Source organism: Pavona decussata, unplaced genomic scaffold, assembly GCF_977016875.1.
Source record: "Pavona decussata unplaced genomic scaffold, jaPavDecu1.1 SCAFFOLD_381, whole genome shotgun sequence".
Lineage (NCBI taxonomy): Eukaryota > Metazoa > Cnidaria > Anthozoa > Scleractinia > Agariciidae > Pavona > Pavona decussata.
The window spans coordinates 1,848,344-1,989,153 of record NW_028145755.1 but is presented as its reverse complement, the minus strand read 5'-3'; the positions used below and the strand labels follow the sequence as shown (position 1 = coordinate 1,989,153).

The 140,810-nt window shown below is 38.8% G+C and overlaps 11 protein-coding genes and 2 pseudogenes across 12 annotated transcripts; 3 read left to right on the top strand and 10 right to left on the bottom strand.

Moving 5' to 3' along the window:
• Nucleotides 1–20,884: 20,884 nt before the first annotated feature.
• Nucleotides 20,885–26,541, top strand: LOC146452053 (uncharacterized). Its single transcript, XM_085098408.1, has 3 exons — nt 20,885–21,867; nt 24,060–24,399; nt 25,197–26,541. The coding sequence occupies exons 1-3, from the start codon at nt 21,734–21,736 to the stop codon at nt 25,401–25,403; spliced, it is 681 nt and encodes a 226-aa protein (XP_084954534.1). The 5' UTR covers nt 20,885–21,733; the 3' UTR covers nt 25,404–26,541.
• A 1,043-nt stretch (nt 26,542–27,584) lies between these two features.
• On the bottom strand, nt 27,585–38,040 carry LOC146452052 (EF-hand domain-containing family member C2-like). Its single transcript, XM_085098214.1, has 20 exons — nt 37,881–38,040; nt 37,702–37,789; nt 37,458–37,558; nt 36,979–37,049; nt 36,340–36,419; nt 36,135–36,256; nt 35,925–36,026; nt 35,695–35,810; nt 35,209–35,344; nt 34,977–35,081; nt 34,675–34,813; nt 33,529–33,694; nt 33,250–33,324; nt 32,862–33,003; nt 31,286–31,521; nt 30,270–30,351; nt 29,111–29,226; nt 28,602–28,768; nt 28,027–28,076; nt 27,585–27,922 (listed from the first exon to the last, which is right to left on the bottom strand). Exons 1-20 carry the CDS (start codon nt 37,920–37,922, stop codon nt 27,845–27,847), a joined length of 2,214 nt encoding a protein of 737 aa, XP_084954340.1. The 5' UTR covers nt 37,923–38,040; the 3' UTR covers nt 27,585–27,844.
• Nucleotides 38,041–38,131: 91 nt separating this feature from the next.
• Nucleotides 38,132–40,161, top strand: LOC146452051 (CAP-Gly domain-containing linker protein 3-like). Its single transcript, XM_085098216.1, has 5 exons — nt 38,132–38,380; nt 39,061–39,169; nt 39,329–39,399; nt 39,561–39,638; nt 39,815–40,161. Exons 1-5 carry the CDS (start codon nt 38,239–38,241, stop codon nt 40,060–40,062), a joined length of 648 nt encoding a protein of 215 aa, XP_084954342.1. The 5' UTR covers nt 38,132–38,238; the 3' UTR covers nt 40,063–40,161.
• Nucleotides 40,162–42,232: 2,071 nt separating this feature from the next.
• Nucleotides 42,233–50,929, bottom strand: LOC146452050 (transcription initiation factor TFIID subunit 6-like). Its single transcript, XM_085098215.1, has 13 exons — nt 50,698–50,929; nt 49,509–49,595; nt 48,519–48,672; nt 48,364–48,420; nt 47,383–47,597; nt 46,664–46,729; nt 45,875–45,952; nt 44,828–44,929; nt 44,340–44,464; nt 44,165–44,222; nt 43,576–43,650; nt 43,365–43,484; nt 42,233–42,846 (listed from the first exon to the last, which is right to left on the bottom strand). The coding sequence occupies exons 1-13, from the start codon at nt 50,851–50,853 to the stop codon at nt 42,379–42,381; spliced, it is 1,761 nt and encodes a 586-aa protein (XP_084954341.1). The 5' UTR covers nt 50,854–50,929; the 3' UTR covers nt 42,233–42,378.
• Nucleotides 50,930–53,156: 2,227 nt separating this feature from the next.
• On the bottom strand, nt 53,157–56,393 carry LOC146452049 (alpha-1,3-mannosyl-glycoprotein 4-beta-N-acetylglucosaminyltransferase C-like). Its single transcript, XM_085098410.1, has 3 exons — nt 56,113–56,393; nt 55,311–55,454; nt 53,157–54,268 (listed from the first exon to the last, which is right to left on the bottom strand). Exons 1-3 carry the CDS (start codon nt 56,183–56,185, stop codon nt 53,178–53,180), a joined length of 1,308 nt encoding a protein of 435 aa, XP_084954536.1. The 5' UTR covers nt 56,186–56,393; the 3' UTR covers nt 53,157–53,177.
• A 7,106-nt stretch (nt 56,394–63,499) lies between these two features.
• LOC146452048 (alpha-1,3-mannosyl-glycoprotein 4-beta-N-acetylglucosaminyltransferase C-like) lies at nt 63,500–68,406 on the bottom strand. Its single transcript, XM_085098358.1, has 3 exons — nt 68,242–68,406; nt 65,643–65,786; nt 63,500–64,614 (listed from the first exon to the last, which is right to left on the bottom strand). Exons 1-3 carry the CDS (start codon nt 68,312–68,314, stop codon nt 63,524–63,526), a joined length of 1,308 nt encoding a protein of 435 aa, XP_084954484.1. The 5' UTR covers nt 68,315–68,406; the 3' UTR covers nt 63,500–63,523.
• Nucleotides 68,407–70,644: 2,238 nt separating this feature from the next.
• Nucleotides 70,645–71,998, bottom strand: LOC146452047 (uncharacterized; annotated as a pseudogene).
• A 6,018-nt stretch (nt 71,999–78,016) lies between these two features.
• On the bottom strand, nt 78,017–81,722 carry LOC146452046 (alpha-1,3-mannosyl-glycoprotein 4-beta-N-acetylglucosaminyltransferase C-like). The gene is made up of 3 exons (XM_085098505.1): nt 81,460–81,722; nt 80,132–80,275; nt 78,017–79,113 (listed from the first exon to the last, which is right to left on the bottom strand). The coding sequence occupies exons 1-3, from the start codon at nt 81,530–81,532 to the stop codon at nt 78,023–78,025; spliced, it is 1,308 nt and encodes a 435-aa protein (XP_084954631.1). The 5' UTR covers nt 81,533–81,722; the 3' UTR covers nt 78,017–78,022.
• A 3,239-nt stretch (nt 81,723–84,961) lies between these two features.
• On the top strand, nt 84,962–97,854 carry LOC146452045 (angiomotin-like protein 1). Its single transcript, XM_085098224.1, has 14 exons — nt 84,962–85,359; nt 85,636–85,686; nt 87,928–88,305; nt 88,713–88,873; nt 89,189–89,333; nt 91,197–91,237; nt 91,815–91,884; nt 92,782–92,927; nt 93,493–93,726; nt 94,130–94,197; nt 94,714–94,848; nt 95,946–96,118; nt 96,217–96,290; nt 96,824–97,854. The coding sequence occupies exons 1-14, from the start codon at nt 85,284–85,286 to the stop codon at nt 96,869–96,871; spliced, it is 1,800 nt and encodes a 599-aa protein (XP_084954350.1). The 5' UTR covers nt 84,962–85,283; the 3' UTR covers nt 96,872–97,854.
• A 1,201-nt stretch (nt 97,855–99,055) lies between these two features.
• Nucleotides 99,056–105,734, bottom strand: LOC146452044 (tyramine/octopamine receptor-like). 2 transcript variants are annotated; one of them, XM_085098222.1, is made up of 5 exons: nt 104,802–105,734; nt 103,779–104,761; nt 101,886–103,010; nt 99,417–101,072; nt 99,056–99,170 (listed from the first exon to the last, which is right to left on the bottom strand). In XM_085098222.1, exons 2-4 carry the CDS (start codon nt 104,216–104,218, stop codon nt 100,793–100,795), a joined length of 1,845 nt encoding a protein of 614 aa, XP_084954348.1. In that variant the 5' UTR covers nt 104,219–104,761; nt 104,802–105,734; the 3' UTR covers nt 99,056–99,170; nt 99,417–100,792. The 2 variants fall into 2 exon arrangements, with proteins under 2 accessions (XP_084954348.1, XP_084954349.1); XM_085098223.1 differs by lacking the exon at nt 104,802–105,734 and having other exon boundaries at nt 103,779–104,765.
• A 145-nt stretch (nt 105,735–105,879) lies between these two features.
• LOC146452043 (uncharacterized) lies at nt 105,880–110,903 on the bottom strand. The gene is made up of 2 exons (XM_085098225.1): nt 108,402–110,903; nt 105,880–107,273 (listed from the first exon to the last, which is right to left on the bottom strand). Exons 1-2 carry the CDS (start codon nt 108,839–108,841, stop codon nt 106,406–106,408), a joined length of 1,308 nt encoding a protein of 435 aa, XP_084954351.1. The 5' UTR covers nt 108,842–110,903; the 3' UTR covers nt 105,880–106,405.
• Nucleotides 110,904–111,195: 292 nt separating this feature from the next.
• On the bottom strand, nt 111,196–123,985 carry LOC146452041 (presenilin-associated rhomboid-like protein, mitochondrial). Its single transcript, XM_085098374.1, has 10 exons — nt 123,889–123,985; nt 123,608–123,743; nt 121,311–121,439; nt 117,541–117,685; nt 117,023–117,124; nt 115,220–115,264; nt 114,688–114,761; nt 113,760–113,861; nt 112,547–112,644; nt 111,196–111,835 (listed from the first exon to the last, which is right to left on the bottom strand). The coding sequence occupies exons 1-10, from the start codon at nt 123,969–123,971 to the stop codon at nt 111,739–111,741; spliced, it is 1,011 nt and encodes a 336-aa protein (XP_084954500.1). The 5' UTR covers nt 123,972–123,985; the 3' UTR covers nt 111,196–111,738.
• LOC146452042 (uncharacterized) lies at nt 119,204–120,281 on the bottom strand (annotated as a pseudogene).
• Nucleotides 123,986–140,810: the final 16,825 nt, after the last annotated feature.

The following is a 140,810-nucleotide window of genomic DNA, read 5'->3' as shown; positions in this document are numbered from 1 at the left end:
TGGTCACATAGTCAGAATTGTCACCAGCCGTTTTCAAAAGGCGTTTCCTAGTGCACTGCTTTACACACTCGGGGCATACTCGCGGCCCATAGGAAGACTGCAATGCAGTCTTGTTCTTAGTGCTCCTGAGCGCGCAGCGATTGCGTTTGACGTAGAAAGAACACACTCCTAATTGGATTTGGAGTAGAGATCGTATGGGACAATGAATGGATCTTGGGATGCGCATCAACAATTTAACCAACTGGCAATAAACAGTATATTTTTGCCACTTTCCCTTTACTTGTGGTCAGCTCTTTCGTAGGACTATGTTGTCAGCTGAGAAACAAAAGACCGCGTGAGAATATAAAAGAGCAATTAAAATCTCTTGCTATAAAAGTGGGATGCAAAAAGACGATTTTACCAGTGGACAAGTTGAAGTGACTATGGCAATGCACCTACTCGTCAGCTCAACATTAAGGTATGTTTCTAAACTATTGTTATTAGACAGCGCTGAGACTTGAAGTTGAAACGTTGATAAAAGTGGCATCCATTTCACGTTCCTTTACGTTCCATAGGATCATGTTTGCTCGGCGGTGCGCATCGCCAATAGCGCAAAAAACGAGATTTTAAAATGTAAATGATTAAGCTCAAGTATGAGGGTAAAAACTAACATCAAAATAAACCTGGCCACTAAACCCTCCACAATGTGTAGAATTAGGATAAAAATTAGGCTAAAGTGACATCAGAACCACCAAACCTTACACAATTGTCGAAATTTGGAGTGCATAGTATTAGGGTGAAACTCAGCCAAAACCAACCTGGCCACAAAATAGTCCAGTGCCCGGTTGTTCGAAAGCCGATATACGCTAATCCACGATTAAAAGTTAGTCGAAGTTTTTATCTCGCTCCTTGAAAATGGTTTAAAAGGCTAATTTCAAGCCAAAGGTTAAGAAAAGTCTAAAGCAGAAATGAGGGACAAAAATCTTGTGGGAGAATCTTTAGTAATTATTAATTAAACTCGCATCAAAGTTCACGTTAATCCGGGATTAGATTAATCGGGCTTTGAACAACTAGGCCTAGAATTGTCGAACATTAAGTGTATAGTATTAGTGTGAAAATTAGACTAAAATAAGTAAAAAATAAAAATGACCACAAAACCCTCCAAAATTGTCGAAAATTAGACTGCCTAGTATTAGGGGGAATATAAGGCCAAACCAACCTAGCCACCAAACCATCAAGAATTGTCGAAAATTAGAGTGAAAATTGGACTAAAATAAGGCAAAAACCAACCTGGCAACCAAAACCCTCCAAATTTGTTTAAAGCTATAGTGTATAGTATTAGCATGGGAGCAAAACTAACCTGGCCACGAGACACACCGAAATTGTCCAAAATTAGTGTGTAAAGTATTAGAGTTAAAATTAGACAAATAAGGCAAAAACTAACCTGGCTACTGAAACCCTCCAAATTTGTTTACAATTATAGTGTATAGTAGTATTACCATGAAAATTCTGGAAAAATTAAGGCCAAAACCAACCTAGCCAGCAAACCTTATACTAATAGTATAGTCTCTGGTTCTTGCCCTAATTTTCATGCTAATATTATACACTCTTGTTTTCGGCCTAATTTTTATCCTTACTCTATACACAATGGATTTTGCCCAAATTTTCACCCTAACACTATAGACTATGGATTTTGGTCTAATTTTCACCCTAATACTATAGACTATGGATTTCGTCATAATTTGAACCATAATACCATAGACTATGGATTTTGGCCTAATTTTGCATTTGCTGAAAAGCTGGCGTGTTAGTTTTTATGTGGCAAATAAAAATTGCCACATAAAAATATTGTCCGTGTAGACGAGAAGCCACATAAAATGTGACAATTTTTTCAACGTCATCCTGTAGAACCCAGTCCCTACAGTCCCTAACATTTGCACATCCAGCATGGCGCCATCTTGCTTTTTGCCTTTCCATGGTGATCTCCGCTGTGCGAAATTATTACTGACGCAAATTAACAAATAATATTTGTCGAGCCATCTACACGGGCAAATAAAAATTGCCACATACAGTTGTCACATAAAAATTGCTCGTGTAGACGGGGCTTAATACTATAGACTATCGATTTTGGCCTAATTTGATGCTAATACTATAGACTATGGATTTTGGCCCAATTCTCATCCTAATACTATACACTATGAAGTTTCGGCTAATTTTAATCCTTATACTATAGACTATGGATTTGGCCTATGCATAATAAAGCACAGAATTTTGTTTCCCTGGTGGTGCGTATCTCCATTGGCAAGACGTAGACGAAACTTATTGGTGTGTACTGATGGTATTAGAGTGGAAATTAAACTAAACTAACCCCAACAGCAACCTGACCTCCTGAATTTGTTATTAGGCATAACATAAACATTCCTTGGAGGTACCGATCCCTACTGGCGAATAGAAAATGTAAATTAGACTGTATAGTACTTAGGATCAAAATTAGTCTCAACTAAACCAAACACCAAGCTACGGCGACTATTACGTTAAGCTAATTCAAACACCAAGCTGACCCCAAACCCTCCAGAATTTGTTATTAGCATAGCGTTAGGTTTCCTGAGTGGTCCACATCCCTAATAGTGAAAAGTAAGCCAAAGAATTAAAGCGTATGGTATTAAGGTCAAAATTACGCTAAACTGACCGCAACACAAACCTGTCTTTCAGAAATTAATATTAGGAATAGAATTAGGATTCTTGGCGGTCCGTATGGCCAATAGGGGAGAAAACCCTTGAGAATTAGAGTGTATAGTATGATAGTACAGTGTGATGAAAATTATTCTTAATTAACCCCAATCAACCTGACCTCCAAACCGTACAGGACTTGTTATTAGGCATAGAATTAGCCTTAGAATTAGCTGTCGGGATGTTGGGCGAACAAGCACAGAGGCCGTGAGAGGGGGGATTAAGATCCGGCCGGCAGGAAAACCATGGGTTTTTGAAGAGTCCGTGTAGCAGTACACGGGAAAATTCGGATTGGCTGAGAGCTGGAAACACGTCAATCAAATTTTACGAGATCTCTCCGCTCTCTTGCATTTCTCTGTTTGTGTGATAAACAAAATGATAAAAAATTATTGCCGCCTCACTGAGAGCGATAGTGTAACTACATACGAGTGACCATTTCGCTGCCAACAGCCAAAAACGGGAAAAAATTATGAGAGGAGGAAAAATTCAAAGCACAGCGACAAGGAAATTGTTCAAAATTTCGATGGATATTCGGAGGTGTTCCCTCTAAATTTACCTTTCAATAACCTGTTTACTATACTGTCCCTTAATGACGTCATAACAACGTCATCGTGATTTCATAATAGCGTGAGTGAAATATTTTAGTGCATAGTCACCCGTGATTACTCGTAGTCATTCGTGGTCACTCGTGCTCACTCGTGCTCACTCGTGGCACTCGTGGTCATTCGTGGTCACTCGTGGTCATTCGTGGTCACTCCTTGTCGCCATTTGCGCACAAAAAATCAAGTTACCAATTACAATGTTCTCTCAGCTTGGCTGGTTCAATTAGATCAGTGAGTGTGACGCTCAAAAAACACTAGTTTTCTGGCAGGCGGTATTTTCTGGCGCCTTACGCCGCTTATTACAACTCTACTTAAACATATGCAGTATATGTACATAGACATAGGGTTAGGGTTAAACGAAAAATTCTTTGTCGGGGCGTTATTTGCACTTAAAAATAATTCCCATGGGGGTTTCACGACACGCCGACATACCTAGGGACATAAAAAAGTCAAAAATGGCGACTTGAAAATTTGGACATTTTTGACCCAAAACCCTGAACACACCCCTTGGACCCCCGACAAATATTCTTTGAAAAGCTTAAAATAGAATCCGTGTATCCAAACACGTCCCCAGAGACAATTTTTAGGTTTCTCTAACGACATAAACTAGTGAAAAATGCCGACTTCAAAAATAGATAATTTTCGCCCAAAAACCCTAGACATACCCCTTGAAAAAAGTCGATTTTTGAACGTAAGACGAATATTAGCTTCCAATAGCAACAGTGTGTCCAAAAACGTCCCCTGAGACACATTTTAGACATCCCAAGGGACCAGGAACAAAGAAATAGGCCACAAATGATGAAGTCAGGGTAAGGCTTAAACAGAAAGTTCTTTGTCAGGGTCTTCTTATTTGCACTTAAAATGATTCCCAAGGGAGTTTTACGACACGCCGAGATCCCTAGGAACATAAACAAGTGAGAAGTGATTTGGTCATTTTTGGCCAAAAACCATGCTAATATTTGTCTTGCGTTCAAAAATCGACTTTTTTCAAGGGGTATGTCAAGGGTTTTTGGTCGAAAATGACCTATTTTTGAAGTCGGCATTCTCACTAGTTTATGTCGTTAGGGAAACATAGAAACTGCCTTGGAAAAAAGCCGATTTTTGAATTTTTGGTCATTTTTGGCCAAAAACCATGGACTTACCCCTTGGAAAAATGTCGATTTTTGGACGAAATACAAATATTCTATTAAAAGCTTCCAAACGAATCAGTGTATCCGAAAACGTCCCTTGAGACATTTTTTAGGCCTACCAGGCGACCAGGGACAAAGAAATAGCCCACAAAAGATGAGGTTAGGGTGAGAGTAAAACAGAAAATTCTTTGTCATGGTGTTATTACACAGAATGCCCGCAGGGCATGACGTGTCTAGGTTTCGGTCGGGTATCTTTTTTTTCTTCATCGGTGTCATAAATGTGCACATTAATTTATGCATTAAACTCTGTCCTCCCCTAGTAAGGATATATTGTTCTGATTGTCTTCAACAGAAGCGGCCCAATCAAAATCTATTTTTCAGGCACATATCACGAGAGAGGGGACCCACTCATCACTTCTGTGTGACGTCAAATCATCATTTGATTTATTCATTAAAACTAGATTAAATTCTTCCCTCTCCCAGAAGGGATCTATTGTTTTGATTGTCTTGAACAAAAGCGGCCCAATCAAACTCCATTATCTGCGCGTATATCACGAGGGAGGGGACCCACTCATCTCTACTTGTGTGACGTCAAAGCAAATCATCATTTGGAAAAGTTGTTTTCGTTCAATGGCGGCCACATGTCTGAATTTAAGACTCCGGATCTGCCGTTTTCAGAGAGAAACCAACCTTTTTCAAGCAGTAAATCGAAATAATAACTTCTAGGTAGTACTCGACAGTTGAAACGGCGGAAATTGGGAGAGTTCACAGCAAAGAAAATCCGCTTTAAAAAACAGATCGAATGATCAACGCGAAGGATTAGAGCTAGAGGAGGCCAGACCAGTTCAGCGGGGTCATGACGTTATTGCATAGTTATTTCTGGTATGATTCCTAGTAACACAACGATAAGTATCACGCAATATATCTGAATAAAACCATTCAGACAATTATTTCAATGGCCAAGGGAGGATATTTTTTAAATATCTGCGAAACATACAATGGGGAATAATTGGGGCTACATTAAGCATTCCGAGTAATGCCATTAGAGGGGCATCTTGTTTGCACTTAAAAATGATTCCCAAGGAAGTTTTACGAAACGCCGAAATCCCTACGGTCATAATCAAGTAAAAAATCCTGACTTCAAAAGTTGGTCATATTTGGCCAAAAACCTTGGACTTACCCATTTTAAAAAAGTCAATTTTTGGACGAAATACAAATATTCTATTAAAAGCTTCCAATCGAATCAGTGTGTCCGAAAACGTCCCCTGGGAGCCTTTTAAGCGACCAGGGACAAAGAAATAGCCAACAGAAGATGAAGTCACGGTGAGAGTTAAAAAGAAAATTCTTTGTCATGGTGTTAGTTGCACTTAAAAAATGATTCCTAAGGGAGTTTTACGACACAAACGAGATCCCTAGGGACATAATCAAATAAAAAATGCCGACTTCTAAATTGATCATTTTTGGCCAAAAACCATGGACTTACCGCTCGCAAAAAAGTCGATTTTGGGATGAAATACTAATATTCTTTTAAAAGCTTCCCATCGAATCAGTGTGTCCGAAAACGTCCCCGGAGACACTTTTAACGCCTCCAAAGGGACCAGGGACAAAGAAATAGCCCACAAAATATCAAGTCAGGGTGAAAGTTCAAAACCCAATCCTTTATCTAGACTGCAAGCAGTCCCTTTCTGGTCAGCTCACAGCGCAGCGAGACTGGAGCGAGAAGAAATAAACGAGAAGAGACTGGGGGAGAGAAGGAAAAGAAAGGGACTGCGCTGCTAACTGTAACAAACGCGTTCGAATTTCCCGTCGCTCCAGCAACGGAAAATTCCGATTGGTCCATAAACAATAGCTGCTGTCAAACAATTTTGATGTGTAATTAACTTCTTCACACGTTTGATGTCAACACTTCAGATCACTAGGAAAATGGTTTCAGGCGTGAAAGAGAGTAGCAGCGATGTGTTCGTAAATTTAAGCGATCAAGTCGGCGGCTTAGTTCTCAAAGAGGGACAGAGGCTAGCTGTAGAAGCGCTCTTGTCGGGAAAAGATGTAATGGCCGTTCTTCCCACTGGTTTTGGGAAATCCATTATATATCAAAGCTTTGTATTAAATAGCGAAAAACTTTGCCATCACGGCTTCGATCGTGGTTGTTGTTCCGCTTCGCAGTATTATCGAAGACCAGTTGCAGTCAAATGACTTTGGTTTAAAAGCAGTTGCCTTCGACAAGATCCCAAAATTATTAAAAGACATTGGTGTCAACTAGTACAATGTAATTTTCGCATCCGCGGAACAAGCTTTGTCGGCAGAATTCACCGCAGGATGCTTAAACATGATATTAACAACAGCTTTCCAGTTGTCCTGTACCACGTTCTTAATTACACTTCGGGCGTTTGTGTCGTCGATTTCTTTTACTCTGGGCCTCAAAAAAAAATTTAAATGCACCACAACTTCGAGAGATTTTGGCTTCTCAGAGAAGCTTGGATCAATGCCCAAGCTCGGTGATTCTTCCTCTTCGCTCCTATATTCTGGTGATTGAATAACAATGTTGAGTTGTTATTTATTAGCTGTCATTCAGTAAATTGGATTTTTAATGGGTTTAACGAATTGTGGGCGGAGTTAATACCCTGAACGCATCTGTTACAGCTAACAGCGCAGTTCCTTTCCCCTCTTTCACGCCTCTCCCCAAGCTCCCCTCCGCTCGTTTGCTCCAGTTTTTTCGTGCTGGGCTATTTCGCGCGACCTCTCGACTATCCAGAAAGGGACTGCTTGCAGTCTATCCTTTATCAGGGTGTTATTTGCACTTAAAAATGATTCCAAAGGGAGTTTAACGACATCCCGAGATCCATAGGGACATAAAAAAGTAAGAAGTGCCGACTTCAAAATTTGGTCATTTTTGGCCAAAAACAATGGTCTTACCCTCGGCAAAAAATCGATTATTGGACGAATCACTCCTTTATATCCGTAAGGACCTCGGCGTGTCGTAAAACTTCCTTAGGATTCATTCTGAAGTGCAAACAACACCCTGGCAAAGAATTCAAATAATTTTTACTTTTCCCCTTATCCTGACTCCATCTTTTCTGGGCTATTTCTTTGTACCTGGTCCCTTGGGAGACCTAAAACGTGTCTCATAGGACGTTCCCGGATTTACTTATTCGATTGGAAGCTTTTAAAAGAATATTTGTTTTTCGTCCAAAAATCGACCTATTGCCAAGGGGTAAGCCCACGGTTTTGGGTCAGAAAATGACCAAATTTTGAAGTCGGCATTTTTCACTCCTTTATGTCCCTAGAGATTTCGGCATCTCCTAAAACTCCCTTACGAATCATTTGCAACTGCAAATAACTCCCTGTCAAAAAATTCAAAGAATTTCCTTTTTTGCCCTTATCCTGATTCCATCTTTTCTGGGCTTTTTTTCCCCTGGTCTCTTGGATGACTTCAAACATTTCAAGTCGGCAAGTCGGCATTTTTAGCTCCTTTACCTTCCTAGGAATCTCGGCGTGTCGTAAAACTCCATTAGGAATCATTTGCAAGTGCAAATAACACCCTGGCAAAGAATTGAAAGAATTCTCTTTTTTGCCCTTATCCTGGCTCCATCTTTTCTGGGCTATTTATTTCTCCCTGGTCCCTTGGGAGACCTAAAACGTGTCTCAGGGGACGTTTTCGGATCTACTGATTCGATTGGAAGCTTTTAAAAGAATATTTGTTTTTCGTCCAAAAATCGACTTTATGCCAAGGTGTAAGTCCACGGTTTTGGGTCAAAAATGACCAAATTTTGAAGTCGGCATTTTTCACTCCTTTATGTCCCTAGAGATTTCGGCATCTCCTAAAACTCCCTTACGAATCATTTGCAACTGCAAATAACTCCCTGTCAAAAAATTCAAAGAATTCCCTTTTTTGCCCTTATCCTGAAAGAATATTTGTTTTTCGTCCAAAAATCGACTTCATGCCAAGGTGTAAGTCCACGGTTTGGGGTCAAAAATGACCAAAATGACCTGGTCCCTTGGGAGACCTAACACGTGTCTCAGGGGACGTTCCCGGATCTACTTATTCGATTGGAAGCTTTTAAAAGAATATTTGTTTTTCATCTAAGAATAGACTTAATAATAATAATAATAATAATAATAATAATATATAATTAAGCATTACACTAAGTCTCAATGCTTTACAACTCTATAAAAATGCCAATTACAAATGTGAGAAAAATACATATATATATACAAGAAACTTCATAGTCAAATTAAAAAACCTACTCTAATTGATAAAATTTACGAAATAATAATAATAATAATATGTCTTAACTGAAGATTTAAAAGAGTTCAATGTCTCAGACTTCTTTATTTGAAGCGGCAAGGAGTTCCAAGCATTGGCAGCATAGACTTTTTGCCAAGGGGTAAGCCCGCGGTTTAGGGTCAAAAATGACCAAATTTTCAAGTCGGCATTTTTCACTCCTTTATGTCTCTAGGGATCTCGGTGCGTCGTAAAACTTTCTTAGGATTCATTTTGAAGTGCAAATAACGCCCTGGCAAAGAGTTCAATAAATTTTCGTTTTTACCCTTCTCCTGACTCCATCTTTGTTAGGCTATTTCTTTGTCCCTGGTCCCTTGGGTGAACTAAAACATATCTATCGTTTTCATTTTTCACTCCATTATGTCGCTAGGGATCTCGGTGTGTCGTAAAACTCCCTTAGGAATCATTTTAAAGTGCAAATAACGCCCTGGCAAAGAATTCAAAGAATTTTCTTTTTTCCCTTACCATTACTCCATCTTTTCTGGGCTATTTCTTTGTCCCTGGTCCCTTGGGAGACCTAAAACGTTTCTCAGGGGGCGTTTTTGGATTTACTCATTCGATTGGATAAATCGACTTTTTGCCAAGGGGTAAGCCCATGCTTTTGGATCAAAAACGACCAAATTTTCAAGACGGCATTTTTCACTCCTTGACGTCCCTAGGGATCTCGGCGTGTCGTTAAACTCCCTTAAATCATTTTGAACTAGAAATAACGCCCTCGTAACGAATTGAAAGAATTTTCTTTTTTGCCCTTTTCCTGAATCCATCTTTTCTGGGCTATTTCTTTGTCCGTGGTCCCTTGGGAGACCTAAAACGTATCTCAGGGACGTTCTCGGATCTACTGATTCAATTAAAAGCTTTTAAAAGAATATTTGTTTTTTGTCCAAAAATCGACTTTTTCCCAAGGGGTAAGCCCACAATTTGGGTCAAAAATGACCAAATTTTCAAGTCGGCATTTTTTACTTCTTTATGTGCCTGGGGATCTCGGCGTGTGCTGAAACTCCATTAGCAATCATTTTGAAATACAAATAACAACCTGGCTTCATCTTTACTGGGCTATTTCTTTCTCCCTGGTCCCTTGGAAGACCTAAAACGTGGGGACGCTCTCGGATCTGCTGATTCAATTGGAAGCTTTAAAAAGAATATTTGTTTTTCGTCCAAAAATCGACTTTATGCCAAGGTGTAAGTCCACGGTTTTGGGTCAAAAATGACCAAATTTTGAAGTCGGCATTTTTCACTCCTTTATGTCCCTAGAGATTTCGGCATCTCCTAAAACTCCCTTACGAATCATTTGCAACTGCAAATAACTCCCTGTCAAAAAATTCAAAGAATTCCCTTTTTTGCCCTTATCCTGATTCCATCTTTTCTGGGCTTTTTTTCCCCTGGTCTCTTGGATGACTTCAAACATATCTCAGAAGACGTTTTCGGAGATACTGAATATTTGTTTTTCGTCCAAAAATGGACTATTTCCAAAGGCCCACGGTTTGGGTCAAAAATGACCAAATTTTCAAGTCGGCATTTTTCACCCTTTTGTGTCGCTAGGGATCTCGTCGTGTCGTAAAACTCCCTTAAGAATCATTTTGAAGTGCAAATGACGCCCTCGCAAAGATTTCAAAGAATTTTCTATTTTGCCCTTATCCTAACTCTATCTTTTCTGGGATATTTCTTTTTCCCTGGTCCCTTGGCAGACCTAAAATGTGTCTCAGGGTACGTTTTCGGATCTACGGGTTGGATTAGAAGCTTTTAAAAGAATATTTGTTTTTTGTCCAAAAATCGACTTTTTGCTAAGGGGTAAGCCCACGGTTTTGGGTCAAAAATGACGAAATTTTCAAGTCGGCATTGTTCACTCCTTTTATGTCCCTAATGATCTCGGCGTGTCGTAAAACTCCCTTAGGCATCATTTTGAAGTGCAAATAACGCCCTGGCAAAGAATTCAAAGAATTTTCTTTTTTGACCTTATCCTGACTCTATCTTTTCTGGGCTATTTCCTTGTCCTTGGTCCCTTGGGAGACCTGAAACGTGTCTCAGGGGACGTTTTCGGATCTACTGATTCGAATGGAAGCTTTTAAAAGAATATTTGTTTTTCGCCAAAAATCGACTTTTTGCCAAGGGGTAAGCCCACGGTTTTGGGTCAAAAATGACCAAATTTTCAAATCATGATTTTCCACTCCTTTCTGTCCCTAGGGATCTCGGCGAGTCGTAAAACTCTATAAGGAATTACTTTGAAGTGCAAATAACGCCCTGGAAAAGTATTGAAAGAATTTTCTTTTTTCCCCTTATTGTGACTCCATCTTTTCTGGGCTATTTCTTTGTCCCTGGTCCCTTGGAAGATCTAAAACGTGTCTCAGGGGACGTTTTCGGATCTACTGATTCGATTGGAAGCTTTAAAAGAATATTTGTTTTTCTTTAAATTCTTTGCCAGGGCATAAAGGAGTGAAAAATTACGACTTGAAAATTTTGTCATTTTTCACCCAAAACCAGTCGATTTTTGGACGAAAAACAAATATTCTTTTAAAAGCGTCCAATCGAATCAGTAGATCCGAAAACGTCCCCTGAGACACGTTTTAGGTCTCCGAAGGGACGAGGGACAAAGAAATATCCCAGAAAAGATGGAGTCAGGATAAGAGAAAAAAGAAAATTGTTTCAATTCTATGTCTCGGATTTATTTGCACTTTAAAATGATTCCTTAGGGTGTTTTACGACACGCCGAGATCCCTAGGGACAAAAAAGAGTGAACAATGCCGATTTGAAAATTTGGTCATTTTTGACCCAAAACCGTGGGCTTACTTACCCCCTGGCAAAAAGTCGATTTTTGGATGAAAAATAAATATTCTTTTAAAGGCTTCCAATCGAATCAGTAGATCCGAAAACGTCCCCTGAGAAAAGTTTTAGGTCTTTCAAGAGACCAGGGACAAAGAAATAGCCCAGAAAAGATGGAGTCAGGATAAGGGCAAAAAAGAAAATTCTTTCAATTATTTGCAAGAGTGTTATTTGCACTTCAAAATGATTCCTAAGGGAGTCTTACGACATGCCGAGATCCCTAGGGACATAAGGGAGTGAAAATGGCCGACTTGAAAATTTGGTCATTTTTGACCCAAAACCGTGGGCTTACCCTTTGGCAAAAAGTCGATTTTTGGACGAAAAACAAATATTCTTTTAAAAGCTTCCAGTCGAATCAGTAAATCTGAAAACGTCCCCTGTATCCCCCTACCGTGTTGTTAAAAATGTCTTCTTTTACGTTTTTTGATCCGTTAGATAAAAAGCAAAGGGTCAGTCACCCTTTCTATTTAGATAACATTTACCTTAGGGTGGATGTTTCCGCTTTGTTGACGAATCGGAAACTTTTTGGTACCGTGTTCGTCTTACCGTTTATGGTTTGGTGGCGTCTCTGGAGATTTTGAATCTGAAATCAATCCGAAATCTAGAGTGAATAGTTTTTGTCCGATTATTGTTAAATCTGGATTGTTTTGTAGTGTAAACAATTCTTCCCATAAATCCAGGGTCTTAGGCTGACATCGTGTGGCAGTGTCTTTTCTCCATGTCCTTGTCCATCCAAGCTTATAAAACTCTTTTCTGATAACCTCGCACTGGTTTTTAACGCTCTCCCATTCTAACCCTTCCTAATCCTTTTGGAAAGAATACGAACGGACCACTCCTAGAAGTAGTTCTACTTCATCATCTGTCCAATCAACGCTTTCTGTAGCATCTGAATCCATTCTGGACCTCTTTTGGGCGGCGTTTTGTGATGTCCGCAGAGGATGAGCCAACCGGCAAAGTGAATGGTAACCGTTCCTTCGTGAATATCCCCGGATTCATCGATGCGTGTAAACGGTTTGGAATCCGAATACCCTTTAGTATAAACGCCTGCGTATGAGAACGCCCTAAATGTAATAAATCCGGGAAAATTTCATCGTAGATTACTTGACGAGTAAAACAGAAAAACGTAAACGAATTAGAGCTATGACATGTAATGATTTTAGGTAACGGAGGTTATTTAGTCTTTAACTCATCTTTTCGATGATAAAATAAGAGATATCTGGAATAAAACTGTGTACAATGACAGTGGGTAATATCTTTAATATACTTACATTCACATATCTTGAAATGTGTCTTTTAAAAAGTGTTATTTAGCTCTCTGTTCAGTGACATTTGGATCCGTTCCTTGCAGAAGGCTCCGCAAACGCGTCAGGAAATTCAAAGGGCGTATAGAGAGAGAAGAGAGAGAGAAAGTTGCTGAGCGAAGGTGTCACCAAAACAAAACCTGAAAAACAAGGGCTGACTTACAATTGGAGTAGTAAGCATTCTTGAAGCGGGAAAGAGAATGCAAGCGTGCCGCTTCAAGGTTAACTTTCTGCAGTATTACCAAATAACTTCGGCCATTCCCGCCTATCTCAAAAGCTACGCATCAGTTCATACGGATCTTGGGTACCTGAACTCAGTTTGTGAAAACCTCGATTTCCAACAATCAAATGATGTTACTCTAACTTAAAAAAACGTTCTGCAAGCAGTTTTATAATCTTTTTGTAGAGAAAATTAATACAGAAGCAAGTGCGATTAAATCATGGCGGAAACACTCTCCTGAAGTTGCTGAAAATTGGGTACACTGCATCCAAAACAACTATATAATCACTCGAGATAATAAGCCAAGACAATTTTATTTCAAATTGCTGGACAGGATACTAGTTACTGATAAGGAACTCAAATACTTTGGGATAACTGATTGTGTGAAGTGTGTTATGTGAGGCGAGAACGACTCTATTGAACATGCATTCCTAGAATGTCAATCCTTCCAAAAATTATGTGATGAATCCCTCCAATGGTTTAATAAGTAAATAAATCTCTTCATTTTTTGGTTCCTCACCTGTCATTAATTTCTGAACATCACTACGCAATATGGAGGCCAACTAGAAAATTGGATGGTTAACTTGGCCTCCATGCTCAATCGCTACTTCAACTTTTCAAAATAAATTAAACAATTTTTTACCACATAAGAATGTGGCGACGCATGCGGTTTTGATAAGAGCATTTAAAACTTCATTAGATGACATTGTATTTTTCCGATCTCTTCAACCCTTACTGCCCATTTTAACTGGGAATGAGTGGTTTGAGTATGAAAGTTGTTTTGTACTTGCCGCAATTTTCTTCAGTCGGCTCCGCGGCATAACAAAGAATCAGAGATCGGTTTCTCAAAAGACCGAAAAAGTTTCCTTCCCGAAAGTAATTTTCAATTCCATTTTCTATTGGCTGGTTGTTGTTGTTGTTGTTGTTGTTCGTGCAAACGAACCAAATTTATTTCTTAATCTTGACGTTTTGAACCTTAAATTTTAGAAAATTTAACGTAGCGCTGAACCCTTGGGGTAGAATGTTTTAAACTTTGCAAAACACTATATCTAAACATGCTGATAACAGTTCCACAATAAAAAAAATGGGAATCACCGAGCTCGTTTTTGAGATAAAACCACTTAAAGGTAAAGTTGGTGTCTATCATGTCGCTGTCGTGTCATGTCTTCTACGCAGTCCGATCAGCCTTGCAGAAAAATGAGTACAGGACTAAACTGTTGCTATGGTAACCCATTAAGTGGAAAAAAAAATGACCTTAACTTGTTCAGCAATATTAATCCTTTTTTTGGTATGATTATTGTTGTATCAACTAATAAAGAGTGGTAGTATCGATCCGTTAAAATGTAAGTGCTGGGAAGTAATGGACACCGGCGCTAGCCACCTTAAACTATGATGCTGGAAAGTTTTCAGTTTTATTAACAACTGGCGTCACCTGTTTTTTTTTTTTTTTTTATTCGGAAGAAGCAGACGTTATCTTGCTGTTTCCGTGAATATTTCTGGGATCTTTACTACGTACGTTGCCTCATGAACCTAAAATGTATAAAATGAAGAAACAACTGTCATTTTAAATTCTCTTTGTGAGGGGGGGGGGGGGAGGTTGAGGAGTAAATAAACATGGCGGGGAGGTGGTTAGTAAACTTTTAAAATATATGTTTTTTCAGACGCACACATACGCTCTCAGTCGGGACCTTCACGTCCCATTGAGTGTTCCGTTGAAATTTCCAAATTTAAATATCTTCTTCGTTACTCTTCATTTTTATAACTTATCACCATTTTTAAAAGCAAAAGAGATGGGACGAAAAGAATTTCAATACTTCTCTTAGTTAAAGACTGACTCCTTTCTGTGGATAACGTGAGATATAAATAGCAACATTACCATGAGTCTCTGTGTTTGTTTTCATGTTTACTTATTATCACTATAGAAACAACGACCATATAATTGCCTTTCTTTTTTTTACATTTCCAGAAGGATTTTGTTTGCTAAATGTTTACTGCTATTTAGCGCTAGCATTTGCTCTTCAAAAATTGAGAAAAACCTGGCGTTTCACGACTGTAACATTTAACAACAAAAGACCATAATCTTGTTTTTCTGCCCAGGTTTGGGAGTGGTTTAAATCACCATAGCAACAGTGTTTTTCAAGAAGTAGCTGGGAACCACCCAAGACAATCCTTAGACACCTGTTTTGTTTGACTCACTCACCGCATGCTTTTCATTGGCTAAGATGGTCGCTGTTTTCCTCGTGTTATTTCGTATTCATGGTAACAGGGACATCGCCCTAACACTCGCTTTAAACTACATTTTTCCAACCGACTGTTCAGTGAATGGACAACATTGATAGAGTCCGTAAGAGGTTTAGCTGAGCGAAATATGAATCACGAGACAAACCAGACCACTGGTTTTCGGCCGTTTGGAGAACGTGGGCAAGGTATGTATATTCTGGTCCACATGACCCAAAACTTTTGCTTGAAAATATACAGTTACTAGCATTAGTTAAATTTGATATCTTAAAGCTTTGGGCGGGATAAAAACAAACCTCAGTAAGGGTTGAGCTTGATCCCAAGTAATGGTATGCAAATTTTAATTCTAACCACAGTGAGAAGGACTCAGTGTGGTCTTTTGATATGATAAAAAGGAAACCACCTGATGATGAAAGATCCAGAAACTTTGAAGAGTTTGCGTTATTTGTTTCATTTTTTTTAATAACATGTTCTCGCGGTCAAGAAGCGAAAAACATTTGGTGGCTGACTGCCTTGGTCGCAAGTAATAACAGTAACATTAAAAAAAAAACATTGCTCGAAATAAGGTTTGAAAAATAATAGTTGCTCGACAAAAACGAAGAGCAAAACATCTCCACACCGTCTCTTGCAATTTTTTTAGTTCTTTTACTGTCAATCCCTCATTTAGGGGGAACAAAAGTAAATTCGGTTGGGAAGTTTAGCGTAAAGATTACATTCCAATATATTGCATCCCAGAAAACAAAAATGAACGAACCATACTATTCTTTGATATCTTAAAGCTTTGGGCGGGATAAAGACCAACCTCGACTCAGTGAGAGTTGATGTTGACCCCAAGTAATGGTATGCATACTTCAATTCTAACCACAGTGAGAAGGACTCAGTGTGGTATTTTGATATGATAAAAAGGAAACCACCTGATGATGAAAGATCCAGAAACTTTGAAGAGTTTGCGTTATTCGTTTAAATTTTTTTTTTTTTTTTTTTTTTTTGATAACATGTTCTCGAGGTCAAGAAGCGAAAAACGTTTGGCGACTGACTGCCTTGGTTGCAAGTAATAACAATAACATTTAAAAAATAAGGTTTGAAAAATAATAGTCGCTCGAGAAAACGAAGCGCAAAACATCTACAGACCAACTTTGTTGCATTCTATTTTAGTTCTTTTGCTGTCAATCCGTCATTTAGGGGGAACAAAACTAAATTCCGTTGTGAAGTTTAACGTACAGATTACATTCCAATATATTGCATCCCAGAAAACAAACATGAACGAGCCATACTATTCTGCCATAAGACGTAAGGTATCATAATGTGTCTCGGCAAAGTATATTGAGTCCTTTTCCACTTACAGCATTTCAGAATCTCGGTCTCCTCCTGTATTGGTAAGAAATCTTCGCTTAGTTACGTCTGCTACATAACTGGCACTTTCCCACATGAACATTTGCGCTGTTAGACTGGCCAAATACTCGGGCAATTTATTTATGGGATTTAGCAGCGATGTGTTCGCCGATTTAAAAGCGATTACTGGTTATTGTGTTGTAACTTTTTTTCGACTAGGGTCCAGCACATGTGATAAAGGTGAACATGCAACAGTCAAAGATCCTATAGTCCTTTATCCTCGGTCCCGAAAATCAGGTTTTATGCTGTTATCGCAACAAAACTGCAATGAAATCGCGGTGAAATCTTGGCGAAATCATACGAGTGGTTTGACATCCCCCTTAAAACGACATCAGAAAATCATTTGTGACTGGCCCGTAGATGGGCTCTCAGGGCCTCGTTTTCAAACCGCAGTCTGTGGCTCGCCATTTTCAAGCTTGTGATTCGGATGTCGCGAATTTTCAAGCAAGAGCTTCGAGCTTTCGACAAATTAAAATTAACTTGTGGTAAAAGAAACCCTTTTTTTATTTTCTTTGGATCAAGGGTTAACGAAGGCGAACGCAAACCTAATCTTGTATTTGTTTTCCTGTGGCTTTCGAGTTAGCCTGCGTACGGATTTCCACATGGGCCATAGGGCGAAGAGAAAAATCCGGCGAGCGGAGAGAACCGAGATCGGTCAGAGGTTCAGAGAGAAAGGGAAGGAGCTTGTGGAGATTGTTTTGATGCCAGATATTAAAAGAAATGGGGAACTTTATAGAAAGTTCCACGGTTGTAATATTCACGCCGTTGCTGTCAATAATGAAGGACCAGGTTGAGAAGCTATCGAACTTAGGCCTTAGAGCGTTCGCCATCAGCGCTGGAGACGAGCCCTCGCTGAAGGTACATCAGTTGGCGATTGTACTGCTGTAGGCTCGATTTCCGCCGCTCTCTCGAGTCCGGTCTTTGTTCCTCCCCGGGCTCGTTTCCCGAACAGCGGCTGGAAATCGAGCCTAGTACTGCTGCGGATCTTTTGAAGTTTGTATGCGTTGAAAATTGAGGAGGATCTTTGGAAAGATTTTCGCACAGCCCCATACATTAATTATATACTTGCATCACTACCATATTCACTGTCTTTACATAAAGAACGAGCATGAATAGTGTTAGAGTCGCAAAGTGTATACATAATTAATGTATGGGGCTGTGCGTAAAACTTGCCGAATCTTCCAACTTTTCCAAAGGTTCGTTACAAGGCTAAGAAGCAATGACTCACTAAGCACTAAATACGAGTGTCCCAAGGGTACATATTGTCGAGTTCGAGAAAGGCAAGACTGTTACGAATAATAATAATAATTTCCATTGTGTAAAGAATGTCCTACTCTTAAACTTTCGTAAGCTAAAACAACACTGTTGTCCAGGAGTAACTAGTAATTCCTTGTTTCTTAAAGAATGAGTTGAAAACGGAACTACGTTCAGGCGAACTCACTAATTTTTCGCGGAAACGACAAATTCGCTCTCGTTCTCGCTGCATATCCCGAATAAATAATGTTATTAACGAATGTTTATTGACATTCGACTCAATCGAGCGGGATATGACCGGTGTTACAAGGGAGCGCTGGGAACGGTCACATCAAAAGAATGTCTAGAGCCTCGCTCAACTTTCCAAGACCAAGCTCTTCGCTCTGTACCCCACTGTTCACATTCTACTTTCGCGTATCTTATGCACTGCAATTCCAGAATTCATGTGAGGACATCAAAAAAGCCTCTCGCTTGATTTTTGCCAGGGCATGAACGGCAACGATTTGGTATCTATATTTGCCTCACTTTTATGTAGAATCATAATTATGATAAATTGTGCAAAGTGTCACGTGCTTCGCCAGTCGTGTCACACACGCCCGAAGTCTCTTTGCTGTGCCGCGTTCTGTTCGATCAAGTTCAGTGCTTGTTTCGCCTGATTTATCGTGACAAAATGGCTCTCCTTCATCGAAGGTGCATAAGCTGAAAACATAACCTCCGAATGCGAGTCGAGTGTAGAAATTGTAAAAGCCAGTTTCCTCTCCACAACGTGTTCAAAAAAGGAGTGCGCTAAAAATCTACGTTGTATCTGTTTCCTCGTAACGAAAACATATCCAAATGGCCAAAGTAAAAGAAGTGACTTCTTATTCATGTTTGGAAGAAGAATATATTTAATTTTTCAAGGTATTTTGATTAGAAGACCAAAATAGTATACCGGCTTCTATGTTCCGTTTTCCTCAAATTTAAAACGTTTTACCGAAAATGTTTTGTATTATTTTTAAGCTCAACAGTGCCACGCCACAGTCCATACCTGACCGCATTTAATCCTCAACGGGAGAAAGGACACTAATCCCTGTTATCTTGTCGCTCAAACTTGAGATAATTTCTTTCCTCAGTTTGGTCTAATAATTTCTCTCCTCATTTTGGTCTTAACTTGAAACTTGAAACTACAGTTCCGAAGAAAATGAAATGTACGAAAAAAAATTGCATCGCGATATACTTGGACTAGAAATGCAGTCATTAAACAGGGGCACCCAACGACAGTTTTCTCTCAGATCCTTTGAAATGCTATTTTAGGCTATCTGGAGTGCCTTTAAAACTCTGAAGGTTCATTTTAGGCCGCGCTATAATATTTTTATCTGTTCGGTCATTCTAGGGCAACCTTAGTCTTTTCGAAATTACTAGGGCATCTTTGTCCATTTCCCGAAATCCTTAGGCCTTATTTCCTTTCCGAAAATCTTAGCTGACCTTTTTTCGGGACCCGACACGACATTTTTATCAATCCGAAAACACTAGGCCTTAAATTTCCCATATCACGAAATTTCGAGGTTAAAATTCCCTTCAGACAATTGCAAGGGATTAAGGGCCTTCCGAACAGATAATTTACCGAAACGATCCTTTGGGTGCCCCTGATTAAATTGGGAAGGAATTTTCAAACATTCCCTTAAGATAGTTAAGATAGCATTTAGATCAAGTAATAAAGAAAATCCCCATAAAAATAAAAATAATCAAAGGCTGTATACAGAGGATATATTACATAACTGTGATCGTTGCATTTGGGCGAAATATGTTTAGTTGTACTTATTTCTTGTTACAACTGCATTGTTATACAGAAAAAGATCATTGTGAGAAGTCATAGATTTTGTTTTGTGGTTGGTTATCAAAATCAAAAAACGGTTGCAACTAGTTGATATCTTTCGAAAGTGACAAGCCGATCTAAATAGTATTTCGCCGCATTTCAAGACTATTTGCTCGATTGCGTAGCAGCCGCGAAGGGTCGTGTGCGGGGAAAATTTATTGCTCGCTTACCTTGATTCTTTGCTCTCAGTTTGAAGCTGATGATCCAAATCACTCTGTCCACTGTACATTCCATCCGGATCATTATCGCCTTCTAAAATCATGTTAAGAAGCTTTTCTGGATCATTATTAACGACTCACGTTCTCTTCGATGCGGACGCCATATCAGTGATAATGTATATATATCAGTTAAAATTATCGCCATTAAGGCTACCACACACACCAGTAAAACAAACTCACTAACCAACGAATAGAGTGTGAGCTCATAATTTATAAAAAAGGACGCTATCGAGCTCTTGAAGCTTCCACACCTACCAGTAAAACATACACTAAAACAAGTTATAATTTCGTGAGTGAGTCGGACACCTTCGTGTTCATTGGAGCCTGCTGTCAGTTATCAATAAGTTAGCGGTTCAAGTTCTCTGGGAGTTTACAACAATCTCGTACCCAGAGTCCCCAGGCTTTTTGACCGGCTCAGCGGTTAAAGTCGCCAGGAGAGACTCTGGAGAATTACAAAATATAATTTTTTTTTTTTTGATTGGCTGCCCGTAAATTATTTTACCGCAGAAATCCTGCGGTAATAACACCCGTTTCTTTTCATCTACTCGAAAAAAGACAAAGAAAAACAAATAAACTTAAAAGCATCATATAGCTGAATTTGTACACTTTTAATAAGGTGTCGAACGTACTCGTGTAATCTCTGAATATTGCCATTAAGGTATGAATAAACTGCAAAGCAAATTTATCGCGGTAACTTGCGAGGCCACTGTGTTTTTTAGGTTAAATATATAGTCTTGATAAATATTTTTCTCTGATTTCTTTCGTGTAAACACTGGGCACAAGAAAATGATAATTTTGTTTATATTATTGTCTCTTTTTTGTCTGCCTCGACGTTTGGAATTTTATCGTATTTTTAGACCAAAACATAGACTGTTTTTCTTCTTTCTAACTTCGCTAAACATTTGAACCAACGAAAAAAATATTCAAAATTTTCTGCAGACAGGTGTACAGTATTAAAAGGGTTGACCAATCGGCTCCCTAGCTTCCTGAAAATAATGAAATCGACATTTTTCGACGATTGTCAGTTGCAGAACTCGGGCAATCTGTAGCATGTGTAGACAATTGTCTCCCCTGCTTATATAGCTTGTGTAGCTGGCGGCATTGTAGGCGTGCGCGAAATAAAGTTTTGGCGGCGGAGCCGCGAGGAGAATGGGGACGGGGACAAACTTCGCGCGCGCCTACAATACCGCCAGCTACGCAAGCTACTGCTTATACAGCTCTTAATTTTATGAGACGTTAATTCTGTTGAATCCGTGAATATCTGTTTATGTAAATTAAATGGCTATTTGGAAACGAAGATGTCTCTTGACAATAAATTTCGAAGAAATTAAAGAGTATGGCACTCTCTCTCAAGGAGCTGTTACACTTAGCATTTGTCTTGCAAATTGTTCAAAGTGTTTGGTTATATCAACAGAGTTGGTAAGGTAATTTGGCCAGTGTAAAGAGATTTGAGTGCTAACGTTTTGAAGGTTAGCCCCTCGTCTGCCTTGTTCCAATTGTTTGAGGGTATTCAAAAGGTGTTTATTTAGCCGAACGCGCTCGGCTAAATTAAAAAACGACTGTTGTGCACATTATAATATTTTAAAGTATTATGTCTTTTATTTTTAGTCAGAAATGCCGTTGACGAGAGTGAACGCTCGTACTGTCCGAATGGAGGCCATTACTATCCTTATTACCCAATCAATCATGAACTATATCCGGACTATCCACTTTTGATGATGCCTCATCCCAGTTCCTCATCCGCGTTTGGAGTGCCACAACCCTACCCCCTGTGCGGCTGGAATACCCCTAGGATGTACTTCCCATGCTACCGATGCACTTCGGATTACTATATCCCCCATTCCCAACGGTATGTATTCCATAACAGGTTTCCTTTTAATCTTCCCTGGGAATTCATAAAATTTAAAGATGGCAGAAACGCATCTTAAGCTAGAACTCTTGAACCTCATAGCTTAAGCAAACGTGATTACATGCAATCCGCATATTCTTCCTTTTGTTTGTTTGTTTGTTTGTTTCTTTCTTTCTTTCTTTCTTATTTTGTTTTGTTTTTTGTTTTGTATTTCTGTATCATTTCTACCATGTGCCTCGTTTTTTCAACCTACTTCTCAGTGTTTGGATATCTGATGAAACACACCTTCTCGCGTTTGATATATTACTTCTCAAATGATCAATTATTCTTGGAGAAATTCAAGGCTAAAGTTGGCAAAATTTTACGGTAATTAGGAACACATATCCAAACCACGCTCACAGTAATGATTTTCTTTGTTTTCTCTTGATGAATTATTAATGAGTTTGAGATGATAGATATCCAAACGAGGTGCGTACCGCCGAGTTGGCTATAATCACCTCATTTCCAAGAAGCACGAGTATAACAATTGTTTTATTAAAAATAACCAGAAATATTGCTAGATCCTGCCTGTTTCGCTTTGCAAGAACAACTACAGGACAATTTTATGGTCGCTATTTCTCGGGCATGGTATACTATCATGGCTCATATACCATGGCCGGTAAACCAATCAAATCCCTGGAACCGCATTAAACAATGATTCAGTTTTTAATAATAACCATTATCGTATTTGGTCTGGCCAGCCGAAAATATCGCAAATGGAAAATTCAACAGCCGTTACTTCAGCTGTGCATTAGTCGTCGGGACAGCTGAAATCGTTGGGATACATGGAGAAAGAGTGCGCATGCGTGAACCAGTGTCATTTTGACAGGAAACTGTACGAGTTAACCTTCGTCATTTTGCTACGAGTTGTTGTGAGGACGGCGTTGTGGCGAAAACAAGTCCTCGAAACGTGGGTAACCTCGTCTTTTTGAATCCCAAAAGGACTTATCTATCATCATTGACTGCGTGGCCGTTTTTCTCGGAAAATGAAATCAATAATTTATAGACGATGAGAAGTCCAAAGGCTACTGCAAAGCTGACACAACGTAATATATTTTAAAACAATATTTCGGCTGGCCAAACCAGCCTTCTTCAGGTTTAGATGTTACTAAATTATATAAATGAAATTACAATATATATCATGGAGGATGTTGCAATACATGGGAGCAGCGGAAATGACGTTTACAAGGTGGTACCAAAGGATGAGGAAACAAGTAAAATAAAATAAAAAAAATTACAATTCATCACGTCTATTCAAACCGTGGGGTTCCAAGGTCCCCGCTAAATCTATAAGAAAAGATTCTCTGGCTTTTTTGATTGAATCACGTGAGGAGTGGATAACTTCAAGTGGTATTAGTTGCATGTCAGTGTGGCAGTGGTTAGGTTGAGAAAGAAAATGTTCAGAAACAGTGGTTGGTTTGGATGAAATGTTTGTTTTGTCAACTGGGCGTCTATGTTCGTTGAATCTGTCTTTGAGACGTCGCTTAGTTTCACCTATGTATTGTAAATGGCAGCGGTTACATTGTTACTAATACCACTTGAAGTTATCCACTCCTCACGTGATTCAATCAGAAAAGCCAGAGAATCTTTTCTTATAGATTTAGCGGGGACCTTGGAACCCCACGGTTTGAATAGACGTGATGAATTGTAATTTTTTTATTTTATTTTACTTATTTCCTCATCCTTTGGTTCCACCTTGTAAACGTCATTTCCGCTGCTCCCATGTATTGCAACATCCTCCATGATATATATTGTAATTTCATTTATATAATTTAGTAACATCTAAACCTGAAGAAGGCTGGTTTGGCCAGCCGAAATATTGTTTTAAAATATATTACGTTGTGTCAGCTTTGCAGTAGTCTTTGGACTTCTCATCGTCTATTTTTCAAGTTTGGCTGATTAGATCTCCTGTGAGATCCAACGTACAAGCAAGCAGGATCTTCGTTCACGGCTTTTGCAGTTTTTAAAATAATTTATAGATTGTTTTTAATAAAACTACACCCGCTCTCACCTGTGGGAAATGGGATGAAAATAGCCTATTCGGCACTATGACATCTCATATCCAACATGAGCTAGTGGAAAATTGTTTAACAAACATTTGGGAACACTTAAATAAATTGCTGTTGTTGTTGCTATTATTCCACTATTGTCAGGCCCCAGTTTTCTCTCGCCGGACATTCCCTCAGCCATCCTGCAAGAGCAAGTACAGCAGTTACCAACGCAGTATCGTCACGCGTCTCCATAGCAACACCAAGTACCCTCTCGTCACCAGTGCAAGTGAAAAAAGAAAAAGCAGAAACTCCACCACCGACTCCACCCCTACAGACGGAGGATCTCCCCAGTCCCCCACCTGAGGAGAGCATGACACGGCTTGGTTACCTTCCCCAGAATAATGATGATGACACCAAACCAAACAGCACAAGAAGACAACTTATTTATCGGCCCCAGTGTTCCGTTTGTTTGAAAACGTTTTCGCGGTCAGGAACCTTAAGGGTATTGTTCAGATTTTTTGTTTTGTTTGTTTGTTTTGTTTTAAGATTACTCGACTTTTGGTTTGAGGCTGTTTTAAAAGAATAATTCTCGCAATTCGCAAATTTGTGTTTGAGAATTTATTTCAATTAGAGCGGTTTTCATTTGAGTATCGTAAACCAAATAAAACTAGAGTAATCACGTTAACCAATCAAAAAGACATAAACAACGCTAGTAAACCAATCAGAACTCAAAGCAAACATAAGTAAACGGGACGCCAAGCGCGGGAAAACACATGCGAGCGTGAAGTCACTATTGGTTTTCTAATCAATCACAGAGCGTAGTGAAGCAAAACCAGAGGAAACGTGTAGATGCACTAGCCTCGCATACAGCCCAAAATCTCCCTGAGAAATAACAAAATCAAAATCTTGTATCCTTATATGTCGGGTATCCCTTGTCTTAAAGTCATAATTACATCATACTTAAGGTCACTTAGACTGAATTTGACAGAAACATTTCAAATAATTCTGTATTTCGTATAAGGAAAGTATTCTTACAGTAAGTCACTCAAACTTCTCAAGTTGATAAAAAAATATGCTGTGAATAATTTCGGGCTTCCTACATGTCAGAAAATTTTACCCAAAGTCAACTTACCTTAAGAATTTGTCATCAAATAATGGGTATATTTAAATACAAATGTGTCAAGCAACGTTACCTTTCGCTGAAAAGTCAGAATTTTGAATATTTTCTCATGTATTTTGTGCCCTATCGTATACATTTTGAATGTAAACGTTCAAATATCCTGTTGCATTCTATTTTAGGTTCACATGCGAATTCACAACGGAGAGAAGCCATTTCAGTGCCAATTTTGCCCCAAGACGTTTGCTCAATCCGGGAACCTTGCTGCGCATGAGCGGATACACACCGGTGAAAAGCCATATCAGTGCAAGTACTGTGGCAAACGCTTTACCCAGTCCTCCGCTCAAAAGAGTCATGTGATGACTCATATTAGTAAAGAACTGTTGTAAATCTTAAATATTTCGAATGGCATTCTTATCTATCACCCAGGGCTATTTTGTTCCTTTTGAGAGACGGTTGAAAATAACTTCGTATAGTAGACAGGAGACAAGAATTCTGCCAATATCGTTCACAGAGCCCACATTCAGTTTGACCAGCGAGTAGACCCTGCTGGTCAAGGAAACGCCAAGGCAAGGGCCCTCAGGCTCGTTGGCCAGCGGCTGGTCACCAGGCTTGACTCTGCAGATTTTTTAATTGGCTGCCCCGAGACCGAGAAAACGCAATCTCGTGGCCAGCGGTCGCTCGCCAGGAGAGAGTCTGGAGAATTTGAAAAAATTTAAATTTTTTGATTGGCTGCCCATAAACGGCTTGCATTGTTTTACCGCAGAAATTCTGCGGTTATAGAATTCCAGTACCCCAGAGTCTCTCCTGACGATCAAGCGCTGGTCAAAGAGCCTGAGGACACTGAATACGAGATTGGAAAAAAACGCGGACTGAAGTCAGGTTCTAATTACTTTTAAAAAGAATTATCAGAGGAATGCGACTAACGATTGGCTAGACTTTGTAACTGCAGCCTATCACAGTTATCGTAACTTTTAAAATGTATTTTTCTCTTTTACCGTGAAGTTTCGAACGTAAATAATACCCAACCTTCCCACCCCGAATATAAGCCCCTTAGGTTTAGCTGTTTTTATTAACAAACGCAACCAAATTTGAAACAAAATACCCCATCCAATGATAGGCCCCCACCCCTACCCTCCTCCGACATTAACTGTATGAAAAGTCCTTGGAACTTTATATTAGGAATTTTACGTATTCCAACAAAGTTTATCCTGTGTGGTATTGCATGACAGCAGCATTTTAATCGTTAATTGCTGGACATTTTGACCTGTAATAAAGATAGAAGTAAATTGATTTATTCCACTAAAAAAGTTTTTATTATTAAAAACAGGATCATTGTATAATGCAATTCCAAGGATTTGATTGGCTCAGCGGCAATGTCATATTTGTTAATTATACAGTTCGCCGCCTCCATGAAAAGAATTCCGTGGATCTTCAACATTATTAAGATTTTCAAATGTTTTTGTACTAGTTGTATATAACTAAAAAGAAAAACTGTGTGGTTTAGAATAAATGGAGATAAACTGAAACTCATAATGCCGTTTTATGGTGTAACAACCTCAGGGCCTGAGAGTATCGAGCGTGAAAGGAATAATGGGAAAGATAAATGAAAATTCTAGTCACTATTAAAAATAGATACCCATTGCGTGCATGTGGCTAGTGCTGTGCACAAGCTGCGGATATGTTTGTTTACCTCTCACATGCCTGACGACATAGTGGGTAGAGCACTCTACAGTGCACTATCCACAACAATCAGTCTTCCCTTGAAGTAATGGGGACGTTGTTTATTGAATTGTCCGTAATGTTTATTAGGCTATTATCAATCTCGACATTGTGAAATCAAAGACCATATTTGAATAATTTGCTAATTGCAGAAAAGTAAGTGTATCGTTGCCCTGTTGTAACTTCTGGCAGCATGTTCTTGATCTCACGCGAGCAGCAAGGAAAATGACAGGCCCATAAATGTCTTGCTGTCTTTGCTCATCCTTAATTTTAATGTCGGCCAAGATCAACTTAAAATTTGCCATCTTCATTTCCTTCTTTTGACGCCAGGCTGGACGCAATTCAGCGCTCGGGCTGCGAAGCAATTTTTTTCTATATCAATAAACTCAATTAGATGGGACGCTTTCAACGTTTACTGATCTCAGCAGTATTAGGATGCGTGTCACAGAAAATACGTAAACGTAGATGTGATTTGTTTAACAATGGAGCACCAGTGAACTCCGGAGCTTGTTCAAAGGTGTCCGTGCGTTCCAGCGGGTCGAATTGTAATTTGGAAGTGTTGGTTTTTGTGGAGGGAGGGAATCCGAGAACCCGGAGAGAGAAATTATCGCAGCTGGGACGAGAACCAACAAACTCAACCCACACGTGACGTCAACTCCGGAAATCGAACCCAGGCCACATTGGTGGGAGGCGAGCGCTCTCACCACTGCACCATCGCTTCTCCCCAAATCAGTAAATAATATGACGAAGGACGCATGAGAGACACCCAGTACGTTAGTGCTAAGAACATCTTGTTGTTGTTCCTTTTGTTTACAAGTAACAGTTGAACGATCACCCACGAACACCACTATGGTAAATGTTTGTTTATTTGTTTTAATTACATACAAAGGGCAATGTCTTAACAATATGCACCCAGATATTTACAATAAATCTCTACCAGTCTTGCAAATGCCTTTGCTTCTCTACATTTTTGTCAAATAAAAAAGTGGTTTACAATTGCAGAACTCGAAAAAGGGGTCTCCTTTTTGCAGATTTTTCAAAGACGTGGGACCATTCCTATGTAAACTTTCCGCCGTATAAACTCAAGTGAATTGTCTGTAGTCCATGTTTATTCCACTTCAAGAAGACTTTGTAAAAGATCCTTGTAGCATACCAAGAAAGGCAAATCCTGGGGACCAATCCGTTGCTATAACAAAAAGAACGAGCGATTAAAAAAATCAGTTGACAGCAATGAGCCACTAAATTGAAGCAGAAGTTTAAGGAGTTCTCAGTTTTCAACTTTCAACCTACCGTAGCTTTCGGGTCAGGAGCGGCGGCAGGAACGAATTTCTGAGAAGATACTGAAGAAAAAAAGAGAAAATAGTCGTCATTAACTCATTACTAATGAACTCAGGATATTCGAACGATCTATAAATATTAACAATTTCTTTAGGTTGACTGGAGTTCGCAACTGTACGTTTATCTAATACAGTGATGGAGTCAATCATTGCGGCCGCAACTTGCGAAATAAGCCAATCAGAATTGCCGAGCAGAAACACGTGACCGGTGCCAAGCGCGGGAAAACATACAACCAATGCCTAACGCGAGGAAGGATGTTACAGGAGTCGAGCGCGGGAAACATGCAACCACCGCTAAGCGCGGGAAAAGTCGCGTAAGCCAAGCCACACCGAATTTAGTTCAACTTCATTCGGACTGCAATTGGTTACAGCGTATGAAGACCAATTGTAACTCTTCTCTAGCATAAAACGCAACCCAACCACTCTACTAGAAACAGTTCACAGCCCTTTGATTCCGTATTCCCTCAAAATGTGACAACTCCTTCCTTCCCCACCCTGCTAAAACACTACCCAAGTTAAGCTTCTTACCAGGAGAGTCTCTCCAATTCAGTAGCTTCAGGAACTGTTCATAATTCGCGTCATTTCTGTCGTTTCGTTCAACTTTTTCCAAGAGAGCCTGCAGCATGTCGTGTTTGGCAGGCACATTGAAGCGTTTGCAAGTGTTGTGGAGTTCTTGCAGCGGAAGGAACCCAGTACTGTCAAAAAGAACAGAGACAACAATTAAGGTTGTTACCAAAGAATGCTGCTCACGGTAACCTTGTGATTGGCAGAGGGGAGGGGAGAGCAGGTGGGGTTGGTGGGGGGGGGGGGAGAGTAGTATCACTAATTTCTTTGTGCCATAGAATGGCTCGATATATCACTAACAGGTCCGTTAAAAAATTCCACCTTTGAGACAGAAATTTCGTCCACGATCAAAGACGCTTACAAGAAACATGAAGAATTTGCGCCTTGCTAAAGTGCTACTATGCGGAGAACTCGTGAAGCAATATATTACGCGCAGTTACATCGATATTTTACAAAAGAAAGTGTTTTCTCACCCAAGCACGTCCTCGTGTCTACAGGAATCCATCATGTTCGAGAAATCCTCAAAGTTAGCTTTCCTTAGCTGTTCCTGAATTGCCGCAACTAAAATCTGAAGATCATCCTCCTCTACCTAAAAAATAAATTACTATTAGTTCAACATCGTCATTCAACATTCGTTGAGTAACAAAGTTTAACTTTGTTACTCAACAAATGTTAAATGTGGCGTCTTGAATGATTCAAGACGAGAGAGATTTAGAATAACATTAATGGCAAATGACAGAAATGACCACGTGACCATGTTTATCCTTCATTTGCCGCTCGCTGTTTTTAGTTTCTCAGTAAAATTGAGCAGTTTTCCTAATCATCAAAGGCCAGAATTGGTTTGCACTATTCTCATCTATACACTCATGTGTTGCAAGAAAACATAAACGCGAATCTCACATTTGCCGTTTGCCGTAAATGCAATTTTAAATCTCTCAAATGAGGCCATGATAAAATGATGAATGTTTTCTTCGCTCGTTCAACATTGTATTGTTTAACGTATGGGGGGATAGGGGTAATTCCACTTTAATGTTGCAACTTCAATCTTTACACAATAAAGCTGCAAAAATAATTTTAGATTTGCCTATTGGATCATCTGCTAGTGAGGCCTTGAATAAAATAATATCCGTAAGAGTGCATCTAGTAGGAACTGGGGGCATTGGACATCGACAAATTTTGCCTCAAACGATTGGAATAAATTATAGACCTTTCAATCAGACAAAGCCCACCATTAGCTAGTTTTAAAAGAGTGTTAAGAAATGTAAATAGTCTTTAGTCTAATTTTTATATATTCATATATTAGTCTTTATTTTTCTTTATTTTTTTTTTTTTGTTCTTTTTAATTTTCGAGGACTCTTTTGTAAATCACTTATTAGTGACATTGATTTCCTCAATAAAGATTATTGTTATTAACATTGCTGAACGAAATTGAGCCCGTATGCTGTTCAGCACATCAATGAAGACGTATGACTCAACATTCAACATGGTATGATACACCGCAATAAACAGCAAATGAAACATTGCCATATCAAGAAAACGTTTTGACAAATATGGGGAGTTTGCAAATCATCTTCCGACAGTTTTGTAATCTGAAAACAAAAAGCGAGTCGAGAAAGCACTTGTTTGTCTCACCTTGGCATCTCCATAGTGTCTGGACACAGTTAGTTGTTCATGAACAGTCAACAAACCTTGACCAAACCTCTCCATAATTTCTCTGCAAAGAAAACAACATAAACGGCTTAGAGAAGCAGCTCATAGCGACGACAGGATACGGGGACGAAATAAAACACACCCAGGCTACACTGTAATTACTAACAAAACTTCAGACAACTTTCGTTAGAGCGTTTAGGCGAGTTGGATCACGACAGCTTGTCTCTTTATTTTCATTAATATACCAAAAAATGATAATAGCTTAAAACAACAACTACTTTTCAATATTTACAACCGAGAAGATGGATTTTACTTCTCAAAGAAACAGCGCGTGATTTTTTATTTTTTAACAAATAGACTAGAAGCACAGCTTTGCGTCCTTGACGTGCAATCAAATGTGACCTCACTCTTTGAACAGAAAACCCCGCGTGCGAGAGAAATCAGTCGCACGCGAAGCAAAGGGAAGACATACAAGGGAAATAAGTCACACGCGAGACGAAGGGAAAGCGTGCGAGGGAAATCAGTCGCACGCGAAGCAAGGGGAAGACATACAAGGGAAATAAGTCACACGCGAGACGAAGGGAAAGCGTGCGAGGGAAATCAGTCGCATGCGAAGCAAGGGGAAGACATACAAGGGAAATAAGTCACACGCGAGACGAAGGGAAAGCGTGCGAGGGAAATCAGTCGCACGCGAAGCAAGGGGAAGACATGCAAGGGAAATCAGCCACACGCGAGGCGAAGGGAAAGCCTCATGGGACATCTGGGCACGCGAAGCGAGGGGAGAACGTGCGATGGAAAACAGTCGCACGCGAAGCGAGGGGACCGCGTGCGAGGGAAATCAATCACACGTGACGCGAGGGGAGCGCGCGAGGAGAGCGCGTGCGACTGATTCTCCTCTTTCATAGTCGCGGGAAATACCTAGTAACAAATGCATTTCTTATGTTACAGGAGTAAGAGTTTTTAAAACAAAAGTTAAACCGCAAAAGATTTGTATTCACCTGAAACTTTTGGGCGGTATCCTTCCACTGTTATCTTGATCATATTTCTGGAACTCTGATTTGATTTCTTCGTATTTTTGTTCCAGGATTTTCTTGAGTTTGGGAAGAATAAAGCGAATATTGGCCTGAGGGAATTCCATTGCATGTTTCTCCATGTAAATCACAGCGTATTCATCGACATCTATCAAAATAAACTTGCTCTTGTGGAACTCGACATTTGCACCAATGTACAGATCCTGTGGGGGAAAGGAGACAGAAATAAGATCTATGTAAATTCTAATATTAAATAATAATAATAATAACTACTTATATAGCGCTTATCCAGATCTGTTCTAAGCGCTTTACAAAGTTTTAAAAAATCATATCTGTTTAAAATAATTCGAAAAAAGATGAGTCTTAAGTTTACGTTTAAAAAGATTTAAATTGTCACAAGAACGGATGTCGACAGGTAGTTTGTTCCAGAGTTCTGGGGCCGAACTCTGGAGTCATACGACTTTAGATTATAGTTGCCATGACACAGGCAAAATGCGTACGACGACCGGAGCGTTCTTGGCCAGAGTAAGGCTCCGTCCAGATTAATGCCTTGAGTGCCTTCTAATTTGAAAAAAATGCAAACTTTTCTTAGAGCGGTTTTCAACTGAGTGTCGAAAGTAATTTCGCGTTTTGCATTACTACGCTCTGTCATTGGTTAACAAAACTCGCGCTTCTTTGAAAACCAATGGGAATCCAAACCAAAAGTAATCGTGTTTTGGCCGCACGCGTTTTCCCGCGTTTGGCGCCAGTTACATGTATTGCTTCGAATTCTGATTGGCTCGTTCTGCTGTTTACATCTGTTGCAATTGGCCAGATCGAGTAATTACTTTGGTTTTGGTTTTACGACACTCAATTGAAAACCGCTCTAACACATTTTCATATTCCTTACACACGAATTGTCGAGTGCCGTATGAACAGGGAAACGTTCTAAAAATGGCCGCTTGGACGTAGAACTTACGTTCCGTTTTCGATGAAAATGCAGACTTTTTATACTTCAACCTGCTGAAAACGCATCCGTGCGGACGGGATTTGAAATGTTTTTCTTCAGGGTATATCTCCGGAAATCTTTGGGCCAACCTCGGAGGCATGCCATTCAAGTGAAAAGTGAAAAGTTCTTCGTTTACCTTCGCAAGTCATCGTGTTATTACTTCGATTCTTGGCCGGTACAGCCACAAAATTTGCACCGCTCAGTGAACCGATCAGAAAGCAAAACTTGTCTGTGGATAAGTTGGTTACATAATAAAGGGTACCTATATTATAAAGGAAAGCTTTTATTTTTTGTGTTCGACATAGAAGAACACACTCCTAACTGGGTTTGAAGTCGAGATTGTACGGGGCGATCACCGAATGAATGGATCTTGGGGTCGCGTATCTGGCATCCCCCGCAGATTTTGCAGGGGCGGATGACATCATCACCAACGTGGCAAAGGAGAGAGAGAGCCTGGGATCAAGAACATCCAATGCACTCCCTAATCTCTGATTATTACTAGTTTTCGTTACATCATTAACACACTGGAAATAAAACTAAATAAACTGTACTTACTGGAGCGACAAAGTAATTGACTCCATCAGGTTTCTTGATACGTCCTCGCTCCAAAAACTTCCCGCCCAGTATCCCAGAATTCCTCTGGGGTGGTTCAAACACCAGAATGGTGTCATCGGATAGGAAGTATGAGACGATAAACCTGTAAACAAAATTCAATGTTACCTTCAGTACACAATGAAATCCCAAAACCAGTAAACACATCCTGTTTATAGAGACCACCTGACAGTTCCAACATTCTTAAGGCCCGCATAAACGGTTTCAATTAACATTTGTTCAACAATAGTTGAATGGATGTTGGGCAAATGTTGGACAAATGTTGAATGGAGTGTTCAAGCGCTTCAACACCATTCAACATTTTTGAGAATAAAGGAAATGTATTTCTTACCTTCTGTCAACGTCAATTGGACGTGTGGTGTCCAGGCGGGCCACAAACCGAAGAACATTGCTCTCCAGCCCTTTCCTGTGTCAAAAAAAAAACAAGTCGAGATCAGGCAGATGTAGTATCTATCACCAGTAATTGAAAACAAGCAAAAATATTGGGGCAACGCTTCCTGAAGGGAGTGAAGACTACGTGCAAAAACTCCGACAAGTATAAGCAACAACAACAAAGAACGAGCTAAAATTCAATATAGTTTGGTTCTGCCCCAGGCCCTTCCAAACACACCTGTCTTTCTCCATAAACTTCTTGAAATCTCGCCGAGTAGGCTTAGGTCTGAGGCTGAGACACGTGGCAAGAGAGTCTTCTTCAGAGCCAAATCCATTGTAAGGGGGGATCTCTCGGGGTGGCAGGGCCTCTGGATCAGCTTTGTAGTTGAGATTTTCAAAATCCTCTGTGGGCATTAAAATCATGCGAACGTTGTTTTTATTTGTGTTCATAGTAACAAAATTTGCAATGATCAAGCAGAGTCACAAGATGCAAACGTGTCTACACAGAGCTGAGATGGATCAAGTTTACTGCTACGGCATACGCAGCATCCATACACACTATAACTATACTGGGACCAACTTGTAACAGCTTCATTGGGCGGCATGTGGAAACCTTCCTGCACCTACTTGCTTACAAGTTTGACCTCAATTAAATTGCATATCAAGCAAGCCATCATAACAATATAAGCAAGCCCTGGACAGTGGAGTAAATGTTATAGTTACCTAATCTGTTTCAGGCTCTCAGATTAGCAAATTCAATGAACGCCAGATGCACTAGGGTCACATAAGGTCATGTTCTTGCTGAGTTGTGAAGGACTTGTTCGGTTGCGACGCTTATTAGCTTTTTTGCTCTTGTGTGTGCATGTGTGCTGTGCTTAGTAGCATTTTTGCTCTTGTGCAAGTGTTGCACTTATTAGCATTTGCTTTTGTGTATGTGCGGCACATATCACCTTTTGTCTCTTGCGTGCATGCGGCACTTATGCATTTTGCTTTTGTGTTTGTGCGGCGATTATTAGCATTTTTGTTCTTGTGCATGTGCAGCGTTTATTAGTATTTTTGCTCTTTTGTTTGTGTGGCACTTATTAGTATTTTGGCTCTTGAGCATGTGCGGCAATTATTAGCATTTTTCCTCTTGTATGTGTGCTTGCTTCCTTGTGTAATGAGTCACACCCATTTTTGCTCATTGTTAATTACCGGTAAAGGTGTTAGTGACCATAAAACCCTTAAAACTTGTTTGTAGTTTTTCAGCTTTTGCCAGTAATTTGTCACATTCATAAATTTAAGTTGTACTTGTTGAAATCCGGTCAACCAATTTCTATGATTTTCATCAATTCTAAACTCTGCATGCATTAGTACAATCAAGTAAAAAAATTAGATCACTTACGAACTCCATATTTCGACTTGTAGAACTCTTTTGTAAAGTCATCACAGTCACAGATGAGGAATTTTCGACCCCACACATTGATAACTGAGCCTAGAGTTAGGTCACTGTCGTTGTAATAATCAGTATGGACAGCACCAGTCTGGGAGACAAGAAAATTATTATTATTATTATCATCATTATCATTATCATTATCACAATAATTTGTTAATAAAATCGATTAAAAAAATTTATATCTTTTAGACTTTTTTCCTAAATAATTCTGACAACCATTACTAAATATGTAAAATGATTTTAAAACATACCTTCAAGCTGTCAAGAATCCACCTTCCCCCATGGCCCATGGGTCCAAACACGTTCAGAACTGTTCTGCCAGTGATCTCTCCTGGTTGTCTCAATGACGTAGGTTCCTGGACAAAAAAAAAAAAGAGAGGCAACAAATTATTAATTTTAAGTTGACACGACAAAGAAACACGCAGAAAACTAACAGAAAAACAGCTCAAAATACAATGGAAGCAGATCAAAAGCTTTTGTAACCTTTGGTAATCTCTGTCGACTCAGGAACATGGGAACAGCGTCTCGGCCACTGTTGTTGGGGATCCTCTCACAAATCTCCACTGTATCATCGGCAAGGAAATAATGCAACTCCATTTCACGGGCATCACCAAACATGCTAAAAAATGAACAGCAGTTAACTCAATGAACTTAAATCTTACAGCTTAGATATTTGCTGCCCATAGAGGCATTATTTTCGCCCCAAAACTTGATACACTCCAGATCAGAAAGTACCCCTTAACCCCTATGTTTTGGAACAATCCCACGAACATTACATTTGCATTTCAGATTTTTACACTTAGTGTAGCAGCAAAGCATGAAGCTAAACTGGAATTTCCTGGGAGGATGGGGGTGCAAAACAAAAAACATTCCATGGGGGGAGTATGAATATTTTCTGGAACTGCACAATTACAGTGGAGACCAGCGATAACCAAAGGGGCTTGTCAGTGAAATGAAATTAACACTGACCTGTCTGAGTCATCCCACAGACAGTAGAACCTCAACACATTCCGATCAAACTGCAGGAACTGTTTAAGGGTGTCCTCTTTTTCATATGGTCGCAATGGCTGCATACTCTCAACTTGCTAAAAAATAAGAAAATAAAAAAATTATACAGAGTTCTTAGAAAACCAGTTAGAAAAACATGTTATTATTGATCATACTGGGATTTAAAAGGTTCCACATGTCAAAGAACAAACCTTTCTACGATGACCTGTGTATGGATCAGAGGGAATGTTTTCACCATTATTTATTCGAACTCCAAGTTTGCGGAGAAAATTGTGAGTGAAATCATCACATCCCTGAAAACATATCAAACAAAAACAAATTAATTTCAATTTTGGGATCTTCAAATATTTGCCATAATTTAAGCAAGCACAACGACATCTCTAAAGAGCATGTTTACTTACAGTGATCTTAAATGTGCGGGAGTACAGTGCGATTTCTTGACCAATGTTAAAGTTCTCCACTGTGTAAAACTGTTCATCATTTGGTGGAGGAAGTGGAATACGATGACGGCGAATCAGGGTTCCTGTTGGTAACAAAGAATTCAACATCATTAAGTAACATATTTGACATTCTTTCCATGCAAAGCAGACTGGCATATGTACAAACCTTGAGGAATTCCACTGTTTTCAACTTTGGGTTCAATCACCTGGATGCTATCATCTTCCAGATAAAAGTAGATTTTACATCTGATGGGAAACACAAAATAACAAAATTATCAGTCAGTAAGTACACTCTACTCTTTAGAGATTTGAAAGCCAGTTAATAATCCCAGGGAAGGCTCCTGCCCAAGGTCCTTCTTTATACCTTTAACAGAAAACAGTAGCCCTTTCAGTTGAGTCATGAAGATGAGTAGAGGAGGGGAGAGAAAGAGGCAGAATGTGTGGGGTGGGGTGGGCTGGGAAGGGAACAAGAAAACTTAAAAGAAGAGGTGTGAGGTGTGAGGCAAGGGAAAGCAGCCGAAAGATTTGCTGAATTAACATTGCATGATAAAAGAAGGGCAAAGATGCAGGAGCTGCCACTCAGTACAGGAACGCAACTCAAAGGAGCTTCAAAAAAAAAACAGTGTTGCTCCAGCCCCTCCACCCCCCCCCCCCCCACCTCAATACCCATTAATTAAATGTGAATGTGACTGGAGAAAATGTCTGTCACAATTTTTGCACCAATGTTTATGTTTTTCAGGATCTCAAGGAAGAGAGATAATCTGTCTTGTCTTGGCCTACGACAAAAAAACGAGCTGTCAGATACCTTCTAATCCTGTACTGCTCCTCTCGTTTTTCATGCACCGCTTCTTGGAAGTAAGCATCAAAACACAAAACCTGCATTTCACAAATGAACAAATATTTTAGCTATAAATAAAAAAATTATACATGTTGTTAAAATGCTGCTTCACAGTACACTGTCAGGCAGAACTGTTAGGCATCATACTTGACCCATTTCTTTCTCTAATTCTTTGACAATCAGTTTCCAATAGGGCCACTCCATTCCCCTGTTGATGAGGTTTTCTGAAGGGGATTCTGTCAACAAACGTCATTTCCGTGGGGGCCAGCCTCATAATGGCTTATTTTCGTAAGGGTTAGAGAAACATTAGGTTGTTTTTAGTGAAGGAGTAATGCCAACACTTAATTTTTTTTTTTTCAGGAGGTAAATTTTGCCTTACCTCCCCCTTTCAGTGGGGAGGGGTGGGGGAGGAATGGAATCGTCTACATCGCTGTATTTCACCTTACCTGTCTATCAAATGCAACCCAAGCGGGTGCCTCTCCACCAATTCCCTTTGGATAAGCACTGTGTCTTGGTTTTAACTTTTGTCCTGGTAAAGGTTCACCACCTAAACAGTAATTATAACCTCACATCAGTAAATAAAGCTTACATCAGATGTGATTTGTTTCACCAAGGGTCATTTTGATTTTCATCAAAGCTGTTAATGATTAAAACACCACAGGAATATAATAAAAACTATATACAGCTTACCAATGCCACATTTGTCCTCTCCAACATAAACTGAAACATCATTCCGATAATCAAATTGATGTGTCTTGTGAAATTTAGTTTTTCCAATCTATGCGGAGAAAATAGATTCAAGCGCAATTTTAGCATACTGCTCTAAAATCGAGTTAAGTCAGATGTCTTTCTTAGCATTAAAATCATACCTTTCGATCGAAAACTTGTCCTGGAAGAAAAGGAAGGGCCATGGTTGCTGAACGAACTGAATTACTGTTCCTGCTCTCTGAAAGTTCTTTTCTGAATCCAAGATGTCCGCCTTGTTGCTATATACGGCCCGTCGCTATGATTTGTGGGTTTACCATAGCAACAGCATTCAAATCTTACGTCACTTGTGATTGGTTCGATTCAATCAATTTGAAAATTAAACCAATCAGAGTTCTGAATAGAATATGATAATTCTCCCGCCAACTGTGTTTGTTTGCAAGAACTTGCCAATTCTTGCATTTTTGCTACACGTAGTGTGTCAAGATTTTACGTGTAAAAGAAAATGTAGAGGAAAGTTCAATGGTTTTCTTTCATAACATCAACCCTGGGGCACGTGTCCAAGTAAAATGGCGAGGGGAGATTGAAAACGGAACCATTCGGTACGCGGGAAGCTTGGTGGCTAAAGATGGCGATTGGGTTGGCATCGAGCTAGACAATAGAGGTAGTGTAAATGATGGTGCTTCACGCTTTAAAAAGAGAGTTTGAACGTGTTAGAATAAGTTAATAATAATATCCATACCTCAAGAACAAATTTAGACAAAGTAATGTTAACATTAAGCTAATATATAGTGTTTTACACTTAAGATAAACTTTAACACGCACGTTTAGCTACGTTTGTAAGCTCGAGTGTATTGTTGTCTTTATAAAGTGCCTCGTGTTTGATTGTTATCTTAACATAGATCTTTGGCTTCTCCTAAAGCAACAAGAAGACGTTTCTTTCTATAACCTTTACAATTCAAAACAGCTTTCTCTGGTTTCTGAAGCAATTGTTTACTTAATTTGGGGGGAGCAACAAAAAAATTCATCTACTCTTCCCGTTCTTTCTTCGTTTTCGGTAACCATATATCGACAAGCTCTCAAAAAAAATTGTTCAAATTGATGATTGTCAACTTATTTCATGAAATAACCTTCAACGGCAGCCTGTCATCTTAGCTCTTCCTCCCCCCCCCCCCCCCCCTCCCTGCCTGATTATGCTGACTACTTCAATGGTGAAGTTGTAGTGAGACTAAACCTAAAATACCTGTAACGGGACTCTGTTTTTACCCCATATGAGCCAATGGGCTTCATACCAAACTTTTGTCAGTATGAAAACTAACATTGAATTTTCTCTTTAATTTGAAGTTGGCAACACAAGTGGTCTTTACAAGGGTATCCAGTACTTCCACTGCCAAGAAGGACACGGTATCTTCACACATGCAAGAAACGTTAGATTTCTTCCCAGCAAAAGAACGTAAGATGTTGTTAACCTAGCCTCCTTTGCAGACACTCTTTTGGCTCATCACGTAATTTTTCCTCCCATGTTAACCCAGATGCCAGCATGATTATTGGATTACAACTTTGTCATTATATAAATTTATAAACTTTTGATGTTAACACTTGTTCACTTCAGGTTACATGATCCGTACAAGCCAGTGTCCAAGACATCGTTCATAGACGAGACCCTTTTTGCAAAAACTGAAGGTACAAGTCCAAGTGTGGAAGCCATTAAATTTTTTATTTGTGTTTAAATAAATGTTAATGTTCCAAACATGTCTTGTGGTGTATGTTCTTAGATTTTATATATTTTATTTTTAAACAGTTATTATATCATTAACTGTGATGAATTTTTTCTTTCTCAACAGCCACTCCAGTGAAAAGCTACCCTGATCCTGAGGTCATATCTTCTAAGTACCTCAACAGAGTGAAAACATTAATTCAAGGTCATTATTTACTCTTTGTTTGTTTGTTTGTTTGTTTTTTACATGATAATATTAATATAAACAAGTGGAACAAAACTTTTACCAAAATCATAATCAAAAGTAATGTCAGATCAACCATCAAACTGTTAGTGTATAATTATTTTCAACACAAAGTAATGTGACCTAATTTTTAACAGGTGAAGATGATTGGACCAAGGGAAAAACAAGATTCAACAAAAGCCATTCAGTTGGAGCACATATCCTGCCTGCGACCAGGAGCCAGTCAGCAATGGCACTGCATCAGGAGGCTGACTACAGCTGGAACAAACCATTTATTTCTCCTTCCTCTATTCCTAACATTCATGTGCCACAGCCAATTCTTAAGCGCATGTTAAGAATGGAATACTTTGGTACGACCATACCAAGGTATTCCAGTCTGTCCTAAGCAACAACTGAAGGCCGAGTGCGTAACCATCTTATCTCAAATTTTGCCAACTTGATACCTTGTTTTGCTCAAAATTAAGCATAAATCAATAGAAAAAAAAACAGCAATGTTCTCTGAAAAATTGAAAGCAATATGCAGAAATTCACACTTTTGAGCAAAACAAAAAAATCAGCCTTAAATTTGACATGATACAGTTATGCACTCAGCACTTCAACTGATGAAATTTGTCAAAATGCCACTTTGTTGTTCCTTACAATTAAAGGACTTGGCATGAGGATCACAAAATCCCCTCCAATATTAAGCTCCCCAGAAACAAGTTCTCCCCCAAAAAATTATCCCTAAAGAGTCTCTTGGATGAATTTGAGCCCAATTTTGTGGCACACCAGTAACCAAGGCCAGATTAGACCACACAAAACTGTTTTACTGCAAAATTCAATCTGAGCCCCCAAAAAGATTTTAAAACTTGACATCAAGTAGTTACGCACTCAGCTCTTCAGTTCGTAACTAATTAAATTTTAATGTAGAAATTTCACTGAATGAACAAACAGCTAACGGTTCCACAGTTGTTTGTTTTAGTTCCACCAACATTCAATTTGTTTTAGGCATAGATTTGTTTCCTGTGTTTTAATTAATGCGGTTTTGACCAACGTGGAAGCTGTGTTTACATAAAAACTGTTAAATGAAGGTTGCATACAAAAATAAGAACAGTCTACTTAGTTTCCATTAAAAACTGGCTAAGCAATAGTTTTTTTAGATTATTATTATTTAATGTTCAGTTTTGAACAGAAAACCTGTACTTTCAAGTTATCACTCGTAAGATGAAATCCAGACATCATTGTTTTCACGTTTTTGTGTTATTCTGACCACGCGTAACCCAAGCTCAAGCTGTGGGCAGTGATCATCCTGTGTAATAGTGGTCACGGCGAAAATATTTATGGTCAGGTTTAGGAGGTAGAAATACTGGAAAGTTCTTATTATGATAAAAATGACATACCTTGTTTCTATGGCATAGAAACAAGGTACGTCCTCTTATTGAGAACTTTCCAGTATTTCTACTTCCTAAACCCAATTGTAAATATTCCCGTACACACTCTTATATTTTCACTGTGACCCCTATTACACAGATAATCATTGCTCACAGCTTGAGCTTGGGCTGCCTGTGTTCTGACAGGAGATTACAGTCGAACCAGGTCAAGTGTACCCCCCTAGATTCTATTAATGAATCTATTATTTGAAAATTGAACCCGTTAGTCGTTTCAAGTATTCAAATCAAAATTAGATTTCTGATTGGATTATACGAACAATACATGAAACCAGAAAGCCAGAAAGCCCGCGGGAAAAACCTCTCTTAATATATTCAGAGCGGCAATTTCTTGACTTATATAACAATGGATTTTCCAAAAAGCAGATTTTTCTTGATTTACAGCAGTCAACGCGTACTATCAGAAAAAAAATTCGCCATTTTAAACCGGGCACGGTGGTCCTGTCGCGTAAGTTTAAACTCGCTAATGATCACTAAATGGACATTTTACGTTTGTACACTTGCGTTTTTCCGTTAGTTATTCAAAAACAAAAATGAAAAAGGACTGGAAGCGTTTTATTATAATAAACGGTTCTCTTTTTGAGGTATATGCAAATTAATTTGGCGAAAAGTATGCGAACTCACAATGAAAGATGTTCATTTCAGTTGACCTTCGACAATGGCAGCACATGTGTTGCGCTATTCATCGCGGTATAATGGACAGTCTGGTGAAATAATAATACATACCAAACTTTTTCATGCTACAAGGTGTGTGATGCTAGCTATACATGAAAGATAAATTGGAATTTTTCAACCCGACTCATTTGCAAGCGCTTGACTTTGTGCTCTTGCCATGACCAAATTTGCATAATGAATTATATGAATGTGTCAACAACACGCAGGAACAGTTTTAACGAACGAGCTGTTTCAATTATGTACTGTAGTTTGAATTTTACAGGCTATTGCTTTTACTGTTAGCGCGGATCTATGTTATACGAATTTTAATTTGAACATCGATCCGCGCAAACAATGACTAAATGAATGCATTCTTTGAAACGACTAATCGGTTCAATTTTCAAATAATCGATCCATTAATAGAGTCTAGGGGGGTACGCTTGACCTGGTTCGACTGTAATGTAAATTTATGCAGAAGTGTTTTAGTAGAAAAGCATAGATATCGAACTTGGTTTCTGTGAAACAATCGAATAACTTGCACAGTGTACTTCATTCGTTTCCTTTTGTTTTTGTTTTTCACAGTTATTAAAAATATATTTTACATGAATAAATATACAATGTCATGTACCGGAACCACCAGGTGTTGTGTTACTTGGTGATGTCACGCCAGGTGCAGCAATCTTTGGTGTTCCTGGACTGGCTATTCTCTGTTGTCCTGTGCTTGAACTTGTCAGTCCAGTTGGCAATAAACCCACCACTGACACCATCCCCCCTGGTGTTGGAGTAGTTGGGGTTGTACCCCTAGAGGGGAAGCTTATAGTAAATGTACCAGGGGTGGTGGGAGTAGCCACTTTTATTGGACTTGCCCCTGGGGTGGTGGGTGTGGTCAGAGTTGTCAACCCTGATGTTAGCACCCCAGTTACTGCATGTACTGTCAGTGTAGATGGCTTTTTCATGGCATTGATGGTCTGTCGCATCTGCGAGACTTTAGTACATAGAAGTCGCCCTATTCCTCCAAATTCTTTTTCATACTGTTCAGGAGAATCTGGCGGCAGGCGAATTCTGAGTAATACGCCAGGGCAGTGTTTCTGCAGTGAAAGGAAAATCAGAATTTACAATCCTTTTATAGCTTTCAGTCTTTCAAATGGTCAAGTCAGTTGCTGTCAGTGTAATAAATTAAAGGGAACCTCCACTCTAATGACAAATTGATGTTAAACATTGGAAATAATGTCTAAAATTTAAAATTTGATTTTGAAAAGTGGAATAACATTCAAGTGTGCTAAGAATTACGTATCATGACTGCCTATTTTCGCTTTTAAATTTCTAGCGTACCACCATTTTGGATTTTATGACATCAGACATTTGCCGCCATTGTAAGTAAGCAGAGGCTCTTTTGTGTGAAACAATTTGGCAACTGCATGATGTCATGAAATCTAAAATGGAGCCGTCTGGGAAATTAATTTTAAAAGCCAATTAAAATAGGCAATAATATTATTTCCATATTTTCCAACGAAATTTGAAATTAGACTATTTTCAACAATTTTTCAACGTCTGTTTATGCCGAGAGTGGAGGTTTCCTTTAATGATGATGCAAAAGACTGCTTACCAGTAGCAGATTTTTAAGATTCTCAGCAGCATTTTTCTCCACTGGATCCACTCTTTCTTGTGCTTGTTTAATCAGAGCACTTTCAAGTTTGAGTCTTGAAAGGATAAGAACTTTGACGACCTGTCAATAAATTATTGTGAGATTGTAAAATCTAAAACAAAAATTCCACCATCATGATCAAAGCTCAAGAGGTTGAAACTGAAATTTTTACCTCCTGCCCTAGCTCTGCAAGCCCAGTAATAGCTCCATAATGAGTGGAAAGTGATGCCTTCTCCTGGTGTAAAGCCTGTACAAATGATTTCCAATGGTAAAGAGGTTTTAGTACGTAAAATGTAAGTTGCACTCTGATCATAAAAAAGGTTCATAATTATTAACTTGATGGCAATCCATTGCAGGGTCACTCCCAGAGACTGTTTACTTGGGTTCTTTATGGGAAGGTTCCATCCAAAAGGGGTCCCTTTTTCACCCTTAAAGAGTGCAAAAGGGTAGATTTTAGTATTTCAATCAGTTGCAAAAAGACCTATTGAACCAAAAGGGCAACAGAAACTGAACAGAAATTTCAATGCAAAGATTATGCATGTTTTTTGAAAAATAACAAGGTGATTCAATTCATTAATTATTTTCCTGTTTCAAAATGCTTAATATATAATCCATCAGCTAACTATCGGTGAACTGTTGGCCAACAGGTTTTTGGGGGAGCTATTGTTCAATTTACCTCGACTTCATACAAACTTCCCCTTCTGTTTATATGATCATATTATCAGATTGAGTAGGCTTAAATTACTCCAAGACTTACATACCTTGCAGTAGGTTTTTGTGACTCGTGTTTGGACATTATTGGTGGTTGAATTAAAAGACCTGATAGACAAAAATAGATAGGAATTCACTAAACTTCCTATTTAAGAAATTGCTCAAACTTATCCTTTGAACCACAAGATTGATATGACAAGAGTGTGGAGTTTTTAAGTAACAGACCTGCAGATCTGTGCGATAAGTCTGGATCCAAAGTCTCGTAGTGCCCAGTGGTTATCAGTGTCTGGCTTGGGACTCAGTTGTTTACTCACAATACAGGTGATCACTGCAGGAATTAACTCATGCAACTGTTGACAGAAAAAGTAAACAAAATTATGAAGATAGATTAACATCACTATAACTGTTATATATTGACACCTTTGTGTTACACGATTTCCAGACCTGATCAGGACAAGCATCAACTTTATAAATTTCAAATTTGTACTATATTATATTCTTGCAAATCATCTCAGTCCCTAGTTGAAACAGTACTTTTTATGATAGGTATGCAAAGAACGCTCTTTTGAATGAGAAACCTACAACAGCTTAGCTTCCAATATTGGATCAGCATGAATTGGCCTTTGAACAACCCACCCCTGTGCTTTAGATGAATTAAAACTACATGTACCACAAGCATTACTTCCGAATCCACAAATGGAATGCCAACTTACATATTTTTCTAAGTAGAGAGTTGGATTATCCAAGAGTGCTTTGACCATACGCATCAAGTAGATAAGTAGAACCAGGTTATTCTGGGCTACATTCACTCTTACCTACAAAAGTTGAAACACAAACTTATTATGAAATTGCTCACAACATGTCATATATTTTGTGGTGCTTTCCATAAACTTGCGAGAATGAGATCAGATGTTGGTTACATCTCTAAAAGCAATATCAGTCAACTATTTTTTTCTCACCAAATAAACCACAAACATGATCATGACACTGGCATGACATTGTCATCATCACTCCCATGATTTTAGAGTTAATTCTCCTTACTGACTGCCATACACTCCTTTCAATGTTAGTTCTGAGAATTTGGTGTTACATCAGACAACATACAGTACTCAATGACATTCTTTTATTCTCATCAACTGGTACAAAGGGGGAAGCAGACCCCCACCCTCTACATAATGTAGTGAATAGTTATATACATCTCATAAGACGTTTCGGTGTGTAGTATCACTGTGTATTTTTACAAATGTGCTGTCTTTTGACTGAATAAAAATAGACAGTAATACTACATGCCAATTTAACATCTAATCGGAGATTTATTATCCAAAGCAACCTTTTAGGTACGAGGTGGCCTCAACTATAAGCCTGGTGGTTTCTAGAGGTCACCTCGCCATACATTAACCACTCAATTAATTGTAAATATATTAGAAAGAAAGGCAAAGAAACTTCAAACTTCAAAAACCTTTTACAACAAGGAACAAAGAGAACTATGAGAAAAAGGTAAATGGGATGAGAATACCCACATTAAGAAACCAGTTCTCTACAGCATTTACTGTTAGTACAAATAACGACCAAACTAGGTTTTTACTGTACAGTAGCTCAGTCATGCAATATTTGAACAGTTCTAAGTGGAGTTGAATAATAAGTGAATGACTAATGTTGCAGTTAACTGTACTGCGACTGTAGTAGCTCAGTGCAAAGAAAGAGCAGCTGAAGATGAGCAATGGTCTGACCAAACCATTTGACTCTTGATAATAACTTACCCCTTCTGCAATGAAAGTACTAAACCGTGGTAACATCTGGTAGAGACCAGGGTCAGTTGACAGACTCTGAAGTGCTTCCTAAAAAAGGGTTGTATGTTATTAAAGACATTAGGCACATTCAACATACTATTACTAGCAGTGACCTGCATTTTCTGCAGTACAAACTGATGCTCCGCCACAGGTAAGAGTTTGGCATGGAGTAGGATGGGCTCTCTTTAAAAGTTTCAGTTCAGTTCACTTTATTGATTTGCCTCACACACACAAATACGACATTAACAAATTAAACATTAACAAGCCAAGGTAGCCGAGGAAGCCAATAAGCCTTATATAACGGACTACCTTGGATAAATGTTAAAAATAACTTCAGTTGATAAGTCTGTCCTTGGCAGGACTATCTATCTTAACATATAAATATTTCTAATATACGCAAATAATCATTAGATTAGGATAAAAAAGTGAAAAACAAAAAGAAAGGAAAAAAGAAAAAAGCACACTCAAGTACACTAAAAGCAGTAAAATTTTCCTACATCAAAAGAGAAAACCTAAGCTTTGGAGTGAACAGAGCAAAAAAGGCAGAATGTGAGAAAGTTTTGAAATCAGGTTTCAACCTGCCGCTGACTCAATTTAGATGTTGTTGTCTGAAAAATGGCTTCAACAACAAGAATGGACTGAATGACTTGTAGTTGTACTTGTAGATGGTTCTGCAACCACTCTTTCAATTTTGATTGCTGGCCGAGGAAAATAGAACTGTGTACATAGAAAGATGACAAGTATGAGGAATTAACTTACAGCCCTTCTAGATTCACAGGATCCCACACAGGCCTCTGTGATTTCTTTGTAATACAGCTGTTGTTCCTGGCAAGAATTTAAACATTTGTTTTAGCAAAGAAAGAGCAGGCATTTAGCGATGTCATGGTGGCTGTTTGTTAGACATATATATCTAGCTGAATTTTTGAAAACTGTAAATACTAAAGATTACATCCCATGCCACTTAAAGCTTTTCACACTACACGTCAACCCCCTGACTATTGAAAGCAACCACCCAACCACTGTTTCAATACCAATTTCCCTTTCATCCACTGCATTTGCACTCAGAGCCACAGATAAAGTTTGTATGAAGTCAATTTAAAATGGAAGAATAGCTCCCCTGTAAACCTGTCAGCCAACAGTTCATGGACAGTTAGCCAACAGATCACCAACAGATTATATATTAAGCACTGAGAAACAGGAAAATAAAAAGAACTGTATCACCTTATTATTTTTCCAACAGCAAGCATAATCTTTACATTGAAATTTAGCCCCATCCTGCTAAAAGAACCAGCTCATTGCAATTGGGTAAAATATCACTCATCTTGACACAAAGGCATACACCATCAGGCATTTAGAGGGGAAAGTAATTTTCTGGGTATCGAAAAGACCGGTGTCCAATTAAACTTGTCCAACATTAGGTGAATTTTTACTGAATTTTCCCCATAAGTAGAAAGGCCTTCTGGTTAAGACCAACATACCATAGATAATTCATGGGTGACTTGTGGTTTTGTTTTATCATTCTTGTCTCCACTGTCTCCTGTAGTACTGCTCCCAATGTTCTTTTTTACACCATCTTGTTTCTTTGTACTCTTACCGCTTGTTTTCACTGTTTGTGGTTTAGAAGCTTTTGGACCAGTTGGTATTCCTGTGGGTAATACAGGTTTACTATCCTTTGCCTGTACTTGGATTGGCACTAAAATACAGTAAATTAGAACAGCAACTCATTAAATAAAATCATTCTAGACAATGTAACTTAAAATCCCTTCTTAAGAGCGATTTAGACGGTATGATTTTCTCTTACGACTGTCGCATGCGATTTCTAGAGCGCGCGTTGCTTGCCTCATGTAAAAATCGTACACAACTCTTGCCACTCAACATTGCCTTTACCTACGATTGTCGTAGGATTTTAAAACATGTTTTAAAATCCTACGACATTTTTCGTGTTGTGTGCGCCTGTCGTAAGGATGTTGTAGGTTGATTTACACGACGCGATTCGTGTTGTAGGCATGGCGTAAGCGTGTCGCATGCGACAAATCGTAGGCAAAATCGTACCATCCAAATCGCCCTTTAGAGTGTTTTGTGTCACCAACAAGCCAATCACAACAATCATTTAAGAATATTTGAGAAAATAAATTGTGTCCTGATTCTGTCATTATTTTAGAGATTGGAAAATAAAAATAATTATCTTTCAGGATCCAAAAAAATTAAAGTGTTATAAGCTTTCAATTCCTTCACAGAATCTTAAGTGAGAGGTTAATTTATGTCACGTAAGTTGAGATGGTGTGAGTCATGGGTCCAAAAAGACTGCTGGTAGTTTGTAACCATTGTCTTGATTAAGAGTGGTCCCCTGACACTGTATCTCGATGGCGTCTCTCAAAACAAACTATAGAAGAAATTTTTCTGCCAAAACAGCAATCAGAGTCACTTTCCAGTCTCTTAGATCCTATATGGTTAAATACCTGGAGGAGGATTCTCTGGAATGGCTGGCTGTAAACCTTCTATACTCAACCAGTGAGCTACAAAACAAGATTGACATTTTCATTACTACAAATTCATATGGATTACTTAACAAAAACCTATTCGGATTTGTAAATACTTCAAAAACTGTACAAACCTTTAATGGTAACATCAACTGGAATACGAGGTAGTTGAGAGCTCACAATTTCATTCAGATCAATCTCAGGATCATTGTAATAATGCAACTCCCTTCCACCACCGCTAGCAAACCGGAATGGAATGAATTCCTTGGAGCTAAACCCATAAAGAGGCTGTGTGTGGAATTTAACAATGTAAACTGAGAACTTTATATCATTAATTAAATTCAAATATACCGGTAGATTGATTTTAAGTACTTTTAGCCAGTTTGTCTTGAATGCAAGCAGTCGTAAAAGCAACTAAGTCAGCAATTCAAGTTATCGCTGTCAGGGATGAAGCATTGGTGAGAGCACTCGCCTTCCACCAGTGTGGTGTGCGTTCGATTCCCAGTGTTGATGCCATATGTGCTTTGAGTTTGTTGCTGGTTCTCGTCCCTGCTCCGAGGGTTTTTCTCTGGGTACTTCGGTATTTCAAATTCCAATTTGTGTGGAAACAATAGAGCCACTCTGAACAACTCTATGGATGTGCCACTGAAATGCCCATTTATTTTTTTACTGTATTTATTTACTATTTTGGTCACCATGGTGAGTAGAAAAAGGAAAGAAGACTTTGAAGACTAAAATAATAATTATTAATAATATAATTAATATAATATTAATAATAATATTATAATTGTTAAGTGAAGGTTGACAATTAGGTGGGTGTTTCAGGAGTGACATGGTGTAGTTCTCATTTCTTTTCCAAACAAAAAGAAAACATTTGACAATATATGCGCAAGAACAATTACACAAGTATTGATTTCCTTCAAAGTTCTTGCAGTTCACTTCTTTTTCCAGTTGTATGAAGACCAGAGATGTTATTTTTCATTGTGATCATAAAAAAAGAAATTCCAACAGGAATTTTCCAAAGAGTATACACTTTGAAAACACACTTTGACTGGCTGGGAAGAAAATCAAATGACTTTCTAGTTTCACGCTCAATTTTACCATTGTAATGACCACAGTCTCACCTCAATGTTTTGCACATGCAAGGCATTGTCAATGTCTCCTGTGATAAGCTTCCTCCGTTTTGAGTGCTGCATAAATTTTGCAGACTCCTAGTGGTAAAAAATGAAAAGTGGACAACTGCAATCAGCTCCCAGTGTAGTTTGTTTATGAATACAATATACTCATAAATAATAATATTATTGATGAGTACAATATTTTACAGTTATCGTAAACTCTGGAACTGATGCAATGTTAAATGTGACACCTTTTTTGGTTTATTTATCATTTTTCTCTTGTTTGTTTGTTTGTTTTTTGATGTGTTTAAATTCGCCGTTACCACCATTGAGTGTGAACTGCTCCTTCATGGACGTATTTGGTTAGTTAACTGTTGTTAATTCATTTAAAAGATAAAGATGATCTTAAACCGTACTTAAGGACGGTGCCTACTAATACCAAAGTATTTTTGTGCGGCTTATAACTATGTGGGGTAAGTAGACCATAGCAAGGGCTATTGGAATCCAAAAAGGATATTGGGGGTAACCACACATTTTTAGAGATACTTAAGGAATAATATCTCTCAAAGGCGCCAAAATATAAAGCAATGTATGAGATTTTTCCCAAACTTAAGCTTAATTATCTCTGAAAAATGCATGGTTACCCCCAATTTTCTTTTGAGGTACCAAAAGCATTTGCTAAGTTCTGATTTCTCTGCATAGTTTTAAACCACGCAAAAATATTCAGAATGTATTAGTAGGCACCACCCATAGGAAACCCAAGTATCTTGCGATGCACAGAACGTATGCGCAGTACCAATAGTAGGCACCGTCCTTAACTAAACAATAATACTGGTGTTTAGTCTACGGAAACCTCATTGCAATGTGTCACTTTCACTGCGTGTTGAACACAGTGTTCAAATAACTTTAAGCAAAATTTTTCAAGATGAAGAGTAGAAGATCGTTAAATGAAAATTTCGTTGAGTCTAACATTGGTCAAATTCAACAAAAGTTTATGAGACCTTCAAAGATCGTTACATGACAGCTGGTGAACAAACTTCCATTGTTGATGTTCATCTTAACATCTTCACTTCAACTACATGTATAAAACATCCTGGACAATACGCATTTCAATTCTAACAAACGTTCAAATAGTTATTATTTTAACCTTGTCGCACAACACACGTTCAGCACAAAGAAGCCGTTTAAATCTTTATACCTGTGCAAGTTGCTTCAATCTATAAGTTCCATCATCAATCAACAGATTTATCGCCTCATCATTGAGGTTGGAGATTCCCATGGATTCTGAAATAAGCTTGATACTTTCTGCTGTTAACTGTCCTTCAACTTCGACTTTCTCTTCATCATCTTCCATTGCAAATCAAGATATATCCGCCTCTGAACTGAAAGCTTTTAGCCCGCCATGTTTTCCGCCATTTGCAAATTGATTAGACAATAATTATGATCAGCGGGTGTATTTATTTACAAAATTTTACTTCATGTATGGTCAATAATTTGTGGTACGCCGTATATGTATCCCAGAATACCCCTCAACTCTGGCAGCACTGAGTCGGGTAGCTGGGATCAGGAAGGAGTACGCGCCTGTGTGAATTTGATCATAGTATACGTATGGATGGGTAAATAAATTAATGAATGTTAATGCCTTCGGATCAAACATTTTCTAAAGAGTGAAGACTCGTAGGGACGTTAGCAACATAAACAAATCTATAAAGAAAGCCAAAAATACAAAAAGGCTTAAACGGAATTAACGGGGACAAGAACATGGCTTTCTTAACATTTAAATCGAATTTACAGTGGCAGATACATCCATCTGAAGTAGATACAAGTTAAAACGCGCCTTTTAACATGTTAATATAACAATAAAAAAAATTAAAAATAATTTGAGCAAAATGCTCCCCCGTCTCTGCTCCCCCCTACCCCCTCATTGGGGTAGAGTTACTGGGCGCAGAGTCTCTGCAGAGTCCCACCCTCACCGGTCCATCCGCCGAGGGAGCTCCGAAAACCTGATGTTGCTGAAAACATTATATATAGGACGCGACAGCGTCTTTCCCTCCCATGTGGGACACATTTTCTTAGACGTGCACGAGGCACGGCCTCGTTTTGGTGCGAAGCTTGTTTTCGTCCTATAACGTCATAAAATCACTTTTTTCGTTTACAACTCTGACAGAAGTCTTGAACGCGTGGATTTCTTGACATCTTTTAGGCTGATGTCGATTACATCAAGGATTTTCTTGAAAATGTTCGTCTTAAGGTGGGGGTTCACCTGAAAGCCGTTTTCACGCCCCTTAAAATCGGTCAAATGGAATAATACAAAAACCCTCCATTCATAACACAAATCAATGATTTGGGGTGTTTTTTGAATTTTTGGGTGATTTTTAGGTATATTTGGAAGGAAATAATTTTTCTTGAAGGATTGGTAAAATTGAAAGAAATAAGAAATGTTGGAGATTTAGTGAAGTTTTAAAATTAGAATTTGTAGTTAATAATTAATAGACGGATACCAAGTTAGTCCACTAGCAACCTGGGGTGCTCTTGCGTGGTTATCGACTGTCTGTTAGTGTTCCAAAAATCATTTTCCTTCTTCTATCCATTCTTAAAACCTCTTCAAATTTCACTCAAATTCAGGTAGAGCCCCACATTAATGCCATGATTTTTCGATACCGGCGCGGCTTTGAACTGAGCTTATCAACCTGTTCTGTCCTGTTCGTTGCCCGGATTAGTAAAATAAAGTTCCTCGCGAGATGAAATTTTCGCGCGCGCGCGAGTTTTGCTCACTTTACTCCCTAACAAAAATGAAGGGACTACTCGCAGACTAGTTCCAAACGTTCTGCGGTTTATGGAAAACGAAGTGGAGAGGTCAGTGAGAGGTGGTGAGCGAGGAAAAAGGTGGAGTGTATATGGCATTTCATGAACCGCGATCTGATATTATTTTGGCGTCAACGCGAATGATTGTTTCGGCTACCCCGTGAAACGTGATTTGCTACTGGTGCAGGCATGCTCTATGATTTGTTTACCTGGCGTGCACCGAGAACTGAATTTCTATTTTTGCCGCGAAATGTGAAGGGTCAGAAGGCTTGTTTGCCACGTGATCCTTTCGGATCACGTGATAAAAGATTGTTGAAGACCGCTGGAAGGTAGCATCTTGTTGAACATGTTTACCGCGCCTCTATACTCCTCGACAAAAAGTTGAAGATTACATGGGAAAATAGGAAAATTTTTCTTCGAGCTCTATTTTTTCTTTGTTTCCCACAGTCTTCAGTGGTGTACGCCTGGAACAGTAGCTGATTTAGCGAGCAACTGATGCAGAAACGGGTGATCATGAAAAATAAATTTAACATCGCTTTGCGACTCCACCCAAAAATATTGAGTAAAAAAAATTCAATATATTTAAGTGTCAATGTATTTAGCGCAAAGCACCAATTGGGGACCCTCTCCTGATCGAATTGCAATTTGAAATAGTTTGTTTTCAAGGAGAGAGGAAAACTGGAGTACCCGGAAAAAAACTAAACCTCTCGAAGCAAGGACGACAACCAACAACAAACTCAACCTACACATGACGTCGAGTCCGGGAATCGGAGCACTCGGATTTCCATTCTCCGAGTATTCCTGTGTCAGTCACTGAATACCGACACCATTCTCAGCATAAAAGGAATTAAATCTTTATTTACGTGAGATTTTTTATTCTTTCAACCAGACTGAAATCTCTCGAAAGATTACCCAGTGTTTTGCATCTGCTTTTAAAACAATTTTGAGGCATTTGACAGGAAAGCTTATAACATTTTCCAACATGATTGCGTTTGAAACCGGGTCGCTAAAATCACCGATTTGTACGCATTGTGATTCATCGCAACTGTTGGTTTCTGTGTTACTTGGACACGCCATGAGTACACTGTCATGTAGCGTGTCCCTGTACAGCGGACTTCCAGTGCGTATGCGCACGCGCGATATTTGTATTGGTTCCTTGAACACCATAACAAAGTTGTCATCTGCCTTTGGTGCCCTAAGCCAGGCAAACCCTTTCTTCTCATAAAAAGCCTTCTCCAATCCATGATCCTCGTGAAAATCACCCTCTATCTTAAACTCTACTTGAGGTTTTATACCGTGGAGTTCCTTCTCCATGTCGAACAGCACCTCCTCGCTACTTTGTTGTGGCATTTTTACACTGTATCTGATAAACCCATACATATCTACCATTTGAATAGGAAGCTGTCCATCTGAAAACATGGCACCAAATTCAGCCATATCTCCGGCAAGTTTTCTCGAATAAAGCCGTCCTAGCCCAGGAAAAGCGTGCGCTCCAAAGTTGGATGAATAAGAAGACAAGTGTTCCTTTTCGAAATTATTAATCCTCTCTTTGATAATAGGAAAGTAAGGCCTATTGGTGCGCGCCTGATCAGTTAAAAGTAAGAAGTTTTTGGAAATTCGAAAGCAATATTCGAAAAGAAAAGTTAACCTCTTATTAAAATATGCCGTCTTGCTTTTGAAACCGTCAGTAAAAGACACATTGCCCCATCCTAAACGTTCCGCACTAACTTCCTTCAAAAATGCAGTGGTTGGTGATACGACATGAATAAGTCCAAACTGAAGCTCCCTTTGAAAGTCCTTTTCTATGCGCTGTAAGGTGGCTGTGTTTGAGTCTCTGTCCAATGCTACGACTATGACAATTTCAGGAGAATCCGTGGACTTCGTGTGCTCTGCCATGGAATGAAGAGCTTGTATGAGGTTTTCTTCGTCATCTTCCGTGCTTAAAATACCAATACTCAGAAAAACTGTAAAGAGTGGAGTAAAACATGAGTTAGTTAGTGAACAGAAAGAAGGGTAAGCGAACGGTATGGGCCAAATTATACAGCGGTTGGCACAAGTTTCCTCGACTTCCCAGCACTTAAACTTTGACGGATCAATATTACCACTCTTGATCAGGGAGTCCCACCCTGATCACTTGGGTTTGTTTCATGGTATCCCTGTTTTCAAATCAAAGGTTGTGTTTTGTAATTTGCCAACTGGTTTGCCTCCCACCAGTTGGGATTTTTAATATATGTTATTTTCAGTTCGTATATTTATTTCACCGATTTTTAGTTCCCCAATTAGCGCTACAGTGCTAAATACTTCGACACTTAAATAAGGTCATTTGTTTATTTATTTATTTATTTATTCTTAATTAACATTGGTAACAAGTTATGCTCATTTTATTGGGAATACCGTATTCAAGACAAGTCTCAGTACTGAGGTTCAATAAAGTATGTATGTACATTTGTAATCGAGCCGCCCCACTACTCTCATTCTTTAACACCACGTTAGATGCTGTCAACATTACTCATCCTAGCAGAATGCACAACGTCTGATCACATGCCCAGTAAACCAACCTCGTTCCTAAGGCGACATTCAAAATGGCGGACGGCAACGAATATCCTGGACACGCTGAAAACACTCCACAATATCGTGGCGTACTTTGTGCACGTGACACACACTTGATTTTCTTCTTCGCCACGTTTTTTCCGGGATCAAATATTGTATCCTGCCGGCAGCCATATTTGATGCGCGAAAAAGTGTAAGGAAGACAAAAAGCGAATGTTTGTCACGTGAAAAATATTCCATGATGTGTGTAGTATTTTGCAGCGTGTCCCAAAGTCTTCGCCCCAATCCACAATTTTCGACAATAACAACAACAAAACCCAAGGGGCTACGTTGCCCAGTAAATAATCTCAGCTAGCCACTTGTACTCCTTTAGGTCAATGGTAAATTCAAAGGGTTCCAGTGACTTCTGTCAGGGAATTTCGCTATTGGGAGTGAAAAGTCGAGTGACTATAATACCTTCATCTATTTTGCTACCAAGCACAAGTCCCTGGCTCGTATCCACATCGCTCAGCAATCTTCTGCAGTGTTTACACGGGCATTCTGACGCAGGAATCCCCATACCACAAGTAAGTGATGTTGAAATGTGCCTCAAATATAAATCTGTCGAAGACACAAAAAGATATAATGTAATGAAAGACTGGAAATAGCCTCTTTCGTCTCCGAAATTTTTGCATAGTGCGAAAAAATTCGACGGATCGAGCGAGGCCTCCTCACTTTTACCACAGATTTTTCATAATTATTTTGTTTATACATTTCCGCGCCACGCCGTGGTAGCTGACGAGAAAGGAGCGACTACTCGGCAGGCGGTCTAATGTAATAGACCTTGTGCAAACACGAATACGAAGGCGATGAGAAAGATCAAAGACAAAGGATTGATGAGCAAAACAATTGCTGTACACTGCGTTACGGATAAATTTTACTTGTTTGACGTCCTCCGCAAAACAACACCTTCCCGCTTAGCACAGGAATAATTTTTACATTTTTACGCCTACGCGAGTACTATGTTTAAAGATAACTGCTCGATTTTTAGCCCAGTTTTCAGTAAAAGAGTTGCAAGTCTATTTTCAGGAAGACTGGCTAATAAGGCTAAAATTGGGTCATCAGTCGAAATCTACAGTAAACTGGTCTTGAATGTTACAAGCTGTTCTCTTTTCGGCTAAAGTCATTCCTGTTGAATCACATAAAAATATCGAAAGAGATACAATCGGTGGTACTTTTAGATATAGAAATTTTCAAGAATTGAAAACATGGTACTCACGTTTTAGAACCGATCCGGCGTTAAAAAATATTATCCCGTAAAGAACAAGGATAAAGAAACGTTGCTTTCCCATCTTAAATGAATTTTACCAGAATTCTGTACAGGGGGTTAGTTTCTAAAAAAACTGCGGTGCTGCGTCAACGAATGTTTGCTTTACCAGAAATAGTTCCATTCAAATCTTTGAAATAAACGACGTGAATTTGATCCCTCGTCCGCCATGGCAACCGTACACAGCCTGGAAGAACGCGGTCTACTGTGTGCCGACTCTTTCTACGCTCTAGCTAATTTTATACACTTTGAATAAAAGATATTATTCTCACATATGAACAACATTTGTTGTCTTGGATACTTAAACCCTTAAGCCCTAACAGTGATCAGCATTAAATTTCTCCTTTTAATATCAATGCTTATTCAACCCCCGAGGTCACGAGAATTAAGGATGTGATCACCCAAGGTGAATTTTCTTGATATTTTAATAACTTCTCCCCAGTATGCTTATAAGAAAAGTATGGAGATAAGATAGGAGAATTTGTTCACTTATCGGGTTCATTTGGATGGATGGTTCGTATGGACTAAATCACCTTAGAAATTCACATTTTAGTTTCAAAGAAATCTAAAGAGTTCTTCGGCAAAATTTCCGCTCAAAATTTAGGGACAATAGAAAACTAATTCCTTTCGTGTTCGGAGGGGGAAATATCTCTATAAAATGTGAAGTAAGATCAGATAGCATTTTCGTAAAGCCATGAACACTGCCTTGTTGGGCAAAAAGATATTTAACAAACCCTCCCCTCCCCCACCACCACTAAGCCTTCCCCTCTGGTATCCCCTGAGCTCGACGAAAACACAGACACGGACTACGGTGTTGGTATGTCGTTGGTAATGAGAGGCTTGGGACAGAGAAAGAACCAATTCTGAATTGATCATGGAGTTTCCCTCCCCGCAGAAGCCACTTTCCGGCGCGAAGGGAGACAAATAAGGAGAGTGAAACAAAGTGGAGTGTGGAGGTGGAGGGGAGACAATGAAGGGACTGGAGAAGGTGAAATAATGAGGAGCGAGTGGGTCGAGCGAACTGTAGTTTAAAGCTCTTATCCACTGACTCTGTGCCGGGATCGAAGGAACGATTCCTTTTTCGCCAATTGAAGGAATCGATCCGGCTCGATAAGCTTCATTAAACAGAAATTTATTGAAAATGAAGGCAAAAAAATTTTAACTGTAAAATTATCGGATTTTATGCCTTATTTCAAAGGAAGATCCTCCGATAACATGCCTTTTAAAACAACTGTAGTTTAAAGCTCTGGTCCACTCTATGTATCGACGCGTGAACGATTCCTTCTTCGCCAATTGAAAGAATCGATCCGGCTGAATAAGCCTCATTAAACAGAAGTTCTTTGAAAATGAAGGCAAAAAAATTAAACTGTAAAATTATGGGATTACTGATGCCTTATTTCAATGGAAAATCCACCGGCAACATGCCTTAACATAACAACTGTAGTTTAAAGATCTGATCCACTATAAATCGACGGATTAATTCGTTCTTCTCTTATTGCAGGAATCGATCCGGCTGAATACGCTCCATTAAACAGAAGTTCTTTGGAAATGAAGGCAAAAAATTAAACTTAAAAATGTGGGATTTCATGCCTTATTTCAACAGAAGGTCCTCGGACAACATGCCTTAACGGCAACCGTAGTTTAAATCTCTGATCCACTCTATAAATCGACGGATAGATTCCTTCTTGTCTTATTGCAGGAATCGATCCGGCCGAATAAGCTTCATACAGCAACAGAAGTTCTTTGGAAATGAAGTCAATGAAGACAAATAGAAAAATTAAACTGTAAAATTATGGGATTTCATGCCTTATTTCACTGCACCTCAGATCCTCCGACGGCAAGCCTTAACAACTGTAGTTTCAAGTTCTTAACCACTTTATGGATCGACGGATCGATTCAACGTCGTCATCATCTCAATAAGGTCGGAAAAGCAGGGTAGGCAACACACCAATTACTCACGATAAAAAACTTATGAAGTTCATGAAAATTTGACCGGATCGATTGAGGTATGAAGTTATTTTTTGTAATTCTTTTTCTTCCTTAAAACACCTAGATAGAGAAGAACAAACTAATATTATAAGATATTCGACGTGGTACTGATGTCTCGGCGCATCCAAAAAAGTCTTTTCTAGCCAAGTGTAATTCAAAACTTCTCTGGCTGGCTAAAAACTAGTGTACGCTACCGCTTGCTGGCAAGCTGGAAACATTTCCCTTGCACTGGCTGGCATTGTCTTCCTTTCGCTATTTTCAATTTTGCTGGCTAGTTGACAGACATCATACCTATCGCTGGCTGAGATTTTTTCTTCCAATAGTCTTGCTCGCTGACAGTGAAGAGCGGGTATTTTTTCCCAGGGGCGTTAAATAGTAACCAAGATTGATGTGGGGACACTCAGCTAGTGCTTAGTGCACCGATACGATGAATTTTCTCTAAAAGGGTCGTTGGTTCTCCTGTCAACAGCTCGTAAATTGAGTCGAAAAAAAAAAGACTCTGTCCCTCTAAAACTTTCTGCGACTTAAATTTTTAGCTAAAGCATCCAAACAAATTATACAGTTTGCTATTTGCTGTCGGCTGTCATTGTATTTTCTTTTTTACTAATGAAGTTGAAACTGCAAAGAAGTAAAATAAAACCAATATTGTTAATGTACTGTAGTAAACAGTCAAACAGTCAAACCTCTTGTAAGTGATCACAAATTAAATTAAAATAAATTCTGAACATATTAAGGGTCACATTTTTAAAAATGATCTATCATTTCAACAGTCATAAACAGTCACTTCTAGCAAAATTTAATGTGGAAATTACAGGTTGATGGGGTCAACCAAGAAAAAACGACAACAACAACAAGAAAACAATTGCCTTTAATCATCATAACAGCTATTATACTATTTTAATGCACCTGCAATTTTTCTATTTAAACCCATAACACCTCTCACAGCAAATCTTTATGGCTGTAAAAGTGTTTCATTAGATGAATATAAATGGCCCAGCGTAGGTCAGTGTGTTGCCAAAAAATAATATTGATAATAATATATTATATTCCATGTTATGAGTGTAAATAAAAAAAATGAGAAAACTCTCATTTATCTCATTCTAGTGAGATTAAAAGGCTTTTCAAATAATAATAATAATAATAATAATAATAATAATAATAATAATAATAATTATAATAATAATAATAATATTAATAATAATAATTCTTTATGAATAAATTTATTCCAAAACGGCATGTACACGAAATGCAAAAGCCCCTTAAGATTCGTAAGCTTTCTTCAAGTTAATCGTTCCTTATTATAATACCTACTTGCATGGTGCTATAAAAATTATAACCTCCCTTAGGTAGATGTTTACCTCCTGTAGGTGGATGTTATGAGTTGGTAAAAATGAAAATTATGAAATTCAAGGGAATGATAGAAAAGCTCCTTATTATCCCAAGTTTTCCTGCTAGAGTGTAAGCTTATATGCGTATGAATTGACTATTATAAAACATAAACTATAAAATGTACACTGTAGGCTACTCTACCTCCCTTAGGTAGATGTTAACCTCCTGTAGGTGGATGTTATGAGTTAGTAATAAATGAAATGACACTCAGGTCAACGATTAAAAAAGCCCGTGCAAGATTGTAAGTCTTAATGCTTGTAAATAAGCTTTCCATGTGTACGATTGTGCCAGTATAACACATACGATACAAACGTGGTGCTATAAAACGTACCTCCCTTAGGTCGATGTTAACCTCCCGTAGGTCGATGTTACCTGAGCAAATCTTGACTGTTTTCATAGTTCCACGTTTCTTCCACAAATCGAGCGTAATATCTTTGAGATCAGTGTTCAGACGCCGAGAAACGAACGTAGAAAGAACTCTGTATTCTACCATAACGAATCCTAACAAACGTTCGAAGTCTTTATTTCACCGACGTCGTCCGCCGTTTAATACTACTAAAAGAGAGTGAATGCAGGTCAATTTCCGGTATAATCGGATCTCGGATCGTGGCTGCTCCGAAGAATAACCCGATGACGTCACCTCCCTTAGGCCGATGTTATCTTTTCTCAACCAGCTGGGAAGGAGTACGCACCTGTGTGAATTTGATCATAGTATAAATACGGCTAAATAAATTAATGAATGTTAATGCCTTCGGATCAAACATTTCCTAAAGAGTGAAGACTCGTAGGGACGTTAGCGACATAAACAAATCTATAAAGAAAGCCAAAAATACCAAAAGGCTTGAACGGAATTAATGCTATGATTTTTCGATACCGGTGCGGCTTTGAACTGAGCTTATCAACCTGTTCTGTCCTGTTCGTTACCAGAATTAGTAAAACAAAGTTCCTCGCGAGATGAAATTTTCGCGCGCGCGCGAGTTTTGCTCACTTTACTCCCAAACAAAAATGAAGGGACTACTCGCAGACTAGTTCCAAACGTTCTGCGGTTTTATGGGAAACGGAGTGGAGATGTCAGAAGTAACCAACGACCCTTTTAGAGAACATTAATCGTATGTTGCACTGAAAACTAGCTGAGTGTTCCTGCGACAATCTTGGTTATTATTTATAGTTGCTGGGAAAAAATACTGGCTCTTCATTCCCAGCGAGCAAGACTTTTAAGAAATGAAAATCCCAGCCAGCTGTAAGTGTGATGTCTGTCACTGAACTATCCAGCAAGCAAGTCAGCTTGTAGATACGTAGTATCTTTCTCAGACTTAATTTGTTTATATATCTTTGTGTCATCGGCAAACATGGCAACATGGCTCATCAGGACCAAATCAGGCAAGTTATTTACATAGATGAGAAATAACATCGGGCCTAAAATGGAGCCCTTCGGTACTCCGGAGCTGAAAGGCAATGGATCAGAGCACTGTTACATGTTGGTAGCGACCCATCAGGTAAGAGCTAAACCACTGCAAGACGCTGCTCTTCTTTTTCTTTTTTCTTCCCTTTTTTTTTTTTTTGTCGCTTACATTGACACGGTTCGGCACGTTCGTGATTACAAGGCCAAGTATGTTCTTGCCGCGAGTGGGTTTTTTATTGAGTTGTGCATGTCAAGGGGTGGTCATGAAGGGTTTCAATAAAGACTAGTTCGTTAACACCCGATGAGCTGTCAATGGAGTCTCAGAGGCGGGGATGTCTGCCAAATTAAAGTCACCCGAAATTTCCATATTGTCGAACTGGTCACAAACTTCATGCAGAAAATTATTGAATACATCCATCCAACTTGGGTCTTCATTGGGTGGCCTATAGCAAAAACAGGATAAAATTCTTTGAGCAGTAAGCGTAGTAATTTCGGCAAAAATGGTCTCAGGCTGTTGCAGCTCGGCTTCCAATTCGCATTCAGGTTTAAATTCTTGACAGCTTTGAAGCCGGAGGCTGTTTTGATTGTGATAAGAACTCCACCACCACCTCGATCAGACCGATCTCTCCTAAATATTGTAAAGCCAGGGTGCAATATTTCAGAGTTGCTAATATTTTGGTTCAACCTTGTCTCATTGACGCATATAACGTCAGAGTTTTCGGCGTGCACCAGGTCCTGTAAGCGATGGAGGTTACACATGTACACGGATTGCCAGTTTGTTGTGCTGTCTTTGTGATAACTTTTTAAGCTTCTGGCATTCATCACGAGGCAATTGATCGTACCAGCTGTCGAAGCAGAAACCGGTCCATGGTTAGGATTGATATCACCAGACATCACGAGGCGAAAGGTAGCATCTGAGTTGTTGTAGTAACAAATGTGCCACATTTTCATTACATGGCACAGTAATAAGTGTTGACTTAATGGCCAAAAACAGAAAAATAGCAACGGCTTTCACAGAGCTCTTTGAGTGACGACCTGATTCCCTTAACAATGTCAACATCCATCGAAGGAGCAATCGTTTTCGGGAAAACGGCAATAAAAATTGTAAGAATGAAATAAGGTAAAAGGAGTCCAAGACTAGCGGTGCCTCCAAGACTACAGGTCGTTTGACCACGAGTCATCCCAGTTCTGTCATTATATCGTTTTAGCTCGTCTGCATGCTCAAACCTCAAAACGTACCATATGGAATACAAAATGACTACATTGTCATATATATAGGTGGCTGAATCTGTCTCATATGGTCTAGGGGCCGACTTTTCCCTCCCTCACTGTCTTGTCGGGGACAAGGTATCGGAAAGCACCTCGGAACTATCTCCAGCCGGCATGAGCGAACCGCGGGCCGAAATCTCGTGGTGCATCGTCATGGTACAACGCTCCGGCAAAGTGTCCAGAGGTAGCGCTGTCGGTTGTATTTTTCTCTCTTTTTCAGCATTTTGATATTTAGGCTGGCAAGTTGCCCGAAGACATCGTGAGGAGAGAAGCGCTTCATTCGTGTCTCTTGTCATGCCCTTGTCAAATTGTCGACGGGTATTATGTACTATTCATAGCCTTTTTAGTCAATTCTGCACATTAAACACGATCCTTTGAAAATATAACATTTCCTGGCGCGCTACTTGCCTTCCAATTTCATTGGTAAAGATGGTTTAGAGCGAAAAGTCAAATACGATTTTTTACGAGCCTGACAGGGATCCTGACAGGCAGCAAAAACAAACGAGACATTTTTTTACCCAGCTAGAACCAGTGTTTTATTAAAAAATCTCAGCAAACTAGATATTTAGAAACGTTCTAGCCAGTGACACGAATGATTGTTACCTGCCCCGTGAAACGTGATTTCATTTTACTGATGTAGGCATGCTCTATGATTTGATTACCCGGCGTGCACCGAGAAATGAATTTCTATTTTTGCCGCGAAATGTGAAGGGTCAGAAGGCTTGTTTGCCACGTGATCCTTTCGGGTCACGTGATAAAAGATTGTTGAAGACCGCTGGAAGGTAGCATCTTGTTGAACATGTTTACCGCACCTCTTCGCCACGACAAAAAGTTGAGGATTACATGGGAAAATGGGCAAATTTTTCTTCGTTTCTCACAGGCTTCAGTAGTGAACGCCTGGAACAGTAGCTGATTTAGCGAGCAACTGATGCAGAAACTGGTGATCATGAAAAACAATTGAACATCACTTTGCGACTCCGCCCAAAACGGAAAACTTGAATATAAAAATATTCAATATATTTAAGTGTCAATGTATTTAGTGCAGAGCACTACATTGGGGACACTCTCCTGATCGAATTGCAATTTGGAATAGTTTGTTTTCAAGGAGAGAGGAAAACTGGAGTACCCGGAAAAAAAATTAAACCTCTCGAAGCAAGGACGACAACCAACAACAAACTCAACCTACACATGACGTCGAGTCCGGGAATCGGAGCACTCGGATTTCCATTCTCCGAGTATTCCTGTGTCACTCACTGAATACCGACACCATTCTCAGCATAAAAAGGAATTAAATCTTTATTTACGTGAGATTTTTTATTCTTTTATCCAGACTGAAATCTCTCGAAAGACTACCCAGTATTTTGCATCTGCTTTTAAAACAATTTTGAGGCATTTGACAGGGAAGCTTATAACATTTTCCAACATGATTGCGTTCGAAACCGGGTCGCTAAAATCACCGATTTGTACGCATTGTGATTCATCGCAACTGTTGGTTTCTGTGTTACTTGGACACGCCATAAGTACACTGTCATGCAGCGTGTCCCTGTACAGCGGACTTCCAGTGCGTATGCGCACGCGCGATATTCGTATTGGTTCCTTGAACACCATAACAAAGTTGTCATCCGCCTTTGGTGCCCTAAGCCAGGCAAACCCTTTCTTCTCATAAAAAGCCTTTTCCAATCCATGATCCTCGTGAAAATCACCCTCTATCTTAAACTCTACTTGAGGTTTTATACCGTGGAGTTCCTTCTCCATGTCGAACAGTATCTCCTCACTACTTTGCTGTGGCATTTTTACACTGTCTCTCATAAACCCGTACATATCTACCATTTGAATAGGAAGCTTTCCATCTGAAAACATGGCACCAAATTCAGCCATATCTCCGGCAAGTTTTCTCGAATAAAGCCTTCCTAGCCCGGGAAAAGCATACGCTCCGAAGTTGGATGAATAAGAAGACAAGTTTTCGTTTTCGAAATTATTAATCCTCTCTTTGATGATAGGAAAGTAATGCCTATTGGTGCGCGCTTGATCAGTTAAAAGTAAGAAGTTTTTGGAAATTCGAAAGCAATATTCGAAAAGAAAAGTTAACCTCTTATTAAAATATGCCGTCTTGCTTTTGAAACCGTCAGTAAAAGACACATTGCCCCATCCTAAACGTTCCGCACTAACTTCCTTCAAAAATGCAGTGGTTGGTGATACGACATGAATAAGTCCAAACTGAAGCTCCCTTTGAAAGTCCTTTTCTATGCGCTGTAAGGTGGCTGTGTTTGAGTCTCTGTCCAATGCTACGACTATGACAATTTCAGGAGAATCTGTGGACTTCGTGTGCTCCGCCAGGGAATGAAGAGCTTGTATGAGGTTTTCTTCGTCATCTTCCGTGCTTAAAATACCAATACTCAGAAAAACTGTAAAGAGTGGAGTAAAACATGAGTTAGCTAGTGATCAGAAAGAACGGTATAGGCCAAATTATGCGGTGGTTGGCCCAAGTTTCCTCTACTTCCCAGCACTTAAACTTTGACAGATCAATACTACCACTCTTGATCAGGGAGGCCCCGGGTTCAAGTCCCCCCCCCCCCCCTCTCCTTCCCCAACCGCTTGGAGTTGTTTCACGGCATCCAAGGCCACGATTTGTAAATAGCCAACTGGTTTGCCTTTACACCAACATATGTTATTTTCAGATTGTTTATTTATTTCACTGATTTATATTTTAGTGTCCCCAATTAGCGCTACAGTGCTAAATACTTCGACACTTAAACAAAATCATTGATTTATTTATTTTATTTTAATTTTTTTTTTTTTATTTTACTTTATTTTATTTTATTTTATTTTATTTTATTTTATTTCATTTTATTTTATTTTATTTTATTTTATTTTATTTTATTTTATTTTATTTTATTTTACTTTATACAACAATAATGGTATCAAACAAATGCCTTAACATTAGTGAACAAGTTATGCTCATTTTATTAGGAATACTGTATAACGACATAAGGTGTTATAAGATGGGGTCAACATTACTCATCTTAGCAGAATGCACGACGTCTGATCACGTGCCTCGTCCTTAGGATCTTCGCGACATTCAAAATGGCGGACGGACTTTTTTTCTTCGCTACGCTTTTTCCGGGATCAAATATGGTATCCTGCCAGCAGCCATATGTGAACCCGGAAGAGAAAAGTGAAGACGAAAATCGAATGTTTGTCACGTGAAAAATATTCCACGGTGTGTGGAGTTTTGCAGCGTGTCCCAAAGTCTTCGCGGCAAACCACAATTTTCGACAATAACAACAACAAAACCCAAGGGGCTATGTTGCCCAGTAAATAATCTAAGCTAGCCACTTGTACTCCTTTAGGTCAATTGCAAATTCAAAGGGTTTCAGTGACTTCTGCCCGGAAATTTCCCTTTTGGGGGTGAAAAGTCGAGTGACTATAATACCTTCATCCCTTTTGCTACCAAGCACAAGTCCCTGGCTCGTATCCACATCGCTCAGCAATCTTCTGCAGTGTTTACACGGGCATTCTGACGCAGGAATCCCCATGCCACAAACAAGCGATGTTGAAAAGTACCTCAAATATAAATCTGTCGAAGACACAGAAAGATATAATGTGGTGAAAGACTGGAAGCAGCCTCTTTCGTCTCCGAAATTTTTGCATAATGCGAGAAAAATTCGATAGATCGAGCGAGGCCTCCTCGTTTTTACATACATACATACATACATACATACATACTTTATTTATTCCAGAAGCAGACTATATATACAAATAAAAAAAAAAAGGAAGAAAAGTACTTCTAGAAAAGGAAGTTTAGAGGTTAGCCCTATGCGAAAACTCCCTCAATAAAAGAAAAACAAAAATAAGTATACATAAATCAAGATCTTTAGAGTCAAATATTTAAATACATTTTGAGCTTAGATTTAAAATGCTGAAAGCTATCAGCTTCCACTATATCACCAGGTAATTCCGCATTCCATAGTTTGACAGTTCTAACGAAAAAAGAATGTTTATAACAATTGAGTCGTGCTGGTTTGACATAGAGCTTGTAGTGATGATTTGCCCTTGTAGACCGAGTTGTGGCGAAATCAAAAACTGAAGTCTTCAAATTTTAAATGATAAGATCCAAAAACTATCTTATAACATTCAATTAAAGATAGATAAGTTCTACGGTCGGAAAGAGTAGGCCATTTTAGTAATTTGCATCGGTCTTCATAGGACATATATCCTTTGCGTTGGTTTAAAGCAAGTCTTGATGCTCTTCGCTGTACATTCTCGAGGGCATGGATGTCCTTAACAAGGTAAGGACACCAGACAGGTACCGCGTATTCCAGTATTGGCCGAACAAGAGATTTGTACAACATAGAGAAGACATTAGTATCGGCGGTGCCTACCGAGCGTTTAATGGAACCTAAGACTTTGTTCGCTTTGTTCACAGTAATACCAATGTGATTACCCCATGAAAGATCTTTAGTTTTTGTAACACCGAGATCTTTAAAATTATGTACGTCTTTCAGGGGCTTTTCTAAGAAATAATTGGTTTCTGACCTATCTCGGGAATGCGTAATTCGCATAGATTCACATTTATCCGCGTTAAAACGAAGCTGCCATTTGCGAGCCCACTCGCTAAGGTTGTTGAGATCATCCTGAAGAATCTGACAGTCAATAATCGGATCAATTATCTCTCTGTAGATCTTCGTGTCGTCTGCATAAAGTTTAACGGTAGATGATATGCATTCAGTTATGTCATTGATATATAGGAGGAACAATAAAGGCCCAAGGATGGTCCCTTGTGGAGTTCCGGAGGTAACACACGACCAGTCAGAACAAGATCCCCTAACGACTACACGTTGTTTGCGCCCCACCAAAAAATGTCTGAGCCAGTTGAGTAGAGAACCGTCAATGCCGTTACTTTTCAATTTTAAAAGCAACCGCTCGTGAGGAACGCTGTCAAAAGCTTTGGCAAGATCAAGAAAGATGACATCGGTAGGAGTGGATAAATTTCGAGATTTCGATCAATCATTAAAAGTTGATAATGATTGAGTCGCAGTGGATCTTCCTCTTAAAAAACCGAATTGGTTGTTGTTGATAAGGTCAATTTCGCGCCAAAACTTAATCATCCTTTCAAAAACAATTTTTTTCACCGATCTTACAAGCAATAGGCCATTTTCATGATGGCGTCATTTTACTACAACTACCAGAATTCATTTCGTTTTCCTTTTCAAATGCAAATTTTGTAATCCCAGTGGAGAGCAAAGAACAACAGTTCTAATTAGCATGAGAAAAGAAAAAACAGAAGGATTCTGGTAGTTGTAGTAAAATGACGCCATAGTGAAAATGTCCCATTGAAGTAAGGGAAATTGGACGGTAGTTTTCCCTCGAAGATTTAGAACCTTTCTTATGTAGAGGTGTGATATCTGCATGTTTCCATTCATCAGGTTTCCATTCATTAGGTTTTTAACACAGATTTTGCATAATTATTTTATTTATACATTTCCGCACGCCGTGGTAGCTGACGAGAAAAGAGCGACTACTCGGCAGGCGGTCTACTGTAATAGACCTTGTGCACTAAACACTGCAAGACGACGAAGGCGATGAGAAAGTCCAAAGACAAAGGGTTGGTGAGCAAAACAGTGGCTCTACACTGCGTTACTGATTAATTTTACTTGCTTGACGTACTCTGCAACAAAACAACACCCTTCCCGCTTAGCGCAAGAATAATTTTAACATTTTTACGTCTACGCGAGTACTATGTTTAAAGATAACTGCACGAATTTTAGCTCAGTTTTCAGTAAAAAAGTTACAAGTCTATTTTCAGGAAGACTGGCTGTAATAAGGCTAAAATTGGGTCATCAGTGGAAATTTTAAAAAAATTAACGTCAAAATCTACAGTAAACTGGTCTTGAATGCTACCTCAACAAAGCTGTTCTCTTTTCGGCTAAATTTATTCCTGTTGGATCACATAAAAAAATCGAAAGTGAGTTTTTAAATCGGTAGTACTTTTAGATATTGATATTTTCAAGAATTGAAAACATGGTACTCACGTTTTAGAACCGATCCGGCGTTAAACAATATAATCCCGTAAAGAGCAAGGATAAAGAAACGTTGCTTTCCCATCTTAAATGAATTTTACCAGAATTCTGTATAGGGGGTTAGTTTATAAAGAAACTGTGGTGCTTCGTCAACGAATGTTTGGTTTACCAGACGTAGTTCCATTCAAATCTTTGCAGAAACAAACGACGTGAATTTGATCCCTCGTCCGCCATGGCAACCGTACACAGCCTGGAAGAACGCAGTTTACTGTGTGCCGACTCTTTCTACGCTCTAGCTAATTATATATACTTTGAATAAAAGATATTATTTTCACATATGAATATTTGTTGTCTTGGATACTTTAACCTTTTAAGCCCTAACAGTGATCAGCATCAAATTTCGCTTTGCAATATCAATGCTTATTCAACCCCTGAGGTCATGAGAATTAAGGATATGATCACACAAGGTGAATGTTCTTGATATTTTAAAAACCTCTCCCCAGTACGTTTATAAGAAAAGTATGGGGATCAGATAGGAGAATTTGTTCACTTATCGGGTTCATTTTGATGGATGGTTCGGATGGACTAAATCGCCTTAGAAATTCACATTTTAGTTTCAAAGAAATCTAAAGTGTTCTTCGGCAAAATTTCAGCTCAAAATTTAGGGACAATAGAAAACTAATTTCTTTCGTGTTCGGAGGGGGAAATATCTCTATAAAAAGGCGAAGTAAGGTCAGGTTTCATTTTCGTAAAGCCATGAACACTGCCTTGTTGGGCAAAAAGAATTTTAACAAACCCTCCCCTCCCCCACCACCACTAAGCCTTCCCCTCTCGTATCCCCTGAGCTCGACGAAAACACAGACACGGACCACGGTGTTGGTATGCCGTTGGTAATGAGAGGCTTGGGACAGAGAAAGAACCAATTCTGAATTGATCATGGAGTTTCCCTCCCCGCAGAGGCCACTTTCCGGCGCGAAGGGAGACAAATAAGGAGAGTGAAACAAAGTGGAGTGTGGAGGTGGAGGGGAGACAATTAAGGGACTGGAGAGGGCTAGGTGTACTCCGCCTGACCGTGGGAGATCTGGGTACGAGATTAGGCTAGGTGAATAATGAGGAGGGAGTGGGTCGAGCGAACTGTAGTTTAAAGCTCTTATCCACTCTATGCCGGGATCGACAGAACGATTCCTTCTTCGCTAATTGAAGGAATCGATCCGGCTCGATAAGCTTCATTAAACAGAAGTTTATTGGAAATGAAGGCAAAAAAATTTTAACTGTAAAATTATCGGATTTTATGCCTTATTTCAAAGGAAGATCCTCCGATAACATGCCTTTTAAAACATCTGTAGTTTAAAGCTCTGGTCCACTCTATGGATCGACGGAACGATTCCTTCTTCGCCAATTGAAGGAATCGATCCGGCTAAATAAGGTTCATTAAACAGAAGTTCTTTGGAAATGAAGGCAAAAAAATTAAACTGTAAAATTATGGGATTGCTGATGCCTTATTTCAAGGGAAGATCTTCCGACAACATGCCTAGCTTAACAACTGTAGTTTAAAGCTCCTATCCACTCTATGCCGGGATCGACAGAACAATTCCTTCTTCGCCAATTGCAGGAATCGATCCGACTGAATAAGCCTCATTAAACAGAAGTTCTTTGGAAATGAAAGCCAAAAAATTAATCTGTAAAATTATGGGATTACTGATGCCTTATTTCAATAGAAAATCCACCGGCAACATACCTTAACAACTGTAGTTTAAAGATCTGATCCACTATAAATCGACGGATCAATTCGTTCTTCTCTTATTGCAGGAATCGATCCGGCTGAATACGCTCCATTAAACAGAAGTTCTTTGGAAATGAAGGCAAAAAATTAAACTTAAAATTGTGGGATTTCATGCCTTATTTCAACAGAAGGTCCTCGGACAACATGCCTTAACGGCAACCGTAGTTTAAATCTCTGATCCACTCTATAAATCGACGGATAGATTCCTTCTTGTCTTATTGCAGGAATCGATCCGGCCGAATAAGCTTCATACAGCAACAGAAGTTCTTTGAAAATGAAGAGGGTCTGGATGGGGCTTAGTGTTAAGTGTTATTTGGCGTTTTATTTTAACGTTTAGTGTTAAAATTTGTAAAATTTTGATGTTAAGCGTTTTAAAAAAGTTAACTGTTAAGTGTTAAAAGGTGTTAGAACAGTGATTTCACGCATTAAAGATCAATAAATGTTTCATAGAGAAGGCAATAATGTTAGAAAAAAAGGACTAAGGTTCTTCAAACTTGGCTCTTATGATAAAGGCGTGCAAAACTAGAAACAAAAAGAGAAGAGCCTGCGCGGAATTGACCAAACTGGTCAGCATGCATACTTTGTACTTATGCACATAAGTTCAGACATTTTATGTAAAAGGGAATGATGATAGGCCTGCGCGACCCCCACTCGCGTGTTTTTAGCCATGTTCAGTTATAGTTTTTCTCTAACGAGTATGTCTTTTAGGGAACGCCCTCTCTTGTATGAGATTAGTGGCGGTTCCTTAAAAATCTCTCTGAGCTTTGGTTGTTGCTCTATTAAATGCCATTTGCTCATAAGGATTTCCTTTAAGTTTGGCACTGATGGATGATATTGTGTTACAAACGGCAAGATTCTTTTATTTTCTTTATTCTTTTGTTGGAGGGCTTGTGATCTGTCTTGAAAGTTTACTTGTGCGAGGGTTTTTTTTTTTTTGATAAACCCTTTAGGGTAACCTCTCTCCGCAAGGTGCGTTTTTAAGGTTTTAATTTTCTCTTCAAATAATGTTTTAGAAGAGTTTGTCCTCAGAAGTCGTAAAGCCTCTCCTTTCGCAAATCCCCTTTTGACACCGGGTGGGTGACAGGACGAGAAATGTGTATATTAAAATGTCTTCGTCGGCTTGAAGTGGGTTCGCACATCAAGTACTGATTTTGTTTCGAAAAATACGCCTTTGTAGATGATGGTGTCCAAGAAAGTTATTTCAGTATCTGAAGCTTCAGCCGTGAATTTGATTGTAGGGTGGTGTTTGTTTGCTTGTTCAACGAACTGTGTAATTTTTCCTCTGTTTGTGTTCCAGAGGGAGAATATGTTGTCTATGTAGCGTTTCCAAACAAGCGGTTTGATTGTGCTTTGGCTCATGATTTCTGTTTCCACTCTGCCCATGAAAATATTGGCAAAGGCGACTGCCATCTTTGTCCCCATGTCGGTTCCATGTGTCTGGAGATAATTCTTTCCATTAAACTGAAATGAATTTTCTTGTAAAATAAGCCTGAGCGCTTCTTTAAGTAGTGGAGTAGGGATAGGAGGTTTATTTTCATAGAATGCATCGTATGCTCTGCATACTGTTTGTATTCCCTCCTCCTGTGGTATGTTTGTATATAAGCTCGTTACGTCCATTGAAACAAAAAAAATTTGAAATGAAAGATTGCAAAAGTGTAATAACGACAGAGGAAAATTTTCATTGTCGAGCATAATGTACCCTTCTGCTGAGAAAAAGTCCCCCATGATTTTCCATGATAGAAACACAAACAATGAACAAACACAAAATTGTAATGAAAATGACACAGTCTGTAAATTAATTGTAGATATTATTCCATATCGAATGTCCACGTTTGTCTTGATTAGTATCTTTCGCTTTTTTAAGCCATTTCCGCTTACATTTGTATCAAATTTAGTGTTACAGTGAATTTTTTAGTGTTAGATGTTAAACAGCCGAAAATTTAACTGTTTGATGCTATAGAAGGAAAAATTTTAGTGTTTAGTGTTTTCGAGGCAACCCCACCTCAATGAAGACAAATAGAAAAATTAAACTGTAAAATTATGGGATTTCATGCCTTATTTCACTGCACCTCAGATCCTCCGACGACAAGCCTTAACAACTGTAGTTTCAAGTTCTTATCCACTTTATGGATCGACGCATCGATTCATCATCGTCATCATCTCAATAAGGGCAGAAAAGCAGGTTAGGCAACACACCAATTACTCACGATAAAAAACTTATGAAGTTCTTGAAAATTTGACCGGATCGATTGAGGTATGAAGTTATTTTTTGTAATTCTTTTTCTTCCTTAAAACACCTAAGTAGAGAAGAACAAACTAATATGATAAGATATTCGACGTGGTACTGATGTCTCGGCGCATCCAAAAAAGTGTTTTTTAGCCAAGTGTAATTCAAAACTTCTCTGGCTGGCTAAAAACTGGTGTACGCTACCGCTTGCTGGCAAGCTGGAAACATTTCCCTTGCACTGGCTGGCATTGTCTTCCTTTCGCTATTTTCAATTTTGCTGGCTAGTTGACAGACATCATACTTGTAGCTGGCTGAGAGTTTTTTTTTCCACGAGTCTTGCTCGCTGACAGTGAAGAGCGGGTATTTTTTCCCAGGGACGTTAAATAGTAACCAAGATTGATGTGGGGACACTCAGCTAGTGCTTAGTGCACCGATACGATGAATTTTCTCTAAAAGGGTCGTTGGTTCTCCTGTCAACAGCTCGTAAATTGAGTCGAAAAAAAAGACTCCCTCCCCCTAAAACTTTCTGCGACTTAAATTTTTAGCTAAAGCATCCAAACAAATTATACAGTTGCTATTTGCTGTTCCTGTCATTGTATTTTCTTTTTTACTAATGAAGTTGAAACTGCAAAGAAATAAAATAAAACCAATATTGTTAATGTACTGTAGTAAGCAGTCAAACAGTCAAACCTCTTGTAAGTGATCACAAATTAAATTAAAATAAATTCTGACATATTAAGGGTTATATTTTTAAAAATGATCTATCATTTCAACAGTCATAAACAGTCACTTCTAGCAAAATTTAATGTGGAAATTACAGGTTGATGGGGTCAACCAAGAAAAAACGACAACAACAACAAGAAAACAATTGCCTTTAATCATCATAACAGCTATTATGCTATTTTAATGCACCTGCAATTTTTCAATTTAAACCCATAACACCTCTATCAGCAAATCTTTATGGCTGTAAAAGTGTTTCATTAGATGAATATAAATGGAAATTTTTAAAAACTGCAAAAGCCGTGAACGAAGATCCTGCTTGCTTGTACGTTGGATCTCACAGGAGATCTAATCAGCCAAACTTGAAAAATAGACGATGAGAAGTCCAAAGACTACTGCAAAGCTGACACAACGTAATATATTTTAAAACAATATTTCGGCTGGCCAAACCAGCCTTCTTCAGGTTTAGATGTTACTAAATTATATAAATGAAATTACAATATATATCATGGAGGATGTTGCAATACATGGGAGCAGCGGAAATGACGTTTACAAGGTGGTACCAAAGGATGAGGAAATAAGTAAAATAAAATAAAATAAAAAATTTTTTTTACTCACGTGATTCAATCAGAAAAGCCAGAGAATCTTTTCTTATAGATTTAGCGGGGACCTTGGAACCCCACGGTTTGAATAGACGTGATGAATATAAATGGCCCAGCGTAGGTCAGTGTGTTGCCAAAAAATAATATTAAAATAATAATAAAAATAATAATAATAATAATAATATTAAAATAATAATCAAAAAATAATATTATATTCCATGTTATGAGTGTAAATCAAAAAAATGAGAAAAAACTCTCATTTATCTCATTCTAGTGAGATTAAAAGGCTTTTAAAATAATAATAATAATAATAATAATAATTCTTTATAAATAAATTTATTCTAAAACGGCAAGTACACGAAATGCAAAAGCCCCTTAAGATTCGTAAGCTTTCTTCAAGTCAATCGTTCCTTATTATAATACCTACTTGCATGGTGCTTTAAAAATTATAACCTCCCTTAGGTAGATGTTTACCACCTGTAGGTGGATGTTATGATCGAGTTGGTAAAAATGAAAATTATGAAATTCAAGGGAATGATAGAAAAGCTCCTTATGATCCCAAGTTTCCCTGCTAAAGTGTAAGCTTATATGCGTATGAATTGACTATTATAAAACATAAACTATAAAATGTACACTGTAGGCTAATCTACCTCCCTTAGGTAGATGTTAACCTCCTGTAGGTGGATGTTATGAGTTGGTAATAAATGAAATGACACTCAGGTCAACGATTAGAAAAGCCCCTGCAAGATTGTAAGTTTTAATGGTTGCAAATAAGCTTTCCATGTGTACGATTGTGCCAGTATCACACATACGATACAAACGTGGTGCTATAAAACGTACCTCCCTTAGGTCGATGTTACCTGAGCAAATCTTGACTGTTTTCATAGTTCCACGTTTCTCCCACAAATCGAGCGTAAAATCTTTGAGATCAGTGTTCAGGCGCCGAGAAACGAACGTAGAAAGAACTCTGTATTCTACCATAACGAATCCTAACAAACGTTCGAAGTCTTTATTTCACCGACGTCGTCGGCCGTTTAATACTACTAAAAGAGAGTAAATGCAGGTCAATTTCCGGTATAATCTCATGGGATCTCGGATCGTGGCTGCTCCGAAGAATAACCCGATGACGTCACCTCCCTTAGGCCGATGTTATCTTTTCTCAACCAGCTGGGAAAGAGTACGCGCCTGTGTTAATTTGATCATAGCATAAATATGGGTAAATAAATTAATGAATGTTAATGCCTTCGGATCAAACATTTTCTAAAGAGTGAAGACTCGTAGGGACGTTAGCAACATAAACAAATCTATAAAGAAAGCCAAAAATACAAAAAGGCTTGAACGGAATTAATGCCATGATTTTTCGATACCGGTGCGGCTTTAAACTGAGCTTATCAACCTGTTCTGTCCTGTTCGTTACCAGGATTAGTAAAATAAAGTTCCTCGCGAGATGAAATTTTCGCGCGCGTGCGAGTTTTGCTCACTTTACTCCCTAACAAAAATGAAGGGACTACTCGCAGACTAGTTCCAAACGTTCTGCGGTTTTATGGGAAACTGAGTGGAGATGTCAGAAGTAACCAACGACCCTTTTAGAGAAAAATTAATCGTATGTTGCACTGAAAACTAGCTCAGTGTTCCTACGACAATCTTGGTTATTATTTATAGTTCCTTGGAAAAAATACTGGCCCTTCATTCCCAGCGAGCAAGACTTTTAAGAAATGAAAATCCCAGCCGGCTGTAAGTGTGATGTCTGTCACTGAACTAGCCAGCAAGCAAGTCAGCTTGTAGATACGTAGTATCTTTCTCAGACTTCATTTGTTTATATATCTTTGTGTCATCGGCAAACATGGCAACATGGCTCATCAGGACCAAATCAGGCAAGTTATTTACATAGATGAGAAATAACATCGGGCCTAAAATGGAGCCCTACGGTACTCCGGAGCTGAAAGGCAATGGATCAGAGCACTGTTACACGTTGGTAGCGACCCATCAGGTAAGAGCTAAACCACTGCAAGACGCTGCTCTTCTTTTTCCTTTTTTCTTTCATTTTTTTTTTTTTTTTGGTCGCTTACATTGACACGGTTCGGCACGTTCGTGATTACAAGGCCAAGTATGTTCTTGCCGCGAGTGGGTTTTTTATTGAGTTGTGCATGTCAAGAGGTGGTCACGAAGGGTTTCAATAAAGGCTAGTTCGTTAACACCCGATGAGCTGTCAACGGAGTCTCAGAGGATGTCTGCCAAATTAGAGTCACCCGAAATTACCATATTGTCGAACTGGTCGCAAACTTCATGCAGAAAATTATTGAATACATCCATCCAACTTGGGTGCCTATAGCAAAAACAGAATAAAATTCTTTGACCAGTAAGCGTGGTAATTTCGGCAAAAATGATCTCAAGCTGTTGCAGCTCGGCTTCCAATTCAGGTTTAAATTCTTTGACAGGTTTGAAGCCGGAGGCTGTTTTGATTGCGATAAGAACTCCACCACCACCTCGATCAGACCGATCTCTCCTAAATATTGTAAAGCTAGGATGCAATATTTCAGAGTTGCTAATATTTTGGTTCAACCATGTCTCATTGACGCATATAACGTCAGAGTTTTCGGCGTGCACCAGGTCCTGTAAGCGATGGAGGTTACACATGTACACGGATTGCCAGTTTGTTGTGCTGTCTTTGTGATAACTTTTTAAGCTTCTGACATTCATCACGAGGCAATTGATCGTACCAGCTGTCGAAGCAGAAACCGGTCCATGGTTAGGATTGATATCACCAGACATCAAGAGGCGAAAGGTAGCATCTGAGTTGTTGTAGTAACAAATGTGCCACATTTTCATTACATGGCACAGTGATAAGTGTTGACTTAATGGCCAAAAACAGAAAAATAGCAACGGCTTTCACAGAGCTCTTCGAGTGACGACCTGATTCCCTTAACAATGTCAACAATCCATCGAAGGAGCAATTGTTTTCGGGAAAACGGCAATAACAATTGTAAGAATGAAATAAGGTAATAGGAGTCCAAGACTAGCGGTGCCTCCAAGACTACAGGTCGTTTGACCACGAGTCATCCTTCTGTCATTATATCGTTTTAGCTCGTCTGCATGCTCAAACCTCAAAACGTACCATATGGAATACAAAATGACTACATTGTCATATATATAGGTGGCTGAATCTGTCTCATATGGTCTAGGGGCCGACTTTTCCCTCCCTCACTGTGTTGTCGGGGACAAGCACCGCGGAACCATCTCCAGCCGGCATAAGCGAACCGCGGGCCGAAATCGCGTGGTGCATCGTCATGGTACAACGCTCCGGCAAAGTGTCCAGAGGTACCGCTGTCGGTTGTATATTTCTCTCTTTTTCAGCAATTTTGATATTTAGGCTGGCAAGTTGCCCGAAGATATCGTGAGGAGAGAAGCGCTTCATTTGTGTCTCTTGTCATGCCCTTGTCAAATTGTCGACGGGTATTGTGTACTATTCATAGCCTTTTTAGCCAATTCTGCACATTAAACACGATCCCTTGAAAATATAACATTTCCTGGCGCGCTACTTGCCTTCCAATTTCATTGGTAAAGATGGTTTACAGCGAAAAGTCAAATACGATTTTTTATGAGCCTGACAGGGGTCCTGACAGGCAGGAAAAACAAACGAGACATTTTTTTACCCAGCTAGAACCAGTGTTTTATTAAAAAATCTCAGCGAACTAGATATTTAGAAACGTTCTAGCCAGTGACACGAATGATTGTTACCTGCCCCGTGAAATGTGATTTGCTACTGATGTAGGCATGCTTTATGATTTGATTACCCGGCGTGCACCAAGAACTGAATTTCTATTTTTGTCGCGAAATGTGAAGGGTCAGAAGGCTTGTTTGCCACGTGATCCTTTCGGATCACGTGATAAAAGATTGTTGAAGACCGCTGGAAGGTAGCATCTTGCTGAACATGTTTACCGCGCCTCTTCGCCACGACAAAAAGTTGAGGATTACGTGGGAAAATGGGCAAATTTTTCTTCGAGCTCTATTTTTTCTTTGTTTCTCACAGGCTTCAGTAGTGTACGCCTGGAACAGTAGCTGATTTAGCGAGCAACTGATGCAGAAGCTGGTGATCATGAAAAACAATTGAACAACACTTTGCGACTCCGCTCAAAACGGAAAACTTGAATATAAAAATATTCAATATATTTAAGTGTCAATGTATTTAGTGCAGAGCACTAATTGGGGACACTCTCCTGATCGAATTGCAATTTGGAATAGTTTGTTTTCAAGGAGAGAGGAAAACTGGAGTACCCGGAAAAAAAATTAAACCTCTCGAAGCAAGGACGACAACCAACAACAAACTCAACCTACACATGACGTCGAGTCCGGGAATCGGAGCACTCGGATTTCCATTCTCCGAGTATTCCTGTGTCACTCACCGAATACCGACACCATTCTCAGCATAAACGAATTAAATCTTTATTTACGTGAGATTTTTTATTCTTTCATCCAGACTGAAATCTCTCGAAAGACTACCCAGTATTTTGCATCTGCTTTTAAAACAATTTTGAGGCATTTGACAGGAAAGCTTATAACATTTTCCAACATGATTGCGTTCGAAACCGGGTCGCTAAAATCACCGATTTGTACGCATTGTGATTCATCGCAACTGTTGGTTTCTGTGTTACTTGGACACGCCATGAGTACACTGTCATGCAGCGTGTCCCTGTACAGCGGACTTCCAGTGCCTATGCGCACGCGCGATATTCGTATTGGTTCCTTGAACGCCATAACAAAGTTGTCATCCGCCTTTGGTTCCCTAAGCCAGGCAAACCCTTTTTTCTCATAAAAAGCCTTCTCCAATCCATGATCCTCGTGAAAATCACCCTCTATCTTAAACTCTACTTGAGGTTTTATACCGTGGAGTTCCTTCTCCATGTCGAACAGCACCTCCTCGCTACTTTGCTGTGGCATTTTTACACTGTCTCTCATAAACCCGTACATATCAACCATTTGAATAGGAAGCTGTCCATCTGAAAACATGGCACCAAATTCAGCCATATCTCCGGCAAGTTTTCTCGAATAAAGCCTTCCTAGCCCAGGAAAAGCATACGCTCCGAAGTTGGATGAATAAGAAGACAAGTTTTCGTTTTCGAAATTATTAATCCTCTCTTTGATGATAGGAAAGTAATGCCTATTGGTGCGCGCTTGATCAGTTAAAAGTAAGAAGTTTTTGGAAATTTGAAAGCAATATTCGAAAAGAAAAGTTAACCTCTTATTAAAATATGCCGTCTTGCTTTTAAAACCGTCAGTAAAAGACACATTGCCCCATCCTAAATGTTCCGCACTTACTTCCTTCAAAAATGCAGTGGTTGGTGATACGACATGAATAAGTCCAAACTGAAGCTCCCTTTGAAAGTCCTTTTCTATGCGCTGTAAGGTGGCTGTGTTTGAGTCTCTGTCCAATGCTACAACTATGACAATTTCAGGAGAATCCGTGGACTTCGTGTGCTCCGCCAGGGAATGAAGAGCTTGTATGAGGTTTTCTTCGTCATCTTCCGTGCTTAAAATACCAATACTCAGAAAAACTGTTTAGAGTGGAGTAAAACATGAGTTAGCAAGTGATCAGAAAGAACGGTATAGGCCAAATTATGCGGTGGTTGGCACAAGTTTCCTCAACTTTCCAGCACTTAAACTTTGACAGATCAATACTACCACTCTTGTTCAGGGAGGCCCCGGGTTCAAGTTCCCCCCCCCCCCCCTCTCCTTCCCCGACCGCTTGGAGTTGTTTCACGGCATCCAAGGCCACGATTTGTAAATAGCCAACTGGTTTGCCTTTACACCAACATATGTTATTTTCAGATTGTTAATTTATTTCACTGATTTATATTTTAATGTCCCCAATTAGCACTACAGTGTGTAAATACTTCGACACTTAAACAAAATCATTGATTTATTTATTTTATTTTATTTTATTTTATTTCATTTCATTTCATTTCATTTCATTTCATTTCATTTCATTTCATTTCATTTCATTTCATTTCATTTCATTTCATTTCATTTCATTTCATTTTATTTTATTTTATTTTACTTTATACAACAATAATGGTATCAAACAAATGCCTTAACATTAGTGAACAAGTTATGCTCATTTTATTAGGAATACTGTATAACAACATAAGATGTTATAAGATGGGGTCAACATTTCTCATCTTAGCAGAATGCACGACGTCTGATCACGTGCCTCGTCCTTAGGATCTTCGCAACATTCAAAATGGCGGACGGATTTTTTTCTTCGCTACGCTTTTTCCGGGATCAAATATGGTATCCTGCCAGCAGCCATATGTGAACCCGGAAGAGAAAAGTGAAGACGAAAATCGAATGTTTGTCACGTGAAAAATATTCCACGGTGTGTGGAGTTTTGCAGCGTGTCCCAAAGTCTTCGCCGCAATCAACAACAACAAAACCCAAGGGGCTATGTTGCCCAGTAAATAATCTAAGCTAGCCACTTGTACTCCTTTAGGTCAATTGCAAATTCAAAGGGTTTCAGTGACTTCTGTCCGGAAATTTCCGTTTTGGGGGTGAAAAGTCGAGTGACTATAATACCTTCATCCCTTTTGCTACCAAGCACAAGTCCCTGGCTCGTATCCACATCGCTCAGCAATCTTCTGCAGTGTTTACACGGGCATTCTGACGCAGGAATCCCCATACCACAAGCAAGCGATGTTGAAAAGTACCTCAAATATAAATCTGTCGAAGACACAAAAAGATATAATGTGGTGAAAGACTGGAAGCAGCCTCTTTCGTCTCCGAAATTTTTGCATAGTGCGAGAAAAATTCGATAGATCGAGCGAGGCCTCCTCGTTTTTACATACATACATACATACTTTATTTATTCCAGAAGCAGACTATATATACAAATAAAAAAAAAATAAGAAGAAAAGTACTTCTAGAAAAGGAAGTTTGGAGGTTAGCCCTATGCGAAAACTCCCTCAATAAAAGAAAAACAAAAATAAGTATACATAAATCAAGATCTTTAGAGTCAAATATTCAAATACATTTTGACAGTTCTAACGAAAAAAGAATGTTTATAACAATTGAGTCGTGCTGGTTTGACATAGAGCTTGTAGTGATGATTTGCCCTTGCAGACCGAGTTGTGGCGAAATCAAAAAAATCCTCAAATTTTAAAAAAAACAGAAGGATTCTGGTAGTTGTAGTAAAATGACGCCATAGTGAAAATGTCCCATTGAAGTAAGGGAAATTGGACGGTAGTTTTCCCTCGAAGATTTAGAACCTTTCTTATGTAGAGGTGTGATATCTGCATGTTTCCATTCATCAGGTTTCCATTCATTAGGTTTTTAACACAGATTTTGCATAATTATTTTATTTATACATTTCCGCACGCCGTGGTAGCTGACGAGAAAAGAGCGACTACTCGGCAGGCGGTCTACTGTAATAGACCTTGTGCACTAAACACTGCAAGACGACAAAGGCGATGAGAAAGTCCAAAGACAAAGGGTTGGTGAGCAAAACAGTGGCTTACTGATTAATTTTACTTGCTTGACGTACTCTGCAACACAACAACACCCTTCCCGCTTAGCACAAGAATAATTTTAACATTTTACGCCTACGCGAGTACTATGTTTAAAGATAACTGCACGAATTTTAGCTCAGTTTTCAGTTAAAAAGTTACAAGTCTATTTTCAGGAAGACTGGCTGTAATAAGGCTAAAATTGGGTCATCTTTGGAAATTTTAAAAAAATTAACGTCAAAATCTACAGTAAACTGGTCTTGAATGCTACCTCAACAAAGCTGTTCTCTTTTCGGCTAAATTTATTCCTGTTGGATCACATAAAAAAATCGAAAGTGAGTTTTTAAATCGGTAGTACTTTTAGATATAGATATTTTCAAGAATTGAAAACATGGTACTCACGTTTTAGAACCGATCCGGCGTTAAACAATATAATCCCGTAAATAGCAAGGATAAAGAAACGTTGCTTTCCCATCTTAAATGAATTTTACCAGAATTCTGTATAGGGGGTTAGTTTATAAAGAAACTGTGGTGCTTCGTCAACGAATGTTTGGTTTACCAGACGTAGTTCCATTCAAATCTTTGCGGACACAAACGACGTGAATTTGATCCCTCGTCCGCCATGGCAACCGTACACAGCCTGGAAGAACGCAGTTTACTGTGTGCCGAGTCTTTCTACGCTCTAGCTAATTATATATACTTTGAATAAAAGATATTATTTTCACATATGAATATTTGTTGTCTTGGATACTTTAACCTTTTAAGCCCTAACAGTGATCAGCATCAAATTTCGCTTTGCAATATCAATGCTTATTCAACCCCTGAGGTCATGAGAATTAAGGATATGATCACACAAGGTGAATGTTCTTGATATTTTAAAAACCTCTCCCCAGTACGTTTATAAGAAAAGTATGGGGATAAGATAGGAGAATTTGTTCACTTATCGGATTCATTTTGATGGATGGTTCGGATGGACTAAATCGCCTTAGAAATTCACATTTTAGTTTCAAAGAAAATCTAAAGAGTTCTTCGGCAAAATTTCCGCTCAAAATTTAGGGACAATAGAAAACTAATTCCTTTCGTGTTCGGAGGGGGAAATATCTCTATAAAAATGCGAAGTAAGGTCAGATAGCATTTTCGGGAAACGATAACTCGCTAAAATGACCTCAAATCAGCAAAAGGAGACAGAGAAACAACAAACAGTAAACCATATTCACAAGGTATGTAATTTTTATTGAGAAATTTTCGGAATTTTTACCTCCTAAACCCGATCGTAAATATTCCCATACAAACTCTTAAATTTGCGCCGTGACGGTTATTACGCAAGATGATCACCGCAACTCACAGCTTGAGCTTGGGCCGCCTGTGGACCACGGTGTTCGTATGCCGTTGGTAGTGAGAGGCTTGGAACAGAGAAAGAACCAATTCTGAATTGATTATGGAGTTTCCCTCCGCGCAGAGGCCACTATCCGGCTCGAAGAGAGACAAATAAGGAGAGTGACACAAAGTGGAGTGTGGAGGTCGAGGGGAGACAAATAAGGGACTGGAGAGAGCGAAATAATGAGGAGAGAGTGGGTCGAGCGAACACTGCTTAATTTCAATGGAAGATCCTCCGACACTAACGGAATGCCTTAACAGCTGTAGTTTAAAGCTCTTATCAAATTTAAACTGTAAAATTATCGAATTTCGTGGCTTATTTCAATGGAAGATCCTCCGACACTTACGGTATGCCTTCACGGCTGTAGTTTAAAGCTCTTATCAAATTTAAACTGTAAAATTATCGGATTTCATGGCTTATTTCAAGGGAAGATCCTCCGACACTTACGGCATGCCTTCACAGCTGTAGTTTAAAGCTCTTATCAAATTTAAACTGTAAAATTATCGGATTTCATGGCTTATTTCAATGGAAGATCCTCCGACACTTACGGCATGCCTTCACAGCTGTAGTTTAAAGCTCTTATCAAGTCTATGGATCGAAGGATCGATTCCTTCTTCGCTAATTGAGGGAGTCGATCCGGCTAAATAAGCTTCATTAAACAAACGTTCTTTGGAAATGAAGGCAAAAAAAATTAAACTGTAAAATTATGGGATTTCGTGGCTTATTTCAATGGAAGATCCTCCGGCACCTTACGGCATGCCTTAACAGCTGTAGTTTAAAGCTCTTATCAAGTCTATGGATCGGCAGATCGATTCCTTCATTTCTTATTGAAGGAATCAATCCGGCTAAATAAGCTTCATTAAACAAACGTTCTTTGGAAATGAAGGCAAAAAAACTAAACTGTAAAATTATTGCTCATTTCAGAAGAAGATCCCTTGACAATATGCCTTAACAACTGTAGTTTAAAGCTCTTATCCACTCTATGCCGGGATCGACGGAACGATTCCCCTTCTTCGCTAATTGAAGGAATCGATCAGGCTAATAAGCTTCATTTAACAGAAGTTCTTTGGATATGAAGGCAAAAAAAATTAAACTGTGAAATTATGGACAACTCTAGTTTCAAGCTCTTATCCACTTTATGGATCGACGGATCGATTCATCATCATTATCACCATCACAATAAGGTCGGAAAAGCATGTTAGGCAGCACACCAATTACTCACGATAAAAAACTTATGAAGTTCAAGAAAATTTGACCTTATCGATCGAGATTTGAACTAATTCTTTGTAATTCTTTTTCCTCCTTAAAACACCTAGATAAAGAAGAACAAACTAATATTATAAGAAATTCTCGCATCCAAAAAAGTCTTTTTAGCCAAGTGTAATTCAAAACTTCTCTGGCTGGCTAAAAACTGGTGTACGCTACCGCTTGCTGGCAAGCTGGAAACATTTCCCTTGCACTGGCTGGCATTGTCTTCCTTTCGCTATTTTCAATTTTGCTGGCTAGTTGACAGACATCATACCTGTAGCTGGCTGAGATTTTTATTTCCCAATAGTCTTGCTTGCAGGCAGTGAAGAGCGGGTATTTTTTTCCCAGGAACGTGAAATAGTAACCAAGAGTGATGTGGGGACACTCAGCTAGGGTTTGTGCACCATACGATTAATTTTCTTCAAAAGGGTCGTTGGGTACTCCTGTCAACAGCTCGTAAATTTATTCGGAAAATAAGATTTCCTAAAACTTTTTTTTCTGCGACTTAAATTTTCAGCTAAAGTATCCAAACACTTAAACACAGTTTGCTATTTGCTGTTGCTGTCATTGTATTTTCTTTTTACAAATGGTAAAGTGGTAACAAAAGAAGAAGTGCTCAAAAATATTTAAAAGATTATTTCCCTACAAGAGTGAATGGTTCCTGGTAATCGTTTGGCTGATGACGTCATTTTGTGACGCACTATGCTTTTGTCAGTTTAAATGAGACCTCAATCTGGATGTACAAAACTCTGCGTCGGCGATAGCTCCCAAATGCTCGCGTCGTATTTACTATGTACATAATTACGTAGCAAGATCGACAAAAGATCGATCAAGGAAAAATGAAGACAACTTCAAATTAGTCACGTTCCGGAAATGCCTATGAGAGAACAAAGTTCACGTTTTAAGAGATTTTAGAATTCGAAGTGACAGACTCGACAACATCTGTCAGACGAATGAAGCTTCAGCTAATGCACTTGACCATGGAAAGTTGGCGTAATCAAACCAGACCCAATAAAGAGCTTTCTCGGAGTTAAGGCTTTCATGCAGCCAGTGGAAAAAGACAGAACAAATAGCAATTAAAAACGTAACGTAATAATTATGCGTTAAAGAGACAAAACTTCAACCAAAGCAAGTTGGAAACAAATCTTGCAATGTTTGAATTTGTTGAATGATAACAACCGGTTATTGGTTGGTGCCAAAGATGTTAGGTGGAGCTTCAAGGTTTATTTACCTTCACATTTTTAAAGTTGAAGAAAGTTTAAAACAATGTTATCGAAATTTAGTGCCAGGACGTTAATTAACTGCTAAATATGTAACAATGCGTCGCAATGCCATTCCATTGGTCTAGTGTCATAATTAATTTGCACAATTCGTCGAAGTACGAATGACGTTTGTTTAAGAAGTGCGCCTGCTAATTGCTACAAAGTCATTAAAGTACAGCCGGGAATCGATCTTCGTTTCCTTTCATCTTGACGAGCTTTCTATTAAACATTTGCATGAAAACAAAGCAGTAATGAGCTGAGGTCTTGCGGTTCATGTCATAATCGTTTTGAGGTAAGATTTGCAAGCGACAAACTTAACGTGCAAAGAAGCATTTACAATGGATTGGAATACACCAGATGTTATCCAGTGGCTGGAAGAAATAGGTTTATCAAAATACACCAAGAGGTTTAAAGGTAGGTAACTTTTACTGCCGTTAATACAGCCTTGCCGGTTTCAACAGCTAAACAGCTAAACTCATACACTTTGCTTGAAGTATTGTGGCCGCAGGGTTTACAGACAGGTTAAGTAGAAGAACTTTAGGCTGTCTGCTTAGTAGCACAGTCTTGATCGTAGAATTCTCTTCTAAAATTCTTGTGAGAGGCTCAACTTTTTTCCGATACTTAACTCTGATAGATTTATGCTCTTTTTTTTCATCATGATATAAATGTTTAGTTGTTAATTTGTTCTAGGGTACTTAGTGAATGGAGCTGTCTTATTGCAAATGGATGAGATATTGCTTGGTACGTAAGTGTGCATTTATATTTGACTTGTAGCTACCAATTGCAATGCCGATAACTGCTTACAACCTTGTAACTAAGACGCTACAAAATTTAAACGTCGAAGAAAGAGTGACATAATGATTCAATATAGCACCTTGACTGCCTCTGGGCTGTAATTAATTTTACTGAAAGCATAGGTTCTACAGTCTTTTACAGCCATGGCGTTCTAGTCCGTTGATAAACAAACAAGACCTAAACCGCACATAAGAGCCTACTATATATTGTAACAGTGGTATTAAAATAGCCTTACGGAAATATCACAGAGACTCTCAAAACATATCCTATCTATAATTATGAAGATTTTATCTCCAAGGAATAGTTTAGTTTCAATTTAGTCAGAGTAGTCTCAAAGACAAATTATGGTCTGTTTTGTGACTGTCTGATTCCTTCGACCAGGAGCCAAAATTTTGAACTCGAGTTCGCTGCATGTTTGTGTACTTCAAAGTTTGTATTAGAATTTCAATTTAACTAAATGCTGTTTTATTCTTGGCGGATTAGGCATATTAAGTCTGTTTTAGTTTGGCTTATTAAGCCGACAGCAAAGAAAAACAAGCCGGTTCTCCACTGCCTAGGTAGTTGTTACTTGCTTCGAAAATTACCGCGTATTTACATGTAGTGTTTCAGTTGTTGAACTATTTTCTCGATAATTATTCCATTCTCTTTGTTTTCGTTCAGTGCGTTGACATAAAAAGGAAAAAGACCTAACAATGGCCAATGACTAATTTCCATTGAGATATAATTACCCATTATTGCAACTGACTGGGTCTTTTATGTGTTTCTTTTGCTTGAGCAAATCATGATGAATCAGCGCCCACAAGCAAGTCGGGCAAAGTCACGAGACGGAAAGTGGTCGACTGTAAGATTTCGTCAGCGATTAGCCAGGGCCAGCAAAACGCTTTAAATGTTGTCTCCTGTGTTTCCAGATCATTTTGAGGTCTTTTAAAGGCATGTTTGTGTAAACTAATACAATTTAATCTGTTTGGATGCCTTAGCTGAAGAATTTAAGTTTCAGGAAGTTTAGGAAACGGCACTGTTCTTATTCGCCGAATCACGACTCGCCTTTCTTCGCATATTTAACGACATATTTGCCCGTCTGAAAACAAAAGGAATTACTTTTCCAGTGATAAGAAATTTTAAGCTGACATTTTGCTAAAGAAAATTTTAGATTTTTCTTTCAACTAAATCCTAATTTCTGAGGTGCTAGTTTAGGCTTTCCGGACAGATATCCGCCGAAATGAATCGTCGGTCGTGCCTGATTAGCAACCATTATCCTCTTCATCAATTGAGATTCGTTTACTTGTTTATACTGATGATAAGTTTATCAATTAGCAAAGTTGTGAGTTTGAACAATTAGCAAAGTTGTTAAGATGAACGTGGATGGAAAAAATCTGCGTTATTGCAATTTATCTACGCAAACTGAAATTTCTTATTTAGTGACAAGAGAATTTAGATTAAAAGCACTCAAGTGTGCTATAACGTCTCGTGATAAGAAAAGTTCTTTTGTTTTATTCACTCCAATAATTCTTTTTATGTTAATTCATTGTAAAAAAATGTTGACCGTGTAGAAAATAAAAACAATTCATTTTTAAAAAACAGTCCAAGTTTGATTAAAGGTTCAATTTGTGATAATTGGCGAAACCTACAATCCACGTGTTTGGTCAATGGCTTTGCCCAGGTAACAGTGACCTTCTAAGTAAGGAGTTCCTTTTCTTTACGGATAGATTGGTTTATTCACCCTTCCTGTAGTAGAACTGCTAAATTACCAGGGTAGGTCAAGTAAATTACAGGTTAATGACTATCTTGGCTAGAAGTTGCAAATTTAAACGCTCTGTCTTCAGTGTGGTTGTGCGTATGCGACTGCCAACGTTGTTGTTTTCTGGCTTCCATAAGTTAAGATAAGATTTTAAAAATTAAGATAGCAAGAAAAGGTATAAAAAATCAGCTTGACGACGAGGTCTAGAGGATTTCAGAACAAACATGATTGTACTGACGTGGCTTCTGTTGTTTGTTTGCTCTTAGCCATGCCATCAGCTAAATCCTAATATAAGTAGAGAGGAGCCCACAAGTTGAAATCGAGTATGGGCAAAAGCTTACATCTTATGGAATTGGCTATGAAAAATAGCACAGGACAAAATAAACTGACGGCCTTTAGGGTTTTGTGATTGTGTGTCATTAATTTCTTTTACGTTGTTTGTATTTTAGATGATCTAGAAGTAACAGACACCAACGACAGAAAAGTCCTTCTGACTGAAACAGCAAAGTTGACTTCATCGAAAAGCGACCATTCACAATTATTATTTAAGAAGAACAAAACTCGATCTCCGGTTAAAAAACCTCAAGTTATACAGACTCCCGTTATAACTGTCAGTGATTTTGATGACAATGATGATGACAATGAACAAATATTGGATCCTATTTCTGACGACGAGGAAGAAATGAACAATCAAAGAACAGGATTGACTGAAGAGTTGCCAAATCAAAGGATTATAAATTTGTCATACAGTGGCGACGAGTCCACAACTGATGATGGTTCTGAAAGAGATTTTAGTTTTAAGGACAGCGATGAAGAACATGATATTGGTAAGTAACTGAGTAGTTTTAAACGAAAAATTTGAGCAAAAACAATCAAACTCTACACACACAAAAAACTCAGAAGGTGGGAGGCGCGGGAAACTAAGCTGTAACCGGTGTCAAGCGCGGGAAAAGCTGCAATCGGTGAAAAGCGAGGGAAAAAGCTGTAACCGGTGTTAGACGCAGGAAAAGCTGCAACCGATGTCAAGCGCAGGAAAAGCTACTACCGGTGAAAAGCGCGAGAAAAGCCGCAATAGGCGTCAGGCGAGGAAACAACGCAATTGCAACGGCGCAACCGATGTTAATCGTAGCATAAAATGCAGCCTTGCAAAGTTCAAATAACGTGCGTTTTGATTTTTTTTTCTTCCAAAAGTGCTTTAGATTTCATTTTAATTTTCCGTTTCTTGATTTGTTAGATATTTATGATGAAAGCAAGGACAAAACAGGCGATTTATCACCAGCAGCGTCAGTGGTCGCTTCAAGAGCAACGAAAATGGTGGAGATGTTATCATGTGATAATGTGGCATTGAGAGAAAAGCTGGAGAGTGTGTATCTCAAACTGAATAACTTACAAATGGTAAGAGAGAAGAAAAGGAACGGCTGGATTTAAAGTCATGATTTCACGTTCACTTGGCAATGTATGAAACCCTGGTCAAACGGTGCATGATAGTCGATGATAGTCAAAATTATCATCCACAATTATTATTTATCATGCGCGTGGTCAAACGGGAAACTTATCATCAACTATTATCGAGAATTTGAACGCGCTCAAATTGAATGATTGTTGACGATATAGTGCATGATAGTAACTGTCATCGACTTTCATGCACCGTTTGACCAGGGCTCTTGAGCCTTGGTGACAAGATTCTAAATTGCTTCGGTATATTCGCAGGTTGAGTGCGAGTTGGAGAGCATGCGCTCTGCATATCACGAACTGCAAATATCAAGTAGAAAACGGGAGAGCTTAGAATGGAGTGCCAGGACTAAGATGGAGACTGACATGGGGAAACTAAAAGAAGACTGCAAACAGCTGCAAGGTAAGATTATTTTGGATTTAAAAGGCTACCAAATAGACATCTTGCCTTAATGTAAGAAAAGCTGTCTAGTTAGTTAGGTGAAATTATCCTTTGTCGCAAAGAGCAGAGCATCACATGAACGAGTGTGTTCTGAAGTGTGAATTATATTGACCCATGATTTTTGTTACCGAAACGGTGCAACTTTATACAGTAGCTAAAACAAAACGGTGCACTACAAGGGTGAATTCGAAGACAAAAAGTGACAGGCTTTGCACCAGTAAAGCAACATTTAAACGTTTTGAAGTTTCCTCCTTCCGATTGCCTCATTCGCTTCTCTATGTTCGTATAGTACTTACATCAACTCAGTTAAATCGCACATAGCCCTTGAGCATCATGTTTTCGATATTTGTAGCAATTTTCTCGGGGTTTTTTAATCCCCAAAGCATGAGAATACTACTCAATGTCTTTGTTTTTATTTTGATCAACAACTACGATGCTACGCTAAAGGTTGGGTACTTACAACAGAAGGCGCGTGATGGAAATTTAAATACCTTCAGAAAGGGGAAATGAGCTAACATTTGTATAGGTTCTCCAAATTAAGATTAAGACCATATATCACAATGACGCTTCATTAGAAGAACCCTTACTGTTCCTACGCAACGGTCCAAGTTGAGAAGTTACCTTTTTTTCAAGACCTTTCCACTTGAACAAGGCTAAAAAAAAAAAGAGCAAAAATAACACTTAAGTATAGCCGGAAATTTTTAATCGTAATTTTGTTTCTCGTCCCCATATTTCAGGGGCATCCAACGACAGGTTTCTCTCAGATCCTTTGAAACGCTATTTTAAGCTGTTCGGCTTGCCTTTAAAGCTCTGTAGGTTCATTTTAGGCCGCGCTATAATATTTTTATCTGTTCGGTCATTCTAGGGGAACTTGAGTCTTTTCGACTCCAGGTCATCTTTGTCCATTTCCTGAAAACCTTAGGTCTTATTTCTTTTCCGAAAATCTTAACTGACCTTTATTTGATACCCGAAACGACATTTTTATCAGTCCGAAAACACTAGGCCTTAAATTTCCCATATCATGAACGTTCAAGGTGAAAATTCCCTTTAGAAAATTGTAGGGGATTAAGGGCCTTCCGAACAGATAATTTACCGAAACGATCCGTCGGGAACCCCTCATATTTAGAGAAAAATATTAACCAAATTGCAGTTGGCGATACAAATGCGCCATCCAAAAACCGGCAAAATTTGTATTTACATTATATTTGGAATATCACAAGTAAAAGTGCAATATATTTAAGGACTTTTAAAACCGATATCGCTAATGAACCGGGTTACTTTTTCAGTCGTTACCGATACTACGTTAGATACAACTAAAATAGTGTGAAAACGTAATGAATACGTAAGATACCCTAATATAATCCTTTTTAATTTTTATTTTCACGAGGATTTTATATTGGTTTTTTTTTTTCGAAATTGCAAACGAATCGCGAAAATTAATCCCAAGAAACTAGAGTAATCCACGGAAAGGACAAGTGTTGGTGTTACCCTTGCACACACACCACAAGTTGCACAGGGTACTAATGTACCCCACCCTGAGCTGCCGGATTAATATTTACTTTTGATCCTAGTATCAGTGTTTTGTTGAGAAAAATATCTCATTAAATGACTTCTCAATTTTAAAACGCCAAATTGATGGGTTGTACAAGAATTGGAAGATCGTTTTGTAAGGTAAGAGATAGATCTTAATTAAATAATCGAAAAAATGCTTATTTTAGTTCTTTTTGAAACGACTTCGGATAAGAAGGGATCGCATAATACAAATTCCAGCGTCATCAGCATGACAATATATATCATCTCCGTGTTATTTATATTTTACAACAGATGAACTACAGAAATGCAAGAACGAAGTCCAGCAAGACAAGGTGCAGTATATACGAAATATTGATCAGTTGAACAATGAAATACAAATTAAATTAATATTGCTACTCTCGGTTATCGCCACGAATAGCTTCTTCTATCTTCATTCATCCTTGGGCATCCCGTTCTTTGAGCCATAAGCCTTCGGTCTCCCGTTTCCTCTCGTTTAAAATAGTAGAGGACGATAAAATTACCATCAGCCTTTGAAAATTGTAAGGGACGTGAAAGAACACGCATCGCAGGAATTGTTCCTCTTATCATACAGGGACTATAAATGGAAACCAGTGGCGCCTTATTCTCTTCAAAGTTTGCTTCGATCTCACACACAATACATACACTGCAGGTAAAGACGAGAGGTATTAAACTCTTAGTGACTTTATTTCATTGAGACATCATGGCTGTCTTCTCAGCACCGTGTTTGACTGATTACTGTCTGGTGCCATAAACGCTCAACACGTGATGGATAGAATACCGCACAAGCGATACAAATGTACGTGTAAAACTATTGCCGGGAAAATCAACATCATCCTGGCTACAACTTATAACGCTCTCTCATTTTTGCTTTCCGTTTTGTCTTAACAGAAATCCCTTGAAAAGTGCAGAAGCGAACTACAGCTCAAAAATAACGTGATAAGACAGCTGATTAGCCAGAGTAAGATTGCTTGTACAAGACCTTTATCAGGCTTTTTGTATCATTTTTAAAAAATTATGTTGTCACTTCTCTGAAACGGATGTAAGGGCTAGATAGGAGAGCCACATGCCACCATAATTATAACTTTATTTCAAAACAGACTTAAAATTAATCTGCTCTTTAATTTTGCCTTATTTTGTGGGTGAATTTTCGAAAAAAACTCCATTGCCGCTATTGTGAGTTGAGTTATGCTCTGCTCAACGCCTAAGTTCTATTACAATATCGCTACATACGCAACATCAAGCAGAAAGGCAGAGTTCGACAAATTCATCAACTTAGACTGAATGAACTCGATAAGAGAAGAAAGCTTCCCGCAATATGCCATTTTTGAATTGCCTCTACTTGTAGCCTCTTTGTAAAAATGAGGCCTATTTCAATGCCTGTTAAAACAAGTTTAGATGTAAATAGTGAAGCACTTTGCACAAAACCTTGAAAATGGCTTAGTACCCTTCCTGCTAACTGACTTAGTCCAGAGAAGTGGGAACGGCGACTATGAAAGGCGTCAGCAAAATAAAACGCGCGGAAACTGGGGAGAAAGAAAAAGGCCTTTCTCTCCCCAGTTTCCGCGCGTTTTATTTTACCATTAAATTTTCAGCCTTTCCCTTTTTTTTTTAATTTCCCTCCCCTTCCATCCAAAAAGTGTACTGTAACGCTCTTTTGTTATCGTAAGTATAACCCGTTTGAGAGATCAAGAATAAATTAAGCTTTATTACGGGATTTGCCTCATTGTCAAATTAAATTTTCTTTTTTTTTCTTTTTTTTTTTTCATCAAATTTCTTGTTTTCTTTTGTTTTAGTAAAATATATAACTTGTTTTCTTGTTTTCTTCGAGATAACTATGTTCTTTTATTTTAATTAGGTAATAGTTTTGCTTTCATCAGAGATGATTTAGAAAACACAATAAATGACCAAAGACGACAGATAGAAGAGCTTCTAAGAGACAAAGAGCAACTGTACTCATCTCTTGTGCGGAGTCGAGAGAGGACGGCGTACCTTGAAAATGAAGTAAGTTTTACAATAATTTTCCTGTGAACCTTCACGTACTTCCTTTTCATTATAGGTAATAACAGATATTAACTACATTTAATTTACTTACTAAGGTGTTTTGTCTTTTCAATCATTGACTGGAATATTCTTCTATCAAACATCTGATACATGTGGTTCCGACATATTTAAATGTGGTTGCGTAACACAATAAAAGGAACTAAAATGGAAGCAAAATATTTCTGAAAAATTCAAAGTGTATTGTTTTACTTCCTGTCAACAATATTTCGTGGGCTTGGAAATGGCGCAAAGTTTAGAGAAACCTTGAAATTGATAACTGTTTCCGCGACACAATGTTTTCATTTGCTGAAAAGGCAAGAAAACCTAACTGTGATCACATAACACCCGTGTTGGTCTCTTATTCTTACTTTTTCCAGCTTTCGGAGCGACTTTGCCAAATACCAAATAAGAATTTAAAAGTTAGTTTTATCCCCTTTCATGATCATACAACTTTAATCCATGGTTTTCAGCCTTTACAATAAAAACTGAGCAAAATGTTGCTCACTAATTTTTTTATTTCTAACAGCTGAACACGAATCACGTGAATCCATCGCGAAAGGCACGTGCTATGCACGTGACACAAAGAATTCCGGATACAGCAGATACACGCTCAGAGGAAAAGATAACAAACTGCCTGCATTCTATTTCGTCCGACGAAGGAATAGCTGAGTTAGATGGACCAATCAGTGTTCCAACATTATTAGAACAGTTGAAAGAAAAAGATGAAAGAATTCAAGTGCTAGGAGAGAAATTATTACGGGTTAGTGCGAAGTAATTTGCAGGAAACAAATTGGATTGTAACATTGACATTTTAAACCCAAGCTGAAAACATATCTTTATAAGGCAGCTTACCACTTGTAATTTAATTTCGAAACTTTACCGATTTAGTTTTGTTTATAAGTAGTCTTACTTAGCAGCTACTTCAGTAAAGGGCTTAGCACGAAATGGATAGGTGCTATATAAAACTTTTAATTATTTTAATTATTATTTTTTTATTATTGTATATTACTATTTAATAAAACCAACCTACGAACTTTAAGAAAGCCTTATTTGGAGATTACCCATTTTGACGTCGTTTAAGTTTTTTTATAATATAATAATACCAGTTCATTAAATCCGAGTATTAATCTTAATTTATATGACGCTCATTTTTTCTCTTCCAGCTAGAACAAACTTTGCAACAAGAAGGTACATCAAGAAATTTGGCCATTAGAGCTGTTTCCATGCCAAAGTAAGCTGATTCTCTTTATGTAATTGTACTGTTCATGTGTTCACATTTAAATTCAATTTTTCTTGATCTGAAGGTATATATTGCATTTTATTATTCAACAAACTGGAAACACTGCCCAAATACGGTCATGGTGCAGTTTTTTCTGAATAATCGTCCTACGTAGTCAATAGATATCCTGCGATATAAGCAATTTTTCGTGTTGTGGAGAAAAATGTAAAAATAAAGATCGTCTCTAGCTTTCCTCGTCGGCTAAGTATCAGGTGATATTCCGGGCGATTTCGCGGGATAATTGACTTTAAAACTCTCCGGGAACCAACCAGATCACTGAAAACTGAAATAGAATGTGGTGAACGTGTTATGATTTGCTTCATCTTATGAAATATGGACTTTCATGTGTTGAGCACATGTAAACTTCGACTCATTCTCCTTGATCCACATGAGGGGAAACAAAGAAAAGCACTCGGCCTTGAGAGAGATCGTGCTTGGCCAATACCAACTGTCCTCTTTTTTACCCAGGGAGGCGAGAATAGCAGCATTAGAAAAATCCATACAAGAGAGTGAGAAGATCATCGCCGAGTGTCGAGGTCAAAACTTGAGGTCGATTGAAGAACTGTACGTCGCCAACAGAAGATGCGCTGATTTAGAAGTTATGTAAGTTCTGCAAGTTCAAGTATTTGTTAAAGGGGCACTGTCATTGCGACTTTGATGTACTTCGCTCAAAACTGTTTAAATATTTTGTAAAAAAACTGGTTTGTAAATTTCTCTTACTGACATCCGGAAGAAACTATTAGGGTTTTTCTCTTCGGAAGAACCAACCATAATCAATTTTTAACGACTTCTCTAAAATATAAGTACGTAAATTATGATCATCCGGGTGAGTGTAGTCCTAAGAAGGACTGTTTGTGGTGACTTTGACTGACGTTTCGACAACCTGAGCGTAAGTCATCTTCAGAGTCAAGTGAATTCGGGAACGTCAGTAGGTGGTATATACATCTCTGGTTGGTAACCTGATTGGTCAACGAAGTCCAGATGTTATTGGTCGTTTGTCAGTAAGCCGTGATGTTATTGGCTGTGGAGACTGTAAAAAGTGATTGGTGCGTTTCGATCCGTCTTTTGTTAGTCAAAAGTCCGTGGGTCTATTGTTAGTGAAATGTCTATTGTTTGTCTGTTTCGTTGTTGTTGTCAATAAGTCGTTTGTATGGTGCATTTACAATTCTCTAAAATACATAGGAAGAACTTGAAAAAATGCCCATTTTTTTAAGCTGCAATCCACTTCCATCCTAGTTATCCGCATCAAAACATAATTAACAGTAGTTTCTTTGCACTAGTAAGGTTATTGTTAACAAACGCCAACCATTATTTTGCGTGAGGACTCCATCAATACAAATATGCTTTTTGGCTATTCATAGTGACACTAAAAATAGGTGACACTGCCCCTTTATTGTGATTTGACACGAGCTTTGGGTTGGACGCCTCCCAATAGCTATTTCACATAAAGCTATAGAAGCACGGTTATAAGATCAAGCTGGCTTATGATTCTTTCCTTGAAATACCAGAAAAAGTATTCATAAAGCACGCCAGATTTTTGCAACCGTTTCTTGACTGTTACCGTTAACAGAAGAACGAGTTACGACAAACGTTTGAGTTTTGTATTCGCGTGCAAGAACCTAAATTTGACATCCATGTTGATAAAAAAAAAAACCCCTTTGAACAGTTGGAGTAATCTGCATGTTCTTGCTTCACTGTAGAATCAAATCACTCCACTCGCAGCTATCGGAGAAGTCAGCCAGGATTCGTTTTCTACAAAACAACAATGAACACGACGAGGACGATGATGAACCGAGCGAACCCGAGTGGCCACTTGACCCAGCCTTCTGTCGGACCGACTTTGCCCATATAAAGGACCTGGCACGAGATTCTTGTAAGTACTTAACTATTTTTTTTTTCTTTGTGGAGGAGGGGAGAGGGGAGATGAGATGATATTGCTCAAATGTATTAAAATTGTTAAATATTTTTCAGATGCTGAATCACTCGATTCAGGAATGTCACTTACTAACACAATCGACATGAGGCACATAGACCCTGAATTCAAGGTGAAATGAATGAATGAATGAATGAATGAATGTGATTAATCAATTGATTGATTGATTGATTGATTGATTGATTGATTGATTGATTGATTGATTGATTGATTGATTGATTGATTGATTGATTGATTGATTGATGTCAGAGAAGCGTCACGGTATTTAGCTTAAATAACTAATTGTTGACACCATAAAGCTGAAACATTCTGTAACTGCAGTATAAAGAAATATAGCAGAAAATTTTTATAAAAATTACTTAACTTACAAATGCTATTTTCTTGTCTTTACTTCCACTGGATTGTGTTGAAATGTGTTGATGTACCTTTCTAGTATTTTGTCTGGTCAGTAGCCCTCACAAAATTTTATAATTTGTTCATTTGTTGAAATGGGCCGTTTAGTATGATGAACATTGGTTAAACTTGATAAGAAGCTGTAATCTGTTAGATCCAACAACGTTGGCGAATTGTATTTGATATTTAACATCCCATCTAAAACAAACTTTACTTTCCTCCTAATAATTGTCTAAATGTTTCTTTCTGCAGACGATGGATGAACCAGATCAAGTATCAGTTCACTTTTGGTCTGTTTAAAGGAAATTCATGTCACATGTCTGACAAGTTCTTCAATACAACAAAAACGCATCTGTTTTGAAAAACTGCGGTCAGCAGGGGAAGATGACGAGTTCCACAGCTACAAATATTGCTGTGGAGTCAACTATGGTCGAACGTAAAAAATTCCGTTAATTATAGGGTTTTTCCTTTCGCAGCTCAAAGTAAAAACCTTATCTTTAAACGGACACTTCATATTTTTCACGTTTGTCAGCAGTTAAGCTGCAAAGTTAACTTCTGCCTCCCAGCCAGGCCTTTACGAGTGAGCTCAGCTGGCGCGCCCAGGACAACTGAGAACCAGGCTGTGACAACTTCATTTGACTATTTCTACCTAAGAAACAACTACTTATATTTATTATTTTGACGATTTCTAGTCTCCATAATTTTTAACAACGATCGTTCTTCACCAGTTTTGAAATCGCTTGTGTGCAACGTAACAGTGGTAATTGCAACATTTAGGTACAACGCGACATTTAAGAGCGGTCCGCGTGCAATTAATTTAAATAGTTACTTCAGCATTACGTTAATCGACAATTAAATCTAGATTCGAGAATAGCTTCCTAACAGACGAACCCAGCTAAGTTTCTGTCCTTCATCGATCTGCCAGGCGCGGAGTCCAGGACGGGCAGTTCGTTTGATTTCCTTGATGTTACCCTCGAATTATAAAAAACATGTTGAGGAAAAATTTATTTAAGCTAATACAGGTTAAAAACTTTAAAAGCATTTATAAAGTGTATTTTACTGTTAGAGGATTTTGTAAACAAAATAATACATTTGGGGGAAGAATTAGGGATTGATATATTAACTTCTTTATAAATCATATTATTTTGGAAAAATTATATTAATTACCCTGTAAAAAAAATAAAAGTTTAACAAGACAAATCTTTAATTTTCGTCTACCAGTGTATTTACAAATCATCTTAGTTTTTGTTGGCAAGCAGAGAACGAGTTTTCATCTTGATATTTATTCTTTAAGGCTAAACTTAATGCAGCTTAAGAATTTTTATTCACTGATAATGCCCTCTTGATTCGTCCAGGTGTATCAATTCGACCGGGTTTTAGCGAATTTCTCTTCGTTCTATGTCTTTCTCCGGGAGACCGTGGTGCGTTTCTTCCCGCCAGTTCTTTTTCTAGGCTCGCTGAGGATCAAAAAGAAGTTGAAATTGTTTAAAATGAAAAACGTTGAATGATTTTACTAGTTAGTCCTTTCTGAAACAAAGCTACATAACCAGTTTATTGTAAGAAATTAACGTCCCATGAAATGAAGGCAAACTTCAACATTTCGCGTTGGTAAAATTCTCGTTAGCTTCTTGCAGTGTCAATTTCCACGTCCTCAAGAAAGTGGGACATAGAGAGTGTACGGGTGGGGAGTAGTGGACGCTTGAGGTGCTTACCATTTGCGCAAACCACCCGGTTGGAAATTTCTGGGCACAAATACGAAATGATTTAGCTTGTCTTAACGGGAGATGGATAACATGCAAAATGTATGAACATCAGCTTTAAATCCCAAAAAGAGCAATAAAAATGCATCACTTTCACCAGAAGCCCATAATTTTAGAAGTACTCCAAATGGAATGATGTGTACCATTTGATTTTCCGACTGGAATTTTCGGGTTTTCCATGTAAATGGTAAGCACCCTTGGTAACCATCTAACGATAACTTCCTTTGAACCAATTAATTTTCATTTTCCAATATCTCTCCTCTAATCCCAGTGGTTTTCTTCATTTTCACCCCATCAATGGACTCGAATTGGTAAAATCGAAAAAAGGAAAGATTTCTCTGGCGCCATGGTAACATAGCTGTGACGTAAGCCATTCCTTATCCTGTTTTTGTGATCAGGAAAGGCTTTACGATCCTTTACTTGGTTCCAGTCCCCCTGTTTAACCCAACCGGTTCAACAAGACTAGTAACAAACGAAAACGAAATAAATACAGAACAGATACAAAATATTACCTAGAAAATCCTCCGTGATAATGTTCTTGTCGGTCAACAGTGGTTTGTAGGAAAGTTTACCATTTTCCTCTACAACAGACATCGAACGTGACAATGTTAGTTTAGCATGTTGATTAGACATCTTCAAGATTTTGTATGATTCTTGATCACAAATTAAACAGAAACGTTTCCTTAGACAAAGTCAATCCACTTGCAATCCTAAGTAAACTTACTTTCCATCTGAACCAACACGTATTTTCCCCTGGGTTTTAAATAGTTTGTCGCGTAAGATTCCGGAGGTTTCTGAGGTAGATTCTTAGGCTGACCACTGACTTCACAGAGATCCACCTGAGCTAAAACAAAATCACATACAGAGAAACCAGTTAGAACCGGTTTCATGTTGTTCCAGCAACCACAGTTGCATGTTTTCCCGCGCTATGCCCTGGTTACATGTGTGCTTGGAGTTGACTGTATATTTTATTTTTCCTCGTTTAAATCCAGTGGTACGTGTTGGCTTACAGATCTGAATAGTTTAGCATTTTAATAAAGTTTATTGCGATAGATCACATGTAATTGCCTGAGTATTCGTCTTACCTTTTAGCTCACAGTGACACATTTCTCTGATACTGTTTAACAAGAGCTTGAGTCTGCAGTCTGTGTTAAACAGCGCTTCTTTTCGTTCTACAAGATAAACAAACGACTCCTTATAATTTTATGTGATCTGTTAGTTAAAAGGATTCAAAATTAATCAGTAATCTTTTCCTGTTTTCCAAATGTACAATCTTTAAAAAATAACTGGACTGTCAGGGTTGATTTTTGCCATTCTTTCCTCAGTATTTCTTACTAGTCTCGGTCCGTTATGAAACTATGTTGTTTGTTGAGGATAAAAGTAACCCACAGATAAATGATTCATCATCGGTACCTCAATTTTTGTGCCATTTTAATCATCGAATTTCATAATGATATGGCAGATTAATTAACCTTTATTTAAGGCTAAAAACAAACTGAAAAACAAAATTTCACTCTCAGAATTCAACTTGTCCAAACTGGAAAGCTAAAGTGGTTCGGACGGTAAAAGAGTTCACTCAACGCTGACTCAAATGAACTATGTTCAAACAGAGTAATACTCTGCTCTGGTACAGTTTGTTTGCCAATACAATTTGAGCAGAATAATATTTAACATTTAGACAATCTTTGAAGGGAATAGTGAGAAAAATAATTGCACTGACCTCCATAAACCACCGTGATGAACATCTTGAGTTTCTTGACGCTACAAAACGTCTGATTTATTGTAACAAGCTCAACGGATTGTTATTTAATATTTTTTAACGCCAAGCCCACACTCTGTAATTAACGATGTGTTAATTAGTGTCTTCACAAAACGTCGTTCAGCGTGATTTTCACCGATAATAGCTTACAAGAAAGTCAATGTGACTAAAAATTAATTAAAGAAAACGAGCCTCCCAAACAACAATATCGTTCGCTGGTTCAAACTTTTCAAGAAACTGGGTCCACGTTGCCTTAGACATACTTGTACAGACATGATGGTACTTTACCGCGTACTGTACCAACATTAAAAGCTTTTACAACAAAACTTTTGTTGACTTTGGAGAGCCCAATAATCTGGTTTAATTTTAAAAGGATTAGGGATGGAAGCGGCGTCTGAATTCCTAATAGTATTATCACTGAAACAATCGTTTAAGGTAATTTTTATTGAATTTTTATTTTAATTAACAAAACGCAACTAGCGAAGTTAACCATCCCTAAAATTTGACTTGAAAGAAAGGGCGTAGAAGAGTGTATATATACATCTATGATTTACTGCAATAACAACAGTGCACAGTGTAGAATTAATTACAAACATACAGTGTCAGTAAGCACGCAAAAAAACATTGTAAAGCTATACAACGATTGAACAGATCAATCATATGATACAATCATATGACTATTCATTACTCTGGTTTCTGTAGCTAATTTTTAAGGTTTTCATTTCTTGTACGATTGGATCGAAACCATGGAAACACTAATTTAAACGCTTTCCTGAACTTCCGGTAGGTCAGAGTGTAGATAAATGGGTTGCAGCCGCTGTTCAGCATGGCCAACGTTGTGGTGATGATGAAGAAACTGTCGGAGAATGGGCAAGAGCCATTTGTGAACGTTAAGCACATAATTCCAATGAAGTGAGGCAGCCAGCAAAGCACAAATGTACCATTGACAACAGCAAGCGTCAAAACAACTTTCATTTCTTTTCTGGAAAATAAAAAGATAACCTGCGTAAATATTAGCAATAGGCCACTTCCGAGTTGCCGTGAACCTCATTATGAAAGCGAGGCTAAGTGCAAAGCTTTTCATATGAAAATTGGTTTTATCTGCATATGAATGATAACTAACTTTCATAACAGAAATTATGCACGAAGCCTCGCTTTTACAATGAGGTTCAAAGCAAGAAAGCTCTGGCCATTTCCGGTTTTGAGCGCCTTCAAATTTGCATATCGATTTAAGAATAAGAATTTACAAACATGAATTCTGTATGAATGCGATGCATGTGATACCGCAGAAACCGAATTTCACGACAGAAAAACTAATGGCTAGCAGTACAGTTACTTTCTTCTGAATGGCCACAGAAAAACAGCTCAACTCAGTTCTAACGCCTTGAGGGTTTCGCTATTTTTCTGCATTTTGGTCCTTTTCCAAATTACGGAGGAAGCTGCGCCCTTTTGGTGTCTTATACAATACAATATTTATTTTGCCATATACAACATTTACAGATGGAAAAAAATGGAGAAAATTGATGTAAGAAAATAAATGGCGAGAAAACCTGAAAGAAACCACGAGGCTTATGACAAGTCAGGCTTCCTCACTTAAAATAAATAATCTTATATTAGGCTTGGGTTTTCCGTCCTTCAGGCTAACTTGGTTTCATTGTAGAAAATCTGTTCAAGCTGCCAAGTTTTTCTTGCATTGATTGCATGAAAGTATGGGAACATGGCAGGGACAACTAGGAGCAGATCCTAGTGATCAAAACCCCATTACAAGATTTATTGCTTCATAAGGAAAACTTACTTTCTATGTAAAACAACATCAGTTTTCTCTTTGTTCATTAACCTCACAGCCATCCATTCACGCATGCGCGCTAAGTGACCATGTGTTCTCGTGTGTAAAGAGACTAGTCCCAGTCCCTGTTGTGTGTCCCCTGTTTCACCCTCCTCTGGGATGATGGCCAGCTCAGAGTCAAACATATGAACGCATGTCCACGCACGTTTCAGACGGTACAGTTTGGGATTCTCGTGGAATGATTCAGCATTTACACAAGATAACTCGGGATCCCTACGGGAAAATTTGGGATTTGTGTAGCAAAACCTGGAATTAATAGGAAACTCGGATTTCCGGTGGGATAAGTCAGCATTTGCCCCGGATAACTCGGGATTTTTACCGGGTACTTCTGGTTTCTTGAGGGTTCTGTCGTTAGTATCTTTGCGCCATATTCTAAGGGGATATTCAGGATCAATAGACCTCTTTCGTCTCTTGAAGACTGAAAAAACAGGTTTCTGCGCTGTTATCTTGATTTGTTCAACGTGATTAGTGGAATTTTCTTGAACGCGTACGGTTTCTCTTTCAAGTTTTGTGTCGTTGACTCCACGTCGAAACCTTCTAAGTGTCCTGCCCTTTTTGTCCCTGTCAATAGTCCAAGTTCTAAGTGCTCTATTTTCTGCAAAGGTTTTGATGACTGTCATCTCCTTATTGGAGAAGTCAAACTTCTCTTCTTCTTCCTCTTCTTCTTGTCTATTTTTATGGAAGTCTATCTTTGTGTTCGTCTCGGGTTTACCCACCGCAATACCACTGTCTTTTGACGTTTTTTGATAAGATTCCAGTCCTTGTTTCACTCCTGCAGACAAATGTTCCTGACCACTACCAACTCTCATTCTTAAATTACAAACATCCGGGACCAAAGCCTTTTCCTTGGCACCATCATCAGTTGTCACGTGGTCAAGTTTATCCTTGATTTCGCCGACTGTGACCGGGTGTGTCTCACGGGCCTGGTAACAAGCTACTTTCATAACGCTTGAGTAAGACAGAACTGTGACAATAAGTGGCAGGAAAAAACTGGTGACGCTGAGAAAAATCGTGTAGGCTTTGTTATATTCCCACTGGACAGTGCAGATAAACTCGTACGATAAATACACGTACCTATGAACAAATGGGACAGAGGTTACGTTACAAACTTGTAAAAACAAGTGTCCAGTTTCGGTTACTTTTGATAACAGACTGAAAATTACAATGGGAAATGATCTTTTAAAGTACTTTAAAAGTTGTAACTTGCAAGTTCATGTTGACTGTTTTTTCTTCTTTTCTTCTTTTTTTTTAATGTTCTAGCCTAGTTCCTTGCTTTTCTCTTCCTATTCTGATCAGAAATTTTAAATAGCTGATTATTTCAGTTTACCAAAGGATGTTTCATTTAGTCATATTTTAGACAAATTGTCGTGCATTAACAGGTGTAAGGTTAGACCTTATGGAACAAAAAGCTAATATTAGGACTCGTCATTTAACAATTATCCTAAGAACTCACGCGGAATATCGCCTAATACTAAGCTAAAAATCAGGGGATATTCGGCAAGATTGAGCAGGATAACTGTGTTTTGTTCAACACATTGATAACAAAGCACATCCGAGTTATTGCAGAAAGCTGGCGGCGATCTTTATTTCGCCATTTTTCTCCCCGACACACGAAATTACGTATATCGCAGGATATCTGTTTACTACGGGCGACGAATGTTCATTGCATTATGACCATATTTGGGCATTGTTACAGTGTACTGAATAATAATTCCCCATATACATTCATCATATAATATATAATTGCCGTAACAATTTTGTTGATAAAAGCAAATATTCCTCTTCTGTATGTAGTTTGTTTATTTTTAAGGGCAGTAATAAGGAAAAGAAGCGAATATTTACCTCGACCATCCAAACGCTGGCAATAAAGCTACTAAGAGCGCATGCGCCCAGATGTAGATCAAAACCATTCTAGCTCTGTGGATAGTGAGTAGCGTTTGATGGTTTAATGGATACACAATCTCTATACATCGATCCAAACTGACAGCTGCAAGAGTCAACATCGAGGTAATACAAAACAAAGAGTTAGTCACCCCACTTATGATGCACAAGGTGTCTCCAAATATCCACTCCTTTTCAAAAGCTGATGCGGCTATCAATGGCATTCCAAAAGTGGATTGCAGAAGGTCTGCAACCGCGAGATTTGCTAGAAACATTCCCGTCACGTCGTGTAACGGGCGATAACGTATTATAACGAACAACGTTAGAGAGTTTCCAACCGAACCGATAAAAACGATACCGACCATTATAATGCCTGTTAATGTAGAAATATCACCCAGCATGGTGTGTGATACGGTTAATTATTCCACAGTTCGCATCTGACTCTGTTATTTAAAGAAATGTCTTGTGGCAGGCACGATCTGCATGCACGAACTAAGTCACCACCATGCCGATGGGTTTTCCTCAGGTTCATAAATCCAGTCGTTTTACGCGAGCTATTTAAGTGAAGGAAGACATAAAGCAGCCCAAAACATTTGTTTATCCATCCATCCGCACGCAACGAAATCAAGCAGTGACTGTTGCGCTTGATGGCTGTTTCACACAAATAGTGTTCATATCAGTTCAAATGTATTCCACGGATGTATTCAGATGATTTACTACATAGATCTGGGCTGAGAGAAACAGAGATCACCGAGCGTTTGTATTGTACACATAAATACTTGTTTCTTCTAGAATGCGTGATAACTGGGCCTCGTACAGTGAAGTTTCCTCATTGATGTGGTTATTTCCCTAAGAAATTAAAAAGTGTTATTGAAAGCCGATAGCAGCTGTTTCCGTTTAATTTATTATTTTACCTTTCAAATCCTTGAAAATACATTTAGTTGCTTTTGGTAACAGTATCATCAAACTTTATCGAGTGAGTACCTTGTGATAAAACTTAATTCACTAGTCTAGCTTGCGAAAACAGTCACTGACAACAACACTTGGTAACAAAAACTGAACATTCAACAGCCTTAAGGAATTACTGGGCAAACGGTCTTTTATATAAAAAAAATGGTTTACTTTCCCGTGTTTGTTTATTATGCAGGATAATACACCAGAATAATTTACCTGAAGTAATTATCTTCATGAAGAACGTGAATTTACCTTTCATATTTTCCATTGTTGCTACCCTTTCTGCAGATCTGTTCTCGATATTTCTTCTCCGTGTAGTTAAAGAAAGTCTGTACTCTTAGGTTGTTAGTAGCTTATAACAGTTGTTCCGACCAGTTTTTTTCATAATACCGAAAAAAATTGCCATCTCAGCCGCAGAACACTTTAAAAATAGATTTAGATAGGAATTAAACACGACAGGAAGGAAACCTTTCAACGGGTTGACAGATAAAACAAGGAAACGTACAATGAAAAATTAACATAAACGTTTATTGTGGTTACTTATCTGCTTTTACAAAGTTGAGCAAGTGTTTACAAATACAGTTATGCTGCCTGGGGGGGGGGGGGGGAAGGGGGGCAAGAAGTTGTCGGGTGAAAGTACAACCCCAAGAAGTCAAACTCCCAGAAAGTTTAGCGAAAGAAACGAATCCCATTACTTTAATTTCGTGTAGCGGAAATATGTTGCTTGTGTAAATGAAGAGGACACATAAGTATTCAGATTTGGGCCAATTCACTCACTGAGAAAAACAGTGAAAGTGGGAGGAAAAATGATACAATTTTTGTGCTATCAGAACGACTCCTAACGTTTTAAATTCGGTCGCTCTGTGGTATCTGTTATTCCTTATTATTTTTCGAATAGAAAGTCAAGTTCCCTTAATATTAGTCCAGTATATTTTTCCTGTCAGTTAGTTGTCCCGTCTAAATACGCGTTCATATTCGAGACTCAGTTCGACGAAAACAAGGCAGAACTCGAAAAATCGCTTTTCTGAACTTCCGGTATGTCAGAGTGTAAATAAATGGGTTGCAGCCGCTGTTCAGCATGGCCAGGGTTGTTGTAACTATGAAGAAACTGTCGGGGAATGGGCACGAGTCTCCGGCGAAAGTCAAACACAGGGCACCTACGAAATGAGGAAACCAGCAGAGAAGAAATGTGCCATTAACGACGAGGAGAATAAGGGCCACTTTCATCTCTTTCCTAAGGAAACAGAAAAAAGAATTTCGTTAAGAGATTCGTCTGTCTTCAGAAAGGAATCTGAATGCTCTGGGGAGAACCACTCTCCACCACACCACAAAAGATGGCAAATGGTAAATTTACCCATAATTCTTAGCGCACGAAAACCCTAAAAACGCTTATAAAAACAGAAAAATTCCTAAAATCTCAAACCTAGCACACACGATGTTGTTAGTACAGGGACGCATTCGGGCAAAACATATGGTTTTCTATGTACCTATCGGCTTGAGTTAGGTTCGCAAGGAATTGTGATAAAATGTACAGCCTCCATCTTTTTCCTTATGTTCCTCCCCGGTGGGTACAGACTCGGTACAGACTCCGTTTTTACCCGCTAGTTAAGGGAGACTCCCCTAGGTCTATCGTTTTACCTTCTGTGTTGACTGTCCCTTATCCTCCGCTCGGCTATACGCTCACGCACTCGAGCTAAGTAGCCTGACAATATACTGGAACTGCTCAATTCCTTTCCTTGGTAGTTTGCTTCGGCCACCGCGGGACTTACACGGGACTTCCCGATTTTACCCGAGAAACCAACACCTCCTTCTGCGGAATGCTCACGTGACTTCACACATTTTACCGCTGTCTCCGAGTCTTTCAGGTCTGGAGGGAGAATCACGACAGATGCGGATCTTCCAGCGAGGGGCATCCCGTTCGTAGCCGAGGGAGAAGCCTCAGAACTCGAACAGTTCTTGCAGGATTCTTCACCTTTTTCTGTAATTGATGTGTCAGGAAATGACGGGCCAACCGCATTATTTCTTCGAAACATCCCGAACATACCCGAGGGACTAAGACTCACAGCAGCTTTGGACTTTCCCCTAAGGATCCCGCGAGGATCTGTATCTTTTGTCTGATCGACGGCATTGATTGAAGGACTAGTACAGTCTGATTTATCAGCTTCTGTGCATTTCGTGACAGTTATCTCAGGTATACTTGATTCCATCATCTCGCCGTTGTTCTGGAAAGCGAGGTTTTCTTTCCCATCTTTTGGATTTTTCCCATCAGCCATCGCCGCCTCGCCTGAACCCGGGACCTGTCTCGATTTATCGCTGAATGTGCCAATCATGGTGGGCGGTTTTACGCGCGCTTGGTGAGAAGCGACTCTCATGACACGTGAGTAACAAGCCACTGTAACGAAAACAGGTCCGACGAAACATGTGCACCACACAAAAATCGTGTAGGCTTTGTCATACTCCCACTGGACGGTACAAATGAACTCAAACGGCAAGTAGACGTATCTGGAATGAAAAAGAATTACAGACCTCTTGAATCACAGATAAGAGGGTTAGTTTGTAAAGCAACTGTGGTAGAGGAGTAGAAACAAATGTTTGGTTTTTAATTTTTTACTCTAACGAAGGACTATCGCTCGAAACATCAACACTCGAATCTCTGTACGGTGTCCAAATTACGTTATCAACACTGTTGATAAAACGAAACTTTCATTTCTTGAATTAAAAATTGACTGGTGACTGAATAATTACGAGTTTGTTTGCCTTACACTTCACCTTGCGTCTGTTTAATCAAATCGTGAATCAAAAATAGACCTCGCGTCATTTTTCGCCCTTCCAATCGCCTACGCATGCGTGGTAGACGTTTAGGGTGGCTCTACAACGCCAACTCAAAAGAACATATTTCTCTACCAAGTCTGTTGATTTTGTTCTTTTGTATTCTTCGTGACGTAACTCTGCAATTGTTATATGGCGCATCAACCCGAAAGGGGAAGTAGTGGGGGCGGGGTGGGGTGGGGGATTCGCTATAGGACTCAATTTCCCAGTCCCTCCCTCCTCTTTCCTCGTTTATCATACAGGCCAGATTTGTAGTTGTCGAGTATCAGACACCCAACGGTTTATTTCAGGGGATATCTGCTCGGATGGCGAAATCGCCTCAGAAATTCGGGTTACGTCGTGAGAAAATCTGCAGTTTTCTTTGGTAAAATGTCAGCTGAAAATTTCGTAACACTGGAGAACTAATTCCTTTCGATTCGAAGGGGCAAATTTGTCGTTAAAAATGGTGAAAAAGGTCAACTAGCATTTTAATAAAACCAACAATAGCTGGTAAATAAATAAATAAACTTTGTTTAACGAGGATGACAAACCTGCGGCCCTCAGATTCCCAATCGAATAGGAATATGGAAACGTTGATTTTTGAGGAGAGGGGAAAACCGAAGTACCCGGAGAAAAACCTCTCGGAGCAAAGACGAGAACCAACAACAAACTCAACATACAAATGACGTCGAGTGCAGGAATCGAACCCGGGCCACATTGGTGGGAGGCCAGTGCTCTCAGCACTGCGCCATCCCTGCTTTCTTGCTTTAAAAATTCCGTTAAAATTTTTTTTATTTTAAAATTTAAAATTGGAGGACATACCTTGACCAGCCAAACACAGGTAGAATCGCTGCGAATAACGCTTGTAGCCATATGTAAACCAATACCAGCCTCGCTCGTCTGATAGTGAGCCATCTTTGGTACTCAAAGGGATGGACTATCGCCACATATCGATCAACTGAGATAGCAGTCAGCGTCAATACAGATGTGATACAGAACAGCGAGTTACTCATTCCACTTATGATGCACAAAGTGTCTCCAAAGATCCACTCTTCACGGAATGCCGAAGTCGCTATCAAAGGCATTCCGAAAATCGATTGAAGAAGATCTGCAACAGCAAGATTCGCTAGAAACATGCCTGTCACATCGCGTAAGGGGTCGTAACGCGTGATAACGAACAACGTCATTCCGTTTCCTACAACAGCGATAAGAATTATTCCGATAACTGTGGCACCTGTCAAAGACGCAATATCGACCGCCATCACTTATACTCGGTACTAACCCTTATCGCACAGTTTAGTAACGATAGATAGTTTTCGCAACAAAGACAACGTACCTCGATGGTAGCTTTGTGAAACGTTGTGAAGATAACAGTTTTTTTTTGCTTTTTGCGTAACAGTCAAGTTTTTCCCTTTTGCCAACTTTTTCCTTCCTGTCTATATCTCTTGTGCGCCTTTTATCATCGCCAAACTCGATTTTCTAAAGCGAATCGCATTTTCTCATCACGACGCTACAACACCGGACAAGAACCAAGTGGCTATCAACACACAACGCCAGAATTAAAAAACGTTGCGTTCTCTAAACGTTGTGTTGGTTTTTCACCAGTTGGCGGTCCTTTTGAACAAAAACCAGGAGTTGAGTTGAGTTGAGGAAAACAGTGGATACTGAATTAACGCGAGAAACGCCATGCTACGAGGGAACCTGTTTTGTGCCCACTTTAATTTCAGATGCAGATGCGACAATCTTTCGTTTTTCTTCCAGCGAATAAAATAAAACGTCATGGGTTGAATAGTACCTTGTTACCGTCGTTCAAGTTCCGTTGCATTGTTGAAGTGATTTGTGTCAAACAAACCTTCGTTATTACTTCGTAATTGAAACTTAAACTTTCACCTGCAGAGTTTTCAGTTTTCCGTTCCTTCCACACGTTTAAATAACCGGTCCTTGAAATTCAAGAGCACTTTTATACATCATTACCATACGCGTTAATAAGAAGGATTGTACATTCGAAAAAGTAGTTCATTTTCCGACAAAGATCAATACGAAGTTCAGAGAATATAAGATGATAACTGCAGCATTTATAACCTTTCGGATTCCACAACCATTGCATGCAGTGGTCAAATGCCTTTGATTGGGAAAATGGTAATGGAATTAACGACTTTTACAAACCATTCACCATGTAACTCAATGGTAATGGTAATGCATTTATATACCGCATTTTCTATTCATATATATTCAAATGCGGTGTACATCAGCATATGTCCATTAGCGACCTCGTGAAACAGTAAAAAGACCAGACCAGCACACCGGGAACTCCATGCCCTACTCTTTGCGATTAGTGTCTGGGTTCTTTAACGTCCCACAGAGTTATGAACATTGAAGTGTTGTGAGACGGGGCCTACGGTTTATCGTCCTTATCCGAGAAGACTAGAAAGTCTAGCCATTTGCAGATTTCATTACAAAGGCAGCACTTTCTCCTCAGTTATTTAAAGACCCTGAGTGTTGGTCCGGCCGGGGTTTGAACCCACGACCTCCCGCTCAATCAACTGAGCTCAATCAACTAAGCTAACCGGTCGGCGGTCTAAAATGGAAACAAAACCGTTGTAAGCCCTATTTCGTGAAGGAATTATAATTTTTTTCTCGTTTCTATCGGCCAGGATTGATGGAAACACGACCCCAAGTTTCACGTTCTCCTAGCGTTTCACTGGTATAACTGTGAATGTGTGGAAACATGTTGTTTTTTTGTTTGTTGTTTTTATTTTTTTCATATACCGCTAAAAGTTTAGTTATTGTTAATGGAAAAAGCAGCATCCGGATTCGCTTCACGAGCGATCTAAATCTTTTAAAAAATAAATAAATAAACCCTAAAGATGGCTTAGTTAAAACGATAACGTTCGTTTTTTTCTTTTAAACAAATTTAATAATTTGCTAGCCTTTTTGATATTTTTTTAAACCCAAAGCGAATATTGCGGATGTCGTTTTAAGAAACGTTTTTGCAAAAAGAACAGCTTTCTCATAATTATTTTGGTAAAACTTCACCAAAAACGGCGCAAAAAATGTGTCTGTTTTCCAGAACCCGTACGTTTGATGATGTTTATTTTGCATTCGGCAAGTTTGACAAGGATCCATAACAATGAAAAAAGACTCACTGTTAACAAGAAGCTCTACAATCCCAGTTTAAACGTTCGCACGGCAATCGGAAATAACGCAGAGCTTTGTCTTAATGGAGCCAATTGTAACGTAAAGTAATTGCACCATCTTGATCAATCTCCTGTATGACTTGTGCCATATAAGCCCCTGGCTTCGGCATCTCAATATCGATTTATTACTTATTACTGTTCACTCTCTCGTATTATTATTATTATTATTATTATTATTATTATTATTATTATTATTATTATTATTATTATTATTGTTATTATTATTATTATTATTATCCGTAATTCCGGATTAAAAGAGTGACACAAGTACACCAAACACTGGTCAGGCTAATGTTTTGACCGTATAAACTAGGTACGCATTTATCGAGATGGAGCCGGTGCCAATGTTGAACCATGCAAGACTGACATCTCCCGAAATCATTCACAAATTGCGCCAAAAGGCCGGTTCATCACACAAATTCAGTTGATAATATTTTCTATTTATTGTTTAACATGAGAAATTTTCCGAGAAAACGGCTAATAGTATGTTCTTTTGTAAAGAGAAAAAAATGGAGGCCGTCTTAAGGTAAAAACGTTGTCTCGGCAATTACTCATAACTGGGGTAACAATCTTTGTACAAGCGAAGGATGTTAATTGTCTTCTGTGGTGTCCTTTCTTGAAAGACCCAATGCAAATTTTTGAAGACAAATGGTGTCACGAGGCAATCGGAACTTGAAGTAAATCACACGTGTCAAGCAAAGAAAAAGGAGCAGCTCGTGACAAGCGCGGGAAAACGTGAAACAGGCAGCCGCCAAAATCCGGATATGTAACCAGTGCCAAGCGCGGGAAAACAAGCAACCGGTGCAGGGCGCGGGAAATGTCACGTGCGCGACACGTGCTCAACAGTCGTAGCTCTTCATCTTGTCTTCTTGACTTGACCAGAAAAATAGCTTTACTTGACGGCAAATAATTGCACTTTGATTAAACCGTTCGTAGAGGTCTATAGAGAACAATTAGGGTGATCAAGTTCTTTTAGAGCCAGTTCGTAGTTTATGCCACTGATTGACAAGCCAGCCTCGCTTTTCCCACAGATAATGATGGCCAAATTTCAGGTACCACCTGTTGAAGTTATATCCAGAAAAACCAGCTTAATCATGGGGTCAATTCAATAAAATCTTGACACTTGTAGTTTACAAGCTGGGTCGTTAGTTTGGCATGCAAATAAAAAAGAAACCCTATTATTACATTCATTTTAAAGGCTCAACGCGCTTAGAAGTCGACTGAATCGCCTCTCCCTTTTAGTTACAACGTTTCCCTGATGTTTGATGACACATAACTTACTTAAGGTCACTATAATGTCACAATAAAATCATGTCACCCGGTTGCATTTTCGCGGGTACATTTTTCGCAAAAACTTCCATTACAAGAATACACACCTACTTTTATCACCAAAATTCCACAAATATAAGCAAACACCAAAAGCAAATCTTCATCGACGAAGCTTAGGTTCATTTACTATTCTGCATTTTTCATCTTGACATATCCCGTCATTTTCGCGGTCCGTACGTGAAAACGACGACATGAAAACCTATCCCGGCAAAAATTACTATAGTGAAGGCAATAGATACTGGGGGGAAGGGGGGGGAAGGGTTAAGAGAAAGGGTTGACAAACCCTTTCGAGGGGGACAGGGGGTCAAACACTCCTAGTTCTTTTAGAAGTTGGAGTTTAACACAATGTGGTTCCCTTCAATCATAAACGTTCACGGTGTGTTGGGGGAGGGGGTGATGGGTGCCTTATTTCTACTAACTGAACACTTGTTCTATACTTACGCTCCAAACAAAACACCTCCAAGATGAGCGGCGTGGTCAAAAAAATGCCAACGAAAGATTAACCCGGCCAAATCAAATCCAACTATGGCTATAAGGCCCTGGAAACAGAAACCAACATTACAGGGTTGGTACTTAAGTAAGTAAAGCTTTATTTACACAGGGTAGCCCATTCAGCTCTTAGGCTGGTCTCCATAGGGGCCCTGTATCTTAAAAAATAATTTACATCAAGAATTTTCATGAACTATTACATTTAAAATGCCTATAAAAATATATTACTAGAATATTAGAACTACAATACAAGGTCTAAAAATACAATGCAAAATCACATTCAAAGCCTAAAAGAGTAATACTTAATCAACTGAACATAATAACATTTCCCTGACTTTTCACAGATCAACAGCCAGGTTTCACTTGACCACAGCAAAAAAAAATTCTTTGCAAACAAAGCCAACAATGAAGCAACAGAAATCAATTCTTTCGTAGATGTCTTTTGAAACTACATTACCTTTGCCAACAAGGAAACCCTTTACCAAACCCAGTGGTCACCCTAAAATAAAACTCCTAGATTTTTCACAGACTTTGAGGTAGAATTTAGTATTTCCCTGACTTGATACAAAATTCTCTGACTTTTTCCTGATCTTGAAAAAAATCTGTTTTTCTCTGACATTTCCCTGCCCTTGGCGACCCTGAACAAGATTTTTACATCATTGCTCACGTTGGATAATAACAGAAAATTATATATTAACGCCCTCATTCTGAAGAAACTGAAACAGAATCAAAGTTGAAACCTGATTCTCAAATGAACGAGCTCAACTAAAGTAGTACAGCAAATACATGGTGGAATCAAGCCACGTATTTGTGGTAATTTTAAGTACAGTGGAACCCTGCCTTAGGATCACCTCGTAATTACGTCCACATTTTTGTACCCCGAACGAATTAAAACTCCAGTCATTTCCTTACTTTTACAACCTTGTTAATCCGACTAGCCCGTTATAGCGAGCACTTTTCCACGACCCAAAGGTGGTCGTATTAACGGGGTTCCACTGTATTTTTTTTACAACACCAGTGTCCAACAGTGAACATGTAACTTGGAAACTCATCTGGCATTTAGCTTCAGAAATTTGGTGATCTTTGCTGCATTTTGCTGCATTTTGCTGCATTTTGACAATTCTAACATGTAATAACAATAATAATCATAATAATTATCACTTACCGTTCCCGCTGAGAATGTTAAAAAAGGTAAAAACACTAAAGCAAGTCTTGTATCTGGATGATGGATACACACAAGTGACAGAACAGCCAAGAGTGCACCAGACTAAACAAAAAAAGGACACACAAATATTTTAAATCATAAGGATAAAAAAAAATACTGACTCAGAGCAAGTGGCTTTAGGAACAAAATATTTCAATGTTATCTCAATGTCTTCTTCAGTCGTTTGATCTTGTTAGGCCCGGTTCAGACCCCGAACTTTTCATGAGCCGAACCTAATACCTCGAATTAAGTATTTAAAAAGTTCGGCGTCTGAATCAGTTAAGAACGGCTGTTTCAATTTGGAATGGCTCAGCCATTCTTCCCGCCTGGCTCAGCCGGGAATTTCGGCTTTGGAACGCCCTTGATTCAGACGTCAAACTTTTCAGAACCTAATGCATAAATTATTACAACGTATTTCAAATAAAAAAGTAAAAAATAAAAAAAAAACGCTAACATTTCAATTGGTTTTGCTTCAAGTAAATTAAGTTTGGCTAATTAAGTTCAGCGTCTGAATCAAAAGCCGGGATTTTCGTGATTTGGGCCGACCTTAATTTGAATTAAGTTCGGCTCATGAAAAGTTTGGCGTCTGAACTGGGCCTTAGTCAGTCACATGATTATCCATCAAGTGACCACTGTATAGCACCGTATACCAGTGGTAGGTCCAGGCCCCCATCCCTGTTCAATGTTGGATATAGTTTGATCAGCATTGCCTCCTTGACCCAGCGTTTGTCCTTGTGGTCTTCTGTTGCAAGAACTTTGAAAAACATCCTCAAGCTTAATTTCACCACAAGGACAAATGTTGGCTGACTGAGGTATCTAGCATAATTTAAATATCTTCTCACTAGATGTAAAAAAAAACAAGAACTCTGCTGTAGACTAACTTTCTTACCGCGCCTAGAGATACACCCACAAAATGAGAAGTTGCAACTCTGTATGCGACGCTGGCAAAGGAGGCAAAGACACCTAAGAAAAAAAATAGAGAATTTATTCATGATTAATCATTATAAAACCTCTCTGACTATACAAGGTGCCAAGGGGTAAGCATTCTAAACTGAATTGGTTGGAAATTAAAACTTTCAGGAAATAGATTTACATCACTTTGGGTGGAGAGTTTTATTGCCACATTCTTCTGAAACAGCGTTAAAAATTGGACCACACACACACACCACCCATCTCCCCTCCCCCCCAAGGGAGCAGATTAGTAAATTGAAGGACTGAGTGGGTAACCCTTCTTATGTCGAACTTTGCTGACTTAATATTTTGGCCTTGTTTTTCTCCAAAAACCAAGGGTAAACCAGCCCAAAAAAATACAGAGCGATGTTCTCTAACAAAATTGAAATGCAAAAATTGCAAAAATTCAGACACTTTTGTCTAAGATGGTTACACACTTAGCTCTTCAATAAACAGTCTTGAGTGATTACCTCCAGTCAGATAGAATGCTATAAACTGTTCTTTACCCAGCACAGCTGAAACAAGAAGACACTGGTTAGCAGTGATCTGATCAGGGTCTGACTTCTCCTTGTTACTTCTCTAATAATCAAGTAATGTGAGTCATGAGAATTAACTTAATAACCAGATTAAGCCACATGGCTTGTAGAAAAACCATAGTTTATTACTGAAGGGTTATGGGAAATGGAGGCACAAGTGCGTTTTTATATCTTGCTTTGTTTTTTACATACATAAGCAAGTGAAAATAAACTTTAAAAATGAACAGTGTTTCGGTGTCGTAATGATGCCATTATCAAGTTTGCAGTAATTGAAATAAAGTCGATGTCAGAAATAGTTCACCAAAATTAACATAATATCATATTCAGATATCATGTTAATTGTGGTGAACTATTTCTGACATTGACTTTATTTCAATTACTCCAAACTTGCTGATGGCGTCATGACGACACCGAAACGTTGTTCGTTTCTATCTTTTATTTTCACTTGCCTATGTGTATCTAAACCTTTACTCATAAGGGTTTTGATTTTTGCCTTAAAATCAAAAGCACTTCAAATCTGTTTATGAGACTGAACCAAGTCAAGTGAAGCAATGTTAGTTATGAACAAAAGAAATCACTCAAGGGTCAGTATCTCCTTTGTTTAGGTCACTTGCATTTTCTAGAAAAGGAACAAGCTATTTCTTGTTCATTTAGCATTTTACTCAAAATGAAATAGGCAACTTTAAGGGGGAAGTATCATGGGGTTTTTGACCTCTTTTGTTAAAATGGTGAAATAAGACCTTCACATAGCTACAAAATAATTCGAGAACAACGAGAGGAGAGAAATCAAGTCAATTCTTGAAAGGAACAACTCATACTCTGCTCTAACACATTTTGGAAACAATAATACGAAAACTTGAAAAACATTAGCCTAATATTTTTCAAGTTTTAATCCATTCCGACCTACTCTGTCTCTGGCCAGAGGCACTAAGCGACAGTTTTATTGCAATGGGGTGATAATTCATAACAAAACTAGACAATTATTTTTTGTTTCTGTTGTCAGACAAAGATTTTGGGGTTTTGAAATGACATCATATTTTCGTGATACTTCCCCTTTAAGTATCATCAGGGTTCATACCCTTTTTCAGAAACAAATTTCCAGGACATTTCCAGGATTCAGAAAGATTTTTTTCCAGGGCCCACAATGTACATTAACTATTTTTAAGTTGTTGGATCTTCCCCTCTGGCTGCTCCTCAATTCTTTCAAGAAAACTTTATTACTTGAGGTTACAGCTATCCAGGATTCTCCAGGACTTCCTACCATTTTTTCAAGGACTTTCCAGTGCTAGAAAATGCTAGACTAAAATTCAAGTACTTTCCAGGATTTCCAGGACCCGTACAAACCCTGTATCACACATCATTGACAACCCGTCTCTGTCCCAAAATATTGCTTATTTGGAGCAATTTTGATTTTAAGACAAAAAATCATATTTTACACCTCTCTTGCCCAAAACCCTACAATAAATTACCATTTTTCATCTGTTATAAAATTCGCATAATGACGACATAAAAGAATAAAATGAATTCAAAGTCAGAATAAAAACTAAAATAAAGCATGATAGATTTTTTTTTTCATTCAGTGATGCAGCCATACTCGGAAAAAAAAAAAACAAGTTCTCCCAACAGGAGTTGAACCTATCCATGGAGAACTCTAATTTTCTTCCTCATACATCTCCCATTTATTCATCAATATTTAACATAACTTACATCACATTTCTTTTAAAATAACGCAGTTACCTTCTATATGTGGAGCAAAACTCCACAGCACAAACATGTTAATACCCAAATGCCAGAAATCCATATGACTAAATGCACTTGTTAATAACCTTATTGGGGAGCCTACAATAAAAATATAACATTCAGATGATCTCATTTATCCTCAGCATAACATACTCTACAATACAGTTGCAACCTGATACTAACAGTAAAAAGTGTCTGTCTTAAAAACCGGGCCCCAGTTGTTCAAAGCGCTATTAGGCTAACCTAGGGTTAGTGTGAACTTTGAGTCCAATTTAATTACTAATCAATAAAGCGTTCACCAAACTATTTCTGTAGTTCAGTTTCAACTTTGACTTTTTCTTTTAATTAACTTTAACGTAAAATTAGCTTTTAGAAACATATTTTGCAATGAGTAAGATAAAAAAAACCTCCACATACACACACCCCCTCTCCATCCCTGATAATACTATCTTTACAGAATTAAAGTAATACTAAGAAAAAATGCATTTGATATTTTTATACAAGTTTTGACCAACCTGAACCTGGAGACATAGTAAACCATTTCATCATGAAAGCTTGCATCCTTGGCATTCTCCATAACAAGAACACAGTTGTGTTCAGAAAGATAATCACTGATGCGGTCTTTGAACCTCCAGGTAAAGAATTCCACCATTTATTTAACTGAGATAAGGAAAATCAAAATAACATTCAAAGAAATGTACAGTGAAAGCTATACAGCAAAAACCCGCATATAAGAACCTAGAATTTTCGAGGTCAGGCTGAACAGGTTCTTATATTTTAGGGTAGTTTTTCACAATTCAGGCTGATTAGGTTCTTAATAGGTTCTTATTTTTCAGAGGTTGTCGTAGTGTAACCATTGGCAGAAATCGTCTATAAATCGTCTATATTGAACTGTAGCTTTATGGAAAACATATTTCTAGTGAAACTCCAAACAAATGTAAATCAAAAAAAACATATATACACAATAACTTTTTGTCACACAATTAAAATCCAGAATTTTGACCATCAAAATCGGAGTGATTGTTTTTGTATAAGAACCAATTTCTTTGCCACTGGCTGAACAGGTTCTTATATTATACCTGCCAACTTTTTCTGAGTCAAATGCATGAGATTTTTGCCTTGTCAAGAGCGGGATTTCCGAAAATGTCCGAGCCACTTCCAAAGATTTCCGACAATTTTACGAAGACTTCCGGACGTTGCCGAGAATGTCCAAAGATATTTGACGACCTTTGAACACTTACGATTGAATGGATTGTAGACATTTGAAAGCTTTGCGATTGTTATAAAGGGCAAAGAAATAGTACATAACAAATCTGAAATGAAATGAAGTTTTTTTAGAACAACTCGTCCCGATTTGTGAGTCAGGCGTGAGAAATTGTCCTTGATATGTGAGATAGCTGTCTTTAGTCCGCAGGCGTAAGACTCACGCATAATGTGTGAGACTTGGCAGGTATATTATATTTTTGGGTATTTAAATGCCAAATTTCAGCCTGTAGGTTCTTATATCACTAGTTTCTTATATGCAGGTTTTTACCGTAAATTGACTGGTCCAGAAAGCTAAACTGATGCAGCACCAATAATTTAATAATAATAATTTTAATACTTGTATCGTGCAAATTCACACGTACACATGATGAAATGCACCACCAAAGCTTCTTTAGAAACAGTAACCGTCTTATATTATTTATGTACCAGCCTAACAGAAATCAATTTTTGATGTCATTGCTGCATTTCTGTCCTTCTCTATTTGTTTTGGGGAGGTGTGGATTAGAGTATTGTAGAGATGGACTAAATTATTACAAAATCTGGTAGAGGTGAAGAACAGCTCACCTCCACCGACTGTTGGCCAACTGTCGGTCGACTGTCGGCCGACAGTCGGGCGACAGTCGGGCGACAGTTGGCCGACAGTTGGCCAACTGTCGGCCGACAGTTTTTTTCATAGCGGTAACGATCTGTCAACCGACAGACGGCCAACTGTCGGTAATATGTCGGCCGACTGTTGGTAATCTGTCGGTAAGTTGTTGGTGAACTGTCGGTAGAAATTGTTGTGGATTTTTCCATATAAATAAATCCAAATCACACACACCTTCTAGTTTCTTTAATATAAATTCCACGGCGACGTTTCTCTCGTTCCCCGTCCGCCAGTTTGCATTTTTGAGTTAGTATAACTGTGCCCCAACCCCTCTTTCATTACCCCGCTGTGATAACGTAAAGTGTGCAATTTCATCTTTATTATTGGTTATTAACTTTTTCAAATTTGGTGGCTCCTAAAGGAGCCGTTTTGTTTTAGGAGTCTAGTGGTGACTCTATTTGTAGAATCTTTCTTCGAACTTGAGGGGCAACAGCTTCCCTTCTCTCCTCATGTTTGCCATTGCTGGTAAGTGGCGTCGAAGCCGTTTTCTGCATGCTGACTCCAACTCCTTCACAGATGACCCTTGCACGTCGCGGATTACGAGATCATATTCGCGGGAGTCGACCAGCTTTAACTCTGCCACGGCCACAAAATCTCTGAGGGTGCTTCCTCGGACAGCCAGTCAGTCTAAAAGCGTTGGCCATGCTGCAGCCATTTTCGGATATAGTACGCAAAACGTTTTGATAGCGGTCATGGATAGCTGCCAAGCTGTGGGTGCTGACGCGACTGGATTGCTGCTGCTGCTGCGGTTGTTGCTGCTGCTGTGGCTCGTTGTTGCTGCGCAGTGTTTCCACCCCTGCCTTAAGGTCTGCAATGGTCTTCTTGGCCTGCGCCAGTTTGGTGTGGAGGACCTTGATCGCCTCAGACTTCGTTCGGACAAGGTTTGCCAGCTCTTCTGCATCTTTATTTGCCTCTTCCAATTCCTTCTCGTGCTGCTTCTGTTGGTTTTGCAACGCCAAACCAACACGTTCGTGCTCCCTGAGCAAGTTGTCGTACAACCTGCGGAGCTCCTTGTAGCTTGGTCTATCAGACGAGGACTGTTCGGAGGACGACTGAGTGGAGGACTGAGTGGAGGACCGTACAGCCCTTTTCTTCTTCTTCTGTGGAGGAGGTCGTTCTGGACAGGAACACTGCCGGTTATCGGCGCTACACACACCACACTTGTTGGTACAATGGAAAATGGAATGCGGACCGCCGCAAATGGTACACTTGAGAATGCGCTGAGACATTTTGATTTTCTAATCGTGCAATGATACCTTTGATTCAATCTGCGGCTTTTATACTCTCCTTTGGATCAAATTAACAACAAGTGTGATTAAAACAAGCGTGATTGGTTGCATTATGCTTTTGTTTATTGGTCAAAGTAAATAACATTATAGTAATTAATAACTAACATTTGCATATGAATACTTTACTAGTACAATAGGCAAATTCTCATTGGGTAGTTTCGATAAGTATGTAGAGTAAAGGTAAGTTAAAAACCTTTTGCGGACTGCAGGCCGACTGTTGGTAATCTAGTGTTTTGGTCAATTTTATTCAGGTTACCGACTGTTAGTAACCTGTCGGTAAGCTGTTGGTAGTCTGTCAGTAGTCTGTCGGCCAACAGTCGACCGACAGTCGGTGGAGGTGAGCTGTTCTTCACTTTTACCCAAAATCTTGCCTTCAAACAGTGGAGATTATTATTGGAGGGCTGGATAAAATAGAGCTTTTACAGCATGCACAAATAAGATAGAGGCATGGTGATCTAGAGGCTAGCACATCCAACTGTGGTGCTATTCCGCTTATTCTCATTCCAGAATACGGTCAATCAAAGGTAACATTATTCTTCAACAGGTAACATCATATTCTATCCCTCGCAAAGTATCAACAACTGTTTATGGCCTTTGCTCTTTTAGTTATTTAGCAGCTAAATGCTGGAACACACTCCCTTGCAATTACAGAAGCAACACAGATTTATTATTTCCACACTCTTTGCTATTGCATTGTTTCATTAAACAAGAAACTTTGCTGAGGTGGTTAAATGGGCAACAATGAACTTTGCCTACTACACCTCTCTGTCTCGATCTTCTCTTGAACATAGGTGCACTGTATGTGGCCACGCATACAGATTGTTCTAGCCTCACACAAAAGACGCCACCAACCCGTAACACAACCACGGACTGACTGCTGAACATTCATCTTTCGAAGCGAAAGGAGAGACCACCACTAGCAAAGCCTACAAAGTTGCTAGGGGTAAAACAGCCATGTACTTAAGTATCTCATACCAGTTCTTCTCGTAACTTTGTGCTAAAACAGTGACTCTATGAGCTGTCTGTGGTCTTGCCTGAGTTTACATTACAGTAAGCAAAACACAAAACTTTGCTTCAGACATACCACATCCCTGACGTTGAATTGTTTGGGAGACCCAGTTCTTGGAAAATATGATTTGTGTCCATGAATGTAAGAAAGTCTAGTTCGTTCATAGTTGAGAATTGTACAAGCTCCAAAGCTGACTGCTGCTGTCTAGAAATACAACAAAAACATTAGCATGGAACAACTTCGTGTTAGCCATAAGTCTACTGAATAGTGTGTGCACTAATGACATCACGAGATTTCACACCCCGTCGAGACTCAGACAAACAAAGTCCAATTCTGTAAGAGATATAGGGAAGAACATGTGAATGGCGAGCAGTTCGCTTCGATCTTCGCTTCGATTTAACCGACGAAGACGACGTTCCTGACTCTAAATTCGAAAGAGAACCAGAGGAATACACAGTCTGAGCAACTAAAATTGTGGTTAAAGTACAGGGGCTTGAAATTAAGCGGTAAACGCGAGAAGTCATCTGACTTGAGCATCTCTATCATATCTCAGGAATCGGCAACTGAAGAGATGCACAAGATTAGGATTAAAACCGCGGTCTTGCCTGACCATTGCCTAAAATGCCACAGAATTTACTAACGGCTGAAGGACTCGTAGCAGCCCCTGGCCAGAGCAGCACAAAAGAATTGCCTCTGTAATCAGTCTAAGGTGTAATCAAAACACAGGAGGAAAATACTAAGCTCAAGCAACATAAACACAAACCTCACAGTTACAAAGCGGAGCAGAGCGATAACAAAAACACAGCTGTAACTAAAGCAGCCTTCAGCCCTCAAATTAACGCATTGTAGAGCTTTTAAAGAGGCTACAATGCTAAAGAAAGGATCAAGAGACAAATAATCGTGATAAGTAACACAACATCTTGCCGCAAAAGCAAATAGCCGCGCCCGGCAATACAAAAGCTGCAAGATAATGATTATTACACGGTTCAAATCCTATCCTTACAAAGATAAAAAGAGAGGCTATACTGCCGCAAGACACACTGAAATGAACCATACGAAGCCTGAACCAAATGCCACAAACGGCACAAGAACAACAGTCGCTAAACAAAAAACAGCAAGAGGTCAATTAGATAGAACACAAAACCCAGACATGATCTTTGAGATAATGCGACATTTAAGCACGTGGCTTTGTTCAGTTACTATCGCGCAAATCCTCCAAATCATAAATGGCATTTAATAAGAAGAAAATACAGCACTAAAAAAATTTACAGGGAGCAGCCGCTCATACAAGAGAGGGCGTTACTTTTTTTAGTCGTGCAGGCCTATCTTCTTTCCTTTTTACACTGGTTATGTTTTTCTCCGTAAAGAAATCCTGCGAACAAGGAGCTAGCCAATGCTTGCACTTCGCAATATCTTGTGTTTGTTTCGGAAATGGAATGAATACTTTCTTCCCTGATTGCTCAACCTCTTTGAGGGATTTCGGTCACTTGTCAGGATACAGGTCTTGCGGCTGTTTTGTATTCACCCCAACAGCAGTGTTTGGTGGTTACCATTTCGGTCCGTCTTGGACGCTAATTGCGCAATTTCACCAAGTTTTTCACTTTTTGGTATTGCTACGGCAGTACTCGCTCATACATTCTCCTTTATCACATCCCAATGTTTGTCTGAGTCTGCACGAGGGGTCTCATGAGATCTCATGTAACAAAATCTATTTTTAGTAATACTGCACAGCGCTATTGCACACGAATGGGCTGAGTGGGCAGGGGTTCCCTAAGGGCACAAAAGAAAAGGAGACTGGGAATTTGGACAGAGTTGTGGGGCAGATGAAATAAGGAAAAATAAACATAATATTACATAACAGTTTGTAACAGAAAAAGTGCAAATAGTTGAGTGCAACCAAGACGGGGGAGAACACTAGAAATACACCAGGAGCCCAGAATACATAGCTAAGAAAAAGGAAATTCTGTGATCCCTTCCCCCCCCCCCCCCCCCATCCCCACACACACACACACCTTTCCATTAATTTTTTTCTGCCACAGCTGTCCAAGATGGAAATGGCTACCACTTTGAGGAATTCAAGCCAATGTTTTCAAATTATGTCTTAAATAAATTCCAGCTGCAGAGCATGGCAAGTCACACACAAGTTTTCAAACATGCCTCTTCAGACGTGGGACCTTGTCGAGTCCTGCCATACTCTACAGACTGGAATAACTTTATATTGATGCTCATGAAATGTCTTTGAAACATGATTTCAATTCATCTCATTGATGTTGTTAATACAATTCTTATGCTACCAAGAAATTCGCAAAATTTTGACCGAAAAACGGGAAAATCTCCAGGTTCTGCCTGTTTAATTCTGTTGACCATCATACCATTACTGTAAATCCCAGCGGCCGCATTATCATCCGTAGTTTACTAACATCCTCCTCCGGTGCTCCGTTATGTATGTCTTTCCTTCCAGGTCCTCCTCTGTGCTGGATACGGCCATGACCGGCAAATCCTCTAGGTCTGAAAATAGGGAGAGTGGAGTCGGTTTGTTGACAAAAACTGAAACTTTCTTACCAATGATATGGCAAGTATCCTTCAACCAGACAACATCCCCAGTGTCTGGTTCTGCCAATCGTTATGGGAATAAAAGATTGTATCACTTTACCTGGGAAGGAACAGTTTAGGAAAGGGTGTTTTCCTGCATAACTTTATAGCGGCGCTCCGAGAAAACGCAAACACGGCCGACATTTTGAAATTGAATCGTACCAGTACTTTTCTTTTCTCACGGCTCGAACCAATCTCCTCTCGAAGTTCCACTTTGTTTCTCTGATACCACGGTTGTGCATGTGATCTGCCAAACGCAGATTTAAATTCAGCTTGTCCAAATGTAACAAGTTTGACAAAACAAATCGACAAACTCAGAATTCTGCTTACCAATAGCCAGCTCTTTCAGGATGTTTTACTGATTAATGAAACGAAACGCGTTGAACCATTAAGAATTCTGAATTCTTACAGCCCGGAATATGAAATAATCCGACTTGATAGAAATAGAAATGGTGGGGGTATTTGCTTCTATATCAAAACCTCTATTATTTGACTATTTTGTGCACACTGCTTTAAGTATGAACAGCCTGGAAAACGTGTGTCTTCAAATCAGAATACTGAGATCAAAACCATTTGTTTTTGTCACATGGTACATGCCATCTAATTCCCTCCTTTACCAGAAGAAGGCGGTCTCTTCGCTGCTGATGTCCCATTATTTACGCTTGAAAACGATGACACCGCAAGGGACGCATGAAATTATGGCAACACGAGAGTTAAATTCACGGAGAAATTATTTTTTAAGTTAAAAACAAAAACACGGAGCGAAGTTCCACTTACATGTAATTTCTAGAAATATTTCAGTGATTTCTTATCATCTGATGGGGTAATCATATTACAAAAGTGGCTTTTCTTTCTTTCCTTTTTCGTTTTTAACCTTATATTGACTTATAAACTGCACCTTTATCCCAAAATTGGTTTGGGAGAGAATCGTCACACTTTTGATCAATCAGAACGTGCACAAGTTTTTTACTTCGTTCGGCGATGCGTGTGAAACTGCCTTCGCGTTTTGACAGCAGAAACCGTGAAGGAACAAATTCCCCAATCTTTTATTTATACGCGTTTTCATTCCTAACATCGTTAGGAATCTCGTCTGGTGCAGGACAATTCTGCAAACAAAGGTAAGACTTTTTTTTTTTTAATTGTTCTTCGATTGAGGTTTTTCTAGTGTGGCATAAGCTTGCAGCAACATTTCAGAACGCGTGTTAAAAAGTCAATTGCATTAATTATGTTTCAGATTTATTTATCGAGGAAATAACTATTTGTGGTTTTTAAAACTCGCAACCATTTTGCTTTTTATTGAAATCAGTAAAAGTGTTCTCGGAAATATTCTTTGCTGAACTGAGAGAAGAATGAAACCACGACAACGAAACTCAAACAAAACAGAAATTCCTTAAATGACGTAATGATCCTTTCGCGCGCGCCGATTGCAAAACAGCCGTTCTCAACCGCAGGTGTGTCCACTCCTTCTCGTGCCCAGAGCTCTTTCCCTTTTTCTAATGACTGACGGCTTGCGCGGCCAAAGCCTAATTGAGTCGAAAAAGGTCTCCACTTCCCTACGCCCACACAAGGACCTCATATATAAACAGAAATGAAAACCATTTAAACAATGACTCAAAATTGTCGCCACGTCGAGACAATTATTATGTTTTAGCCCGTTTTAGCCTAATATTACAACCGTAACAGGTAAACGAGATATTGGCTTTTTTTTTTTCTCAGCAGGAAAGCATTAATTAATGTCGAAGCAGCAAGTAATTTGAACAAATATTACGACGGATAAGTATAAGTGGCTTTTTAAAAATGTCGGCATTTGCGTAACTCTGCTCTCCTGCGTTGCCGTCTCAAGATTTACAAGAACTGTTCTTGAAAATTCTTAAAGGTCTTTACTCTAATAGCGATATACATGCTAAAACTGTGTTGTACGTGCTATAACGGCTTGGAAACCCCATTGATGAAGCTATCAACATAGGAAGTAAAACACTCGGTATATGGGCTGACGGAAAGAGTCGGAATAAAAACCATTCAAACTCTCGACTCCAAGGAATGGGGTGGTGATTTCCTTTAAACGGTGGGAGGTGTCGTGACACCTCCTTAATCCGGATTACTCTGGCTGTAACAGTACAATATAGTGTTTATGCTTTGTCCTACGCCTACGCTAAATGCTTGTTGCTCCGTAACCAATCGCGGAGTGAATCATAAAGCAGACGTGTCACCGCACGTGGGGTATTCGACTTTGTACACTTTTTCCGCTCTAACCACCAAAACAAAACCCCTTATATCGTTCCTGTAGATAGATTGCGTTCATTTCTATAGTTTTTCAGGAACCAGTTTGGTCAGTTTTCGAATGTCAGTTTTTTCTCAGTTTACTGAGATCACACGAACTAAAAAAACGCGACAAATGTTGATATCCCAAATCCGCTCTTGTTCTATAGAGACGAAGGTTTTAATCACACAGACCAGACTTTTCTTTTGTCTCATCTTTTTAGGAGGCTAAAGCAGTATAATTGAATTTTAATTGGAAGAAAATTGTGGTCCGCTATATTGCGCAGTTTATACGCCTAGAACACATGACTTGACCACCAGCAGTGGATGAAGTTCAGTTTCACCTTGCCCACTAAGAAGGAACATTTTGCGAATAGAGCCACAGACCTGAGCCAATCGTCGACCGCGAATAGCGCAATTAGCCAATCAGCAGAATCGAAGTTCTGGTTCTTGCCATTTGTACTTGTTTGTTTGTTTGTTTGTTTCAGTTTGTTTAACCTGAAAATGACAACCATTCTTAAATGAACTCAAAAGGTTTTTAAGCCGGTTAACATATTCAACGTTTTTCTTATCCATTTCCAAATTAAAGATAATCAGCAGCCCGAGCATGTTCATGATCACCTGGTTTTTTTTTGTTGTTGTTGTTTTTTTGTTGTTGTTGTTTTCATACATGCCATATGTTGAGTACTTGAAAGCCCATTTTCGTCAGTGGATGAAACATTGCCATTTGGAGCACTGGAGACGAGAATGTAAAGTCTGCACCTCAAGTCACCTACAAACAAAAATAAATCAATTGAAATAAATTAATAACGAATACAGTCAGGCTAAAATTCTTCAAACCACAAAACGTTAAAAGTATGCAAAGGTGACTTTTTTTTATTTTACGCACAGGAAATAATTAATTAATGTCATGGATAAGTATAAGTGGTTTTAAGTGTCATTTACGTCACATTACCCTCCTGTGTTGCTGTCTCAAGATTTACAACGACTATTCTTGAAAATTTTAAAAGGGCTTCACTCTGCCGTAACGATATACATGCTAAAACTGTGCAATTAAAATCTACACATGTTGTACGTGTTATAACGGCTTGGACACCTCACTGATGGAGCCATCAACACAGGAAGAGAAACACTCGGTATATGGGCTGACGGAAAGAGTCGGAATAAAAACCATCCAAATTTGCGACTCCAAAGAATGGGGTGGTGATTTCCTTAAATGGTGGTTGGCGTCTCGACTGGTGCACTTTAATCAGATTGCTAGCTGTGATATTACAAAGCAATGCTTCGCCCAACATACCCAAGTGTCAACGGCGTGCCGGAGCACCGGCGTAAAGCAGGCTTATCCGACTTGGCAAATTTCTGCTCGCTTTATTCTACATTTCTACCGAAACAAAAATCTTTTTAATTCAGTTTCTGTGGATAGATTGCGTTTAGCTGAAATCACAAGAACTAAAAATGCACGGCAAATTTATTATCTCAAATCTGCTCTTGATCTGTAGAGGGCCCAGGGGGATACTAACCAGATCTCCCCCAATATAAGCTATGAAGCGGGTATGTGCGACACCAAAGGGTATGGTTTTGGTCTGAAAATGGGTATGAAGTTTAAAGGCCACGTCTGAAAAAGGATATTGAAAAATTGCATATTTTGGTCTGAAATAGGCTCAGTGTTTGGAAAACCGAGCCGCACATTCCCGCCAAAAATTTCGATATATGTTAATAAGCCGTACCAACCTCATTTTAGAAAATTATTTACAATTACTACCGAGGTAGTAAGGCTAATTTTCATAAAAATAAAAGGAAAATTTATCAGCCGCCATTTATGAAGAAGGTTTGTGACCAGCCATCATAAGTATACTGCATATCGGTTTTTTTTTTAGGTCTCTTCCTTTCTTTCTTTCTTTCTTTCTTTCTTTCTTTCTTTCTTTCTTTCTTTCTTTCTTTCTTTCTTTCTTGTTCTTTCTTTCTTTCTTTTCTTTCTTTCTTTATTTATTTATTGCTGTGCGCCTTCCGGACAAATTCTTCAGAAATGCGTTAAACTGAGACCTTTGAAAATTTAGCTGTAAATAGTTTGTTTATCTGATTTAAAACAGACCAGTAATCACAGGAAGTGTGCAGTTATTATGAATGTTTTGAGCCAATTTGCCGTTGCGGTAAACTCGCATTCACAAAGAAATTTTAAATCCCTCCCACAAAACAACTTAATCGGATTACAAAGTTAAGATCTCTATCTTTCCTTACAGTGTTAACCTGGAACACTTGAAATTTGAAAAAAAAAAGTCCTGAATAAATCTAACTTCAGTGTTTTCGAGAGATTAAATATGTGCTTTTAAAATAAAAATGGTTATCTCCTTTTTAAAGGCTCGGGGGTCAAAGCTAAAACCAGTTGTTTTTTCCGCCTAACTGAAATCAAATCATTTTGATAAAAAGCATTAAACAGACAACCAAGGAAGGCCGACTTTCAGAAAATCAGTTGTAAGGAAATTTAACCATCTCTTAATTCGAGGATGCCCTGCAACTGGTGTGACCTTTTTGCTTCGTGAAAAAGCAGCGAGCTGTTAATTTTAAAATTCCAACCTTTGATTTAACCGGTGCGATCGAATTTTCAGTTTATGACGTCGTAGATAACTCACGTACGGGATATGGCGTAAGGTTTGCTTTATTGTTTTCTTGTTCTTGTTCTTCTTGTTGTTGTTTGTTTGTTTGTTTGTTTTTTTCGTGTTGGATATTCATTCCATTTTCTTGAACCTCTTTGAAAAATGACTGGCTGAAATACAAAAAAATTGGCTTCGTTTATATACCTTGCCTCACTGGGTGTCTATGAACTAAATAACGCCGATTGTTGGTGTCCTAGTTGTAGGAAAGCTGCTTTCTAATTGTATGCCACGGATAACAATAAAATTACCTTTTTATTGACTTTATTGAGCGTTCATTGTTTGTTAAACTGAGCCACATGCATGTCCCCCACACAGCTTCCTCCCAAGTTGAAGTTAAGCATAAGCACTTCTTATCAAATGGTGCTTATCATTTTAATTTCTCGTGTGAAGTGTGCGGCCTCTTTAGCTGATAAAGCGGTGGTCGGTATCTCGGCCGCCTTTGTGCACCTTAGTGGTTTTGTGTTTTGGTAGCCTTCCACCTCCGGTTTCCCCGGGCTGCAAATACAACTGATAAAAATAATGCTTACCCCTTATCTTACACCTTCTCTGAATTCTTGAAATAATCAAAAGCTTCTAAATTTGTAACAATCCTGTAATTTCTATCAATATAGCTTTGCGAATCCTTTTTGTTCTGTATATTCACTTATTTGTTTACTACTTATTCAAGTTTTATTTTCAGGTTGCTGCTGTTGCTTTGTAAACTTTGTTAATAACGTCAATCAGTTGTAAACACCAAAATTTATTTGCATTTAGTTTAATATACCTACCCGCCTTGACTAGCTTTAGCTATTTGCGGGTAGGTATATACCTAACTTGTAACCCTCTGTTTTTAATAAAGTGTTTGTTTGTTTGTTTTTGATGCACTGTGTATCGTACAGTGAAGTCTAGTACACGTAGTAACATGGCCAGGCGTTCAGATAGTGGGCAGCGGCGCGAAGAAAACTTTGATGCGCGCGCATGATTTTTGTGCCAGGAGACTCGAGCCAGTCTTCTCTCGTTTTTTCGCGCACACAATTTTTTTCGCGCCCGTCCCGACTATCTACTGGGACCGGACAAGCTAAATAAAAGGCAAATAAGCCACAGAGCTAAGCCAATCACCGGCCGCGAATAGCGCAGTGAGCGAATCAGCAGTGATTAGCGTCAGAGTTCTGTTCTGGTTCTTTTCATTTGCATTTGTTCAGTTGTTGTTTCCCACAGACTTCAGTAAAACAAAAGGAAAAGACTAACCTTTAAATAGTAAACAAATATAAATATTCGGAGAACTAAAACCTCCCCTGTTAAGTCTGGGAGGGGAGGAAGGTTGTATATTAAAAGCTCAAATAACTGCAAGGCTGATCTCAGAGACAGCGACATGATAGAGACCAAACCGAGAATCAAAAATCCAACCGTGAACAGCTGTTTCGAGCTGGTTGGTTCTCGTCAGCTCAAAATCCACTATTCATTAAACTAGCGTTCAGAGTAATGTACTTCTCAGTGAAACGCGTAGGAATGTTGTATGAGCAAATTTTCATCGAGTTCGCACACACTTTTGTCCCGTAATGTGCAAAATTTCGCACCCCATCTGTGTCTATTTCACGCGAAACCAAGGCATCTCCTTTTCACACGGGGCTTGACAATTCAGACTTCTTCAACACAGTGGCGGTTGGACATGGTCCACAAAGCATGCTGGGGCGAGCTGTCGGTAACATATGAGAACCGGAAGTCTGCTATTCAATCAGTCAATCACATAGCATGAAAGATTATCACTCGTTGATTGACTGAATGCACCTGTGTCAGCCATGTTATTTTTATTTCACTGTAACGATATCGAATTCTTGTTCAGGCGATACTGAACTGAATTCAAGCTTTACTTCATCACTTATCAGTTTTCTTATTTTTTCTAATTCCTAATGACGCAGAGATCATCCATCTTCCATCCATCATCCATCCATCAGTTTTCTTATTTTTTCTAATTCCTAATGACGCAGAGATCATCCATCTTCAGGCAACGGTCTTCTGTATTCAAAATTGCTAGTTAGCGTGCAAAAGTAAGCTTTTAATTTCCCACCCTTCTTCCAAATACAAAACCATCGCGTGATCCCTGACCGCGAACCGTGCGCATTATCCTGAGGCGTCATAAACCATTAGAGAACCTTTTGAGTTTTAATTATAATAACATTTTAGTTTTGTTGACAGATCAAAAGTCATCCACGATCTGCTTTTCCTTAAGAAAAGCGAACATTGACAGGCCTATGTTTACCTTAATAAAGCTAAGAAACAGATCACGATGGACGCTGGCAACACACTGGAAAAAAAACGAGACTTGGTTGCCATAATATCATACCACAAGTAGGAAGTCGCGGTATTCCGGCTACAGGGTTTTAGAGTGTTGCTAAAATTAACCTTCCAAGAGGCTTATTTTCTAAGCAAACCCACATAAATACGTGATCTATATTGTGTTTCAGTGCATGAAAGAAACTTTATTTCCATTAGCTTAAAGGATTAATAAGGTTTAATAGTGTTCCTAAAATTAACTTACAAAAGGCCAGTCTCTTATATTGCATTTCCACAGAGCATGAAAAGTAACTCCAATTGCCTCGAGTTTTAACGCAGTAATGACTACAGTAATATAGCCACTAATTTATTGATGATTTAGAATATTCCTAAATTAACTTTTCAATAGGTTTCGGTTCATTGTCAGCAAAATAACTTCATTGCCATAAGGTATACAAAATAATACCTTCTCGTTTTTTAACCAATCAGAAAGCAGTTCACACCTAAATTTATTGAAGTCGAATCAAGATAAAAGACGTGTTTGTTCCGTTATCATCGTAGCAGAAAGTTCTCGTTTATACTGGAAGCAATCGCCTGTCACGTATTGCTATAATTCTTGTTTCTGAGGTCGAGAGAAGCGTGGATTTGAAATAAAATCGTGAATTAATATCCTAAAATAAATAAACAACCTGTGTCAAAAGAAGTCGCGTAATGTGTTTGTATAAACACAGAAATCTTCATATTGGTTACGGAGATTATCTCAGATTTGAAAAATTTGGTGAAAATTCAGAAAAACAAACAGCACCACATGAAATTACCGCTTTACTGCTTTTATTTGAATAGACAAACTTGGATCAAATATTACAACCACCTCGTACACTTTGTAAGAGTTGGACACAATTTTAATAACGCTGGTAGACTTTAGTGACTTTGACAACAAGAGAAATTAAGGACTCTGGGAAGAGGTTGTAATTTAAAACGCCTTACACCATTGTACAATAAGTAATTTTACTGCCTGCAACTTGCAACGCAACGATGTTGTGACAAAAGATGGGCACGAAAATACTGCTTCACGTCTCCGTAAGTTGTCTCGCCAAAATATCTGCGTTGCAAGTTGTTGTTGAATGATACTTTTCCTCTTCTTTTCGTAACATTGCGAGATGCCCTTGCACCGTGTAGCCGCGTTCACTGGAACATTTCATTCTAGTTGCAACGCAGCGGTCTCGTCAGCGTTGTCTTGTAGTTAGAAGAAACTGTTTGGTGTAACAGTGCCCTTTGGCTAGCGTTAGCACCGGATACGCCCGACGCATTTAGCCAAAATTTTCTCTCCAACCGGTCAAAATATAACTGGCACTCATGTTAAACGGAAATTTACCGGAAAAAAAACGGACAACCGTCGGTTTTAGGTACTCCACTTTTTCCGTAACCGCCGTGCCGGTCAGAACGGAAATGACCATTCTATTTACACAAAACTTATATTTCCACTTTGTTGTCAGTCTTGTGCCATCGTTGCACCATCACGTAATTTTTTTTATCTACCAATGAAATTGCAAGTTTGTAACGAATAGAAAAAAACCTTTCGATTTGACACGAAACTGAAGTTTCCGGAACTTGTTTCCAACCGAAACTTTTGGGGAGAGTTCAGGAGCGCTTTCAATTTAGCGAGGAAAGGTGTTCAACATATTGTCAAGTATTAAAAAGACGAGAGTGCTATTTGATTTTTTTAAAAAAAAGTTTCCTTCCAGCAAGTTAAAAGAGCCAAATTACTTGAATTACTTATTACTTGAATCGAGGCAAAAGGACTACATGCTGGGTGCAAACTGCGCCGTACAATATTTATCAATGGTGTAATGAAGTCTCAATGAAGCGCCAAAACGGCCAATATTTGGTTTCCCTCTCTTTTAATCTCTTCATTAATCATTTATTGCCGTGATTAGCATCATTTTCACTCACTCACGCAATTTAAAATCTTAAAAGTCACGCAAACTGCAGTCTGTTTATTTTCCTTTTCTGCACGCGATCTTACGTGTTTTATAATTGATTACACATTTGATAATAATGAGTAAGTTTATGAACTGATTTAAGTTTGCCTCGAAGTCAGTGCCCGGCCAAAATGACTTCACCCATCATTCTCCAAAAAGAAAACTGACATACATTTCGAGATATTTTGTTTGAAAATATTGTTCCATACTCAAGGTCCTCAAGCAAAAATTAAGTCAGTGCAATCAAAAATCCTTTTCAAAGTAGCACAAAAGTTAATTTTTGTTTATTTGTAATTATACCACAGTTTGGGTCGTGGCAGTAAGATTGAGCAAAAGTTTTAAATCAGTTGAAAAATCGTTTATCGTTCAGGGGGTGATTTTGCTTGCAGGCTGGTGCGAAAGTCTTGAATAAATTCAGTCCTGAAACAATTTCAATCACGTTTGTCTCGCAGACTACTTAAAACAGCGTCGGCTGAGGCAGTTTACGTGTTCCTTGGAGAAAATATTTCAAATAATTTTCTCTATCGATGACTCCAAAATGGCGGTGTAGGATACTTTGGGAAAGCTTACTGACGCTGCATGTGATAAACAGACGATTTTTATTTCCATTAGGGTTAGTAGACAACCACGAATATGATTATAATGATACATATCAGCTGTTAAAAGGAGGCATGGGTTTAGGGAAAACAACAAACAATACTAATACAGATTTAAGTCAACAAATTAAAATACCCATGTTGTCTCTACTTCTAAATGGAATCGGCTGAACTGACAAGGCGTATCAGTCAAAAGTGTGTAATGTAGATAGTACGATATGTTTTTAAAGATTCTTTTCAAGAGTTTATGACATGTGTTCAATTAATCGCGGCCCTTCAATTCTTCTTGGACAGACTTTGAGGTGGATGTAACTTTGGGTCGGAACATTCAAACGAAACCTGCAGAGAAAAAGTTTAGATAATATAATTCATTTACATCTTTTTGTATTTAGTTTCAGGTTGTTTTCTTTTCTTTCTTTTCTTTTTGTTTGATTGTTTTTTTTTTTTTTTTTTAAGGCTATTGAAAGGTGTCCAGCGCTGATAACTATTTAAAGACCATTGCCTGCGCATGAAGACGAAAGACACAGAAGAACAGCAACTCAGTTTTATATTGAATTTTCATAACAGACAATACAAAAAAGTTCAGTTCCTCAGATGGTGGGTTAATTCTCCACCTGGGAGCGCGAAAACTCTTCCTGCAATCTGGCCAATCACAACAAACTCAAATGTATGCGACCGACCAATCAGAAGTCATTCAACTGGTGGCAAAGCGCGGGAAAACACGCGCACGACATTTCGTGTAACTTGTGTTGCAATCAGGCTAAACATGAAACAAACAAGTTATGGTATGCAACACGAGAACCGGAATAAACCAGTTCTACTTTTCGCAACGATCGAATGAGTGAGTCAACGCTCCAAAGAATTTTCAAGAGTTTCGTAGGTGCAAGTTGTACGAAGTGTATAAACAGTCAGATTTCGCTTAAGCGATTTAAAATATAAATATGATAGCCTTGCTTCTCCTTATCACCTGTAGAAAATTGCTCGAGTTTTACACTACATGTAATTCTGAACCGCCAAGGGAACTTTACAACCATAAAAGCAAAGATAATCTGTGAGATGCGCATGCTCACACCCAGCATAAGGAAAAAAATAACTCGTAAGTGTCACGTGATATGAGTAAAAGAAAGAAAAGCTTCTCGTCAAAAAGATTAATTGAAAAGCAATTGAACATTTGACGTAGAAATCCTTTTGGACGTAAAAAAATTTAATGTGAAGGCGTATGTAGGGAATGAGTTCTAGGGGTATCGAATAATCCCATTTAATTTTTAAAAAAGTGCTCGCAAAATTTGGCCTTTGCTCGAATTGCTCGCAAAAATTACTCGGGTGCTCGCTTGCTCATGCTCGCAAAATTTTTGCAACTGCTCGCATGCTCGCATTCTCGTTAACATGTGCTCGATTGCTCGAAATTTCGTTAAACCTCCTTTATAGTTATTTTTTTATACGTATATAAACGATAAATCAGTTATGATCTGTATTTTTCTAAAGTGCCTGCTGCTCGCAAGAAAAATTTGACAACTGCTCGTGCTCGCAAAAATAAACACACTGCTCGCATCTCGCAAAGACCATTCGATACCCCTAGTTCTAATCTACATCCTTGTTTTTTTTTTTTTTCTTTTTAAACTAAAATAACAATAGACAAGGGGGTGTAAACGAATGTTTGCTTTTATCAACAGAGTCGATAAGGTAATTTGGCAACCGTAAAGAGATTCGACAGCTGACGCAGTTTCGAGCGTTAAGTCCTTCAATTCGCCGGAGGCTACAAGTAATGAAACACTCGAAACGCTCGAAAATCTTGACGGTTGCTAAAATAACAGAGATGCGTCTAGCGGAAATTTCGCAAACTTTTGTTTTTGTAACAAACTGTACTCCTGCTTTCGGACTGACTGCTAACAGAAAGTGTCGGGAATTTTTTTTTGTTCACGAATAATTTTCTTCACTGAGTTATCGAAGAAAACTGAGCTGCGATTCAGGCACCGAGCTGATGAAACAATGACGTCAGGTCAAAACATAACGCCTGCAAATGATTTTTTAGCAAAGGCAGCACTGCTTGCTTCTGAAAGTATTTTTTTAATCTCTGAGTTATTAAATAAACGAAAAAATGATGTAGCAGCTTTTATATCCATGTGGTTGCACTTAAGGAATCCATTCACATACTCTAATGCTAGGCAGCTTAATTGTTCAAGCACTGTCTAGTTTTCACTCATTTGAATAGGACAGCATTTGATATAAGGACTTCATTCGCAGACTAGACCTGCTACACTGTTTAGCATGAAGAGACAGTATCCGGCACAGGATTCGTAACGTAAAGTGAATGCTCAATGAGCCTATCAGCTACAGATACACTTGTGAAACCACGTTAACCGCCTTGTGACGTGTGTACATGTATAAGGTATCATAAAGGAGGGAAGGGAAGTCAAGCCATTAAGTTACAGCTGAGTGAATCTAAGTATAGGACCGTATAGGATATAAAAACAATTCAAAGAGACAAGGTTATTTTCCCGTTGTTTGCGTCAGTTGTTCTCAAGCCTCCACTTCAGTTTTCCCTCTATAACTTGATGGACCACGCAAAGGTACCAATACAACAGTCAAACGTGTCCAATCATGCGACAAAAGTCGAATTGCCTCACGTATTGCATGCTTCAAACGAATATCAGATGATATTATATTTTACTGACGTTTCACCGCGCCGCTGATAAGAAAGACAAGAAATTTCTTTGAACTGAAATCGAGCCGGCTATGAAAGACTAGTGTCTGTTGCCACGGGGTAGAAAACGCGTATAAAATGTTGACAAGTTTTCTATTCATTCAACCGTCTAAAACTCGGTCAAGAGGTTCAAGCTCATTTTGTCCAAATTTTAAACAAACTGTCTCATACATCTCAATTATAATGTTGTTTATTGCCTGTAACTGGATTATTTTGGTTTGCCGCCTATGCTTTTCAGGAACGCCACAGGAAATTTGAAACTTCTAAGACCTTTTTCACTGGCTTCTGTCTTTTTCTGGCCCGGATGTTAAATTCAGTTAGGAAAAAAAAAAAAAAAACGGGACGCGTTTCCAATATAGCCAGCCATCAAATTTTCTTCCAAATATTTCCTGCTTTACCTAATTAACTCAAAAATCGTTCCCTATTTCTGATCGAAACCGACAAAAATCTTTTCCCTCTACACAATACCTCTAACACAGACCAAAACTGGCTCAAATCCATGTCCTTTGTGGAAATGCACAATTCATCTATATATAGCCGGCTTCATAAGGCAGTACCCCGACTCTCGGTTCACTTGCTTGCATCAAATCGCATACCGCATCCCTTTCGACCCACGGTTAAGTGACACCTGACTTGAACAGCCAGACTCGATCACTAGTGCGTGTTCATTCAAATGATCAGAGTGGCTCGACGTTAAGTTTTCAAAGTCAGAGACTCACGTTAAATTAAAACGAGAAGAAATTCAATAGCGGCGGGGTGAGCCACGGGGGTGATCGGAATTAAAAAAGAGCGGCGTCTCAGATATTATACCGAAAGGGATAAGAGAAGCCCATAGCTGTGCTATTATCAAATGTAGACTAAACTTAGTCGCTAATCTATCTAAGTATAGCTGTGCACTCGCCGCCTGCATACATGGCCGCCAGGTGGGTGATTTGAGTTATCAGCAAGCACGTGTTTGACTCAATACGATGTCTATCCCAGCTGCGGACGGATCTTAGACGTCTGAGCATGGAAGCTCTCTTTGCTACGTGGATTCAGAAAGACGAGTTCGCTTATGGGTAACAATTGGTGTATGACAGAGAGATAAGCAGAACAATGCTGAACCCAAAACACACCCAGGCTGGCGCCTAAACAGCCAAAGGTGCTTGCTTAACCAAAGTCAAAAATAACTTTGAAAAATGCAAAACAATGAACAAGTCCCGGCATAGCAAAGCTCTCCTTGATAACCTTCATTTTGATACGAATGTTTTGTTTTATCATAATTTGTCCACCGTATAGAGATTCGAGAGCTGAAGTTTGGGGCGTTTTACCCGGCGTTTTACCTTCGTCACAGCGAATCTAGTCGTCACACTTGAGGATTTGATCCACAGAATCAAACGATTAAGACGCAGCTGGGAGAAATATCACTTACCGTAACTCACCTGCTAACAAACAAGAAATTGTAACACTGATCAAAAACGAAGTCTGCATATAAAGTTTTGTATACGCAGAAAACCTTAGCATGTAACTGAATCGATTATTAATTACCGCGGAAATCCGGCACTCGCTCGCCTATGCGCGGTTTTGATCTTCTCGTTTCTCCTTTCAAATATTTTAGAGGCACTTGTCGAGCGGCTGGCTCAAGAAATAAAGCTGATGCCTGTTTTGTTTTGTGGCTTTAGATTCTCTGCCACGCTGTTTGTAACCAGCTACACAGGAGGTGTTGGTCAAAGAATATGTAGCCGAATCTGGTCCAGCTGGGCGACTCCCGTTTGGAACGATACGAAAGTGGCGCGAGTGCCAAGGCACCAGGGGTTAAAATTTGAGGTTTGGTACCGGTTTAAGCTAGGTTCCAAGTTTAATCTTAAGTGGCCACAATTGCATTTCCTTCAGTGGTGTAAACCGGAAGATGGGACTGAGGGAAGGTGAGCCTCTGCGGGGATGAAAATAAACTCAAACCACGCCCACACACAAAGCTCCGCTACCATTTAGAGGTTTGTTTCAAAATTTTCGACCACCCCTTCCCCCATTCATTTAAGGGCTACCCCCCTCGGGAATTTCTTTGAACCCCGATGTATATATAAATGGTCCTGGAGTACAAACCTTGAAATCTTACACTAGCTGACAGGCGCTGGGTGCTACTCATAGTACATGGTATGGCCATCCGCTTCAGACTAAAATAGGTAACATTTCCATCACTTCACAGCTGACGGCAAATTCCCTTTCTCGAGCCAAACTAGTAAAAATACTTGACCTATTTCACTGAGACCGAAAGACCAAAAGAAAGGAGAAAAGACGAAGGCGGTGGAAAAACAGTGACTCCTTCAGCACCTTGGACCTGTCAGTCACTAGTGTGCCTGTAGCAGATATGGTCGTCCATCTTCGTCTGCGAAGACATTGTCTCTATGTTAGACCTGTGAGGAAAGCATAACTGACCCCATTTCAGACGCATTGTCCCCGGCTACCGCCATTCAACAGCCAGTGCACGCAAGAATGTCCACCTCGGTGTTGATGTTGGAGGTTAGGGGGTTAAGGAGTACTTTACCTTCTTAGCTTCAAGCTACAAAAACGACAAAAACTTGTAAAAGCTGGTTGTAGTCCTTCTGATGAAAAACAACTGATCAGGAACAGGATCTTCTAAAATGTACAGACTTGATTGGCACTTCATTAATCTATGACTGCTTGTATCCGAAAAGTTAACATTTTGAAAGTTGTTCCGGAATTTTCCTTCCGTGGTACATGGTGTGTTTTAGGCTGTTTTAGGGCAGGTCGTTTCCGATATTTGAAATTCCAAAGGAACAAAAGAAAGCGGTTTGTTAATCCCTCGACTTATTCTTCAACGCGAATTCTTTTGTTTGAGCAAGTTCAAAAGCCTCTTAATGGAGTTCAAATTTTAGAATATCGGAAATGCCTTAATAGGCCGTGATTTGTTTCGCTCGTATTGATTCAGTTGGTAGACCACTTTGCTTTAAACAAACATATCAGATAAAGTTCATTAGCCACCGCCAAAAAGTCACATGCAACGTACAATTAATTAGTTAAATTAGCAAAATTTCCAATAAGTGCTACATAGCAACCACTAATAGTTAATTTACTTTCCCAGGTATGGCAAGGGATTTGAAAAACACGTGAAATTTTGTTGTATCCGAACCTGACTAAAACAAACTTCTTTCGAATTTTTCTGTATTTCTTTCAACCCTTTCTTCAGAAGATCCCTGAATCTGGATACCACTGGTGCTAAAAAATCTCTTGAGTCCCCTGTAGGTGAAATCCTTGTAATGCTAGAGATGGTTGTCATATATAACTGCACAGTAGAGCTTCTCACCTCTGATGCTATCAGCTAAGCTGTACAAGTTCATTCAAAGTTTCAGTTTGCAAATTTCAGTTAATCAAACTTGTAACCATTTAAATGAAGATGTTTAGCAGATCTTTACTGGAGTTCTGGGTTTTACTTTGCAGTTGGTAATGTTTCTAATGTTTGAGCGCCGTGTGGAAGAATAATCCTAATGTTCACAAAGCAACATTTTCCTTAGGGGCTGTTGGTTTTTTCCAAGTAGAAATTTGAAAAATTTCTTCTTGTTGCTCTAATTCATTTAAGAAGGTAAAAGGTTAAACATTTTTTGGTTAAACTTTAAATCAGTAGTAGCAAAGCGGCTTTTGCAGCTAATAACTTCCTTGGATAATTTCACTGTGGGGTAACCACGCGAGCCGCACTGTTTTCAGTGCACTTAGCAAACTGTCACCCGCCTATTTCTTATGCAAATAACATTTCAAACAGCTCTCAAAGTTTCAAAGATGCAAACCAGCCACCGGTAGAAATGGAATGCAAAGGAATATTTTCTCAATGACCCACCCTTAAACCGCTCAATTGAAACCATCTTCTACTTTGTTAAACGAATTAATGTTATTTCGCCACCCTCTTAAACCCAGGGGAAAAGATACAGTAAGAAGTATACAATTTGAAGCTTTGTTCAGTAGTGTTCTCTTGTTCCTTTTGCACATCCGTCAAATATTACCACCTTATTCACTAACTGTAAAAAGAGGAAATCTCAAGTCACCGTTATTTTGGGAAAGAAACACTTTATATTTAGAGTTAACATTGTTTATCTAACTGAAACAAACTTGAGATTCACGCGTTGTGCTTTTAACTTATTAGCTACGAATTTTTATTTGTTCAGTTGTAAATTATTTTTTTTGATAGCACGACTAGAGAGTCGGTATTTAATTGGCTCAGCCATCTTAATTTGCCGATAATGAAATTAAACAGCTTTTAAGTGCGATGGCCTAAATCTTTCTTCACTATCGATCAAGTATAAGGCGATGACCTCACACAAGTAGCGCGGAAGACAAACAAATCATTATCCTCTATGAGGGCTTCCTACTTTCCTTTCCGAACCAATTTATTTACCTCTCAAGCTCTTTAAAATTCACTAAACTAAGTCTCTTAGCTCCTCCGCAATATTTTTATCAACATCGATCTCTCAAATCAGACAGAAAATGCACTGCATTGAAAACTTTCTTCCTGAGTTTTTTTTTTCAATTCCACGCAGGTATAC

What these genes read in the sequence shown, in the direction of transcription:
- LOC146452053 (XM_085098408.1), top strand. Translation starts at nt 21,734, where the DNA reads ATGATGCCTCATCCCAGTTCCTCATCCGCGTTTGGAGTGCCACAACCC. An exon ending in TATATCCCCCATTCCCAACG is followed by an intron (nt 21,868 to 24,059) that starts GTATGTATTCCA and finishes CACTATTGTCAG; the next exon opens with GCCCCAGTTTTCTCTCGCCG. An exon ending in CGCGGTCAGGAACCTTAAGG is followed by an intron (nt 24,400 to 25,196) that starts GTATTGTTCAGA and finishes ATTCTATTTTAG; the next exon opens with GTTCACATGCGAATTCACAA.
- LOC146452052 (XM_085098214.1), bottom strand. Translation starts at nt 37,922, where the DNA reads ATGGCCCTTCCTTTTCTTCCAGGACAAGTTTTCGATCGAAAG. An exon ending in GGATTCTTGACAGCTTGAAG is followed by an intron (nt 34,814 to 34,976) that starts GTATGTTTTAAA and finishes CTTGTCTCCCAG; the next exon opens with ACTGGTGCTGTCCATACTGA. An exon ending in CCAATTGACGTTGACAGAAG is followed by an intron (nt 33,004 to 33,249) that starts GTAAGAAATACA and finishes TTTTGTTTACAG; the next exon opens with GTTTATCGTCTCATACTTCC.
- LOC146452051 (XM_085098216.1), top strand. Translation starts at nt 38,239, where the DNA reads ATGGTTTTCTTTCATAACATCAACCCTGGGGCACGTGTCCAAGTAAAA. An exon ending in CCTTTTTGCAAAAACTGAAG is followed by an intron (nt 39,400 to 39,560) that starts GTACAAGTCCAA and finishes CTTTCTCAACAG; the next exon opens with CCACTCCAGTGAAAAGCTAC. An exon ending in AGTGAAAACATTAATTCAAG is followed by an intron (nt 39,639 to 39,814) that starts GTCATTATTTAC and finishes AATTTTTAACAG; the next exon opens with GTGAAGATGATTGGACCAAG.
- LOC146452050 (XM_085098215.1), bottom strand. Translation starts at nt 50,853, where the DNA reads ATGGAAGATGATGAAGAGAAAGTCGAAGTTGAAGGACAGTTAACAGCA. An exon ending in CTCTCTACTTAGAAAAATAT is followed by an intron (nt 44,465 to 44,827) that starts GTAAGTTGGCAT and finishes TTCTGTCAACAG; the next exon opens with TTGCATGAGTTAATTCCTGC. An exon ending in TTGCAGAGCTAGGGCAGGAG is followed by an intron (nt 43,485 to 43,575) that starts GTAAAAATTTCA and finishes ATTTATTGACAG; the next exon opens with GTCGTCAAAGTTCTTATCCT.
- LOC146452049 (XM_085098410.1), bottom strand. Translation starts at nt 56,185, where the DNA reads ATGGGAAAGCAACGTTTCTTTATCCTTGTTCTTTACGGGATAATATTT. An exon ending in CGCCGGATCGGTTCTAAAAC is followed by an intron (nt 55,455 to 56,112) that starts GTGAGTACCATG and finishes TGTCTTCGACAG; the next exon opens with ATTTATATTTGAGGCACATT. An exon ending in TGGTAGCAAAATAGATGAAG is followed by an intron (nt 54,269 to 55,310) that starts GTATTATAGTCA and finishes CACTCTTTACAG; the next exon opens with TTTTTCTGAGTATTGGTATT.
- LOC146452048 (XM_085098358.1), bottom strand. Translation starts at nt 68,314, where the DNA reads ATGGGAAAGCAACGTTTCTTTATCCTTGCTCTTTACGGGATTATATTG. An exon ending in CGCCGGATCGGTTCTAAAAC is followed by an intron (nt 65,787 to 68,241) that starts GTGAGTACCATG and finishes TGTCTTCGACAG; the next exon opens with ATTTATATTTGAGGTACTTT. An exon ending in TGGTAGCAAAAGGGATGAAG is followed by an intron (nt 64,615 to 65,642) that starts GTATTATAGTCA and finishes CACTCTTTACAG; the next exon opens with TTTTTCTGAGTATTGGTATT.
- LOC146452046 (XM_085098505.1), bottom strand. Translation starts at nt 81,532, where the DNA reads ATGGGAAAGCAACGTTTCTTTATCCTTGCTATTTACGGGATTATATTG. An exon ending in CGCCGGATCGGTTCTAAAAC is followed by an intron (nt 80,276 to 81,459) that starts GTGAGTACCATG and finishes TGTCTTCGACAG; the next exon opens with ATTTATATTTGAGGTACTTT. An exon ending in TGGTAGCAAAAGGGATGAAG is followed by an intron (nt 79,114 to 80,131) that starts GTATTATAGTCA and finishes CACTCTAAACAG; the next exon opens with TTTTTCTGAGTATTGGTATT.
- LOC146452045 (XM_085098224.1), top strand. Translation starts at nt 85,284, where the DNA reads ATGGATTGGAATACACCAGATGTTATCCAGTGGCTGGAAGAAATAGGT. An exon ending in ACGAAGTCCAGCAAGACAAG is followed by an intron (nt 91,238 to 91,814) that starts GTGCAGTATATA and finishes TTGTCTTAACAG; the next exon opens with AAATCCCTTGAAAAGTGCAG. An exon ending in ACATAGACCCTGAATTCAAG is followed by an intron (nt 96,291 to 96,823) that starts GTGAAATGAATG and finishes TTCTTTCTGCAG; the next exon opens with ACGATGGATGAACCAGATCA.
- LOC146452044 (XM_085098222.1), bottom strand. Translation starts at nt 104,218, where the DNA reads ATGCTGGGTGATATTTCTACATTAACAGGCATTATAATGGTCGGTATC. An exon ending in CCAGCGTTTGGATGGTCGAG is followed by an intron (nt 103,011 to 103,778) that starts GTAAATATTCGC and finishes ATTTGTTCATAG; the next exon opens with GTACGTGTATTTATCGTACG. An exon ending in GATGTTGTTTTACATAGAAA is followed by an intron (nt 101,073 to 101,885) that starts GTAAGTTTTCCT and finishes TTTATTTTCCAG; the next exon opens with AAAAGAAATGAAAGTTGTTT.
- LOC146452043 (XM_085098225.1), bottom strand. Translation starts at nt 108,841, where the DNA reads ATGGCGGTCGATATTGCGTCTTTGACAGGTGCCACAGTTATCGGAATA. An exon ending in CCTGTGTTTGGCTGGTCAAG is followed by an intron (nt 107,274 to 108,401) that starts GTATGTCCTCCA and finishes TTTTCATTCCAG; the next exon opens with ATACGTCTACTTGCCGTTTG.
- LOC146452041 (XM_085098374.1), bottom strand. Translation starts at nt 123,971, where the DNA reads ATGTCGGCCGTGTTTGCGTTTTCTCGGAGCGCCGCTATAAAGTTATGC. An exon ending in AATTCAACGTCAGGGATGTG is followed by an intron (nt 117,686 to 121,310) that starts GTATGTCTGAAG and finishes TCCTTATCTCAG; the next exon opens with TTAAATAAATGGTGGAATTC. An exon ending in TACTATGTCTCCAGGTTCAG is followed by an intron (nt 117,125 to 117,540) that starts GTTGGTCAAAAC and finishes TTTTTATTGTAG; the next exon opens with GCTCCCCAATAAGGTTATTA.